Raw genomic sequence first — 121,896 nt, forward strand, 5'->3', positions numbered from 1 at the left:
CATCCACACCAGTTTATAAAACAATTTAAATTAATTTGTCTGCCCTTGTCTGTGTGGCTCGTACAGCACTCGCGTCAGCCCTGTTTCTTATTCACAGGATGGAGGCTCTCTGCCTCTAATAATAATGGATAAACAAACAAGCGTGACGAGCCCGATGTGTATCAGTTCATAATTTAATTACGTTTTGATGGCGAGCACTGCGGGCGTAAGAATAACCGAGAGGGTACGTTGCTGTCAATGTCATGCACTGTTTGGCATATTAGGAGAGTGCAGATATTGAACTGGATTCAATTTCATAAATAATCTAGTGTTGATTTGTTTTTCCAAATCTATTTGGTTTCCTATCTAATATGAACTGTATGATCTTCCAACACCAGTGGTGTTTTTTAGTGGTTGAGAAATGTCAAATGTGAACACAAGGACATGAGAAGGGCGTTCCTAAATTGTTCTTTAAAACACAACAAACATATGCAGAATTTGATATGCAAATGATGTCCTCTTGTCGTTGTCAATAATTAAAAAATAGACCTTTTAAGCATGACAACAACAATAGGTAGCGACAGCCTGAAATGCTTTATATGTATGAAGCTCTGCTTGCATCAGTATTGATGTTGACCTTTGGGCTGTGACTATGACACCAACACGCTCTCTGTGCACTGGCGTGAATGGACAACGCTGCTCTGGCAGGCATGTTTCTGATAAACCGCTGATCTCCCAAAGGCACTTAAAAATGAGCCCGACTTCATTTACATGATAGTGTTGCCACGGTGTCTCTGTGAGCGTACCGGGGTCAGACTGGTGCACTGTGGCATTAGATAGAAGCACGTTGGTGTTTGGGAGAGTAGGGGTGAGGGGAAGGTGCACACCCTGCATGATGAATACAAATAGCACATAACATTCCTTATCTGAGAAGAGAACACACGATGCACAGTGCTGTACAGAGACAGGGCTCTAGTCTCGGATAACGGTATATCACATTGACACACAGGGGGCAGGAAAATGTCCTGACATCTTTCTGTGGATGTAACTGCACATTATGCTATTTCACATCATGCATTATACAAAATATTCATAGAATGTTCACATAGATTATGTTGATATTGTACACACCTGTCATTTACCTGAGAGTATGACCAACTAGAGACCATCTTGTGATGGGATCGCACCAGCCGCGACACCAAATCGGGCCAGGAGCGTAAAAGGAGGTGGGGGGCAAAACAGTCGTGGAGTTATTTACCAGCTACACGCTGCTGTGGTTGGTAAATATCGGCCAATGGAATTACCCATTCAGTAATGAGACAGTAAAGGTTTCAGAACCATGGACAGAGGCCCGTAAATAGAGTCCTTCTTTTCAGCACCTGGAGAGTTGAGTCTGGTTAATTGCTGGAAATTGATCCTAGAAAATTTCTTTCTGCTCATTTTACAGAAAATATTTTCTCAATCAGCTTCTTGCTATGAGCGGAGGATCCTACATAAACACAAAATGTTCTTCCAAAGTTTGAACAGTTATAGCTTTCTTTTCATTGATTTTGCATTGAAGTGGGTGTAACTCAGTTGGAAAATTGATGTCACGTACTTGTATGCGCAATTAGGATTTAGCAATATTTGAATACAATTTTTTGACAGTTGTCTGCTTATGTTTGCAGGCAACTGTCAATCAAATCTTTCAAACCGCATTCACATAGTCCTGATGACTCTTAATAGAATGCTTAATAAAAAAAAAACACTTCCCAAACTTTAACTTTGATTGTTACTTATTTAGTCGTGAATGTTTAATGTTAGAGAAAATACTTAAGATTTGAAAACCAGTTCATAAGGAGGATTTTTTTATAGGCCTATAGCTAATGATAAGACACATAAAAGTCAACTTGCAGGTGAGTAATGAATATATCTATAAGTTACTGAAGTGTCTGTGGAAAGTTATTGAAACCAATTAAATAAACATTTCCCCAGTAACTCAAAATATTAAAATATTAAGGCAATTTTTTTAAGTCAATGTCTGATTTGCAGGGTAAATAGTTCCCTGAAAGATTTTAAAAAATCTTTGGGCTCCCAGGGTAAATCTTAATGCAAACCTGCTACTTTTTGCTAACACTATTTTCGGAATGCATTGCACAAATGAGAATTGCAAGTGGATCAGTGTCACTGGATCTTGGGAAGGTAATCAATGCATTATTTCCAGCCTTGTGTTGAATCAATTCAAATTGCAGACACAGTCACAGATGAGGTAGCAGAATCTCCCATTGGCTCCAACACTATGAATTTACAAAAGGGACATTGTAGTACCCCACTAACACACATGCAAAAACTTACCTTCTGAAGCTCAATCTATTCCCTTCTTTAAAACGCATGCATTGGGTCATTCTTGGTGAAACATGTATTCCCTCTTTCACCTACTAATCTAAATTATTACAAAAGCCAACACAGTGTCATCAAGCTGTGAGTCTTTCCCACTTCCCACTCAGGGTTAATTGACTGGAGCAGGAAAATCTGAAAAGAGTCGTCTCTCTCATCTATGTTTTGCTCCAAGATTAATGGTGTGTGTAAGTGAAATAAAGCTCACTTTCATCAGAGATGCTGATGGACCGACGGAGGCCCCCGGGGCTGGGCAGAGGGCACAGCAGCGTTCAGTAATTCGGTCAAAACACTCCACGACACACTGATTCATACCATATGAGCTGTGCTGGTGGTTTGGCACGGAGTTATTCTTCTGTGAACAGCAAAGAAACAATACCAACAATGTCATACAACTAGGGCTGTCAAAGATAACATGATAATAACTCATTAACACAAATTAATTTTATCGCCACTAATTTCTGCAACTTCTAGGTTGTAGCGGGTTCAGTTTTAAGGCTAGGGTGAAGATACTGTCATCAAATGAAACTGGAAAACCTAAGGAATCCATTGGTACCAACCATGCCATACTAGCTTGTTGGGAATAATGCTCCAAACTAACGCTAAATTTTGGTGAGGAAAAACTGGCATGTCCATTTTCAAAGGTGTCCTTTGACCTCTGACCTCCACATATGTGAATGAAAATGGGTTCTATGGGTACTCACGAGTCTCCCCTTTACACACATGCCCACTTTGTGATAATCACATGCAGTTTGGGGCAAGTCAAGTCAAGTCAGCACACTGACAGCTGTTGTTGCCTGTTGTGCTTGAGTTTGCCTTGTTATGATTTGAGCATATATTTTATAGTAAATGCAGTACCTGTGAGGGTTTCTGGACAATATTTTTTTTTTTTTTTTTGTTGTTAATTGATTTCCAGTATAAACATATACATACATTTGCATAAAGCAAGCATATTTGCCCACTCCCATGTTGATTAGTGTATTGGGAACAGGGACGCAGGGTCTAAATTAAGTTCCTGGGCTTTTTACCGCTACATTTTGGTAAATTTTTAACAGATAAAAGATGTGCGATTAATTTGAGATTAATCGCGATTCAATATTTCAATCGAGTGACAGAGTTACATAAAACATATGATACGATATAAGTCACTTGTAGTCTGGACATTTAAATGAAGTGGACCGCCACACTGGGTTTCCATGGTGTTGATCCCTGCTGAGAGGCCAAAGAAACAGGTCAGAGGAATCAGCGGTGGAGCGGGAGGCTTTTCTTGACACACACACACAAATACAATTGTTAAAAAACTTGATCCTGATCTGTTGAGACAAGGCCTGAAATCAAAGGGTTGAAATGTTTTTTTGATGAGTGAAATCAGTGTTTTATGATGCCACTTTTGCTAAAGATCCAATAACACTTTTTCCTCAATAGACCTGCATGTAATTTGCAGGTTTGCGTGTGTGAACGCAAGTGTGATATACCTCATGTGCACATGCTGGGAGCCTGCGCTCTGCACTTCACACTTAACGCCATAGAGTAGGATCAGAGCTGCAGCCAGAATGGGTAACACCCATAAAAAGCAGGGGGCCTTTATGCACTTTCTTGATCCCTCATTCTCTTCCCATTTGCTTTCCCCCTCCCCCTGCCATGACAGCATGATTAACCATCAGACGCACAATGGGGGCACATGTCCCCGTAGCCACGACCGGCTCCCTCGGACCTGTACATCCTAATAAGGATTAGGCGAGAAGTTAACAATGAATGAAGAAGTCCTCCAGGAGCCGTTAATTCTATTCTGCTCCGTGTCACTTTTCATCCGGGGCTATTCACAACCCTGTGTTTGAACATAAGGTATAATCCTCTTAAATATCAAAGGTGGACAAATCATATTAATTTAGACATTGCTTCCCCCGGCCCAAGGGCACATTATGCACTCGACACAGAGCCCCAACCTCGCCATCTGCTCTGCTCTCTCACCTGCCTCTGACTGACACCCCAATGCACTCAACTCTTTATTCTCACTGTGTGTTTCTCCCTCTATATTTGATGTTTTTAGTATTTCTCATAGAAAATGGGAAGTTGATACATTTCAAAGGATATGGTTTCTGATATGGTATTGATCACTGACACTTGACATGAGTATATCTCCATCATACAATCAATTAATATGGCAAGTTAATGAATTGTTTGTCTTTTTTCGGTCTTATTATCTGTAAAATGAGGTTTGGACGACTTTGTCAGAGGTGAATCTTATATTCTCAGGAATTTCTGTTTGCTTCTGAACTTGTTTATTATTCTTTTTCTGAATAGACCTGAATGGTTTACTTGGAGTAAAGGTTAGACACAAACTTAAATGTATAAGAGGTCTTTTCCAAACAGATATAGGAAGTTATAGAGGTGGCAATATAAATTTGGTCCAAGAGCAGCGGAATATCACTGAAAGAGAACTCGTCAGCATCATTGTCCTGATCTCATCACCGGTGTTATATCTGTCCACTTGTGTGGCCAACTTCATTTCCACTTGAATCCTATCAACCTTCTGCTGGCCTCTCAAGGAGCTGTAGCATACACACTCTGACATGAATTAGCCCCCAGATTGACTGATACTGCTTCACCCCTGGGAATTCACCAGTCCCTGGCTTTTCTCATCCTTCACTCTTTTCTTCTCTTCCTCTTTCCTTTCACACCACTTCGTCTGGTTGGGTTTCTCCCTCATGCCCGTCCTTGTCACTCACCTGTCTGTCAGATATCAGGCTTTCCCCTTTTGTGTGACAGACAGGTGCTAGCAGCGTCTGATGGAGCAATTTGCCACGAATGTGCAAAACATGACTGATCAGAGAAATGTCATCCAAGGTGGTGGAGAATGCTGGAGTGCCGACGATGGAGAGGAGAGGTCCGTTTCCATTCATCACAAGTACTGACAGATGGTCCCAGTTCTCATTTTCCATCTTTCTATACTGCGTCCCTCAGCTCATTAATGCTCTACATCCTTTACAGGTTGATTTATTCTCCACTCGAAGTCGGTGCTTGCCACCACTTGAGAAAACAACCTGAAAGTGTTGGACAACTCAGAAAATGAGCAATTAGAGAAGCAGCACTATATCTTGTAAACAATAAATGTGTGTAAAAAGCCCTTTTTCACTGCACATGTGCTGAGTTTCATTATGACAGAGTGGGTATTCTGTATGTCATTTCTATAGCTGGTTTAACACTAAAGCTGGATTTCCACCAAAAGTCCCCGGGACTTTAAGTACCAGGAACTACTTTTTTACCATTGTTGTCTGGGTCTCCAACGCGGCCTAAAGACCTGCACATAGGCAAATTACAGTTGTTTTACACGTCGTTTTTGCTCCCTACTAACAACGATGACGCAATAAAAAGAGATGACCAGGCACTGTTTCCTGTTTCCATCAAAAGCGCGCGGGACTTTTAGTACCAGGAACTACTTTTCAAGGAAATAAAAGGTTCCTCCAGCCCACTGTTGCCTGCGTCTCAACCGCAGCCTAAAAACCCGCGAATATTAGGCAAATTAGTCGGCTGACATAATAAAAGCGACAACTGTTTAACACGTGCCCGACTAACAACGATGATGCCATAAAAAGTGATGAACAGGCACCGTTTCCCGCTGTGAATAATGTTAAGCTCTTGCGTACACTTTATCATTGCGGGTCGCACTCTGGATTTCGTCTTCAGCATAAATGCTCAATAAGGCCTGTACTTCGTCGTTGGTTCATCTATCCTAGGATTTCTTCTGTAACTCCACGTTGATATGTCGAAGCAGTGCACAATGAACAAACTAAAAACAAACTGCACATTTTTTAAAATGGCAGTAATGACGTCCTGTAAATTGTGAGTAGCCATAAAGTACTACCCCACGACCAGGGCCTTTTGGGGGGTAAAAAAGCCCTGGAAAATGTCCCTGGAACTTAATTTAGACCCTGGTTCCAGTGGTCGGAAAGCAATGAGTTCCTCAAAAGGTTCCTAGTTCCAGGGTAAAGTTCCTGCAGTCGAAACGGGGCTCATGATACTGACCAAATAAAATGCACAGTAATGGATGATGTTGAAAAGTGTGCTGCAATGTCCTCCTCATAAAAAGAATGTTTTTAATTTAGAGTACATGTAAGATCTACTTGCCTTGACCACTATTGAAGAGGTAATGTGTCAGCCACAGGTAAAAAATAGATTTTCCCTTCAAATGACTTTTCAACTGTGGTGCACACATGTAGTCGTATCTGATTCTGAATCAGTAGTAGTCCCGTGTCTATGAGTGGCCGACGGTGGTCTCTGATGTGGAGGCAGAGGTCACGAGACAGCAACCCGTCTGATGCAAAGCCCCGTGTGATACGATACATCGCCTGCCAATGTATTTGCATCACCCAGGGAAATGTGACCAACATCAAAAGGAATAAACCAATTGTATTAGTGAATGCACCGCAACAAAGATGCGATTTACATGAAGAATACGACTAATCTATACAAAGACAATCATTTTGAAGCTGTGTTCACATGATGTAACACTTCGGAGGATCGTACCGTGCCAATCACGGATTATCTGGGCTTCAAAAAGAAAAGGAATTGAATGATGGGTAAGAGTTTTTGGTTGCAGGCTGGCAGAGGTGTATCAAATCACAGGAGGTACACAACAGATGTGCAGCGGAATAAAGCAGCCTAATCCCCCGGGTGGGAATAGATTTAAAAATTATTTTAGGGGATTAATAGAAATCAAAATGATAATCTTATATCATACAAACTCTACTCAGGTGAAAGTTTTTTTCCCCCACTCTCTCTCCCCCATTTCTCTGTCTCTATAGTGTCAAATAAAGACAACAATGCACATAAATAATAATCTTAAAAAATATGTAACATCAAACTGTCTGTGGACTGATCCTGTCCTGATGTTGTGTATATTATTATTACTTTTTTCTGGAACTTTAACATGCTTTTTCATATTGCACACTCTTGATATCCTCTTAAAGGTACTCTGGTCTAGTCTTAAAGGAATAGGAGAATACTATAAGATACAATTAATTATTATAAAATACCCATTAATGTACCACACCACTATTATAAGCATAAACATATTTATTTATACATTTATTATTATGTTTTGCATTATTTTAATGTCTTGAAAGAAGTTGAAGAAAATTGTAATATTTCTAAATTGTAATAACGATGTGAAATTAGTCAATTTAATCATTTATTTGTATTCATTTATTTGTTTATTTGATAGAGACAGAGCATGTTGAGGAACATCAGTATAAAAACGCAAGATGTAAACATGCCGGAGTTAGCAAGAATGCTAATTTACATATAGTCCCTATAGGCAAGTAACAAAAACAAATATTACAAGTGACAATATTCAGAAACAAATATACAATACACAAGTAGAAAAGACAAAATACATTACATGTCAAGTTAAAAGTGATCAAAGTCATGTGGTGAGCCATTGTTTCAGATGGGTCTTAAAAGTGGAATATGTAGGGCACTTCCTTATTGCACATGGTAAGCCATTTTGCTTCCCTTTATTGACAGCACAGTTTGTGGTGCCAAAGTTAGGTTCCTAAAATGATGAAGAGCACTGACCAGATTTATGAGCTCTTCAAAATGAGAAAGCCTCATAAAATGTGTTAAATATATACTTTTTAATGTGTTTTTTGGGACGTGATTAGGCACTGGTTAGGAAGAAAAGGGAGAATACAGCAGGCTGGGAGTCTCCTCACAGTGCCTCGAGACAGAAAACGGGTTGATTTGCCTCCTCCTCTGTGAGAGGGGGCCCAGGTTCTTGCAGACGCCGAAGGATGAAAGCAATCAATACACAACACAACGCTCAGGATCCAACACAAACACCTCAACAGAAGACCATCTCCCCAAGTCTGCTGTGACCCTGAAATGACCATATTCTGTTATTGTTCCCTCATCTCCATTGAGAGGATAAGACCCACACGGAATTGATTGTGTCTCCACAAAGTGGAGATGGAGCCATTGATTTTCCCTCTTCTTTTAAAAAAAAAAAAACAGAAATGCTTTGTTCAACTGACATATACGTCTTCTTTCTGGTGGGGATGCCCAAAAAACGTTCTGGGTAAGCAGGAATGCAATGATCGGCCTATTCCTCATGCTTGAGCAGGAACAGAAAAAGAATAGTCCCAAGTCCTACTGTGAATACCAAAGAGTGGATCAGCCCTGCAATATTCAGAGGCTGGTTTCTCTACAGAGGCCCTTCCTCCTTCCCCAGGGGTTTGATGCCGATCTCTGACAACTCCTGATGGGAGAGTACAGTGTCATGGCTTCTTTTATCTCTCGCTATCTCCAGAGAGAGGAGCCAATAGGTGTGCTGCTGCAGCAAGGCCACTGACGAGAGCTCACCGCAGGTCCTGCGATATTATCTGGGGTCAGATGTGACGAATCAGTCAATCACTCCTTCCACTGGGCTCTCCCTCTTTAATTCTCACTCGCCCCTCGTGGGAACCGCAACGTCGCAACTGATCAATTGCTCGCAAATAGCTTTATTGACATGACAAACGAAACATCTGCATTGATGAGGCTGTTTGGACAAATAGTTGGCATGGCAATGTAACAGTGGTGGTAGTGTGTAGTCGGATACAGCATATGATCGATAGGGATTGGAAATCAGTATGAGATCATGTATTTCTTCTATTGTTGCTGGACTAAGAAAACCAGGTATCTCTAAATTTGGAGATTTGGAATTTTTCAGATAAATTGAAGGATGAAATGTTCCTTTGTGGGCTTCTAAAGCTGTGTGAACAATCTAAAAACCAAACTCAAAAAAAGTCGATGCTTTAGAAATACATGATTTTCACAGGATAGCAATGCTATTAACTTTGTGTCAATTTACATGGTTGTCAGTCCTTTTTGCGATTAAGCAGACAAGTTCTGTCCTTATATTGTATATCTAATTGTCGAATTTCACTGGTTAAAATAACCCAAAGTTAGAGGAACAGTTTGACATTTTGAAAAATAGTCTTTCTTGCCAAGACTGAGATGAGAATATGAAAACCAGGAGGAACTACTCATCCCATAAACCATTGTGAATGGTGACTTGCCGCCTCTGGAAACTCACAAAAAATGTTAAAATTAACCTAAACTGAAGACAGATTCAGCAAATACATGCCTTATTTCTTGCTTCAAATGTTTTCAGAAACATATTTTATACTTCTAATATTTTGTATCGCCTTGCCTTCTGTCGCTGCCTGTTGGCCAGGTCATCATTGTAAATGAGAATTGGTTCTCAATTGACTTATCTGGTTAAATAAAGGTAAAATTAAATTAATACAAATTTCAGTGAACTATTTTCATAATATAAGAGTTCCCAAATGAGCCGCCATGTTGGCTTGGTTTGAAATCCAGGAGCAGACACCATGGAACAGTGCGTACGAGCCACCTCACTAGCCATTGCGGGTACGGTACATATTTCCATGGTAACAGTGCTCCACCAATCAGAGATGTCGCTGTTATACTTATGATTGTGGGTAGTGTGTAGTACTTCTCTGTGACATTGCGAATTAAACATGTTTTTCTTAAAATAAGGTTGATATCATACAGACTTGTGGCTTCTACGGGAGCACATGCCATCGTTTCACAATCTCGTAGCTCGTGGTTAGTCTACCTTGAATGGTTACGACATTATGGCTAATAATCAAATCTGCGATTCAGAACACGAATATGATTTTCACTTCCGGAACCTCAATATTGGGCTCTATATAAGCTTAGTCACTACAGCTCACCAACTAACCCGTTGTTTTGTTTGTTTAATCCACACAGAAACCTATGTGTAAAACCATAATTTTCCCTGTGGATTTAAAAAAAAATTAATGGAAATGAATAACGGTTATTTTTTATTTTTGTTATTTTTTTTCATTCTTGTAGGTCTACGGTGATTCCTACATTCTCCAATTGCAAAAATTTGTAGCCTATACATCGCATAATTTTAAAAAATTATTTCAATCAACCAAAATGTGCGTCACCTACAGCCTGGTGCCTTATCCTCTAGTTTTGCCCAACCTCAATAGCTCAATAGGCTAGCTATGGATTCTAAATCCCGAAAAAGAAAAGTCTCGGTGGAAAATAGAGAATTTAATAGTGCGTGGACAGATTCGACAACAAAAAAAGTAATTGAAAGACATTTCGAGAACAAGCACACTGGATTTGCTGAAAAGCCAGCAGCAGCTTCCAGCCAAATGTCCTGAGATGTTTCTTCAATGTCCTGCCACTCCCCACTGCATTACACTTAATAGGCTGTGTCACCTTCATGACAATGCTCAAATGTTTTGCAGCCTCAGACAGATTTTTTTTTATTTTATTTGGCCTAAAATTGCTTTTTGGATAGTAAAGGTTGCTGACCCCTGTCTTATAGGCAGGGCACGGTGTGTGGTGGCTGTGGGGCTGAGCCTGCCAGAAGACCATAGGAGGTTTGAATAAAGAGCAGTGAGGGTGCCACAGCTATGTTGGAGACGTGTTTTGTTACGAGCATATGTCTTAGTCAAGAGCCATTGGGCTTGGCAGACACTCTACTGTGTCAATCCATTAGCACTTTTCTCAGTGCACTTCCCCCTCCGACTCTCACCACCCACTGCCCCGCTGACTCTGGCACTCTGGCAGCTCAGAGGGTGACCAAATGTGGTATGAATAATATATTGTGATGCATATCAGTTCTGATTTACAAAATTTATCTGGTTGAAAAAAAAAACGCTACATGTTGCTCAATTGATTACTGGTTTTATGTTGGCTTGTAGCCCTCAAATAACAGCGGTTGACTTTGTCATACAAGATAATGTTTCACAGCAGATGGGCACAGTTACAAGGTAGTATAAAAGTACACTATGTCTTTAATATTTTAGTACGAAAAATTCTATTCTACCGTTCCTGCCCCTCCCTACTGTGAGACCAATTAACCAATTTGAGGAAATGACTATTTTGTGGCTGAATGAAGACTTCTGGCTCTGCCCTAGGCCCTGCTGGCTATTAAAGCCACCGCTGCTCACTGACATCAGCAGATCCAGCTCTTTTTTTGCCTGAAATACAAAGGTTTAAACATCAAACTCTCTCACTCTGGCATTTGTGCATGTTAATACGAAACTATACATTTAATGCACAAGATCTAAATACGTCATGGCTTTACTGTTTTTGCAAAAAGTGCTCAAAATGTAAGAGGTAACCATCCACCTTATACCGGACCAATTGTCTCATTCCAGGGTTGTAAGAATTAACAGAGAGCTCTATTCGTTGTCCTCCTCTCTGCCCTCTGGGCCTTTATATGCAGCCACAAATGAGAACCCACAAACACGCTATTTCTTCAAACTACCCCTCTCTCTCCGGGGATATTGACCCTGCCAGTTAAGTTCTGCTTGGCTGCGCTCCGCAGAGATGTTGGGACTGTCAGAGGAAATATACGGTCCTTGTCTGGAACCCAGGTGTGCTGAGGCAAAGTGTTAAATTTGGTCATTACTCTTGTAATAGTGCTTTTATGTTTCGTTCGCAAAGGGGGTCATGTGTGCAACCCGCCACAGAGGGTCTTTGCGGAAAGGTCTGCAGACAGAGACGTAGTCATCAGTTGTCAGGAGGATCATGTTAAAAACAAGCTTTCAATGTCCGTGACGAAGGCTAATGGTGAATGTCAGGCAGACGTCTGAAAGGACCCCGTTGTATAGAGCTGAAAGATTTGAAGGAACACTGATGAAAATAGAAATTAATCCTGGATGTGAAAATATGGAGATAAGATACGTCAAAGCTTTTTGAGGCATGTCAGACAAATCATTTGTATGTGTGTGTGTGCTCGCTTGCAGCAACATATGCATGCATGTGTTGATTTGTATGTGCCGACTGGGCTGGAGGCAGGGCCAGGGGGAGGAGACGGCCATTCTAACGGCTTTTTGATGTAGATAAATGGCTTACAGATGGCTCACTCAATATATTCAAATGAGGTATAAAAATAGGGGAGGGGCTATCAATAGAGGGACGGTCTGCAGGTGTAGCATCATGTGACGAGAATGCATTGATCAGTCTACCAACTAGACACATTTTGAGTGCCACATTTTCAAAATAATGTGTATAAGTGAGTTGGAAAACAGATTTCCCATTTGTGCCCAAAGACAATTTTTTATTATGATAATGAAAAATGCCACAACATTTGTTCTGGTACAGACATACTTTGGGCAAGTATCTTGAAATTTTGTACAAACATACTTTGGGCAAGTATCTTAAAGTACAAATCACACTTTTATTAATATTCAAAGTCAGGATTGAGTCAAGATGAGGAAAAATGCTAACATTGTGTTCATGTTTTCCATATAAAATATTTTTTTACATTACATATGACTGTATATATTTGATATTCAATTTGTTATGAGTTCATAGATACCAAATACATGATTATGCTCCTTGTAGTTTCTGAAATACAGCTATTTTCTTCTCATATCTAGTATTTGGGCGCATGGGAATACCGTTTTTTCCTAAAATACATTGCAAAAACAGTCGTTTTTCGTAGTTTATTTTGAAAATTTCTTCACATTGACAATGATCTGAACAAGTTTATTCTGAAACTGATTTCTGAATGGCTGTGATAACATGGAAAGTGGTATAATACTGAATTCTGGTCTTGTGATAGCTCATTCTGTACGTTGAATGAAATCTGTCATTTCATACAAATTGTAGCCTCTTGGAATGATATATTAACAAAGATTAAATGAACTGATTATTTATTATTAGGCTGCATGTTGTTGGTTGTGTGACACCTCTACCTTGTGAAGCTTTTGTGAAAATGAAAAAAAAAAAACAATCAGGACAATTCAAATACATCAGCTTGTAAATGTGTACTGCTTAATTAGTCCCATAAAAAAAAAAATTCATGCTGTAATTAGGTATTTTGGTGGTGACAGTTACACTGTAAGAGATCAATACAAAACATGAATATACAATGAATATAAAACCATCAAATAACAAAGGATAATGCCAGGATATCCACCACTGAAATCAGCCCCCGGCGGTGGTATTACAACTCTCTAAGATCCAGCAGTCTGGACAGTTTTATGTTTGAAGAGATAATCCTCTTCATTCAGCCATCTCAGTCTGCAGACAATATCCCGGAGGTAACACATTCCATACTATAATGTACCACCGGTAGAAATTGTATTTACCCACATTCCACCTTTAACACTGGGCTGGAAAAGAAGCCCAAAAATGCGATTACGCACATGAAGAATTAATCCGGAGATGAGCACAGGGTAATGTATGGTAATTATCCAACAGGATATTCTTACATAGCGATTAGCATATCTGGGAGGCCAGACAGGGATGGGAGGGCAGTCTGAGAGGAAGGAAAGGACACAGCTGCTGATAAGAAGCCCAGTTTGTTGGTTTGGTGTTTTTTATGTTGATTAGAAATGTGGATAGTCTGGCTACAGGCATGTACGCGCTCCCTTCTCTCTGTTCCTCTCTATCTCATGTGCACATACACAGATGAGAATGGACATGTGGAGGTACTTGCACACATGCACACACACTCACACACACACACACACACTCAATCACAACACTCTATTAGTGAGAAGAGGAGCTCAAATTGAGAAGGGAAACACTGGATTTGAGAAATGAACACTGCTCACTGCCAGCTAGGAAGAGGCACTTGTGTTGTATGTTTGTGTGCTATGTACGGAAGGTTTGTACATAATGCACTGCTTAATTATAGACCAACAGGTGCATTCAAAATAAACTGTTTAATAATTAGTAAGAAGTCAATTCACAATGTCTGGATTCTTCTACAATCCATGCAATAATGTGGCAGGTATAATAGTTAAAGGTGCTATTGATAACATTGATAACATTCAGCAAATAGATGTCACGTTCTCCCTCCACCGTTCCATTGCATTTACTTCACAACAAGTCGTTGCCAGACACTCAATCTCAGCCATGTATCCGTTTTTTTACACACTAACTGACGACCCAGAGATACCACGTGATACCAACGTCGTTTTACTGTTGACTCACAAGCCTTGTTAGAAGTGAGCACCAAACGTCATATATCTTCACATATATAAACAAAAAAATTATTTTGGACCTGTCAAAATGTTTAAAATGTTTAACTCACATTCATAATACATTTTTTTCAGGAAAAGCCATACTTTTATTCGGCACATTTCTAAAAGCTCTGTGGATGTATTCATATTTTTTTAAATATCTGTCTGTTATTAATAACAATGGAAATACTCAAGTACAATTTTGAGGTACTTGTACTTTACTTTAGTACAATACTTGAGTAAATGTACTTTGTTGTGATTTATGATTTCTGCTGTCTGAATTTAAAGACACAGCCCTGTCACTTACATTGTTATTGGATAGTTGGATTTATCATTGGTAAGAAATTGTTGCCTTTACATTTCCCCCCCTTTTTTGTCATTTGAAGAGCACCTAAAACATAATTTTACCTGTATTCAACCAATACATGCTCTGTTACCAGCACTGTGGTATAAAACATTTTTTTTAAGCAAATGAAATATCAATATTGCTGGTTTCTACTGTTGATTTCTATGCATACTGTGTTCTTCTTTGGAAATTATATGTGATATATTGTCAGTCTTCCAGCAGCTCCGAAATCCCTTATCTCTCTCTGGTAGCAGTAGCTGCAGTATTAATGAATATTTGCCAACAACACAGACAGGTTTCCACCTACATTACCTTTTGTTTTCGTTCTGTCTGCCCTGTAACCCCATTACACAACGTGACCACGAGCCACTGTATCAATCCTGGCTTTGGTATTTAGGTGTAATCAGCCATGTAGGACACCAGCTTGCCAAGAAGCGCGGCCCTTTGTGAGACGCCCATCTGTTTAGTGCATTGGGACGAGCCCGATCCCAAAGAGCTACTGGAATGAAAGGGTGAGCATGAGAAGGCCCAGCTGAAAAGACAAGGGTGGGCGGCAGCATCGGGACACAGTCTGTCTGCGGCACTTCTGCAGTCTTATTCTAATGCAGCGGCTATGACTCCCCTGCTTGCATACAACTCGGAGATCAGAGAATGACAGATGCACCAAGGGGAAGCAGACTGCGATGTCTGACACATCCATGCTTTCATGCATGCGATGTCTGTGTGTCCCCCCCCCCCCTCTCTCCCTCTCTGTTAAGCCGTTTGGCTAATATTTTCCTATTGACTCGGCAGTGTACATATTACCCAGCCTTGGTGACCTCTTAGCGGGACATATCTGTGTGAGCGCAGATCGATTCATACAGTGGGCTCCCCCCTCCTTGTTGTCAGTATTCAGTGGATGGGCTGGGCAGAGCAAAGGGATAAGCTGCTATAGGCCAGTCAAACCACTCCAGCAAGAGTCGTGACCCTACTGCAGTGGGGCTGATTACACCTCACCCGGGGGGTGCTGGGTCTGAGAATCAAGCCTCTACACTCCAGCCTGAAACACATCGCCCCTGACTGAGATCACAGTAGCAACATAGGAGATGATAATTACCAGATAGCAAACAGTGGGCAGGCCGTTGTCATACACCGTCCATAGCTATACCTACGAAAAGTAATGCAAAGTAATTTGTATATATCCCACAAAATCAATAATCTACGTAATCGTGAACCAGGAAGTATAAAGAGCGACAAACGGCATGTAAGGAGTAGGTCGGGTTGATAGGTGGGTCCAAAAACACCAGACTTTTGCCGGTGTTCGTACCCCGTGTGAAACCAGCAATAAATCAACATTGATTTATTGATGATGTAAGTTCTGTGCTTAAGTAACGCCATTTCCTGAGTTATTTTAACCCAAACCAGGATATTTTATTAAACATAACTCTTTTTTGTTGCCTAAACCTAACCAAGTTGTGAAAATTGAAGTTTATTTTGAAAAGACTGTATGCATGTAACAAGCGGAAATTGACAAGTGTTCTGGACATTCGTATAGGAAAACACACAAAAAATGAGAAATAACTTTTCGTAAGATATCATACGAACCGTTGTATGAGGATACGTTGCCGAAACCTAACCAAGTTGTTTCCTGTGAAGACAGAGGTTTATTTTTGAAAAGACTGCATGCATAGAAAGAGCGGAAATTGACGTTTTGTCGCTGGACATTCGTAGGAAAACCCACGATAAATGAGAAATAACTTTTCATAAGATATCATACATACCAATGTATAAGGAAACGTTGCAGATTAATGGTACTGTGTGTTGTTATTATTATTATTATTATTATTATTATTAGGCATTATTATTATAAACCAAATATTAAACTCATGCACAGTGGCTGTTGACTGTCATGTACATTGATGTGTACTTTCATTCTGAATTATAGAAAAAAGGGGATCAAAATATATGTCTGTTGTTTTGAGATTATTGAGTATTATTTCAATCAATTTTGTTTTCTTTTTGTCATTATTTTTTATTCTAAATTATTACTTTCACTGTCAGAAATGCACAGTAGTTGTTGACTATCATGTATAATTAGAACTTTTATTTTGAATTGATAAAAAAAATAAAAAAAATAAAACCATTTCAAATGTTTCCTCTGAGATGTGAGGCAGGTGACCTGCTTGTGAGAGATTTGGCATGTGTTGCGTGCAAAAGAGCTCTTTTCCTCGGGGTAGTATAGGACCATATGCCCCCAAAAGCTCCAACAATCCCCCCGTCCCCTAGCTGCCCCTCCACTCTCCCCCCCCCCGCCCCCAAACTTCCACACAAGCACGCTCCTTTCTATCAACGCAGCCTGCACGCTCCCCACCCCCGGCCCCACTGTGCCTCCTTCTTGCAAACACATCCTGATAACTGACAGCAGCTGCGGTGATGAGCACAATGCGTGGGCCAGGGCAGCTCAGCTGGCCTCACTCCCCACTTGACACCGGTTTGACCTCTGGCATGTGAGCCGTCCTCCCCGAAGGCTGCTCTCTCTGCCTCCAGCCTGACACGGCCTGTCTCTCTATCTCCTCTCCCCACACACACCCGGCGACGTACGGGTGCATCCTCAGGTCAGCTGGGTCAATTAAATTCAAATTGAGGATAAATGATTTGTAAATGATGTACAGATAAGGAGGAGGGAGGAAGCGCTGCTGCTGCTTTCACTCCTGGATGAGAAGTTTTAAAAAAAATATTCATACCAAGATCCCCATTGGATGCTTCATCAATATTTGCTTGTTGACTTTCATCTACAGTCTCTCTTGTGTATGGATCCATATTTACCCTCCCTCCAGCACACTCATACTCACTCCCATATGTGCACAAGCAGCATCAGCGGTGCGGTATGAGTGAGCGTGAAAGGCTTGTAATAGCTCTCCTCCCTAAGGGACTGATGACACCAAGGAAGCCAAACAGAAGCTGATGGTGTGACAGAGCAGAGGAGGTGAACGGGGTATAGGAGAGGGGGGCGGCTCATCGCTCCCCTTTGCCATTCTGCTCCTTTACAACTTTACAAAATAGCCTTTTAATTTGCTGCAGCGTCTGGGGTGTCTGAATTGTGCCTGCATCAATCACCATCATCGCCGCGGGGCCGTGGGCACTCGGGTCCCCAGGGCCCTCTCGCTGAACGGCCCCCTCAGGCAGATCACTCTCTGTCCCCTCATGTGGGGTAGGTTTCCCCCCCTATTTTTGCTCGCCTGTACTCTTCCTCACACCCACTCGTGCACACAACGTGATACTGCTTGAAACCCCACCGGTCGCTGCACTCGGCGCTGCTATCATTTTACTAGCTCCTCCTGTGCATGCAAGTCACAAACACAGCTTTGACCAATTGAGAATTATTTTTAATGGTGTATTCTAACAGAAAATAACTGTAATTGAGTTCCACAATAGCTGTTTGATTGGAGTGTTTTTTTTTACATTACCTCAGTATGGACTACTCTCTCTGGGAGGATATACAGGAATGAGTCCTAAAACACGGAAATGAGTTAGCATTTTAGCACTTCCGGTTCTCTCGTCTGGAAGTCAGTGGGTTTTTTGAATTGGTTTTCAGTTAGATGCCTGATATAAGGTCTGTAGTTGCTTGTGAGATTTTAACGCTTTGTTCTACAACATAAAATACATCAATAATGACTCCACTTGTGAATTTGGAAGCTTTTCTGTGCCTTAAAAAAGGCGGTTGCTCACAAGTGGCTAAATGATACTACTAAATGTCGTCACACTGATTCGTCCGCCTTACACCCTCGTTGTGTATTCTCGCACTCGTGTGACCGTGGTGTATAGCCTAACGTAAGAGCTTTTAACTTCTGGTGATTGCATTTACACTTCAAAAGTGGTGTTCATTTGTGAAGATTATCTTGCTGAACAAAACGTTTAAGGATCATAAACGTGTATTTGCCACAGAGCTTATTTTCTGCAATAATCCAAAACTAAATGGAAAAATCCCATTGGCTTTTTGTCGAGGGAACCCAGAGCGATGCTAACTTCCTGGTCGGACTACAAAAGTACGTCATCCCTGGAGCACTCTTTGTGAAAATGATCCCTCTGTGCCACTACTGCTTTAATGATGCCAGCGAAAACCATCAGTAATATCTATTTATAGGTGTTACACTGATGAGGATGTGTGTGTGTGTGTGTGTGTGTGTGTGTGTGTGTGTGTGTGTGTGTGTGTGTGTGTGTATGTGTGTGAATGAGACAAATCCCTGATATGATTTGGCAGGTCAGTGTAGAGGTGGTCAATATGGATTACCCTTCACTCTGTGTGGCTGTCAGCGCTGCATTGATGGGTTTTCCTGCTTTAGTAATGTGTGTTTTTGTGTGGAGGAGCTGCCTTTCTGGCAGAGTGCACATTTTGTTACCTCTATATATTGATATCTCTTCAACCCATACTGTATGGCAGTTGCATGTCTCTGTGCTACCTGTATTATGCTAATTCAGTCCAGCACAGTACCTCTGTGTTGTATGCTGAACGCTGCAAATGTCACGCCAAGCTGTTCCACTTCTCAGCCCTAAAAAACTCTGAAGGCAGGGGGTCAGTTGACTCAGAGCAGAAAGGGTGCAGATGGTATTTTCTTTAGCCAGAAATGGATATTAAACTGTGCTTAACGCCAGCTACAGACACCACCACACATACGCTGTCACCAGTTTGTTTAGCACACCTGGTTAAAAACTAATGTATGAGTGTTTTTAATATATCAATGAGAGTAAACGAATATTAGAAACAGTTCTCAGTATTACACAATATAGGTAGGTAAGTCATTATTGGATAAACACTTTAATAGTCCCACCCGGAAAGAAAATAACAATGGAAATGTAATTATTTTGCATTTCTCAGTTTCTTTGGATCTAACAACTTTTTTTATCATCTGACCACACATTCTTTAATTATGAGCCTCTATACCAAACGGCTGAGATGTCTGTTTACAGCAAAAATACACTTTCAAAAACGAGTTTTCTTCATTAAAGTGAAATAAAACACGTTTTTATTTCACAATACAAATATTTTACATATCACATAAACAAGAAACATTTATTAAGGAATAGTGTGGGAGATTTGGATGTTACAGTTGCTCCTGAATAAACATAAGGAAATGTAAGAAAATAGTAATAAAAAAGTATGTAACATGTAGATTATGTACATAATGCTACAATGTGTAAATAATGCTACGATATAAAAACAATATATGTAAAGAAATATAAGTTAGTAATAATAAGTGAGTAATTAATAGTAAAAGTTAAAAATAAAATGAGAATAGAAAAATTAAATATGTACAAATATTTGCACTAAGACGTGCAATAAATAGCATATAACCACAGTGTAAATAAGTAAATACAAAATGCTGAGAAGTGGATTTAGTGGGGATCTATTGGCAGAAATGGAATATCATATTAATATGTTTTCTTTAAATCAACTGCAAATAAGAATCATTGTGTTTTTGTTACCTTAGAATGAGCCATTTATATCTACATACAGAGCCTGTCCTCTCCCCGGAGTCCACCATGTTGCACCGCCATGTTTCTACAGTAGCCCAGAACGGACAAACCAAACACTGGCTCTAGATAGGGCCATTCGCGTTTTAACATTTTCATGTCGGCCACCGTAGTTCTACACGCTTGGCAGATGAGAGAAGTTTCAGTTGGTTGCAATCTGCAACCTCGCCGCTAGATGTCGCCAGATCTTACACACTGCACCTTTAAAGATGAATCTTAAAACTTACATAATATGCTGTGCAATCTTTGTAGAACTAGATCAGAATAACTTGCATAATTCTGTTCAGAGAACCAAACTAAAAATATAATTACCTATGAAAAGTCTAAACATGCCATATGCTGAGACCGATTTTTCTGCCAGTAACTTCCTGGGGAAAAAAGCCATTTGAGAACAAATTTGTAGTGCTCCCCTGATTTTTTATATTTTTTGTCATGGGGTTGTTTTTTTATCTATACCGAGCACTAGAGATGCTCAATCAAGCTGAGTTAAATACCACTTTTTTTCCAACCAAATATCACAACTCAAACTATGCTATACCAAACGGTACAGAAGACCATTAAAGGAGGTAAAACTCAATTGCACCTTTAATGTTAAACTGATAGAATAGAAGGAGCGAGTAAATGAGGCTGACAATGAGTCTGAGTCTTCTTGATTGAACTTTTGCCAAGTGCAATCCTCATCCTATTACCATGTTATCACTTTCCTTATAGGTGAGATTGTGATTGAACAAAGGAGGCGTTCAGCACATATAGGGACTGAATGGGTAAAGGCCATCCTGTTTCACAGTAGGGAGCTCCGTGCCAGATGGATTTGTCATGTCATAGTGTGTGTTGCCAGGTATTTTCCTCCCATCTCTAACTTTCCCATTCCACCACTACCTAATCAGCTTTAATTGACTTTAATTAGCATCTAGTAATTAATTTTGTTTTCTCCAAATTATTTGTATGAACGGTCCCAGCGGGTGGCCTGTTCATCTCGTTAGGGCCAATTAGCTGCAATTAACAAACACTAATGACATGCTCTTTTTTTCCATTCCAAAACAAACAGCGTGCACCCTGCCAGAATTCCAGTGCTGCACAGAGACCTCTTGTGTGTTGGAGTGATGCAGGGGGCCAGCTCACTGGGCTAGGCTTCTAATCAACACCTCTAATGGAGAAACACAAACCCAGAAGGAGACACTTATCCACACAACTCACACTTAGGATACAACAGAGATAATTACTTTCCCCTCTGGTCTTTCCCATGTCACCCCACTGTTACATTTAGGCAACTGAGATCAGGTTGGCGGAACAGAATAGATGTATAGTAGAAGTCTTCAGCATTTATTCTGATTAGTATTAGTAGTCTATAGGTCTATGCTCAGAGCATCATTTATCCATTTATTAGAAAGGGCACCAATTAGAGGCAAGTCAAGATTTCTTAAGATAACAGCCATTTAAAAAATATATATAATAATAATCAATCTGACTGTGAGCAAACTGTGAGGAAACAAGAGGATATTCCTGGGTCCCATTTTTCTTTTACTTGACAGAGCTGTTGATATTCTTGATTATTCTTTATCAAAGGATGTCTGAACTTTATACAAGTCTCAGCCACTAGATTACTACTCACATTGCAAACATCAGGGCAGAAATTGTGACATCATCCTGGCAGGGATTTGTGCACCACCATAGTTTATAGTTTTCATAAAGCAATGCATTCAACACAGTTGGGTTTGAATGAATAAAAGCATGTTTGACTGACATTAGAAAATGTTCATTTTAATTTTTAATAATTCACCAAAATAGGCAAGGTCACACAGATTTTATTTCACAGATTTTTCTCTTCATGCTATAGTAATTTCTGTAGCCTACTTTTAGCATCCAAGAGTGCATTGAGGTATTTCCCATGCTTTAAGGGCATGCTCAAATCACCCACTGTTGGCATAAACTGGTGCATTTTCAAAAAATATATTTTTATAATATTTGAGCCCATTTTTTTATTATGAGTTTACACAGAAATGTATATCTAATAAAAAGAAAAATCTGTATGAATTTAAGTCATCAAAAGGTCTTTTGCTGTATACAGTAGGCTCAGTTTGGCAACTTTCTCTAATTGACAAATACATTGCTGATGTGGAATAAAAACCTTGTAATGTCAAACAATTTTGGAAGATAAGAAAATTATTATTTTTCATGGTCACATTCAAAAGGAACATTTAAGCAAATGTTAAAATAGGACATAGGAGGTTCAATGAATAATAAAAAAAACTTCCATATATAGATTGATTGTTTCTAACTAAGTGCTGGAGCTAGATCTATTCAAAGCAAAATAATATAATAAAAAAAAAATAGACAGAAACTGGCAGAGGCATGGGCACACATGCAACCACCAACACTCTTTTTTATCTTAGCAATGAGCTGCCAAACAAAACAACTAATTACAGTGAGAGAGAAAGAAATTGCTGATGTAGGCCTATATATTTTTTTTTCATGTGTGAGCTGTTGATGTGGCCTGCCAAAAACAAAACAAAAAAATGGGAGGAAAAAAAATCTGACGCATTTTTTAGCTTCAAGAAAAATGTTGCAACTCTTTCTCTCACGTTTAATGTTTATAGTGTTGGGAGCTGAGATATCAGGCACTGGCAGAGCTGGGAGCCTGTATGGAGAAATGCGCTATCTCCTTCCACAGCGCACCAACACGGTGAGATAACATCTAGCAGAGACAGCCTATCGCCACAGATTAGAACCATTAGTGATCCGTGTCCTTTCAAACCAAATGAAGTATAATGCTGGGGCACAACATTAATCCATGTGAAAAGCTTGTGTTCATCTGTCCTCTCTCTCTCCCTATACTGCAGGGGTAGTAGGCCTATATACTGATAATATGTCATCTGCTGCTCCTGATGCAGTCTTATACTCCCACACAACCCGGGGAATAATTTATTCATATGATATCATCATTGACCCTCGGCAGGCTATCCTTGAGAGAGAAAATGTCTGAGAAAAAAATAAATAGAAAATGGTTATTATTATAATGAGAAACGATGTTGGAGGGTGGAGATATTTTTGCATTTCTTATTATTTCTTATTATTTATTTTTTTTACAGTTCAGCTCCTCGGGCTGCCAGTATTATCAGTCACACTCAAAAACAAATTGTTTTATTTTTTATTTATTTATTGTATTTAAAAGGTTTAAAACTACACTGAGTCCTATACTCAGTTTTGCATCTTGGCACTAATTTGACTTATTCAAATTAATTTTATTGTATTTATCTATTTATTTATTGTATTTATTTATTTATTTACTTATCTATTTATCTATTTATTTATTTATTTATTTATTTATCTATAAATATCTATAAGTACTTTCTTTACATAATAGTGAAGTACATGTGGTGGAGTGAAATAAAAAGGCAGGTTTTATTTTTTATTTATTTATTGTATTTAAAAGGTTTAAAACTACAGTGAGTCCTATACTCAGTTTTGCATATTGGCACTAATTTGACTTATTTAAATTAATTTTATTGTATTTATTTATTTATTTATTGTATTTATTTTTCGATTTACTTATCTATTTATCTATTTATTTATTTATTTATGTATTTATTTATATATTTATTTATTTATTTATTTATCTTTTTATTTATTTATTTATTTATCCATTTATCTATCCATTTATCCATTCATCCATTCATCCATTTCATTTTCTAACTTATTTTGTTTTATTTTATAACCGTATAGTATTGTACTTTCTTTACATAATAGTTAGGTACATGTGGTGGAGTGAAATGAAAAGGCTGCTGATTGGCTCCTCCTGGAGCTGACGTCACAGCTCCGTTAATAGGCAATAGGCTGCGCTTTAAGAGGTGCGCGCTCATTACGGCGTCTCTCTCTCACACCGAGACTTCATCAGAGGAAAAATGGGACACAATTGACCAGACTGAGACGCATCGACAGCATTTTAACATGATTTTTTAGACACCTCTCAGGATATACACCTACACAGTGGGCAGGCTATTGTTTTTCTGTGCTTACCCAAAAATCCTCCTCACACTCCGGATGATCTTTGACGGGCCCTGCGATGATCTCCAGTCTCTAATTCTGTTTCAGAAATGCTGTTTTTTCACCAGTTCACCTGTCGTTTGGAGCCGTCGGCCACATGTGGATTGTTGCCCTGTGGAACACAAGAAGAAGAGCTGCATTTAACCTCACGGATGGTGATGTAATTCTTCCCATTCATTTGGATACATTTGGATACATTGGATCTTACCCAAGCACGTTGGAGAAAGACAACAAGCAGAGTATATTTGTCCCACACACACAGTGGGCTGCTGGGAAGAAGAAGTCCAGACGATGCTTCAGTGTTCCAGCTGTGAGAAGCCTATCCTCGATAGGTTCCTGCTCAAAGTTTTGGACAGACCGTGGCACATCAAATGTGTCCAGTGCTGCGAATGCAAATGCACTTTGACCGAGAAGTGTTTCTCACGAGAAGGGAAACTGTATTGTAAGAACGACTTCTTTAGGTAAGCATCCAAAAAGTGGTTGTGGTTCAGAATTTATTTAGAAAAGAAAACTGTTGTCAAATGTAATCTTTTTGAGCCAATAAAAATAAATACATGTAATTTCATAGTCAAAGGTAAAAAAAAAAAAAAAAGAAATACTATATTAAATCTGATATTATTAAAACTACTGGACCATGTTGTGCCAGGGGTCTTTGTTTACACTGAGGGAGCTGCTACTTCCTACAGATGTTGCAATTGTCAGTTTTTTATTTATTTGATTTGTGTTTTGGTTGTGATTTTTTTTTCGAGAATCAAATATGAAACTGAAAATTGTGAAAAAATATATATTTTAGAAAAGAAACAGTATGATATAATTTTTTTCCCCCTCCACAGTAGGCATATTAGACTATAATATAGCAGCTAAACAGGGCTAACCCATTGTGTTTGCTATGATGGACTTGCACTCATAATGATATTATATTACAAATATAGGCCTACTTACTGTATATTAGGTATTATGATATTTTTTTCATATTTTACTTTATAAGCAATTAGACATTATTTCTGAATATTGAAATACATTACACAGCTTATTTCTTTGTGGACTATTATCCTGTTTTAAACCCATCATTCATTTACTTATCTAAACATAAGTCTAGACAGGCACTCATCTCAGACATTATTCTACTGAAACTTCCCCCTGTCTGTCTGACTGACTGACTGTTGCTGTCCCTCTTCAACAGGACATTTGGGACCAAGTGTGACGGTTGCGCCCAGGGGATTTTACCCAGTGATCTGGTCCGCAGGGCCAAGAGCAAAGTGTTTCACCTGAACTGTTTCACCTGTGTGATGTGTAACAAGCAGCTGTCCACCGGAGAGGAACTGTACATCCTGGACGAATTCAAGTTCGTCTGTAAGGAGGACTATCAAAACAACAATGGGAAAGACACCATCCTCCTTGCAGGTGATTACAGCCTGATAATCAAGCCAATCACACACTTATTATTGTTTATTGTTTTAAAACAATAATGCCATAAATCATAAATAATAATAATTATTGTTATTATTATTATTATTATTATTATTATTATTATTATTATCATTATCATTATCATTATCATTATTATTATTATTTTTATTATTATTATTATTATTATTATTATTATTATTATTATTATCATCATTATTATTATTAGTATTATTATCATTATTAGTATTATTAGTATTATTATTATTATGTTAGCAGCATATTTTAATTTATTATTTATTTTCTTTCAAAAATATATATTTTTCCATTCTAAATTGGCTGGTGTATTTGATTTATAGTGATACATAATAATAATATAATACCACATATATCTTATTCTCATGATGACAGTCACGACGTGCAGTGACCCGAGTCTGTCTCCAGACTCTCAGGACCCGCAGGACGACGGCAAGGACTCTGAAACAGGACATTTATCCGATAAAGACAACAACAACGAGAACGAGGAGACGACCGCCGTCGGGAAGCGACGCGGGCCTCGGACCACCATCAAAGCCAAACAGCTGGAGGTCCTGAAGGCGGCTTTCGCGGCCACGCCGAAACCCACCAGACACATCCGGGAGCAGCTGTCGAGGGAGACCGGCCTCACCATGAGAGTCATCCAGGTAAATGGAGGAGAAAGTAAAAAAAGAACCAAATATAAAAATCAAGTTAGTGTATCCATTATCGGACACCTGAGTGCCATCCACATCTGGACAGTCCTCGGTGTTCAACAGTGTAGATTAAGGGCTATATGCTATACCTAAAAAAAGCTTTTATGGACACAAAAATGCAATTGTGATTGGGGACTTTTTGGGCAGTTTTGGACACACACCCTTTGGGGAATTGTCCTTAATGCTCTCCTGATTTTTTTTTTTTTTTTTTCAGATAGGCTATAGGGTTTCCAAACCAATTTTGTCCATAATCTTTACTCCCAGTGCGCTCCTAAAACCCTTAAAAGCAGGATTCACTTAGCACTCATGGCCATGGACATATTTTAAAAAGCTCCCTTGATGAAATTTCCAGGTGGATTGACGAGTCGAAAATGCATTAATTGTGTGTTCAGTGGGCTGATTAGTCATGATTATGACATGCCCAACTTTTACGCATTTTACGCATTTAAAAAAAAAAATCCTTATTCCAACTTCCAAACAGCATATTCATATTTTTTTATCAGGACAGCATTTTCATTTTGGTGGCAAGAAGTGCAAGGTAATTTTAAATTAAATTTTAAGGAGTCGTTCTTATAATTTCGATCTTTAAGTTATCGAAATATTCAATTTCCACGGACCTGGCAACCCAGAAATGTTGCTACTTTAAGGCCCTGCTGCGTCATAAGCAGGTTTAGGATGACATATTTTTTCTTGTGGTATATGTCTGCTCTGCTGCTTTCCTGTTTGCGTCATTTTCACGCTGCTCATCTAATCAAATGTTTTGTCGTAAAAAAAAAAAAAAGGTTTGGTTCCAAAATCGGAGGTCCAAAGAGAGACGCATGAAGCAGCTGAGCTCTCTGGGCGGCCGGAGACACGTGTTCTTCCGCGGCCAGAGGAGGATGAGGGCGCTGGGAGAGAGGCTGGAAGCAGAGGAGCTGGGACACTTCTCTTATTATGGAGGTGAGCTGTGGATGTACACTGTTCAGAATATCCCAGTAAAATAACAGTAAAGAACTGGCAGCAGGGTTGCCTTTACGTTACTGTAAAATTAACATTATTATACTGTCGCTGAAATTTACAGCTTTGTACTGTGAATGAAAAATACAGTTTGAACTGTTTTTTTTTATTAATCTCACAGTATTTTACAGGTAATTTACTGTTTAAAGATACATTATATAGCTGTTTTTCCACCTTTCTTTTACATTATCTCACTGATTTGTTTTAATGCACTATTTAGGTTGTATTTTTTACATACATTTTAATAAACAGTATTTTTGCCTAGATGAATAGACTTAGCAGGTTACAGAGTAGTCACACTAAATACAATTAAAGGCACTTGTTAGGAAAAAGGCTATAATATATAAGACTTGTTGACACTTTTCCCAAAATGTATGTCTATAGCTGGCTACAAGCACAAAATGCAAACCATAACAAAATGTGAGTGAAGAACAATAAAGCTAATTCACTGTTTTTCCAATCATGTACAATGTACAAGCCTCACATGAGCAGATCAGGTCCCAGAATTAAAAAAAAGACTGCATGAAACTGTTACCTATGATACTTTAGACAGTTGATCAGCAGTAAAGTGCTGTTTTTTAAGAATGCATTATAGTTCAGTTAAAAAACGGCCTATGAGCGTAATTTAACAGGTTTTCTTTTGTATTAACAGTAAAGCACTGTTTTTTAGCAATAACAGGTTAATACTGTTGAAATCCTGCTGTAAATTAACAGCAATTGTTTACAGTGTAGGATTGATCTTTATCCTCTTTTGATGAACTGAAGGAGCTCCTCAAGTCATTATAATGTCTTCAGTCTATCTTGTATTGAGTTTTGGGTCTGGTTATTTGACTAAAAGCTCAAAAAGAAAAACATTTAAAAAAAAAAATCTAATATTTTTTCTTTAAATTCTGATATATTCTGTGCACTAATCCATCTATATTTCTTTGAACACAGATTATCCCAGTGAATACTATAGCTCAGGAGGGAACTATGAGTACTACCAAGGCCCACCCTCATCCCATGGCCAGACTCCAGCAGACCTGGGTTTCGTGCCCTCCTCCATCCCTGCTGGCACCCCATTGGGAGCACTAGACCACCACCATCCAGGGCATCACTGTCCAGGAGAGGTGCACTGTTTCTCTGACACAGTATCTCACCATCCCGCGGACTCACCCAGTCCGGAGCCCAACATGCCGGGCTCAATGCACAGCATCTCCAGTGAGATGTGTGGCCCCAGCACGCCCTACACGACTGTGTCCCTCAGTGACAACGGATACACCAACCAGCTGTCACAACCATCCTCAGAAATGAGTGAAGGCACTGTGTGGTAATCCAGCCCACACCCAACCACAAGGCACACTTTTTGATTTTGAAGGCAAAATCAATGCTTTTTTGTTTGTTTGTTTATTTAAATGTATATTTATTTATTTATTTATTTATCTATTTGTGTATGTATTTATTTATTTATTTGCTTGCATTTCTGTTAAGCTCTATTTATAAATCTCTATATTTGTATGTCAGTATAATTGTTTATTGACTAGTCAATCAATAGATTGTTTTGGACTCATTACTACATTCACAATGCTGGGCCTCATTGATCAAGCAATAAACCAACACATTTATATGCTGCAGAAAGTGTTTTTTTTAATGTTTACAAAACCATTTTCTGCCACATATTGTCCTTAAAATGGTAATGTGAAAGTGCATGACAGCATTTTCTTATCACCTTTCATCCATGGAGTTCACGTGTAATACAAGATTTTATCATTTAATAACAGAATATGATTGTGATGTTCAATACATTTGACCAAATACCTCTCTCAGGACCGTGGGAACATTGTTTTTGTTTGTCTTTATTTGTCAGGCATTTCCTTTTTTTAATTTATTTCATTGCCGACACATATTTGCCTTCAAAAGGATATCTTTATAAATTTTATATGTAACAAAAAATGATTTGACTTTAGTCCAATGTTATATATAGAAATGATGGACAACTGTACAGAGCAGTCAACTGTTTACCTAAAGCTCCAGTGTTCAGGGGTTTGAATATCAGCATTGTATAAAACCGATGGACGGACCGTTTATTGCAAACAAACCAAACTTTTGTAGCCCTTCTATTAATGTGGTCACTCACTGTGCTATAGTTTGTACTATGTCCTCATTTAAAAAAACAAAAAACAACAGAAAACACTAATAAACCGTTGCCAAATTGAATGCACAGCAAAATCCTGCAGCTTTTAGTTGTGAGACGTAGCGTTTCTTCACTTTCTCTTTTAATTATTTGAGTCATTTTGCAGCTCAGTTATAGCCGGACAGCCGAGACTCAGACTGGTTTTGTCTTAATGGATCAAAATGTCAAATTATTCCCATTAATGGTCTCATACACTGCCAGCAGCAGAAGCAATGTTGTTTTTATGAGACATACTTGATTGTTCCAATTAAGTTTATGAGGCCGATGTTTACGACCATTCACTGTATAATAAAACACAGATTGATCATTTTTTATTTGTTAATTATTTTTGGGGGAAAATATAGTACTTGTTCTTTCAAGTAGCCAAGGAGTGATTCTTTAATTTGTGATGAACAGGGATTTTAAGATAAGTTATCTTTTGACATGATATTTTAAACAGAGCAAAATGATTGTTAGGGGGTCCATTAAGGAAACAAACAGACAGTGTTGTAAATTTCATCTAGTACATACATTCTCTATACACAGCAACTTTGACAACATGCCCAGTATTTGTGGTTTTGAATGGGAAAGGCGCTGTCTGAGAGACACACTCTGCAACTGCATGGTGGAGCTTTGACTACAAATCATTATTCTGACAGCCTGATGTTGTTAGATACAGTTGACTGTGATTGTGACTGTCAAAGTTAACAGAATAATAACGCGTTAACGCAAATTTGTTTTAACGCCACTAATTTATTTAACGCATTAATGCAACTTGCGATTTTTAGATTGTTGCAGGCTCAGTTTTAAGGTACTGGCATCATATGAAACTAGAAAACCATGTCATACTTGCTAGTCATGAAGGAGGCTATAACGCTCCAAACTTAAGCTGAATTTTGTCGAGGAAAAAACTGACATGACCATTTTCAAAGGGGTCTCTTGACCTCTGACCTCAAGACATTTGAATGAAAATAGGTTCTATGGGTACCCACGAGTCTCCCCTTTCACAGACATGCCCACATTATGATAATCATATGCAGTTTGGGGCAAGTCATAGTCAAGTCAGCACACTGAAAGCTCAGTTTGCCATGTTATGATTTGAGCATATTTTTTTATGCTAAATGCAGTACCTGTGAGGGTTTCTGGACAATATTTGTCATTGTTTTGTGTTGTTAATTGATTTCCAATAATAAATATATACATACATTTACATAAAGCAAGCATATTTGCCCACTCCCATGTTGATAAGAGTATTAAATACTTGACAAATCTTCTTTAAGGTACATTTTGAACAGATACAAAAAAGTTAAATTTTGCAATTTGCGATTAACAATGGACAATCATGCGATTAATCACGATTAAATATTTTAATCGATTGACAGCCATAGTTTTCTCATAGAGAATTTCTCCATCATTTCAAAAACATTTTGTTGATGCAATTTCTGGGTTAAAATTAGGTCCTATGAGCTGACATACAAAATTACCATTTTTTTTTATCTATGTGTAATTGCTGTAACATTGAGTATTGCTAAATGATGGCTCTTTATCCAGAATTCTGATAGTGCAAAATCTTGAAAAGGAGATTTAGGACTTTTAAATGAAATTTCATGTAGAGTAGAGTTGCAGCACCGTCAACATAGCTGGAGTTGCTCATTGTGGTGTTACTGACAGTGTTGGCAAATCCAGACGAAACATCTAGCCAGCAATCAATAAACTTTCAAATCCAGGAGCAATCGGTCAGCGTTCTCTTTCAGATCACTTTACAAAGGTTAGTGAGCTGTCGAGTTTATAAAGTGGCTCATGTCTGCTGAGTATTGTGAGGGAAGAACACACAACACCACAGTGACGTTTAAATACTATTTGTACCTGGTTTATTTGCCTGTTTTCTTCTTGATTTATCCCAATATAGTTCACGATAATGTTCAAACACTAAGAGCAAACCAAAACAAAGTCATTCTAAGAGACATCTCAGAGACAAGTTGTTTCACTGAAAAGTTATCAATACATAAAATATACTACGTGGATGTGTGTGTCTGTGTGCATGTGTGTGTTTACGTTATGCAAAGAGGCTTCTTCATCTATTTGTGAATTGTACATAAGCTTGTCTGGACTGTTAAGTCATACTTTGAGGCATCCTTGTTGGTAGTGAAGAAGAGGCTGATGACAGAGTGAATATTTTAGAGTCAGGGAAAGGTGAGAGCAGCACAAAGGAGGACGGGACAAGCGCTGAATATCGAACTGCTGAGCAGTGAAGCAGGAGGCTGAAGGAGCAGATCAGTGGAGCTGTTTCGGGGGAGGGGCAGGAAAATCTGTTATTCCTCCCATAGGTTTTTATAGGGATGTTTTAAAGACTCACTTTGGGTTTGATATCAGCAGTTGGTCACAACATCTAAACTTGATCGAAGGAGGGCAAGTATGATGTTGGACGAGCAAGCTGATACCTATCATTGAAGCCAAAGCACTCTTCCCTGTAAGCCTTAACACACCCTTAATGAACACATACATAAGAGGTGAAATTAAAGGATAAAGCTGGTGATACTCTATATTTTTGTTATTATCATCAAATCACATGAAAAGACCAAAACCAATCTATCTCATACTTTCCATCTTCCTTAATTTGTCTGTGTCTCTCGGCCCCAAGCCCATTTGTCATATTGAAGACTTTAAAAAGCTCAAGTACACTTGGGTACTCTAGTTTTTAGTAAACATTACTCAAACTGGAGTAAATAATGCATTTGTTGGGGTCTATTTTCAGTCATGGATTAGGTGTGCTACTGAGTATGAGTACAAATAGATAGAGCCAGAGCAACACAACCTCCTCTCCACGCCAAATAGATAGAACCAGAGCAACACAACCTCCTCTCCATGCCAAATAGATACAGCCAGAGCAACACAACCTCCCCTCCATGCCAAATAGATAGAGCCAGAGCAACATGACCTCCTCTCCACACCAAATAAATAGAGCCAGAGCAACACAACCCCCCCTCCTCGCCAAATAGATAGAGCCAGAGCAACACGACCTTCTCTCCACGCCAAATAGATAGAGCCAGAGCAACACAACCTCCCCTCCATGCCAAATAGATAGAGCCAGAGCAACACGACCTCCCCTCCATGCCTAAAAGATAGAGGCAGAGCAACATGACCTCCTCTCCACACCAAATAGATAGAGCCAGAGCAACACGACCTCCTCTCCATCATGGAACCTAGAGAGAGTACCAGATTTTTTTTTTTTTTAATTCACAGTTGCTTGTTAATGTAAACGTATGTTTCCCATGCAAATAAGCCCCTTTGGACTGAATTAAATAATGATAGAGAGGTTAAATCTCCTAGAAGAGTGGTGGAGCGTGGCTCATTGATGGGTTTTAACAATGGAGCTCTATGGCACAGAGGAATAAAGATATCAGGCTTTGGATACACAGTCAATATTTGCTAGAAGAATTGATTCATTGTTTTTTTTCATGGGATTTGTTGACAACAAAAAAATATATAAATGTCATTAGACTCATCTAATTTCCTCTGGAAATAAGATCATTTTGTTGTTGAGAGATAAATTCTGAGCAGAGTCCAGTCTGGGGCCAGCTGCTAATGGGGGGGAAGCTTCAGGCACCATTTCCTTCATCAGCTGGTGGTTGTTACTCTAGACAGTCCCATCCCACTCCTGAATTAGTATCTGTTCCACATGGCTTCCTTTCACACTGCATTTCTGCGTTACATCGACGTTTCTCAAAAGTGGATTGTTTGTTCAACAATGGTTATTTGTATTCGGTTTACTTTCTAAGCTGTATCTACTACCTGCTCCTTGCTATTTTACTTTGAAATATAGAAGCAATTTGATTAAACAACTACAATTCCCATGGAGTTTTGAAAGCATGTCAAAGATCGAAGCTGTAGTAGGAACTTTGGGAATCAGTGGAAATTAGTTTTTTAGATAATATAGATAATACAGTAACAAGTGAAACTGACAAAAGAGGGTGTGAAAAGGTTGGCTTTCTCCCTTTTCACTGGGCCCTGTTCTCCAAAATTACTAATATTTTGTGTCTGCTTAATTGTTGATTTCGGTCCAGTGTTTCAGTTTATTTGCTACAGTGTCAAGTGTGTGTGGATCACACTGGCTTGTTTTGTTTGTTTTATTGCTTCATAGGATTTTGTTGTCCTGCATGGGATGGAGGGGTAGATTAGCTGTTTGCAGCAGCTCAATCAAGGAAAGTGCAAACAGGTTTGCCTCATTATGTCCTCTTAGAGGGGAGGGGCTGGGCTCTGCTAAAATGCAGGAGAATATAGATAAGATCGTTCTGCAGTAAATTACATTATATAATGGTTGGTGTGCTCATTGGTATGTGTGAGTGGCCCTAGATAGATTTAGATGTCAGCAGTAACTTAAAGATATTGTATTAATAGTCTGTTCATTATTCTGTGTGAATTTGGATGCTTGCTCGGTTTAGCTCCCCCTACACTTACCTGGTCAGGTGGTAGGTTCCAGTTAGGTGAGGCTGAGGAGATAAAAGCCCATCACTGGAGGTGGCAGCTTGCTGTGAGGCTGCAGCTTTCTTTTGTTTGGTGTTCTTTTGGTTCAATTTAAATGTAGTTTTGTTGAATTTCCTGGGTTTAATTTTTGCACTTTGTTTCAGTGAACTTTTTGTTAATAGATGCCATTTTTTTGGTACTACTCCTGCTTATCAACCTCGTTCTTCCACATCCCTTTTTTAAGTTTTCCAGTGCCAAACCACCTCATCTGCCGTTTATATGGGGTGGCGGCGCTATACAGAGGGACTTTTGGAGGCATTTCAAAGAAGAGTGCTTGGTCAGGACAGTAAAATGTGAATTTTAACATAAACTGGTCTGTTTAGCATTCTTCAGTTCTTAAAAATGAAATCAAACTTGAGATTTCTATTCCCCATATCTCAGAAGAAATATAGTCACCCTAAACTAACATAACATTCTTGGTTACTTGTCCACATCATTAACTTAAATGTCACAGGAAAATGACAGTGTGGTAGGATATGGTGATTAAATATATAACATGAAATGACATCAAATCTGTTATTTAAATAATGTTGATGGATACCAAAGATCACAAGTATAGCTGTACTATTTCGAATTCAATTTTAAAAAGAAGAATTTGAAATAAAATATTTGTAAAAATGCAAAAATATATCTAATATTTTAAATGGTGTCATATTATGTTAATTAAAGCCCACCATGTTTAAATGTTTGGCGGTAATGCTATGCTGTTAATCAAACTAATCCCTGTTTATCTGAGCAAAATGCCGCGATTAAGTGAGAGATTTGCATGTCAAACAGGAGGCCAGTGAATCAATTTAAATCTAGCTGACAGTGGTGACTGTTGGATAAACCATGCACAATAATCTGTCCTCTGAGGTGTGATGGCATTGTTTTACTGCAAAACTAATTTAACTGTGTCCAAATGTATGTACATATTTTGTACATATTATACACCCAAAGCCGAGAACAGTTGTCAAACAAATGACTGATCATTCAGAAGTGAAAAGACTAAATTCAGCCAGCTGAGTGCTAATCACTACCACGTTTGGCCAGATGGACACTTTGACTTGGCTGACAGCTACTTGGTTAGTTGCCTGCAGTTAGTTTCTTTATTGTTCTTCACAAAACATGACAGTAAGCTCAGTTTGTTGGATCATTTACCCCCCCAAAAAAGTCTGTTTACAGTCTGTTGTCGGGTTTTAAAGGGGACATATCATGTTCATTTCCAAGTTCATACTTGTATTTTGTGTTTCTACTAGAACATGTTTACATGCAAGAAAAATGTGGTGCACCTTTGCCAAGGTTGTTCTCAAGCTGTGGTCGATTATATTCTAATGAGCCTGCATGTGACATAGGAAGGGGAGCCAAATCTGAATGGCTTGTTGAATCACATGTTTTCTGATCTAGGCAGCCCACAACAACTGACAAGGTTGTCTTATTTTACTCAGTTTGTGGGTTGGTAGGCACTCCAGATACCCAAATGTATGTGCACAATCACTTAGAAAAAAAGTGAGTTTTTCATGATACGTCCCCTTTAAATGTCATTTTGTTCAATTGTTTTTTAGAAAAATGAGCGTATAATGCATAAAAGCTCTTTCTATGACGACTTGTCATAATCTTTTTGCCACTCTTCATCATGATGTAGAGTGGAAAAATGTCAACTATCTTACAGAGGAGAGTCCATTAGGGCGCCACTATAATGGACTTGACTTCGATGGAATTGAATAAAAAAATGACATCCTGTGCCCCATTCTCCTCTAGGTTGCCTTATGAGCTTAAACACCAGTGAGAAAGGGAAGATCTAAAACCTGAGAATAGTATAGCCTAAATCTTGAATGTAAGTTAAATGCAGTTAAACATTACAATTGGACAACTATTATGATTGGATAATACGTTATTGTGATTTGAGATAGAAATCCTTTTCATTTTCTAATCTAAATCTTATTTGAACTCAGATTTGCCCTTTTTGTTTCCTTTGAGTCACTTGCAAAATGTGGCCCCTATTCGCTAATTTGACTCTTTCTCCACTTTTTGCTCCAGGCTTGGCAGTCCACTTTCTGCATGAAAATCATTCACACATACAATTTTATAATCAATGCCCACAGTAATAGGATTCCTCTGGCCATGGGCAATTAATACAGTTTTTCCCTTTTTTTTTTTCTTCCTCCCCGCGCTGATCTCAAAGCTACGAGACATTGGCTTCTCCTCATTTACATATTTATTGCATTGGACTCAAATCTGGCGAGTGATTGATGTGGAGCCTGCCTCCTGAATTTTTAGCGGCCCATTATTATGAAAGAGAGGGAGGGGGCTGCAGCACGTCAGTGTACTTTTGATTAAAGTTGAAGAGGACAGAATCATGAGTGTTCCCCACCTACTTTCTTTTTTCCTGCAGTGCTTAATCTGCGAGGCCAAGTGCCGAGAAGATTTCAGCATGTTGGAGATATTGACAAGTCATTCACTCACAAAAGCCGAGGCAGATATGCCCGTTATGATTTGAATCAGTGTTTCACTTGCTGTCCATTTTTAGAGAGTATAATGACAATAAAATGCATTTAAATTCAACATCAGTTATTCTATGATCTACCCTGGCAAAGCTAGGTATTATTATTGTTTCCCATGCATAAAAAATGTTAATTTCAAATTGATGAGACACTAGAACTCCCCTACCAACTCATCATGATCTCGCTTTTGACAAAAGACGTCACAAAGTATTTTACATAGCAAACAAAAAGGATCCCAAAAAACCACATGCAAAATAATCATGTGAAATATCATGCCACATGGAGGCATGAAGAGGTATTTGGTCCCCAATTGATTTTACGCAATGCTATACATTCTCCCTGCTGAATTCCTCCACATCGCTGTGCTGTGTTGTAATTGTGGTTTATAAGGAACACTGAGACAAAGACATGACAAAGACACATAGAAGGTTGCTGCTGCTTCCCTCATTTGCAATCAAGCGCGTAATGTTCAAGAGTGAAAAGGCTCTGCGCTGCAAAATGTATGTGTGTGTGTGTAATGGGGTTGATGACCAGGGTGGAGGCGAGGAAGGGAGGAGGGAGGGAGGGTTCGTCAGTTATATAGCGTCTCTGCCTCTGCTTTGTACTCCTGTTTCTCTGAACCATCGGGATAAATACGCCGAGTTTTGAGTCAGTGTTTGATGAAGCGTTGCAGGTATCTTCTTCAGTGTTGTTTTTTTTAGCTTTTAAAGCACACAAGTGAAGGAAATGCATTGAATCTAAACACGTATAAGAGCACATTCTCCTCAGATGGAGGCTTTCTTGCAGCCAAAGCGTTCAAAGCCACACCATAGGTCAGATACATTACAGACAAGAAGCAGTTTTTGCAGCAGAGTATGACCATGCTCAGCAATACTGCCATCTCCCTTCCCAGCAGTCTTCACCACCCTTCAGGAGGTGGGACAGCTTCTCGAGTTCTTACAAACATCTTCATCAGTCTGATTTAAATGTTTCAAACCAACGCTGTCAGATGACACTACTGTACGCGACGTTGTCAAGCGCGATGATTTCCCTGGTTGGCTGCCTTTGTCCTTCAGAGCCAGAGGACACTGGTCACGAATAAACCCTTCCACATCAGGCCCTAGGAGAAGCAGTAAACCAACATTTCCATAGGGACTTGGCTTTCCACGCTCCGCTGATATGCCTGTAATGCATGCATTTTAATGTGGCGCCCCTCTCAAACAGTATACCACCGCTGCTTCACTTGGTGTTTGCATTCAGCTAAACTATTTTAGTCAGCACCTCTGTGCGTACCGTATAACTTCTAATGAGCATGCCGTGCATGTGTGTAGCAGACTGCGTGTTCTTCAGTGTAGCCATCAGTCAATAAATATTTTCATCCTGACATAAAACTTTGCATTATAATAGCACGCTGTTAAAGTGCATGTACTGTTTGTATTTTGAAGTCGACGACACAGATTTATTTGCTTTTTAAAATTCAAACTAGCATCAGTAAACTGCAGATCCTTGCATTCATAAGAGGAGGTGATGCTGAAGTCTTGGGAACATGAATATGATCCATAGAAGTACCACTATACATGCATGCTGAGTAAACTACAAGTAGAAATGTCTGCTAGCCTTCATATACCAGGAAATGATTATTGTGATCGTGAAAGTTAGGGAGCAAAAATAGCCTACATCTATATATATAGGCTAAGTGAAAATTTCTGTACTTCTATTTTTACAGATGAGTCAAATAGATGTCAAACAGAGAATATAAAATCAAAGAATGCTTACTTAAAGGAACAGTGTATAACATTTCTGGGGATCTATTACCAGAAATGGAATATAATATAAAAAGTTTTCATGACTGTATAATCAACTGAAACTAAGAATCGTTGTGTTTTCGTTAGCTTAGAATGAACCCTTCATATCTACATAGGGAGCGGCTCCTCTTCACAGAGTCCGCCATGTTTCTACAGTAGCACACAACAGACAAACCAAACACTGGTTACCTGAAGGCCACCATAGTTCTCCAACATGCTTGTGAAACTGCGAAAACTTGATCCACACAGAGGGCAAAACCATGGTACCGTAGTCGCCGTCTGACTTCCGTTGCTCCTTAAGTAGTGTTATTATGGTAAGGATGGCATCTGAGCGAGGTGAACGGCGTTACACGGTTTTGCACTCGGTGGCTCACATTACTGCAGTCTTGGAAAAGGATGAGTAAATGGAGGGGTATTCAGTTGGTTGCAATCTGCAACCACACCACTAGATGCCGCCAAATCCTACACACTGTACTTGTAAACAAGAGTTTACCTGTTCTTAGGCACAGCAGTGCTTTGAGCTAACATGCTCACCATGACAATGGTGAGCATGTTGATGTTTAGACGCAGTGGAGGGTATATGCAGGTATACCCACCTCTTTTTCTGGCAGTTTACAGTATACCCACTTCCTCCTTCGTAACCTATACCCATCTACCTACATCCACCTCATCAATGACGGTGACTTCTTACTGTCCTGGCCTTGCCCACTCTTCCAGCATATGCCACGTGGACCTGTCATCGCTCCTCTAATTTCCATACCAGTCAATGACCCACAGTAATAATTGTGATATATGGCCAAAGACGCAGCACCTTGGTTGCTGACCTTTCCCACAATCCCATACTGGGCAACCTTCACTACTACACCCCCCTCCTCTTCTTCAAACAGCCCTATTCAGGGGGGCCCTCCATCCTCCATCCTCCCTTCTCCCCCTCTACCCCATCACCTCTGCATCTCGTCGCTGGCTCGATGTACGCGGCTCGCCACACTCCAGTGGCTCCATGAATGTTAATGTCGGGACTGGGGGGAGGGAAGGAGGGAGGTGTGGCTGCGTGGCACAGGGAGCCGCTTCACCTGGTCCACAATGCACAGCTACGTATAAGGAGCTTTTTGCATATTATTGTTCATATTAGTGGAGCTGTGTTTCTCCCATATTGTAAAAAGTGAGATTTCCATGTCTTTTATATTACAAAGCAGGTTTAAGTAATATATAAATACTGTGAAAGTATCAAAACACTCAATCCATGGAGAAATACACACAGCTGTCCATTTGTGATGTCACAAATCTACAATATTTAGACCATTTCGCAGTTTTAAATGTAAACATACTAAATGTGCCCCAATTTATTCCAGTTGCAGTATATGTGAATGACATCAGCTGACAGGATGTAAACATGGACCCAAGCTGTTTTCTAGCAACGCAATTCTGTTGCCATTCCGTTGAAATGCGCTAAAACGGAGTGTTTCAGACATAGTATGAATACAGGTATATTCAGACAGACAGTATGAGAAAAATAATGTGTTTTTTGAACATTAAAGCATGTAAACATGTTCTAGTAGAAACCCAAAATACAAACATGAACCTGAAAATGAGCATGATATGTCCCCTTTAAATTGCAGTAATATCAGTGACAGTCTGGTGCATGAGTATCAGTATTAGGAGAAATAGAAACCTAGTTATTATATACTCAACTACAGCATTATTGATTTCCTCCTGAAGATGAAAAACAGACATTTGATAAAATAGTTTTGTTAGTGGATCTGTTTATTGTTGTATTTTTCAGTGAAGTCAAGATTAAAACATTTAGTTGGAGCTTTTAACTTGAAGTCCTCTGTCTCGTTCTGATTCCTCTTCTGTCTGCAGCACTTTTGTCTGCTTGCGAATTAGCCCTCCTCTCCGTCGTCCCGGCGTTCGGCTAGTCACCGATGTTTACTAAGCTCTGACAGAATCAGAATGTATGCATTATGTGGTGATGATCACACAGTGTTGTAATCTTTGACCCCTGTGGCACGTTCCGAACGCAGATTGGAGATTAAGCCTCTCGTGCAGCTGGCTGACAGGCTGCCTCGCTGCCCCTGGAGAGATTCACTGCCTGGCTGTAACTCTGCAGACTGGCCTCTCTGCATTAAAGATACAATACGTCATTCATTTTAATTTTTTTGATCTACAGATGGAAATTGCATTTCATAAATTCCGTTCGCCCTTCATCATTTAAGTCTATCAAACATTATAAATCATGAAAGCCTTGAAATGCATACTGTAGGGAAATCTCACTCAGAAGCACTAGCATCATAAAACTATATGCAAACAAAGCCAGCAGTGTTTTACCTCCCATTAGAGATTCAGCTTAAACCCACCTAGACCGGGAGTCATGTACTGTTTGATCAAACTATATGGCAGCATGTTCTGGGTACTAAATTTAATGGAAATGGACTGCTTTTATGACTTATGCCCTTTTGCTTCACCATATGAATAAATTGCTATTAATGCATGTGAATTTATGTGTACATTTTAGTTGAAAATCAAGTATATATATTTACCAGTTCTAACCACTACTTCATAAGAACTTTTGTTTTATGGGCTTTCACTGAATTCTAATGAAGAATGTAGGCTACCTTTAATAAGTGGTACTTAAACTAACTTTACAGAAGTACAGGTATTATAAGACTTGTGGAAAATACACTTAAAGGAACAGTGTGTAGCATTAAAGGGGATCTATTGGTAGAAATGGAATATATTATTAATATGTTTTCTTTAGTGTATAATCACCTGAAAATAAGAATCGTGTTTTGGTTATCATAGAATGAGCCATTTATATCTACACACGAACCGGGTCCTCTTCATGGAGCCAGCCGCCATGTTTCTACAGTAGCCCACAACGGACAAACCAAACACTGGCTCTAGAGACGGCCAATCACGTTTGTGCGTCGGCCACCGTAGTTCTTCTAAACGCTTCGGACATGGGAGATGTTTCAGTTGGTTGCAACCTCACAGCTAGCTGCCGCCAAATCCTACACACTGCACCTTTAAGCAAAATAAAAAAATGTGTTTAAAATTAGCACACATTTAATAGGCACACTAACATGCAGCTTTAGTTAAATCCAAATTAAATTATACTTGCTGTTTATGTTGTAGAATGATTTCATTTTAGTTATTATTATTTATTAAGAATTCAATTTTAAAAAGGAGTGCTTAAAGTAAACTTTACCTAAACACAAGCTTTATCACACTTATGGAAAATGCACCTAGGCACACTTAGCAGTATATTTCAAAATACAACGTATACACATTTACAACTTGAAAAATATTGATATGTTAATATACTTAGTAGTAGTCCACTAAAATAGATTTAAACCATATTGAAAATATTGCTAAATAGAAAGGTAGGTTACTTCTAATATGGTACAAGAAATACACACGTTTACTCATACAGTATATTAGGAAAATATACTTGATCAAGCATTTAACATGCATCTTAGTATACGTATGGAAATATATACTTCTATTTTTATTTGAGACGGTAAATTGTATAATTCATCAGTTTTGCTTCATTTGGATATTAAAGAGGACCTATTATGCTTTTGTGCTTTTTCCCTTTCCTTTAGTGTGTTATATCGTTTTTTGTACATGCAAAATGTCTGCAAAGTTACAAATCCCAAAGTCCACTCCAAAGGGAGTTACTCTCCCCTACAGAAACACTGCTCCTGAACTGCCTGAAATGCCTTGCTTGAAGTCTTGCCTTTTCTTCCGTAACATGGTGATGTCACCAAGTAACACTTTTGCATAATACCTGACTAGCGGCTAGTTTGGTATGCCCTCAAACAAAGCTAGTTACAGCGGAGTCTGAAAAGTTTGGATCGGTTTATCAATCACAGCAGTGGGCCAGCTGACCAACTAGAGCAGACTGGGCTTTTCAGGAGGGCAGGGCAGGACCTCAAACGGAGCATTTCAGACAGAGGATGAAAAGAGGTGCGGCAGCACAGCCGGAATGAGAAAAGTAAAGCGTTTTTTGAACATTAAAGCATGTAAACATGTTCTAGTAGAAACCCAAAAAACAAGTATGCACCTGAAAGTAAGCATAATAGGTCCTCTTTAAACATATTTTGTAGACAGGCCACAACTATGCTCATGTAAAACAACAGGCATTCTACATATGAGGTTGCCTTGATGTGACAGATGCTGGCTTATCCAGAGGTCACCTATTTCTATTCAGGACGGGCAAGAAAAAAAAATCTACTGACAGTTACTCAACTCATAAGACACATATAAAAAGTGTCTTAGTGTGGCTTGCCTGCTATACACTCTCCAACATGGTTGAAATGTAAAAAGGCAGGCAGGCAAGCAGAGATGAGATGAGCTCTTCAGAATCCTCAGCCTGGAGAGAATGAGAACAGCTGGGGCCTGGCACTCCCTCTGTGCCGCTCTACTCTTTGTCACGGCCAAAAGACTCTTGTTTTCAGGCAGTAATCAGACAGCCCTGGGGCTCTGTAAAGACCCTGTTCTCTTTTCATCTCAACTGTTGCACACACCCTGCTAATTGGAATCCTGCAACTGGGTCACAGGCATTGTCTCTCAAGTGCCGTCAAGTCATTGAGACGCGTGAATGTGGAATTATGGTTGCCTCAGATGCATGATTGAGTCCCCCCCCCCCCTGCGCTATCTTAATGCCTCCATTTCAATCTCATCGCAGACACTGATTTTCTCCTTTTTTTTCCATTAATATTTCTTGCTGTTCCCTGTTCTGTTTTTGTCACAGTTCACCGTCACTGGGGCTTGGCAATTGGGAAGTAAAATAAATGAAATTCTGTAAATATCAGCTGAGTTCCTCTATTAAACGTAGGTATTTCTTTTGACTAACAAAAGGCAAACAAAGCCTTCAAGACTGTTGATGTAACTAAATGTATTTTATAGGAATGTCAAAGTTAACGCGTTAACGCAAAATTGTTATCACGCCATTCATTTCTTTAACACATTAACGCAATTGATCTTTCAGAGGTTGTAGCGGGCTCAGTTTTAAAGCTAGAGTGAAGATACTGGTATATGAAACTAGGGAAGGAATCCATTGGTACCAACCATGTATTGTATATGAAATGGAAGAAGGACTTAATGTACATGTTTAATGTTTTGGGTTTGGTTTTTGTTATCAATCTTTCATGAAATGGCTTAAAAACCACTGACATATTTTGTTCTACGGATGATAAAAGATGGGAATGGCTGTTTCATTTTGATATCTTCAACTAAGCTGACTTTATTTTAAAGCCATGGAAAAGAAGGCTAGATACTAGGGCTGTCAAAGTTAACGCAATAACGCAAATTAGTTTTACCGCCATGCATTAAGGCAAATTGCGATTTTTAGGTTGTAGCAGGCTCAGTTTTAAAGCTAGAGCGAAGGTACTGGCATCATAAGAAACTACAAAAAAACAAGGAATCCACTGGTACCAACCATGCATACTAGCATGTCGCAAAGAACGTAAAATATGGCTCCAAACGTATGCTAAATTTTGGTGAGGAAAAACTGGCACGGCCATTTTCAAAGGGGTCCTTTGACCTCTGACCTCAAGATATGTGAATTAAAATGGGTTCTATGGGTACCCACGAGTCTCCCCTTTACAGACATGCCCACTTTATGATAATCACATGCAGTTTGGGGCAAGCTATTGTTGCCTGTTGGGCTTGAGTTTGTCATGTTATGATTTGAGCATATTTTTTTATGCTAAAATGCAGTACCTTTGAGGGTTTCTGGACAATATTTGTTATTGTTTTGTGTTGTTAATTGATTTCCAATAATAAATATATACATACATTTACATAAAACAAGCATATTTGCCCACTCCCATGTTGATGAGAGTGTTAAATAATTGACAGATCTCCCTTTAAGGTGCATTTTGAACTGATAAAAGAAAAGTGTGATTAATCATGGACAATCATGCGATTAATCACGATTAAATATTTTAATCTATCGACAGCTCTAGTATTTTATTATAAATCAACACTTCTTATCCACATTGTAAATAGAAAAAAGGACAACATTAAGTCGCTTCCTGCAAGCTTCCCTCCATTCCAGTGGTTGAGGAGGAACCCGATTCCGCAGTTTGCCGGTGATTAAAAGAAGAATTAGCCGGCCTTCGCATGGCACCACAAATGAGCAAAACCCTCTGGGAGGCCAGAGAGACCAAGCAAGGCACATTTCCAATTATAGCACCAAATGACTCATTTTCTTATTGGGCCTCCTATAATTGTGGTGGGTATTGGGTGCATGCAACTCAATTTGTCTTACATATTTGTTGGTGGGATTGTAAAAGAGTTGACGGAGCCAAGGGGGATGATATGAAAGAATGAGACAAAATAAAATAAAAAAAAAGGATGAGACAGATCCCTCAATATTTGTTTGATCTGCTTCATCCTCCTTAATACTGTTGAAGTTTTAAAAGCCAGGGAGAAAATGCCACTTTAATCATCAGTGGATTGGGAAGACTATCATTTTCGAGTAATCAGAAAATGCCTCTCCAGAGTAATGGACTTTGTTCTGACTGCTGGAATTAATGAGGCTTCCAGTGATGCGATTATCTGTCCCGAGGATCATCAATATATAAAAATAATTGACAAATTAAATTACTGCAAATTCTTGGAAACTTGAGTTTTAAAACGGCCCTTTTTTATGTAACAAAAATAGAAAGTTTTTGCACACAAACTAAGTTGGGTAAGCTTTATTAAATTTGCAGACACATTAAATTCTTCTCCATCCTTGTATAGGAAACAACCAGTTACTTATAAAGCAACTGGACTACAGGTCAATACAGTCACATTAAAAAGGCACAGCAGCACTGACCACGATGCCGTTTCACATTGCTGACGTTGCATTTTTCTGCAGAGCATTATGACACGATGATCTATTAGGACTGAGTTCAACATTATGGTGCCGTTTTCCCCGACTATTATGCACTCTATTCTCACACAATTCGCCTGTCTATTGGTACCAAACTCAAGTAGAGGAGCAATATGCGATTCAAACACGTTTTTCACAAAAAATTAATATTAAAAAATAAGTAACATTACACACACATGAGGTACAAAGTTATGAAAAAACTTGAGATTAACTTTAAATAGAACAGTTGAGTGTGGATTACAGTGAAAATTAGACACCCTATTTGACATGTAACAGTGCACATTAGTCTTTGTTCTTTCACAGACATTTAATGATTTATACATCTGGTTAGAGCAAATTCAAAAATATTTTTTTAGTTAAAAAACAAACAAAAAAAAAAACTCAAAAAATTGTAATAATTGGTTTTAGGAGAAAACTAGTTGTCAAAAAAAAAAAAAAAAAAACCCAAGAGAGAACAGACTATTTTTCGAAAACAAGCACGCTATTATCCACTCTGCTCATTTAAACTATTATCACCTCTGTATTTCTTACTGTTTGTACCACTTTTGTGCGTGTATGTGTTTAATGCACCACTTTAAACTGCAGGTTTGACTCTGGGTGCGATGTGAGGGAACAGTAAGCAGTAAAGTGCATCTTAAAGCAGCATGTGTTGTACTGTGCGAGCGAGAACAGAAGGGACAGCTGTGGTTTTTGTTGCGAGGCGAGCTGCCCGTCGCTCGCTGCAGGGTAACTGTGAAACAGTCGGGGTCTAAAAGGGACCCCGTCCCCGCTCCCTGCTGGGCTCTCCTGTCCAGATCTGTTGTAGTGTTCCCCCTCTGTCTTTATTCAGTAACTAAGTGCTCCCTACTTAGGAGTGTAAAACCCCCTTTTTTCACGCTAATGCCCCCAGCAATGTGTTGTCATTGTCAAGTTGGTCATCAAAACACTTGCGTATCTTTAACAAGCATATGTCACAAACCACGGTGCGTTTTAATATGACAACATTTTTTCTAAATGTATTGTTGTTGTGTTTGATTATCATGGAATCATCAACATCAGCTTGGGCCGACTGTGTAAACTCCAATTACATATTAGATATTTCTTTAGTCAGTTTTTTCAATTGCACTTGAATACAAAACAACAGATTTATCTTAAACACAACACGCAAGACAATTTACAAAATGTCATAATTGATGTCAGTCAATCTGAAACTCCTGCTTAGTTGAGAATCATAGCCAACGATTCATCAGTAACCTCGGCAGCTGCCGAGGCCCATCACGTTGGCTCCTCCAGCCTCTCGGTTTCCAGCCCAGGTCTCAGCCGAGAGGAGGTCTGGCTGAGCCGGGGCTCCTTTTGGCGCTCGTTTGCGGGGCCTGAGCTGAGCGTCAGCCAGGCAGGGGGGGAGGGGAGGGGGCTAGGTGGAGGCCGACGTCTCCATTGTGGACAGGATGCGGACCACCTCGGCTCTCTGCGTGGGCGATATGTGCTGGGTCATGTGCACGATGGAATCCATGGCGACCTCTGGGTTGGCTTGAACGAGGCTGAAAAAATAAAAGGAAAACTGTCATAATCATGCAAGGAAAGCTGGATTTCACATGTGTTTACCAGGTGGGCGGATGGATGTGGGGGTGGGGGGTAATGACAGGTAATAATGAGTTGCACTGTATAACTCTTCACCGCTGAACCTGCATTGTTTACAATCATCACCTGCGTATCTGCTTGAGGATGTGATCTCGGCGGATGTACTTGATGTTCTCGTCGACGACGGACCTCGCGCCCTCTTCTTCAGCTAGTTGCCTCTCCAGCCATGCCACCACCTCCTCATTATTATCCCACAGATAGGCCTGTATGATGCAGGGGGGGGGGTGTTAAAGGAGTGGAGATGAATCATTGTGAGCAAGATTCAATGTATTTTTCGATGAATAAGGCCTAGAAATCACGTTTTTCTGATGGTTAGGGCTGTCAAGGGACATTTGTCAAGTATTTATTAACATGGGAGTGGGTAAATATGCTTGCTTTATGCAAATGTATGTATATATTTATTACTGGAAATCAATTAACAACACATAAAAATGACAAATATTGTCCAGAAACCCTCACAGGTACTGCATTTAGCATAAAAAAAATATGCTCAAATCATAACATGGCAAACTCAAGCCCAACAGGCAACGAGACTCGTGGGTACCCATAGAACCAGTATCTTCATTCTAGCATTAAAACTGAGCCCGCTACAACTTCAATAAAGATTGATTGCGTTAAAATTAGTGGTGTTAAAACAAATTTGCGCATTATTGTGGCGTTAACTTTGACAGCCCTAGCAGCAACATTCTCTTAAAATTGTTTTATATTTTCTCTTAATCTGAATTTTTTAAGAGAAAAAAATAAGAGAAGTCAACTCTAGATGCACCAAACGTTCCTTACCATCCAAATAGGCTCTTAACTAGGTGTTCTACGATGAATCCCACTTGATCGTAAATTGGAGGCGTGTGGCCGATTGTTTATTATTAGCATAGATAACGTGCCTTAAACACTATATAAGAGCAGGTGTTGTGCCGTGTGCGAATACCCTGACACATGCTTAAGACTTGAAGAGAAAAAAAATGCTGTAACAAGAGGAAGAACTTAGATAAGATAAGATAGATGAATAGATATGGATAATAGATATTGGTCCAATATCAATACAAATAGTATTTATTTAGTCCACAAATGTAATAATCCAATCATTACCAATCATCAAAATAAAAAAACCCATAATAATCTAAATTTGATTATATGATATTCATGCTTTTTTTGTTGTTGTTGTTCCTCAAATTTAAAACATATGTTTCCTTCAATTGATCAATTTGTGGACTGTGAAAACAAGATTTTTTTTTCTTGTCTTGGTCGGAGTGCTCTCGACCATTCGTAAAATTTGTAATCTTTCCTAAGAGAAGAGCAAAAGTAAGAAACTCCCAGAAATCAATGGGAACGAACAAAATAAATACAACTCGTGAATACAAACAAAACTAAGAGAAAATTTGTTTGTATATGGCTTCCTGCATGAGGCCCAATGTGTGCAAGATTCAAAGTATTTCTGGATAAATAAACCCTACTAATCACACCTTTTCTTATGGTTATTGGGAATTAAAGGAAACAGTTACATGACAACATGACATGAGAAACGTACATACTGTATGAACGGATTAAAATGTATAACATATCATGAATCAACAAATAATATCAACAACAAAAGAGATGGACAGGCACAAAGTGAGGGCCGGATGTCTTGTTGACTGGACCCCGATAGGAAAATTAGTATTCATGAGTGCTGGCATCTCTGATCCTAAACAAAGCCAGGCTGGAGGGCTTAGCAAAAAGATTTTGGGGGGCTGAAGGGGGTTTAATGGGCTCTTGCCTTTTTTTTTTTATGAACAGTCCTGCTTGAGGTCCACAAGAACATTTAATGCCCCTTATTAATCATTTTTAATCTGTTTGCTTTTAATTAAGAAACAGCGTGTTGCTCTCCTATCTGCACGTGCCAGGGCTGTGATTAATTGTGGCTTAAGACAGCCAGTCCTGATTGGGATAATATATTAGCTAACAAGAAGGCCACTTCTTAGGAGATCTCCAAACGCCGGGGCCGGCTCCTGTCGCCCCTACGGCTGGTCCGCCGAGCCTGAGACCGAGCCCGAGACCGGGCCCGGAAGGGATGGCATTTATGGATCACTGAAGGATGTTTATTTTCATTAACTACCAGTTATCAGACCATCTGTATTTCATCATGATGCTTTAATAGGAATGCTTACTACTTCTTTATCTGGTGCACTTTGAGGAGAAGGAATAGGAGCTTCAGGATAAAACCTCTAATAGTAATTATTCCTCGAGGCTAAGAGAGCGTTTACTTGAGCATATATACACTTCCCTGAAATGAAGTAAACCTCTGAGTTTAGTGGCGACAATCAGTCAAAGACTCTCTCCATAATTCATCACAGAACACTGGATATGATGACTTCGGTTATATGATAAACTATAGAATCTAAAAATAAAATTGTAAAAACTATAGGGCTGTCAAAGTTAATGCGATAATGTGTTAACGCAAATTTGTTTTAACGCCACTAAATGTCTTTAATGCATTTACGCAACTTACGATTTTTAGGTTTAGGTGGCGGGCTCAGTTTTAAAGCTAGATACTGGCGTCATATGAAACTAGAAAAACCTAAGGAATCCATTGGTACAAACCATGTCATACTAGCTCGTCGCAAAGGAGCGGAAATAATGCTCAAAATTTACGCAAAATTTTGGCGAGGAAAAACTGGCATGGCCATTTTCAAAGGCGTCCCTTGACCTCTGACCTCAAGATATGTGACTAAAATGGGTACCCACGAGTCTCCCCTTTACAGACATGCTCACTTTATGATAATCAAATGTAGTTTAAGGCAAGTCATAGTCAAGTCAGCACACTGACAGCTGTTGTTGTGTGTTGGGCTTCAGTTTGCCTTGTTATGATTTGAGCATATTTTTTTACGCTATATGCAGTACCTGTGAGGGTTTCTAGACAATATTTGTCATTGTTTTGTGTTGTTAATTGATTTCCAATAATAAATATATACATAGATTTGCATGAAGCAGCATATTTGCCCACTTCCATGTTGATAAGAGTATTAAATTCTTGACAAATCTGACTTTAGGGTGCATTTTGAACAGATAAAAAATGTGTGAGTATTCTATACTGTTTTGCCCTCATTTTAATCTCTTGGGTTTTATATTGCAAGATGTTTGGAGTAAATATATGGTAATTTTTGCACTTTTTAAAGCTCTAAAGAACTACAAACTGACCACTCAAATGAAGCTGTACTGGCTAACCGACATAATTTTCATTTATAAATATGTATTTAAAATTAAAAAAGTAAAAACTCAATTAAAAGTCCTTTAAGTCCTTAAAATTAACCTCCAGTTTACAAACTATGTAGGTCTATGAGATATTAATTATCTAGTTTTCTACATTTTCCACTCCGTGACTATAGAACAAATCCTGTAAGTCTGTGGTGGGGTTTTACCTTGACGGCCCCCTCGGCCTCCACAAACCAGCGGCGCAGCATGGCCTGGATCTGGCCGTCTGTCAGCTCGCTGTTGGCCTCTTGGATCTTCCTCTTCACCGTGTCCTCCAGCAGCAGACGCCGCAGGCGCCAGTAAAAGAACTGACGGGACGTGGGCCATTCGAGGATATCCTGAGATGAGCAAAAGACAAAAATAAATAATGTAAATGCAGCTACTGTTATTAGAAGCTACTATCGCCTACATTTTACAATTTACATACAAGTCGGTGTATTTCATTTAAAGGGGAATAAGAATCATTTTCTGCCTGTCTCACCCCATTCCTTGGATGTCACAATGACATAGAACTCATTAAGGAAATCGGAACACCTCCGAAGTCAACGCCAAATTGAGTCACTCTCCCCCACAGAAACACTGCTCCTAAACTGCCTGAAACGCCTTGTTTGAAGTCCCGCCTTTTCTTCCGTAACATGGTGATGTCACCAAGTAACACCTTTGCATAATACCTGACTAGCAGCTAGTTTGGTACACCCTCAAACAAAGCTAGTTAGAGCGGAGCTTGAGCGTAGTCTGAAGAGTTCGGTTCCAATCAGAAAATACAAGAATGCACCTGAAAATAAGCATAATAGGTCCTCTTTAAGTATTCATCGCAGTTAACTGAAGATCACTGATTTCTCTGCAGATGAACTTGAGTTGAACGTGCAGACCACTGCAGATGGTAAAGTCTTTACAGTGTGGACAAAATACACTGCTCACATGACCAGAGGGGTCTTTCACAGATGGATGGCAGTCAAAGTGAGTGTGTGTATGTTTGTATGTGAAATATGGGACTGCGAAGGCACAGGATGAGACGGGGCCTGCCTGAGGCTGCTCTGTGGTTTCTAAAGGTGATTGACCAGGGTCATCATGAGATAATTATGAGGACGAGTCTCGCAGCCTGGTGCGACCACACATTATTCACTAGGCAGGTGCAGCAGCAGCTAGACTGATTCACTCCCCTGTGGGCTTTTCAGGTTATTCACATACTGCACACACTCGCACTGTAGCAAATACACGCCCGCAAGAAGCGCTCACCGTTATTACGCCTTTCTCTTGCATGCGACCTGGGGTGTCGTGGAGGTCCGCAAACTGCACAGCCACCTGGTGGTAGATGGGCAGGAGGAACTCCTCGCGCTCCTTCAGCTTGGTCTCCAACTCTTTACGATCAGGGGGGCTCAGCTCTGGCGTTCCTGTTGGAAAACAATACCGTAAAAACACTGCAAAAAACATGATTTGCCAAAAACTGACTGCCGGCAGATTTTTATGGAGGACGGAACCTGCCAAAATCAAAAATAAATAAATAAATGACTCGATAAATAAATAAATATGCCATCAGATGTAGCAAAAATAATATTAAAAATAAATGTAGCCATTAATTAATTAATAAATAAAATGTGACATAAATTGATAATTCTGTTTTAATCTCCTTCTTTATTTATTTATCTTTGTATTTTATATATATTTTTTTATTATTTTATATCAATCAATCAATTAATGGCTACACTTATCTTTAATATTATTTTGCTGCATTTAATGACATATTTATTTATCTTTGTATTAATTCCCTTATTTATTTACTCTTCTGTTTAACTTTCCCTTTTATTTATTCATGTATTTATTAGGGCAAGAATCTGGCGATACGATACGCATCATGACACAGGGGTTGCGATTCAATATATTAGGATACTGTAAGCAAGGCCATGTATTGCAATTCTTTTTTTAAATCTAAATATAGGAAAACTGTCATAGTATAAAGAACACAGGTAAAATAGTATTGAGCTAATCTTTGCATGTAAACTACTAAAATCAATATAGAGTTTACAGTAACACTAAAAAAAATATCGCGATACTCAATATTTTTGATATTTTCTTACACCCCTAGTATTTATGGCTACATTTATTTTTAATATTATTTTTGCTGCATTTAATGACATATTTATTTATCGAGTCGCTTATTTATTTATTTATATATTATTTTATTTATATATTCATTTATTTTTGTTTTTTGCAAGTTCCCTCCTCCATAGGTTTTGGTTACAAGCCGTGTATATAGACAAGGAATCACAGTTAATGCTAATGGGCACAAGAAATACAATGTACAAGGTACTGAGCCAAGAATCCTGTCCTCACATAGTAGCATTATAGTTGGCTTTCCCTTATAGTCCCGTTACCATCAAATCAGCTTCTACATGAGCATGCAGCGGGGAATTAACTCCTGCTAACAGCGTTTTGTTTTAGAGCTCCCCCAAACCCCTGGCTGCTGTCACCAAAGACTGATTTCTGTCAATTCCAATCTGTAAGCCTCCCCAACAAACCCCTCCATTCCACCAGTTTCGCCCACAGCGCCCCACACAGCAACATTGGACCACAGTTGCTCTCTGAGCCTGGAGGAAAATCAATAGGCTGTGCAGGAGAGACAGGAGAGCTGGTGATTGATCTGAGCAGGCTGTGATTGACACGTCTCCCCTGGGGGAGTGCGGTGAAGATGATACAATCAACCCCAGATAAAGAACGACTGAAAGCGCACATGCTCCCACCTGATATATTGCTCCTTACTAAAACGAGGGCGAGGCCGTGGGGCGACAAAGATGCCAGTTAAGAGCTATAATTAGAATCGAAGTGGAGGACTCACCCAGTCTTTCAGACAAGCCCGTGTAGATCGGATCCACTCTTCTCATGGTCTTCACCAAATCCTTCCTCCTGAATTTGATCTCCACCGTTCCTTCGGGCTCCAAAACTCCACCTCTGGAGACGAGAACGATTTAAGTGAACAAAAGGTGGTTTGATAATGATGATGCTCCCTTTTTATCAGTCCAACTCACCGGCTGTCCTTGTCGGCGTACATCTCCATGTGACGTGGGTTGATGGTGGGATCTATGACCACCCAGGATCCTCCCCTCAGCTCGGCCTGGGGGGGGATATAAACCAGCACCGGCTGCTTGTACTCCCTCAGCCCGTCCACGATGTAGGCCCCGAACTTCAGCACCTGGTCGTACATGTCTAAGAAGGAGAGTTTCATGTGAGACGCTGAATGGTTTTAAATCCCAGATTGGCTGATTACCGGTTGAGACGGACGTACCTTTCATTCCTCCAGAAAAGCCCCTCCAGTTGGAAAACACCATAAGAGGTAGGCCCTCTCTGTTCAGGTCCTTGATGGCCTGGGCTGTTTTGAAAGCAGAGTCTGGGAACCACACCTGCCCTGCCTGCTGGATGATCTAAATATACAAATCAGAGAAATCAGCATCAGCACCTGGGGGTAACCATTCAATATATTGCGATATATTACGATACTGTAAGCAAAGCGATATATTGCGATTTTTTAAAATCTAATTACACTCAATCGTCAATTTGGTTTACCTTTCATATTATTATATATTTATAATATATTATTATATATTATATATTTTCTTACACCCCTACTGTAAATGGTTGCCAGTTCACGCTTTAGTATATGCGCTTGAGCGACCCCTTACCTTCGCCTCTGAGTCCAGATTGGCTGGATCGGCTGGGATCGACAGCTCCACTGACCTGGTTTCCACGGCGACCACCCCGGTAGGTATCCCGCCCAGTCTGTGGAAGAGAGGCTATTCAGCGCTTGACATCTACAAAATACCTTGACTGCATTTATAGTGCGAACAAATTCATTATTGGCGGTGTGTCATCATGTTTTAGTGCTCTGTTGGGGAGTCTTACCTGGCTCTGCCTACCACCACGCTCTGAGCCCACGGCTGCATGATCTCCATGAAGGAGCCCTGGTCAAAAAAGCCACTCTGCCAGGAACCCTTTGGAGCTGTATACACAGAGAGGGGTGAAGGAGAGTAGTGTGATGATAGTGAGTGCAGAATGGTTAAAAAAAAAAAAAAAGAGTGAAAGAGGAAAGAAAGTGGAGTTGATAATTGCAAATTGGAAACTGAATCTCTTTCCATAGCGTTTTCAAGAACTCTGGCTTCATTCCTCCCGCAGTCCGAGGTTGCGTGTTTCTTTCCCTCCGAATCTGTAATCTTGGCAGCAAACCATGATGGATGACTGCAGGAGGAGGCTTATTCAGCTCTTTTTCTGCCTGCACACCCAGAGAAACATGCCCGGCCTGCGAGGTTACCATTCAATTAAGCCTCGCTGCTCGTCACTACCAGAGACGTTGACTGGCTTCCCACACAGTCCCCCAATCTCTTTGGCTGTCCCGAGCTGTAATTACACTGATGTGGAACCTGCTCAGTCCTGACCTGCAGTGTAAAACACGCTGGATCCATTTCGCTGCTATCTTGATGTTGTTGCCTTTAGCAACATGACGCTAGGCTTCACTGTTTCTCTATTAGTTTCTTAATAGTCTCTCCAGTAATGAATTTTTCCAACCTTTAACCAAGGGGATATTAGGATTAAATGATGAATATTATTTATTTTATAAATAACACACACAAAAAATGGGGAGTGTGACTCTTTACAACTGCTGATAAAGCATTTTGAATAAAAATGATTAGTAGAGGAAATGAGCAAAAGTGAAAGTGTATAAATCATCATCATCGTAGTTAACAACCAGGATTCTATAAGAGGCAATACAACTTTCAGTGCAACTCAGTATTGGATGCAGCCCATTATCCCATTTCTGGAGTAGAGAATGGCTGTAAGGCTGAATGTACAGTATGAATTGTGGGCTGCAACTAGCAATTGTTTTCATTATGGATTAAATCAGATGATTATTTAGTTATTAATATTGAACATTTTGGTGTCAAAACTGGTGAAAAATGGCAGCCAGTTTCCCATAGCCATATTTGATGTCACAGAATTGCCTGTTTTTCCAAATCAACAATCACAAATGTATAAGATAAGATATTTAATTTACAGTCATATAAAAATGAAAAGAAAAGCAGGAAAGCCGAACAATGGAGAAGCTTAACAGGCAAATATTTGGCATTTTTGCTTAATAATTGATAAATTCCTTAAATTCATATGCAGAATTTGTAGGCAACGGGACAAGATTTTAGCATTGGAAGCGTTCTGGTTCCCATTTTTAGTCCGAGTAGTAGTGACCGATTCATGTTCGAGCAGGCTTTGGTTGAATGCAGGCAAACAGTCCATGTGGACAGCAAAAGAGGTAGAACGTATTGGCCGAAATGCAATCTGGGAACCCATCAGCTATCGTCTGACGATGATTACGCTTTTTATTGGTTTAAAATTAGTTTGTAAATTTGTGAAACAATCCGGTCGCGCACGTCGTCTCTCAAGCTCCAGTCTTGCATCTCAAGTTGCTAATTTGACTGTAAACAACGAGCAGCGCACAGAAAAGGAAGTCTTGGCCCGGATATTAGCTGGCTACACCGGAAACGCCAAAAATATAGAGGCTTATCCGTCGTCAGAGAGATAACTGATGGGTTCTGAGATTGAATAGTAGTTGAATGTGAGGAATAAGGACGACACCGGGGTTAATCAAAATGTTTTTTTTTGTTTGTTTTTTTAAAATCCTGCTCACTTAATATTTACTTATTTATTAAATATCTGGCATCACAGAACCACCACCTGAACAGTATCTATTGGAACTACAGTCGCCTACACTATTCTGTATCAACCTACCTGGCAACAAAAATGAGCAATTAAAAGATCTCACTGGACACCCAGTCTTGGACACTCACTCTGGCTGGGACGTCCTGCTAGCATCCAGCGAGGGTCATAGGGAGTCTTTGTAGGTATAAAATCCACTAGCCGATCTATGGGATCCTTGGCATTGAGGATGGGCACTGGACTGGATTTACACTGAAGAAAAAAAGGAAATGTCTTTAGTTTTACGATGACAAAAAAAACACACAGCTCTTAACATTTGGATGAGTTCATTTATCACACGGATATATATAGGATGCAGCATCCTATTCAAAACGATAGCTAAACATTTACCATGGGCATGTAGGACAGCCACTGCAGGAGCGCGAAGACTCCCTCAAAGTCATCGCAAACAGTAGTATGGGTCACGCCATTGTTGTGCATGATTTGAATGCCGCCGAGTTGGTTGTTGGACGTGTACACTTCTCTGCCCAGCACCTGTAGTGGGAAAAAGATGACAGGTATGGATTTTATTAGGGCTGCAACTAACGATTATTTTCATTGTTGATTATTTTCTCGATTAATCGATTGGTTGTTCAGTCTATAAAATGTCAGAAAATGGTTAGAAATATCCATCAGTGTTTCCCAAAACCCAAGACGGCATCTTCATATGTCTTGTTTTCAGTTGAATCCCAGATTGTGTGACATTTAATTTTGGCTTTTAAAAAGGTATGTACTGTGGAAGCACTGCTCTTGAGACCTGCTTGAAAACTGGAGCAGCGATTTTCTGCCCAATTTAATTTAGTGTGGATTCCCCCTTTAAAAAAGCCTCCTCTCTCTGGTCTCCAATGGAGGCAACAGGGCTAATCCGCTGCTCATGTTGCGCAACCATGGCTGACAACAGGAGGTGTTGTCACCGGGCTTCTGGTGGTGTGGGGGTGGGCTGTGGATCATTGAGATCGCACACAGACATGCCGGGTAACTAAAGCCCCGTTTCCACCAAGAAGTTCCCGGTAATTTTAGTCCCTGGAACTACTTTTCAAGGAAGTAAAAGGTTCTTTCAGCCCACTGTTGTCTGTGTTTCCACCGCGGTCTAAAGACCTGCAAAGATTAGGCAAATTAGACTCCCGTTTCATCTAAAATACATGTTAAAAAAAAATAAACGTTTGGTTTTGTCTCACTGCGACGACATTTACCGCTGCATATATTTACCGATGCAATGAATGAAATACAGAAGAGGAAAATGAAACTAAGAGCGTTTGTATCCACAGTACATCCGTTGAGTGTTTGATGGTTATTTATTTGTGCTTTAGAACGTAACCGATATGAAACAATCAGAAAATAACTTTGGCACCACCACACTGTCTACCTCCTCTAACGTTACTGCTGGCCCTCGCGATCTCGCTCTTTTTTTTTAATGAGTCAGGAGGCTGACATCAGAGCCTAACTTTACTTTAATGTTATCAGAAAAAAAGGGAAATGTTCTCCCCTCGTCCTAAATCGATACTAGAGTACTTCCTTGTTTATGAATGAAGCAGTACAGGAGTTGAAGCCATTGAAGCAGTGTGTGTGTTATAACAATCAGCGAAGGTCATCCCTGCAAACTCCACCCGGAAAGTCAGATAAAATGAGATAATCCTTTATTAGTACCACAGCGGGGAAATTACAGTAGCAAGGGGGGACAGTGCAAACAACTAGTTTCATACTTTAAGAAAGTACTACCTCCTTAACAGGGCCTTTTTTCGGGGTAACAAGGCCCCGTAAAATGTCCCCGAAATTTAATTTAGAACCTGGTCCCTGCGGTCGAAACGCAATGGGCTCCTCAAAAGGTTCTGGGGCAAAGTTCCTGCGGTGAAAACGGGGCTTAACAGCATGGGGCCTTGCATTACATGCCCCACTGCCTCGTCAATACAGGTGATCAGCAGCCAGAAATCCCTCTACCACGGCGGTCACAGGTGGGTGGCAGCACGTGTCCAATTTTCTAACATCCAGAGTGAATTACCACATGCCCTTTCTCATCCAAGAAACACTCAATTAATTCAAAAGGCTTACATCCCTTTTTGTTGTCATGTGTATTCTGAATCTATATCCCTCATCTTCCAGTTGTGATAGATGTTTCTCTTGTATAAGGGTGATATGGAAGCCACCAAACGACTTTTTACCTGCCAAACTGCCCCCTATGCCAACCGGAAGCCATAAAATCTCACTCCCCCAGCCCACCCTATTTTCATAAGCAGCCTAGAACAGGTGGCAGGGCCCTGACATGGTTCCATAAAAATCAGAGAGGAGCTCAATCCCTACCCTCGGCTCTCACCTTTTCAGCCATCATTTACTTTCTTTATTACCATTAATGGTTATGTATCTGGCTACAAATCTAGGGCGCTCTCCTAAAGCTGTCAGGAAAGCCAGCGGCCCCGAGAAACATTGCAGTCACCTTGACATACACAAAACCCCCGGTGCCTCCGGCCATCGCCGGCTTCATTAAGATTCCACAGCAGAGAGGAGGGGATGGAGGAGGAGGAGGAGGAGGAGGAGGAACAGAGGGAGATGACTGGGAGGAAGAAAATGAGGGGCCAACTGGATGTAACAGCTCACTGGGGTATTTACGCTCGTAGTTACTATCCACTCCCCATGAAAATATGAGAGCTTTCCAGCAGCTAATGGAATGATGATCTCTGGGTGGCAGCCTCCTGCTCTCCATTAAGTCTCAGTTAATAACCAGGAAACCACATGATAAACAGGCAGACAAAACTATCCTATTTCTAGCACGTGTTTCTAGTAAAATCAGTGCTATTTTAAAACGCAATCAATTGTAGACAAATGATATACTGCAATACATCACCTGCGCATTGTTGACACTTGTCAGAAAACATTACCACTCCCAAATAGAGCTAAACAGCGGGGCCATCTAAAAAACAATTGGAGCTCCCAGCAAATAGGTGTGCCATCATGGGGCCATTTGCATGATCTGTCATGTTCGCGATCTGTCATCAAATTTGAAATGGAGTCATCTTAATTCACTGACAAGGACGGAGAATGGAAAGCCAAGACAAGAGGAGGGTGGTGAAGCGTGACACACACACGTGCATCCACACACACACACACCAATCAACTGCGCGCAGAAAACAATCTGCCTCAGCAAAAACTTTTCGTTTTTGATTAAAAACAAATGATATGGGTGTCCTGCGCCGCAGCCTCCGGCATGTCGCTCTATTTCTATGCAAATACAACTTCATGGTTCGCTTTCAATTATTCCGCTCATGAGTGGCAGGCGGGCCTGTGGCTGGGATCGGAGGGGGGAATCCTAGTAGAACAGGAGGAGTCGGAAAGGAGGCTTGATCGCCGAGTTGAAACTGCACCAAAGTACATTTTTCTAATTTCTTTTCTTTGATATATATAAACACTAGGGTTGTCAATCGATTCAAATATTTAATCGCATGATTGTCCATAGTTAAGCACGATTAATCACTAATTTTTTATCTGTTCAAAATGTACCTTAAAGGGGGATTTGTCAAGTATTTAATACCCTTATCAACATGGGAGTGGGTAAATATGCTTGTTTTATGCAAATGTATGTATATATTTATTATTGGAAATCAATTAGCAACACAAAACAATGACAAATATTGTCCAGAAACCCTCACAGGTACTACATTTAGCATAAAAATATGTTCAAATCATAACAAACTCAAGCCCAACAGGCAACAACAACTGTCAGTGTGCTGACTTAACTATGACTTGCCTAAAACTGCATGTGATTATCATAAAGTGGGCATGTCTGTAAAGGGGAGACTCGTGGGTACCTATAGAACCCATTTTCATTCACATATCTTGAGGTCAGAGGTCAAGGGACCCCTTTGAAAAAGGCCATGCCAGTTTTTCCTCACTAAAATTTAGCGCAAGTTTGGAGCGTTATTTAGCCTCCTTTGCGACATGCAAGTATGACATGGTTGGTACCAATGGATTCCTTAGGTTTTTTAATTTCATATGATGCCAGTGCATTCACTATAGCTTGAAAACTGAGTCCGCTACAACCTCCGAAAGGTCGGCGGGCCCTTGGATTTTTAAGAGCTTTATTTAATATCGCAAGTTGTGTTAATGCGTTAAAGAAATTAGTGGCAAATTTTGCGTTATTATCGCGTTAATTTTGACAGTCCTAAAAAAACACACACAGCTCCCTTCCGGATCTGTTTGCTCTTACTCCCATATTAGCTGAAAAACTTAATAGAGAGCTAATGAGTATTTATAGTGAATTCCTCATTAAAATGCAAATTGTGTGAATTTAGAGAGAGAACACATTTGGTGCTTATTCAGTGTTTCAGTGCACACAATCACACAATGGCATCATTGTTTTCAATTAAAAAAAAACAGTTTTTGTGTTGTACTGAAATTACGCATTTACATAGTAGATCATTTATTTTACCTTGTTGAGTGCTCCAGCTCCAGTGAGGATAATGTGAGAGTTGTCCACTTGAATGGTTCTCTGTCCGAGCCTCACCAGATAGGCCCCGATCCCTATGGCTCTGCATGTGACCTGTAGGTCAAGACAATCACGTCAAGGCTTGCAAGCCAATCACGACTCTTTGTGTCGAGCGAGTCTTTGTTCTCGCGCAGCTCCAGGCTAAGGAGGAGGAGGAGGCTACACATGTATGCGTGGTGCTTGTTGTGCACAAGTGCGGCCACTTCAGTCTTACCAGGTTCATGGTGATGATCTCATCGTAAGCCAGAGAGGATTCTCCAGCAATCATCCCAGACCCTTTCAGGTTCTCCACGCCCAGCCCTTCATCTTTTCCAATGATGTCAGTGATCTTGTACCTGCATGGCAACACACGTATTAACTCAAAAGCCAGACGTGACGCTCCAATAGCTTTCCCCTTCCATCGTCACCTCTCTGTTGTAGTCTCATGAGCTTTAAACCGTGAAGACGTGCATACTTGACTGATACTACAGCATCTTGTAGATTAATTTCCTCACATACAAAGTTAGACACTAAGGTGTGATAAAAAAAAAGATGTACCTGGATTCTCCCTCATCCTCCACGTGTTCGCAATGCACAGAGTTCAGGGCTGAAACTTTCTTGTAATCCTGAGGTGTGAGGTAGAGATACTTGAAACCCTGTAGGGAGATATAGCAACGACTGCTTAGTTATGAAAGACAACGGTACAGATGCAAACCACAAAAACAGGGATAAGATAATCAAATACCATGATAAAGAAATACACTAATATATGCGGTATATACAAATAAATAAACACCCACAAATAAAATACTGTGTGACTGACCTTATACGGATCAGCTGGATCTTGCCAGGCCACGTGGAACATGTGCCTGATTTCCTCCGCCAGCCCGATGCGGGCGCCGCTGTTTGCTGCAATGTAGATCCGGGGGATGCGGCTCTCTCGGGCCATCTCGGAGGCCCGCAGGAACAAGACGTCCTCCTGCGGCCCAAACGAGCCGATCTTGTGCGTGATGTCGTTGCTTATGACGATGATCTCGCGTCCCGCTGGGTATTCTGGCGTGCGCAGAGTCATCCGCCATGCCACCATGCCAATCTGTATAGACAGAACAGAGGCACTTCAACACACTAAATACTTCATAAATATAATGTCCCATAAATATACTGTGAATACTCTATATTTATTTAATTGTAGCATTTTATCCTTGGCATAAATAGAATTACTAGACATAGCTATTTTGTCTTAATGCACTTTCAATGATGCATTAATCATTGCCATAAAACAATAAAGTATTTAAAAAGCACTCGAGAACACAGCCAAAGAAACACAGAGACACCTACAGAGTGAAAGGGAAATTGCACATCTAAAAAGAGGAGGTAGAGAGACAAAGAAAAAGGTCATGTAAAAGCATGACTGTATTCATGTAAAGAGAAATCTATTTTAGTATGGGCCTTGGTCCTGGAATGATCTTCAGGCTAGGCTCAACCTGGAGTCCCTCATCTCGCTAGCCAGTTGAAAACAAAAGTTATCAGAAGTTTTAAATCACAAACTGTTCTTGCAAAAACGCATCAAAATTGTTGTTGCCTTATTGTCTATATATATATATATATATATATATATATATATATATATATATCATACAGTTTCTGTGACTATCTAACCTCTTCTGTTGATGAGTGGACAGTTTTTACTCGGTAATGTATTGTTTGGTTTTTGTTTTTGTTTTATTGTATGTATGAAATCGACATGCATTCGACTTTTAACTTCACTGCCTTCTTGGCCAGATCGCCGTCGTGAAATAATTTTTTTCTCAGTGGATTTTATCTGGTAAAATAAAGGTCAAAGGTTATATTGATAACATTTTTATGTAGACAAATAATACAAAAAAATAATAATAATGGCTTTTCCAAAAAAGAATATAATTGTATTATGAATGTGAATTAAACATTTAAAAAATGTTGGTGGGTCCAAAATGAATGTTTTGGTTATCTCTGTGGAAGATATCTGACGTTTGGTTCCCACTTCTAGTACAGCTTGTGAGCCAATAGTATTAGTATGTAGTAATAGTTTACCGAACTCGCAACCACTTGTTGTGAAGGGAACGCAATGGAACGGGTGGAGGAAAAATGTGACATCTAGTGGCTAAATGTTATCAGTTGCAACTTTAAATAAAATAAAGAAATCAAAGTAAAAAGACTGACCTCGTTGCCCCCTGGCAGCCTGTTCATCTGCACCAGCTGACCTTGGGCGTCAAGAACCAGCTCTGTGAAGGTGAGCAGCTCATTAGGAAGAGGGCACTTGGGTAAGTGGGCGAAGGTCTGGTAAGAGTGCCACAGCTTTTTCAGAGCCTGCATAGAAAAAAAATCAGAATAAAGTTATTCCATCAACATTATTTGGCCAATCTAAGCCCAATGGCCAAGATGTGAGATATTAGTTTCTGTATTGTACCTGTCTGAACATCTCTGGAAAGTCATAGACATAGGTGGTGCCCAGAGACTGCGCCTGGAAGCGCTTTGACTGCAGCAGGTCCTTGGTCACGTAGGGGGTGTTGATGAGCATGCCGTGCAGCGGACCCTGCTTGTCTCCGTAAGCTTGGAACATGATCTGAGCCAAGAGGGACAAAGACAGAGTCACTTTATAGATATACTGACATCTTCTGCAACCTTGCCAAAACATCATGGATTTGAGAATGATGATGATAATGAGCGTAGGTCATACCCACTGCTACAGCATTAACCAATACAAAGTATATGATGCAACAAAAAAAAAACTAATTCTATACACTATGAACACATTCACACAGAAGCACAACTCAGATGTTAAAGAGCAATGTACACACAGGAAGTGGTAACCGCCTAGAGAGGACATCAGGCTTTGTCATCATACGTTATCAGGGCCATCAGACAGACAGAAACATTCACTTGTGCTACAATGTTGTTAAGTGCAGGTATGTTTGATGCAGGCCCGTCCAATCAGATGTTTTGCTGAATTAGGCCCACAACCCCATAAAAAAGGATCAGCAGCATGTCTTTGTATGCCAAAAGCATCCAACTCCAAACTAAAGCCCTGTTTCCACCCAGAACTTCCTGGTAATTTTTGTCCCGGGACTACTTTTCAAGAAACTAAAAGGTTTTTTTGGGGGGGTAAAAAGTCTCCGGAAAATGTCCCTGGAAATTAATTTAGACCCTGGTTTCTGCGGTTAAAACGCAATGAGTTCCTCAAAAGGTTACTAGTTCCGGGGTAAAGTTCCTGAAGTCGAAACGGGGCTTAACACCCACATTATCTTGCAACTAGATTATAAAGTGAAGTTCAATCATTTTTATAAATGATGCAAGAAATGCAGCAGGTTTTGTTCCTCAACCGTGTTTAGACTCAATGACTCTCCCATTCACTATTATGGATGGTTGATGAATGGCTGGATGAAGGGTAACTTACCTGATCAGCTGCGAGGTAAAAGGATACTGCTGAAAGAATTGTCCACCTGGCTAAGGGCACGACACCATACTGGATCTTTATTTCAACTCAATAAAGCCAGAATGTTTATATTCTACTGTATAAAAAAAAAAGACCAACCCCATCTTTAACTTTACAAGAGAGGTTGTCAAATTGCATTCTGGGAGCTGAAGCCCTTTTGCCAGCGACCGGACAATAAAGCAGGTGAGATGGAAAATGTGTGAGTGCCCCACCTGTCGGTCTTTGGGCCCCACCTGTCCCGTTCGGGAGTCAGTGACCTCCTTGTACAGGCTGATGTCCAGGTAGTAGCCCGATTCATTGGTGAGGAAGAGGCGGATGGGGATTTGCTTTCCCGTCGGGGTGAGGCGGATGTTGATTTTCAGCTCGGCCTGAAGGACGCGCAGCTTCCACAGACGGCTGCCGTAGCGCATCACCATGGAGCGCACGGACTCCTCGATCTGGAGTTGGTAGAGGAGGCAAACTCATTAATAACACTGTGAGCTGTATCAGAGATATGTGTGTGTGTGTGTGTGAGAGTGTGTGATAGTTTCACAAACCTTTGATGGGTCCATGATGACTGTGGGGACAAAATTGAGGAAGATGTGGTTGCAGTCGGTTCGTACGGTCGTGTTGTTGAAAGCCACCTCCAGCTCATCCATGGCTTCCAGCAGTAGACGCTCTGCCTCATTGTGAAGGTATTCAAAAGAGGCCTCCTAGTGAAGGAACAGATAAAAAAAAACAGACGTTTAATATGTAAAATCCAACAAAAGGACTTAAAGAATTGTGTTTGAGAATCCAAAACCTCGGAAAAGTGCAAAGGTTGTGCCTCCCTTGTCTCACCTTTGTGACCAGATCGGAGTGGCGGATAATGGCTCGCACAAAGAAGCGGTAGTCCGTCACCTCTATGCCCACCTCCACACGGGCCGCACCCAGGTACAAGTGCATCTTGTGGTTGGCACATGGGATGGCGGAGAGGGCAAAATTGCGCATGCGGTTGAGCTCCAACTGGAAAGCTAGTGCCGGCTCCAAATGACGGTAGATCCTGTCCTCCTCAAACTATTGAGAAACCGGCACAATCACAAACATTTTAAATACTCAAAGACTTTCCTGAACTTTTTTTTCCCTTTAAAAGTTTTAGGCGTCCCTGCCATCATCTCCTCCATTAACAGAAGTAGTTCAAATTGGCAATTTCAGGAGTTGATGTAAGAGTAAAAAAAAAAAAGATGCCTGTGAGCCGCACGCTGTATTAAGTAAATGAAATTATGGGCAATCTCCATCTCAGAAAGCTTGCTAATGGGTGTCATTTCTCTTAAATGGGAGACATAATTAAAGAGTTCATTACTTTAATGAGTTTTGGTGGTGTCATTGTGGTGAAACTATCAGGGGTAACGGAGAGGAAGAGCCATCGCTGATTGTGATAGAGTGAAATTCAGGGCTGCCAGGGGGGTGGAAAGTTGTTTCCTATAACCACAACACAGTTTTGAACCGGTCTCCCAGACAAAGGAAAGTCAAACTGTTTTATTTTGAAATTTGTAGGTTAATTTGCAATGTCACAATAATCTGATGCATACATATATCCCTTCATCTTTTCAAGATGCGGTCATTTCTACATGAGCAAACACCAATTTGGCCATTAAAAGGTACAGTGTGCGGGATTTGGCGGCATCTAGTGATGTGGTTGCAGATTGCATCCAACTGAGTACCCCTCCGCTCACTCCTACCTTTCCAAGACTGCGATAATGTGAGCCGCAGAGTGCAAAACCGTGGTAACGTCGTTCCCCTCGCTCAGAGGCCATCGTTACCATAATAAGACTACTTTTGGAGTAGTCAGACGGTGGCTGGCGGTACCACAGTTTGGCACTCTGTGGCTCACGTTACTGCAGTTTCACGAGCGTTTCCGAGAACTACGGTTGCCTTCAGGTAACGTAAAAATACGAAAAGGCTCTCTCTAGAGCCAGTGTTTGCTTTGTCCATTCTGGGCTAGTGTAGAAACATGGCGGAGCAACATTGCGGGCTCCATGAAGAGGACACGCTCCCTATGTAGATATGAAAGGCTCATTCTAAGCTAACGAAAACACAACGATTCTCAATTTCAGGTGTTTATACACTCATGAAGACATAGTTATGAATATTATATTCCATTTTTGCTAATAGATCCCCTTGAAATGTTACAAACTGTTACTTTAAGAAAACATTTAAAAGTTAAAAGTGATGATTTGACACATGGTTTGTAATATGTAGACACCCACCTTGTCTCTCGCACGGAATGTGAAAAATTTGGGGAATTCCCTCTGTGTGGAAGATAATGAGACACAAATAGAAAGAACAAAATAAATCAATAATGTCTGTATAACAGAAAAAAACATGCTTGTAAGCACAGAAATGTTAAGAATACAAAATCAGTTAGACATGTACTAACTAGAAACCTACAGTAATCACAGCAGGCGACAATAAGCTAAGCTGGGCTTTGCTACGACGGTAAGTATGGAGTATTATGCAGTGATGATCAGGACCTTGTTCTACATGTCATTTATCTATCAGGGAATCACTGTGTATTCACTCAGACAGCGAGCTCACATAATAATGGTAATAGGGCTGTGTGTATATATATAGCACCACTCACTACGCTAATGAATAAAACATTTCCTTTTTTCAGAGACATTTGATCCTCTGAATAATGCGCGGCGGTAGCCCTGTTTGACGCTATCAGATGAAGTGTCCCACTTGCCAAAACAATGCCAGACCGATTGGGGATGCTCTCATCGGCTCGCAGCCTACACAATAACAAGGGGACTGGAATAGTACACACATACACACTGGCCATGATTTGACACTGTGATTACACAACATATTTTACAATATAGTTACGATGAGCGTGCAGAATAGTGCAGGGTACTGAAAAACCCCTCCGTGTATCAAGGGCTGCATAATGACGGTGACGCGAGTCGTCGTGATTAGCTCTCATCAGAGACTGTGGTGCCATCAAAAGAAAAATCAAAGCCCATTGTAAAAGAAAATGACAGCGGAAAGCGAAAAGAACGGGGCATTTTCTCAAAAGCTAATCCTGTTCTAAATCCCTGTCATTATCATCCATATGCTAAGTGGGTGATCTGTTGATAATGGGTCAAACCCTGGGAACACAAACTGTGTACTGCAGCACAATCGACGGAGCGTATCGCAAAACTGCCGTGATTGAGGGGTTTCAATTCATACTTTGCTATACATGCTGAAAAATGTGTGCTCACATTACAGCAAGGCACAAACAACTGATATTTCATGGTGACAAAATCTGGTCAGTGAGTTCATGTCTTTAAGCTCTAAAAACTAACCCAAACATATATTGAGTCAGTACAATGTTGTGATAGGTTTCTTTTATTTATGCTGGTGTAACAGAGATGAACAACCTTCCTCTTGAGATCAGGGAGTTGCAGAATCCCATGGCTTGTAATGGATCAAGCAGTCACTGCTGGATAAAATCCATGTAGGAATATTTGTACCCTCTGTGGATCATCTACAGCAGTTTTTCCCCAAAGACTGCGTCGGGACCCAAAGGTGGGTCGCGGGAGATTTTTTAGTCTTTTAAGATATATATCTGCAGTATACCTTTGAGCCTATTATTAATAATTATTAAATCTAATATGAAAGGCTAGCGTACATTCTGTTTGTTTTACTGATGTGAGGAAATGAAAAGAATGAGATAGCCCCTTAACTCTGCATAAATGCATTTATTTGGTCTCATTTATAAAGTATTTATGTATATGTTTTCAATAACACGTGCATAAAATGAAGTTGTGGTTTATCAAACGTATATATCTCTTCGAAATGGCCTGTTTATCTATTCAAGATAGTCTAAGGTGATGTGGAAATGGCAGTAAAAATGGTCAGGAACGTTCATTTACGCACAAAACTCTTCTCACGATTTATAAATAAGGCCTATTGTTAATTGGGTTGCGATGGTTTGTCATTTTTAAAACGTGGGTCCAGAGTATTTTATAACCGTTATACTGCAACTAGCTGTCTGGATTTAATGTGTAAGGCATGTTTGAACCAAATGTATTAATACTTTGTCCCATAAATCAAATCAAAGAGCCACCCATCCTCATTTCCTTCGTCTCCCTCTACTCACATGAAACCTTTGGTCCACCTCACAGTTGACTTGCTTCCTGAAATCCTGTCATCATAAATGCAGCAAAAAGCAAAGGCATGCAAGAAAGAGAGATACAGAGACAAACAGGAAAAATAAGCTAGATTTCAAATTATTACCACATCATGTCATTCCATATATAAACAAAGTATTAGTAATTACAAAAAGAGAGATGCGGAACAATTCGTTTAAAAAAAAAAAATTTGAGACATGCTATTCAGAACTGCTGAATTGGTGGCATGCACGGCAGCTGATTGTGGAGACAGGTAGTTGTAAAAAAAAGTAGGATGGGCTCTCACCTTCTGGGCCACAAGGAAAGTCAGCCTACGGATGCCATGTTCAAACAGCAGAGATTTCTGGAATGGGAAAAATATCAGGATGAGATCTTTCTGAGGCTTCTAAAAGATAGAATTACCGCCTCACTGCTGTACCAGTGAAGTTGCAGTTTACATCAATGTCCGTCCAAAATGCCATCACTTCATCATTGTATCCTGTTAAACATTTGTATGAAATTGTCATAATTAGAGTATGAATTCTTGAGGTATGGCCAAAAATGTGTTTTGTGAGGTCATGACCTTGACCATTGACCTTTGGTCACCAAATTCTAATCAGTTCATCCTTGATTCCACTGAATCAAGGACATTTGTGCCAGATTTAAAGAAATTCCCTCCAGGCGTTCCTGAAATATCACGAGAATGGGACAGACGTGAGGTCACATTGACCTTGACGGTCTAGAACGGAGTCCACAAATAGCGAAATCTGATCTTCAATCGGCAAAAACACGCAAAAACTCTCGCGAGACTCGCTGACCCGACGACCTATCCTAACCTTAACCATTCAAGATCAATGCCTAACCTTTAACAATCTTGCAAGAGTTTCCCCCGTTTATCTCCCATCTAGCCACTACCAACCTTGATCTTTGACCACCAAATTCTAATCAGTTCATCCTAAATCCAAGTGGACGTTTTTTCCCAAATTTGAAGAATGTCCCTCCATGTGTTCCTGAGATATCGCGTTCACAAGAATGGGTCGTACTGACGGACAACCCGAAAACATCGGCGGTGCGGAGGCATAAAAATAACTCTCACTGCTGAAATCAAGAGAAACAAAGGCCTTGTTGTCGACCGCTCCCACCTTCGACTGAGTAAACTCTCGGAACACGGCTGCCAGGCCGTCGTCATCAATGTCGCTGTCTGTCTTAATGGCCACATTCAGGATATGGATAGGCTCGTCGAGGATGATCTGGAGGACAAAGCAATTGCACATTTCATTCTAAGGTACACAGACAGTCACACAGGTCAATGAGCAGCAATCAGTTTCCCCTCACCTTGTTGTCCTCTTCGCCGTACAGGACGGGATTACCTCCCTCCGGGAAGGTCGGACTTGACGGAGGAGAGTCAGAGAAGCAGCTCAACACGTCGTTTATGTTCCTGCAGCGGAGGAAAAAAATCATACGTGCAATTAATCACACTTGAAAATATCATCTTCACCTATCAATCAAAAACATCAAAGTTATTTTATACAAAAAAGGGACTGACCTGGTGAACTCCTGGAAGGAGCGGAAAGCGACCATGGCTCCCATGCGCTGACAAGGCGGCGTAAAGGACGTGTCGAGCAGAACGTCGTTGACGCTGTTCATGTGCAGCATGCCGTAGTGGTTTAGGTTGGATGAGAATGACATCCTAGAGTGTCGACACAGAGCGATTAACAATGGTAATCTGACCCACCACTAGAAATGACTGAAGATTTTCCCCATCCACCTTTAAGAACCTCACGACAGTTTTGATCCCTCAGTTTTTCGGCAGTTTGAGATGGAACACAATTATGTGTTCATTGTAGGAGACTCTTTATTTTAAAAACTGAATGAGGTTCAAATTTTTGAAAAAAAAGCAAGTAGGAACACCATTGCTTGTGAACACAGACCACATGTTAGTCAAATTAAACCAAAAAATATTCCTTGCACAGGAACAAGGAAACACCAGAAAGACCCTTTAAATATTCACTTTGTTGGGTGTTAGTCCTTTCGGTTGCAAGAAGCCGTCCCAGAAGTTACCACCCGCTGAAAGCACTCAAGATGTTTTTTGTGTGTCAAACCTGTCGTCAGACTCTGAATCGGAGGCATTTTTCTTTTCAGGGTTATCATCCTTAGATTTACTATCTTGTGCTTTAAGGTCCCGGGGTTTCTTTTCCTGTAATCTAGTGTCGGCAGCTTTTATAAAGTCCAGGATGGGAGCAGACATTCTCCTGGCAGGACAGTCACAGTCACAAGTTTCAGTTCGGGAGATTTTTTTGCACTGGTGTACATCATGTCATTTGAATTATCTTACACCACTTTATATCCCAAGATATTCCAAATCTCAACTATATTGAAGTACACACACAATAGTTTGGAATATAACACTCTTTCACAAAGACACAAACACACAGACTCAACAAAATGCTTGACACAGAGGCTGAATGCCAAGGGCCATGCTGTTGTCAGCAAGATTAAGAATCATTGTGTTTCTCAATCAGACGAAATTCCAGTTGCTAAATCTGTTTCATTTGGAGATTTTTTAAAAAGTTGCACAACTTAACAATTTGTTGACTTTATCACCAGATGAATTAATTGTATCATGAATTACTGCTTTGACCATGCAGCTAGCTAGTCACTATTAGTCTATGCAATGAAAGGAATGTTTACAATACCTGTTTAGAGTGGGGATGTTCCCTCTGCAATCAAACAACATTGATTACAACGTGGTTAGTTGCAGGCATCAGGAGAGGGAGACAGTCAAAGGTGTAGCAATGTGTGTGTGTGTGCCCCTTTAACATCATGAATTTGCACTGATCAATATTATGGCTGACCCGAATGCTTCGAAGCTTTGACTGTTGCCATGGTAATCAACCTCCAAATCATTATTCAAATGCTTTTTTTTTTATGTAATAATGTATAAATCCTCAAATAGCCCATGAAATAAGGAATAATCCCACAACATTATTCATTATTCATATTAAACATGAATAATTATTTTAGACAGATATCACTATTTGTTGTGTGTAGAGGTGCGTACAGTAGTGCGGCTGCGGCACTGTCATTGAAATGGGGGCGATGGAGACAGACAGATAAACATGTCAGCCTGCTGCGTTTGAATATTTCTCATCGAAGCCCCAAAAATGGTGTCCGGGACAGCCCTAATCAATATCTAAATGAATCCAATGAATGTAAAAATGGAGGATAAAGTGAATATACACACATAAACACACATTTCACTTCCTGACTGCTCCCTTTACAACATGCATTATGAGATCCTAAAGGCACTCCTTGTCCTGAGGTATACCCCCTGAACAAAGACGGTGATTCATTTCACACACACTCATGCTGTCTTTAGTTCACAGTGATGAGATAAACATCAAGGTTAATTCAGACACAAGGGTGACCAGACGTCCTGAAAAATTCGGGACAGTCCACGAACTTGTACAGTAGTGCCACGAGTTGATAAACAAATACGCATAGGAGGAGTCGGGAGGGAAATACCCATGGATCATTGCTGCCTTACGAGATCCAAACAAAGCGTTTTGCAAAGTCTGCAAGTAAGAATACTGCCATTCATATTACTACTGTTCATTGACACTGAGTTTAATGTACTGGAGGCCACGCCCATCCCCAACTGTCCCGAATTTCACCCATTCTCATCTGGTCACCCTATCACACACATACAATTACAAGCATGCAATCAAATGTGCGTATGAAAAACGATTGGACTGCGAAGCGATAACAAGCAAAATACACCGGAACACACTCACAGGCAGACAACCCGGACACGATCACACACGTGGGATGCAACAGAAAAAATGCCACAGTACTACTTAGAGTTTGTCTATTCGGATTCTTAAGTTTAAGCACCCTGGTGTTTTGCCAGGACTTAACAAAGAAGAGGGACTGACATGAGACTCTTGGAAGTTGGAAGCCTTTTTTGCTCACACATTTGTTGACAAACCAAGAAAAGTATTTTTTCAAAATACCTTCTTTTGCACATGAGGAGCATTATTTACATGGAGAACAACGATGAACAATGAACATGTAGCTGGGAAGGTGGGAGGGGAACCGTGGCACCATGGATGACATCAGATTGTGAAGTAAACTGATTTTAAAAGTAACTTATTTATCATCAGCACCTTCGATATTTACCTTATAGTAATAGGCATTGGAGTGTTATGTTTTGTGTAACCACAGCACACCTCCACCTATGCTACAAACACGTAGACAATTGAATAACACAGTGGTCTGTGAGGCAGGAGATACAAATATAGAAGGAGCCACCGAATGATGCTGATAATTCTGAGGAAGAAGGCAGTGCGATGACCAAATAAATGCTCTTTCCACTGATGTAAAATTCAATATCCATCCCTTTCCATAGTGCCGTTTAAGGGGGGGGGAGCAATGGGAAAGGTGATGCACAGCATGTGAGCATTGCGGGAATTTTGTGTGCGTGATACCTGTTGGGGTGCGAGGTGGGAAGCATGAACTGGAACTCCACTATACACGTGTTGTCCCTCAGCTGCCGATGCTGAACGCTGTTGAGCTCATAGGCGATGTAGGCTCTGCGGACATACACCTGCGGTTGTTAGAGATAAGAAAATATTAGTTTGATAATGATGTGAATCGCCTGCATTTTAACATTCGATCAAATGAAGTAAAAGGTTAAAATAGAGATTATTCCTCTCACCTCAAGGGCAGCCATCCTGACTACCTGATTACTGTGGTAGAAGAAGTTGGGCAGAACGTCAAAGATGGACGTTTCTGACAGGATCAGTTTCTAGAAACAAAAACAAAAAAAGGAAAATAAGTCATCTTTAACACTTTCTCACATTTTAAGAGCATTAGATAAATCCAGTGGGTGACATCGTCCACGTCTTATATACAGTCTATGGATAAACCCAACTCCTTTATTGCTTACCTGCAGGTTCTCGATGCAGAATTGGTGTCCGTACATATCAATGGCAGAGAGGAAGATGGACTCCACCTGGTTGTGTCGGAGCTCGTAAGAGGGGAGGTGGGAGGCTATCAACACCTGGGTAGAAAGGATGAATGGAATACTGTCAACTCATTTATTTATTATTAAACGATTAGTTATTATAGCACACTTTTCCCTTCGTAGTTTGTAAAAGTGTCCGTCTCTTTACAGTTCTCTTTGCTATTTATTCTAATTTTTCACCCATAAAAATGAAAAAGAGTAGATAGCGAAACTCTCACCGGAGATCATGGATAAAAACTTTGGTCTAATGTTGAAAAGTAGATGTTCAATAACACAGGTTTCCTACGTATTTTCCATTTCAAAATTCCATACTTTTCCAGACTCAAATTTCTAGTCTTCTTGATAGATTTTTAAAACCATATTTGACTTTGTGACTTTGTGACTCGGGGAGGATACTGTGACAAGATTTTACACAAAGTTTGCATCCAGCTCTCTTTTTCCCCATCTGGAATTGTTAACCAACCAGGCTTTATATTTGGGATTGTCAAGCCAGCCTTCAGAAAACTTGCCTTTACCCATTGTGGCTGTTCATTCCCTACACAGAAAGATGGTTGATGTTCCACTGTCAAACATCTTGCACCTTGCAGGAAATGATCAGGCCTGGCACATGCAATTCTGCTGATCTAGGTGAAAAACAATTATGCCACCTCTCCATTAGCAACAAGGACAGAAATCCATCCTGGGCCTTTGAGATGGCGTTTTATGTGAGCGCGAGCTGAAGAATTTGGGGCAGTAATTTTAACACTAATATAGTTGTTGTGGTATAAAGAGAATCTGATGATGCTGAAGACCTTCAAGACTCTTCGTAGTGGATGACACCTCCTCAGATTGTATAAGCACGTCTTAAAGTAGCAGTAGGCACTATATTTTTGGCATCATTGGGCAAAAATGCCGTTATAACCTTTCAGCATATTGTAATTCAAGTGCTCTGAGAGATAACTAGACTTCTGCACCTCCTCATGGCTCTGTTTTCAGGCTTTAATAAATCTAGCCGGTGACGGGAGACTTTGGCCAATCACAGGGCATTTCAGAGTTCCTACTGAGCGTTCCTATTGGCTGTGTTCCGGCTGGTGGGGGTGCTTGGTATTTCCTCAACTGATCTCAACATGGCTGCCGGGTCACATACTTTCTCATTTTACAGCTAAACAGTACACTACAATGTTCCTGAAAACATTTGAGGAGAGAAATATTTTGCTATTTTGCTCATGATGAATAGTTGGCCCACATTTCACCTCCCTTGCCATAGTGCAGTTGCCTAGTTCGCCTATATGCCGGCCCTGGCTGCTTGTATGATCAATTTATTTTTTAGAAATTCTGAATATTATATTTTAGAAAACAGAATAGGTGCAACAGTCTGGAAACATAAGTTTTTTTCCATACTCTCTTTTCTTCCATACTTATCCAGGCCTGGAAATGACTAAAATCTAATTATTTTCCATACTGCGTAGGAACCCTGACAACATCCCTACCTAATGCATCTCTGCAAACACGGGTAACCCTTCAGATGGGTTTAGTTTGAGCCTATCCATATTTATAATACATTTGACCTTACCTAATAATATTCATAACTTTAACCAAATAGTCAATCCCTACATTTGATGTTAGTAAAAAGGGCAAATATGAATGTGAACTGGTGGGGATGCGACGCTGTAATCTTATGTAGCTCCACTTTGTTATGGGAGCTCATGACAGTATTTTTCATGAAAATCCCACATAAAGCAGCTTTAACCGCTTCAAAAGGATGTACAGACCGTTTCAATGGAATTGCATTGCTAGGCAACAGCTTGGGGCCATGTTTACTTCCTGTTAGCTTCTGTCATTCACAAACGCTGCGTACGAAATCGCATACTATGCACTACATACCCAATAGGTGTCATTCAAAATACTTTTGTGTGAATAAACAATAGTATGTATCTTTTCGGACGCGCTGAGCTGCAATTTATGTCGTCACTTTCTGAGAGCCTCCTTGCCGGTTGGAGACATGTAACCATGGTAACCGGTGCCAACCTCATGTGACCACAACGACATCTGTGAGAATCAAAGTCTGAACTAATTTAAAAACTATATTACCCCTAGCAAAGTGAAATCTTATACTTACACTTAAATTGCTTTAATAGCTTTAATGGTGTTACAGAGCTGTCCGTCAATGTCTGTCATCACTACCGCATTGCATCGTGGGATATTTGTGTGGCCGTAGTGTCTAGCGTTGCAAATTGTAATATTTCACCAGAAATAGTATGTAATCTGCGTACTATTGGTTTCATCCTAAGGTTTCGGACATACTAAACAATCTCACATACTGTTTTAGCGTACTAATTTAGCATGTTAGTATGGAATTGCAAGGAGAAATAAACTGGGACACATTTTTTAAATAAATTTGTTAACAAAAATTCAAAATCCCCATCTGACCTGCCGGGCACGCAGCGCCACCTTGGCGTTGGTCGTCTTGCTGAGCTGGGTGAGTTCAGTCAAGATAGCCATCAGTTCGTCCGTCAGCGTGGGATCACGGCCACACAGCTGATCCTAGACACAGGAGGTGATAACGTTACATAACATCACCGACTGGATGTCTTACAACTCTTTAGTTCCTACTCAAGCAAGGACGGACACTTACAATGAGCATAGTAACCAGCAGGTTCTTCTTGGTGACTTGAGCGTGGGAGAAGATGTAGTTGAGCACGTTGGCCATGTCGCCTTTGTTTTCCTCACGCAGTGCGAACACACATTTGTCATAGTGTCCTGTCAAGAGGTGTAAGAGCTTTGATAAATACAGCACGAGGGAATCAAAGTAAAACAAATGGTGAGGTGTTTATTGTGAAAGAGCTCCACCAAGTGGACAGAATGATCTCTCGCATGTGGCAACATGTCACCACAATGAACCCTTGAAACCAATTATTAAGTGTGTTGATGGTGCTGTCCCTCACCATTCTGAAACTGGATCTCTACTTTCAGGTACTGTCTGAGCAAGTCCATCACCACCGCCTTCATGTGACCTCTGATGCCACTGCGATACCTGTTGGAGACAAACACAGTCTGGTCAGACACAAAGAAAAACGCAGCATTACAAATAAGATCATGTCATGCAGCAAATTATGGTATGAGCCTTCTGAAGTTTACCAGGGAGGTTGTTCCAGACCAATTATGTTCAACAAGCTGGTCTGTGCAATCTGCCACTTTGGGTCATAGGCTGTACTGTAAATCCAAGTGATCAATGTGTTATATAGAGATAGATAGATAGAAAGTATCATACTCACTTCTGCACAAGCTGAACGATGCTTTGTGTGTTCATAAAGAAGACCTCTCTCTCGGATTTCTTGTTAAGAGTAGCAGCATGACTGTCCAGGATGTTTGCAATCTGGAAAGATCAACAATATAAGAAGTTAATCCGGCAGTGCAAGGCTATAATAGTTTTGAATTTTTATTTTATTTTAGTTTTGACTTTTCAATTTCATTTTGTTAGGGCCAGGCATAATGTCTCTGAAGCATGTAGCTACATATACATATAAAATACATGGTTGGAGAACTGTTTAGGAATGGTCATAATGTTTCATGTTTGATCTTCACACTATATTTGTGAAGCAATTGCGGTGTAGCGCCATCTCCTGGAATGTCAAGTCCGTTCAATATCTGTGGTTCAATGTCACGAGAGTTGAAGGAAATTCATGCCGTCTCCTTTTATTGGTTGTGATATACAGTATTATAACTGGAAAAACTAGAACTGAAACTACTATTACTATAATAACTTTGCAGCAGTGGAGACTTAACTGATGACCCCCCTCAGTTAGCTTTCTCCCGTTATATCAAGAGGTCCTAACTGGGTGTGAAATGTGTGAATAAACTAGAGATGAGTATCATTAGAGTTGTGTGATAACACCCTTTCACTACAGCTCACATCAGTGTACTAGCCTTTCTTTGCTCTTCATAAATTCTGCATGTTTTAACAGTAATAAAATAAATAAATAAATAATAATAAAAAGTGTTTAAATAATCCAGCAACTTGTTGTAAGACAAAATTATTTTCTCATTACATTTCACATCGAGAAACTCTGAGTGAATCCAATTATATGTGTAAACACGATTCCTTATGCACACACAGACAGAGACAGTACTTGCATTCTGCTTACCCTTTTGCAGATATGCAAATATATTTTGAAATGATTCGTTTGCACAAGAAACTGTACAAAAAGTCATGAGGAGGAGTGTTTTTCTGGCTGACTGGAAAATTACTGTGCACTATGGTTGAGAAATCCCACTGCCAAACTAACACAACTTTTAGAAGAAAATCAATCACTGTGGAAACCAATACAACCCAATTATTATAACGGGCTTTTACTGCTGTTTTGTAGATGATCTAATGTGGCAGCATTAGAAATGTGATATTTATCTATACATAACTAATTACTCTGTTCTCTGGGGGGTTACCGTGGAAACCAAACATTATTATTTAGTGCTCAACAGGAGTTTTACTGTTATCGGCGAGGTACGTTTAAGAAGAATTCTGTGGGCGTAGTAAGCGTGGTGTGTTGGGGCACCTGCTGGCTGGGAAACTGGCAGAGCACGGAGGTGATGTTGCTGGCATACTGAGCCATCTCCTTCTTGATGCACTTCTCCACAGCGGGGGGGATGCGGCCCGACACGCTGGTCATGATGTCCTGAAGCTCCAGCAGCGGCAAAGAGGGATCGCGCATTGTTTTCATCAACCTCTCCACGCACTCTTTCAACTAGGACAGACACAAGGGGCAGATATTTAAAAGGAACTGCTTATAGTTGATGTTGCCGTGTACCCGGGTGTGTATGAATTCTTACTTTAGTGCTGAAGAAAGGCTCGGGAAGACAGTAGCCGTTCATTATGTGAACAAGGTGATCCAGTGTGTTGTGGAAGACTCTGTGTAGCTTCTCCCCTCTCAGAGCTACTGCTTGGATAATAGGCAGGGGCCCGGTGTGCAGCTCTGCCTGTAAGACAAATACTTAGAATTATGCACATTTTACAACATTGTTGTGCATATGCTGGTGCTCATGGTGTAGTCTAGAAGGAAGTAGTGTGCATACTTTGAAATAAACAAGGTATTCTGTCTAAATGCAAGTTGAAGAAAACAATATCCTGAATAATGTTTGTACAAAAAAGTAGTCCAACATGTGTAGTTCACACTTTGTTCTTCTGTGGGCATTACTTTCTAACCAGTAGTGACATTTACCAGAACTGGGCTCCTTCTCTACCGCTAAGTCTGCCTCACTGTTTATGCAGACACCCGTTTCCTTGAGGTAATTGAGCCTTCATCTTCGTTGGCAGCCTCAATTTCCTGCCTCATTGATGTTTGGACTTCATAACATACACAAAAATGCACACACCCAAACAACTGATATATAGGCTAAGAGTAAGTAGAGTGCATCTTGTGTGTATGAAGATGTAGACCCCTGCCATTATGACAGCCTGTTACTTTTCATAATAGAAAGAGCTGAAAGCTAAACTGTATGGCCTAACTTGAAATGCAAACTTGAACTAAACAAAGAAATATTAGTAATGTTATAGTCCATTTAGCTGGTCCCACTCAGAGTGAAATTGATACTTTTGGTTCGTTTTCTATTTAGTCTGGTACGGTTTCAGAGTGCACAAATTAAAGCAGACGAAGTTAAAAATTAATTAGCTGAGAGGTGTGTACAAAGTAGTGAAGGTATCTTTTAGGTATAAGGTAGAGCTGCCACTTCTATGCAGGGAATCGCGGACTTTGACATATTGCTGTCAACGTTTTTCGGCACTGCTCTACTGTGCGTTCGAATCCCTTCTCCTCCAGTTTATCCCCAATGACTTGATAGACGTCACTATTTTTGTGGACTTTATTTAACATATTCCGTGTGTTGCCTTTGGCCCGGATGTCGAGCAAACATCAGACTTCTGCGGAAGTACAGGTCCATCCTCTCTCACTCATGTTAACCTGTCATTTACTTATGGTCATCTCAACAAATGCCGGCACAGGCAGCCTTCATTTTGGTTCTCTTGGACCACTTTTCGCAAGCGGTCTCGAACCAGTTGTTTTGGTCCGAACCAAAGTACGATTACTGTGTTCGCAACTGCCCAAATGAACCGTACCAGAGTTTGATTAAAACGGAATAACGTTGGCTTGTGAAAGCGCCCTTACATAGTATTTTGTAGCAGGCATATGAGAATTCCTACCTAGCATACAGTACACCTGCGTAGATTACATTAGTCAGACACACGGTACCTGTTGCACTCTGCTTGGGTCGTCCAGTTGCAGCTTGGCTATGACACAGCCAGGCTCCAGTGCTGCTCCAGCCCTCTTCACATAGTGAATGCAACCAGACTCTGCAGCTGTCAATGTCATTACCATCTTCATCACCTGGAATTTACAAGTACAAAGATTATATCTGTACAACTCAAACAAAACTAAAGTGAAAATTTTTAACTGATTCCATCTTTCTTGTGGACAACATACAAACATACTGTACCTCTATTTCAGCGTAGCACTGGCCAGAAAACACATGTCCGCCATCCTCGACTGTGTACTGGATCAGTTTTCCTGCTGAAGGAGATCGCAGCAGCGAAGGGTCGTTCTCCCTTTCAAAAACGCAGGTCTTGTTCCCAATTGTGATGCGATACCTGCAGGGGGAAAAAAAAAGATACTTTGTCTCAACAGAAATCAGAAGTCTTAAGTGCATCAAGTAGTTTCTGTAAAGTTGTTAACGGAGTCAAGATATTTCCATGCAACTATTTAGCAAATTAAAACATGTGTTTCATTTCATTATCTTTTCATTCAATGTCATTCTAAAGCTTCGTCGCCTCTTACCTGTCCACCTCTTCTTTCATGTACGTAGTGTAGCTGCTTCCATCATAAGACATCAAAAGACCTCCATCGCTGAGCCGATGGACGTCCACTTCAGCGGAGGAGTGGTTCATGATGACCACGTAGGAGTTGGGACACTGGCGCGTCACTGTCAGGACGTACTTAGTGCCTTCGTAGATCAGTTCCACATCCACAGTGTTGAGTAGTGTGTGTGCTGGCAGCACCTGGCCCCTGGTCGGAGAGTAAAGAGCGTCTCATATTTTCTATTCTATTTTCTTTTTCCGGTAGTATCTACTGCTTGGAATGGATTAATATGACATGCCATATGTTTTTTACCTTTCCAGAGAATGCAGAAAGTTGGACACACTGTTCCTTAGATTGACATCTGCCACATGAAGAGCCCCACTCACAATTCCCAGCATGGTATCTGGACGCTCCGCCTGCACACAACATACACTCATTACTTCTTAGCCAGGGAAAAAGCTTCAAGTCAAAAGCTTTGACGTTTTAGTTTGGCTCACGTCCAGTGGCGGCTGGTGGAATTGTTTCTAGGTAGGGCTGTGCCACATCCAATCAATTTCAGCAAACATCCCGGTATGATTTAATGCAAAAAAAGTGAGGGTATCAAATACACATTACTACTTTTCAGTTAAATAACCAACAATTATTTTATTCCAACAGGAGCAGTAAAGAATGCTTAGAAAAACATAACAGTACAATATGTACTCAGTGGTGGAAAGTAACTAAGTACATTTACTCAAGTACAATTTTGAGGTACTTGTACTTTACTTGAATATTTCCATGTTGTGATACTTTCTACTTCTACTCCACTATATTGTACTTTTTACTACACTACATTGATTTAATAACTTCACTTACTTTACAGATTCAGATTATTAATACAAAATAAAATCAACGAATACATGATGTATTATTATAGATTAACAGTAGAACATGAAACAGGTAACGTGAAAGAAATCATGTTTCTCTGTGTCCTCCGGTTTCCTCCGGTGCTCCTAACGGCATCTGCTGCCTAGCAACCGTCTATGAGAGCCGGCTGTCAATCACTCCGAACTACGACCAAACGGTCAAACTAGACAGCGCTGATCAAATATGAATACATTTTCTGTTACGTTAATGACTATTTCTCGCCTCAGATGTCTTCAGAATCATCTTGTAGTTCACGGTTTAGCTGTAAAATGAGAAAGTTTGTGACGCCGCCGCTTTTGTGAAATCTGGTGAAGGAACGCCGAGTTCTGGTCACATGACCGGAGCACAGCCAATAGGAATGCTCTCTCTCAATGTACTGACCTGTGATTGGTCAAAGTCTCCCGTCACAGGCTAGACGTTCTAAAGCTTGACGTCATCAGTAGCTGCTTCGGGCGATAAAATAATCGCCCATCTCGTATCAGATTTGAGGACGCTGATTGGCTAAATTTAATGTCAATCGTTCAGAGCTTGAATCAGCTATTGGCTAAGCTGCTGCGTAGACCCGCCTGCCCGGGGCAATTTTTTCAGTCGCCCCAGAGCTGAACTTCAGAAATACAGAGAGGAGGAGGAGAGACAGGGGACGTGCAGGAAAACCATATATTTTGCACAGATGATTTTCTATCATATTTTACACATATTACTGGGTGCATTCCATATTTTAAACACAAATATCGACAATTTGTATAATTTATTATTATTAGTAGTAGTGGTAATGGTTTTTTTTGTGTGTGGCTGTCTGGCTCAGGGGGGTTGGCGCCCTAGCGCCCTATATTGACCAGCCGCCACTGCCCACGTCCCATTCGCTAACATGGAGGGGGCGGGATTAATGACCTATACTGCAGCCAGCCACCAGGAGGCGATCGAGATGTTTCGGCTTCATTTTTGGGGAGCCGTCATGTCAGCAATCTTTATATACAGTCTATGGTCTCAACACTTAGACGTAGTGTGGTTTCAGCACGGACATTATAACATGGGTCAGTATATCAAACACATCTTTTCTCATTATAGTTTTCCATAATATCTCTACATACCTGCATCTTCTCTGAGATGAGCCTGTCCAGCCAGCCTGTGTCGATGGTGTTGTGCTGAAAGCTTTCAGTCTCCAGCAGCTTAATGAGGTATTCCACTGTGGTCCTGAAGTCTCCTCTGATAGACAGCTCCTTCAGAGCCACCACCATGTTGCTAGAAAGAGATTAAAACGTAACCAAATATGTCAACGATAAAAACCTCTGATTGGACAAATGTTTTTTTTTTATTTTCTGTGTACTCACGAGATGGCTTCTTCCCGATTCTCTCCCCAAGAGAAACAGTGTCCAAACTGTGAGTCGGCGAACTCGTGCAGCCCTCCAGCCGCTGCGACGCTGAAGTAGCCCCACACGTTCTTATTGCTGCGGAAATTCAGCTCTTGCACTGTTCCCGAGCTCGGCTTGAAACCCTGCAATCGCACCACATTTCACCTTCTCATGAACTGAACCAGCTTATTTGACATTAAGAGAATGGTAACATCCAGACGTAACAACAATAGCCTTTATTTATGGTACAACAGCATTACAATTATTTTGTGTACCGAGACGCAGTGAGGCTTACCTCATCGGGGTTTTCACTGGTGATACGTGCTGCAATGACGTGACCCCGTGGGGAGGGGGCTGTCGACAGACCCTCAAAGTCAATGGGAGAGTCTCCCCAGGGCTGGACCCCGTAAAGCATCCTGATGTCTTTGATCCTTTGAAGAGGAATACCCATAGCAATCTGACAGAAGATAGATGTATTAGTAGGGGGATGAGAAAATATCGAGTATCACAATATTCTGTTTTATGATACTGTATTGATTCACCAAAACACTATTGATTTTTAATTAATAGTTTACAAGCAAAGATTAATTAGTCAATACTTTATTTTATTTCCAAAGAAATGTTCCCTCTCAGTGTATGTGCCCTCTCAAAGTAGTGCTATGATGTTGGATGTTACAGGGACTGTGATAAATGCAAATACAGATCCTACTGTTCGGATTGCATAAGAAAGTCAACTTTTTTTTCTCTGATTTTATGCATATGGTGGGGTTGTTCTTTATACTATGACAGTTTCCCTAAAATTAGATTAAAAAAACCCCCGCAATATATCACCTTTACAGACATGCCCACGTTATGATACTTGCATGCAGTTTGGGGCAAAAACCATGCAGTTTTTTTGAGTGCAGTTCAAATGTGTTATTTTAACCTATTCTAAAATGGTGTATTTTAATATTTCTGCATACTGGAGTCCCTAAACAGTCTTGGAATTACATAAATTGGGTATCACTGTAAAGCTGAGACTCTTGTGGATCCAATGAGTCCCATTGTATTCATGTATAATGATGTTGGTCCTCACAGTAGCTAATTCACATAGTGTTAGTTCTGTTTTTACTCAGATGTTATACATATGGCGGTGTGTTCTTTATACTATGACAGTTTTCCTAAAATTATATTTGAAAAAATTGCAATATATCACCTTGCTTAGAGTCTTTCAATATATTGCAATATATTGAATCGTTACCCCTGTATCGTGATACGTATTGTTTTGCCAGATTCTTGCCAATGCACAGCTAGGTATCAGTACAAAATATGTTTATGCATACGTACATAGATATATAGAACTGGCTCACAGGCCCTGAACCAAAAATGTAAACAACACATTATAGCACATAATATAGACTTTGATTGTATTATCTTTGAATGAACCACATAAGTTGTCCCCTGCGTGCTTTCTGACAGTTGTCAACATCATGTTCTCTAGACAACCGATAAGCACCATCTTTCTTACAAATAGTGAGTCCTGTTGCCTGGAAAAAAAAAAGATCCTCATCCTTTGTGCCAGAGTCAGTGTGTCACTCCCTCAGTAACATCCAATCAGCTTGGCTACAAAGCTTTCCCAGCAACACTGCCCTTCAGCTTGACTGCCGCTGACCTATTTACACACGATCCTAAACACTGCTGAACACATCACGTGATGAGTGCTGCTACAACCACTAGATCTACCACACGGGTTCCTGCCTCCTTCTTTTGCAGTCCGTTGTCATGGAGACAGGGGGCCCCGTCTAGTGCAAAGCGTTGAAGCGTGCTAACTTTGTCTGCTGCAGGACGGTCCCAGACTCAAACTGTACAGTATGTGATGTAAAGTGTGCTCTTTGTAACACTGAAGGGTGGGGTGTCTGGGTGGGACTGACCTGCAGTTGGGCAGCAGGCAAGTTGACGTCAGCCACCATCTCAGTACAGGGGTGCTCCACCTGTAGACGAGGGTTGAGCTCCAGGAAGTAGAAGCTGCCGTCCTGGCTGTACAGGTACTCCACTGTACCTGCACTGACGTAGCCCACCATCTTAGCCAGCTTCACCGCACACTGAGGAGGGAAAACAACTCAGGTTCAAATGTGTTAAATAAATCTGAATTTACTTAGTTGGTGTGAGATCTCCATTTATCATCTATATACTAGTACAAACAATGCTAGATGGGTTGTACCCTTTCCATATCCTCAAACACATCAGAAGTGGCGATGGTAGCGGGAGCCTCCTCTATAATTTTCTGGTGCCGTCGCTGCACAGAACAGTCTCTACCAAACAGGGATATGGCATTGCCATATTGATCGGCCAAGATCTGGACCTCCAGGTGGCGGGCGTGCTTGGCGAGCTGCATGACGAAAATAGGCGATCCTGGAACTTCTGCCTGGACCTGGAGAACCAAAGAGAAAGTAAATCCCCTGCAGCCAAAAAATGCCCAAACATCCTGTTCTAAATGTCCGTACTTTTTCCCGCACTTTGGTGCAGCCACATTTTCCCATTTGGATCTCTAAAGTGGCTTCAGACCTTATTCTATAATGTGTTACGTCCTGCATGGTGTTTCAAATTGAAAGCTGGATTTTTAGCCTGAGTTTCCACGTACCTGTCTGAAGAGATTGGGGAAATCATCAGCAGAGTTGACTTTACGGATGCCTTTTCCTCCGCCTCCCTCCGAGGCCTTCACCATGACGGGGTAGCCGACCTTCTCTGAAGCCTGGAAAGCGACGGAAATATACAGCTTTCAAGCACGCATGCACAGTATACTGCAGCACACATGCAACATTCATTTGGCATTATGAACCTTCAGTTAAAATTAAATGATTACCTTCATGCCATCCTCCACATCCTGGATGCAGCCAAGCTCGTACACGTCAGTCGGAACATTGACGATTTTCTTCTTTTGGTGGTTTTCCGACCATTCTACTGTCAGGCCTGAGAAAACAAACGAATTGATAACATATTCAGCATACAAGCAAACACCCACTACACAGAGATGGGACCAAGTCATTGTTTTCATTTGTTTTTCACAAGTAAGTCTCAAGTCTTTGTACTCATTCCCAAGTCCTAACCTTTGAGTTTCGAGTCCTAAACAAGTCATAATGCGCTCTTGAGCCAATGTAACAACAGAGTAACTGGCGCCAACTGGCGCTCAATAACGTAACATTAGTTCTTCTCCTGCAAATTGATTGGATGCTGTCGGATTGGTACAAACATAGTGGATCTGGGGAATTAAGTGTAATATAATCAAATGTAAATCCCGAGATTATTCACAAAAATAAAGAGTCCAGAGTTCAACCAAAAAAAAAAAGAAGCTTTTCAAGGATTCAGCAATAAACAACAAAAGATAGTTTGTTCAGTTCACTTTTTACCCCCAAGAATAAATCATCCTCCTAAAACATTCCATAAAGGATCTCTCGAAAAGTAAATAAAGCCAACATCTCCGACGCTTGAGTTACCTCCAGTACCGGGCAGTTGATCGTCTTCATGCACACACTTTTTAAATAACATACTTTTTTAATCTTTGGGCTTTGAGGAAGATATCACGTATTTTCAAGTCAAAAGACTCAAGTCCAAGTGAAGTCACGAGTCACTGGTGTTAAAGTCCAAGTCAAGATGCAAGTCTTTTTTATTTTTTTCAAGTCGAGTCTAAAGCCATCAAATTTGTGACTCAAGTCCACACCCCTGTTACTACATGAAGTTTAAATCTGATCCTAAACAGCCTTAACAAAAGACTATGTTTGGACCCGACACAAACTGCACCCTACCTTCGCCGCTCCAGGGAAGGGTTGGAATGCCAGCTGTCTGAGCCACGATAGACGAGGCGATCTTGTCTCCCAGAGCCCACATAGCTTGACTTGGGGGACCTGAAAAAAAAAGCATTTTAATTGAGTGGACTGATAATGTGAAGGGTCAAAGGGATGGACAACGTAAGAAGCTTCTCTTACCCATGAAAGCAATGCCATTCTTGTGAAGCAGCTCTGGTAGTTTGGGGTTCTCGGAGGCATGACCCCATCCAGCCCACACTGCCTGTAAGAACCGAGAGAATGACAACGAGTATTCAATCAATGATACAAGTGTTAATTGCTGTGGGAAAACTATAGATATATTAAGTGTGAGGTCGTACCTGAACAGGTATGCGTTTAGCAATGTCCAGAATGAGCTCGACATTGGCGTAGTTGTTGTTATTAGTTCCTCCTGGCACCGGCACGTAATGATCTGCCATTTTGATGTACTCTGAGAAAGACAGAATCACATAAAAACCTCTTTGTTTTCCCCATCTTGCTGCAGTCACATCTACAAAATCCCTCTCACTGGGTGCCAGTGCACTGTCTTCTGAATTAGCTAAGGTGTTTGGATGCACTGCAAAAGAGCTGAGGGTGGTGTTTTGCCATGATATATCAAACTAAAGCTCACCTGCGTTGGCCTTCAGGTCCTCCGGGGTCACCATCACAACAAAGCGGATTGCCCTTTCATTGCGAAACATCTCGTAGGCCCAGCGGCGGATAGAGCGCATGCATTTGACCGCTGCAATGCCATTGTTGGCGATGAGCACCTGGAGAAGCAAAAATAGTTTAGTTATCAATGTTGATTTGCACACATAAGTTAAAATACTTCACTAGTAATGGCTGATCTAATCTTGTCACAGATAGTAAATTACATTTCGTGGGGCTGTGTGATGCAGAAACACACAATTTGTTCTGTTTTAGAGTTCTTCACTGGTTTGTTTTTCATCATTAAAGAAGTCGTGCTAAATAAAAAAATCATCACCTTCTCGATGACCTTGTTGCCGCCGAAGCGGGTGACGAACTCAGCAGGAGAAGCCACGGTGAAGTCCCTCTGGAGATCAATACGCCGCCGGTCTCTGCCCTGCTTCACCAGGTGCAGCCCTGACATGCTCGGCCTGTTTTAAGAAATACAAGGAATGCATGAGACAGCCATTCATATGACACCTCCAGTTTCGGAAAGAACAGTGTGTTATGTAGCTATAATAACAAGCAGATAACTCATTTTTTTCCAGTGTGCAAAACACAAGACAAGAATTTCGATATTAAACTTCCAGGGGGAAACTGTTGTGCGAGTGTTTCGCACAACAGTTTATGTGTTTTTAAAGCAGCTGTGCTTTAAAAACAGTTTATGTTTATAGCCCAGAAGATAAAAAAGTCACTGATATCACCTCATATTGATAAGAAGCTGACTGGTCTAAGGAGCAGAGGATGTGACTACTGTCTCTTATCTTAAATTGTATAGCTTGTGGGTGAGTTACAGCTTAATCAATCAGAACATGTACTTATGATGAATGATAGGAATGATTTGGGAAAGTGTTAGAAAAGCAAAAATAAAGGGTCAAACAATATCTTTACGAAGCTTACAGTATAACCACAGAGAGAGCAGAACATATTCTGCATAGCAGGACACTTTACAGTCCTCAAATATGTTTACATTGTGCTTTGGCAGAGCTCTTTAAATCAAGCTCCACCCCAAGGGGAACCATAGGGGGAGTGGGTAGTACAGGGGGAGGGACATATATGACAATCAGCTGGAGGGTGTGGCTGCACTATGTGGCCTGATACTGCATTATTATTGCATAACTGTAGGGGTTACTGACAAGAGGCAAATGAGCCCCTTCTCTACTGAATGGAGGCCCTGATTTCAATCCAGCTGTGGAGCTGCTAGAGTTCGCTCTGTCCTATGAGAGAGACAATTATAGGGGGGGTGTAGGAGGCGGACACCCCCATCCAGTATTTCCAGTTCTAAAATAGCTGTTCCAAGTTCTTTCAGCTAAAGCCCCACTTCTCTCGTCCCTGTTTGTCCCCGTGAAACTGATCAGACAAAACCAGACTGGGCAAAGCAATGACCTCCATGTCTTGTGTACAGCAGATAATGTGATTCTAAAATGTGCAAGCTGCAAGCAAAATCAAACTTTCCTGACAATATTTACAAACCAAATTTACAGATAAACATGTATAAAATCAGTTTTTAACCCATTGGAAAAGGACAAAAGCATGTCTATGAGAGAAGATATTGTGTACATCAGCACGTGTATCTCATTTGAATCTCAAATCTTCTGTGAGGCTTTAGAGGAAAATGTGATTTACAAGCCGTCGTCTGTGAAAGCGACAGTGAAATGCAAGGTCTAGGCAGCCCCAGTAAAAGAAAACTGGGGCCGGCAGACGGACTAAAGACTGCTGCAAGCTTTTAAATGAAGTTCTGTCAGTGCTGAAAAGCTCCTTTTCGGCCGTCGGATTGGAAATTTCTGTGTGTAAACATTTTTTCAACTTTCCCAAACCAACATTTCTGAAGTCTATGCGTACTTTCCAGGCCTACCACCCAGACTCACGACACAAAGAAAGCCTTTACAAGTGTACAGCTAGTGAAACCACATTTTTTTCACATGTGCTGTAGAAGGATCTACACAGGAGTACATAGTTTGAACAGAGTGTCATTTGGACTACAGGGGTAGTCTCATAGAGAGAGCATTTGAAGATGCAAATTCCCTGTGTTGTATTTGCAAGCCACTCAGAAATAATGGGATTCAAGGCTGCTAGATTAATGTCTTCCGTAATATGTAAATTTATGCACCACTATGGGTACAATTTACAAACGACGGAACAAAAGTAAATCATCCAAAAAAATCTTCAATTGAAACAGTGATTTTCTTAAACCCTAAAGAACCAGTAATATTTTCCAAGTAAACATGATACAATATTGATAAAAATTGGTCTGCATGCCTGAGAAAAAGACACACTTTAGAATACCTGAATTAATCATAACAGTAAAAACCAGACCAGGTTTGCATTCTGACCTCAGATTTTGTATGGGCCCATCAATGTGGTCGAATCCCATTTCAAACGTGCTGCTCGAGCTATCAGAGGACGGCGACGAGGAGCGAGTCTCCTTCTCCTCCAGCTGCAAGTCAGGCTTCCCGGGGATCTCATCCTCCGAGTTCTCCTCCGACACCGATCCCACGATGAAGTGAGAGTTCAACACCGCGATGGCTGGGTTCTTCTTGGCAGCACCGTCCTGCTGTGCCATGGCTGGACGACACGAACAGGCTGCAAATACTGCAGGAAAGAGACAAAACAGTGGCAGCAAACAGTTATAAAGGAGATATGGAGTCCAAATATCACGGTACAGTGTGTTTCACAAGATCGTCGTGATTCTGTTTGTCATATTGCAAAAGTGGGTTACATAATCTGAAGTATCTTGAACTGATATTGCAAAACTTGGACTCACTCCGGGAGCATCAGTACATTTTGTGCAGGCTCTGCAAAAACGTGCCTTTATTGAACATGCCCAAACAGTTGTAGGTCAGAATACAAGAAGGGATTAAATAATGACACGTGCATGCAACGCTGTTCACACTGTCATCAGTTAACCACACAGCCAGAAGCATATGAAGCATTGTTTCAGCCCCAAATAACTGCAACCCCCATATAAAAACACTGATTACCATGTGAAAAGCATATATTAAACAGTCTATAAAACATGTAGAAATCCTGCCTGCATGTGAGATAAAGTGTGCCTGCTACTTAGGACTGGGCAATATATTGATATTATATTGATATTGTGATATGAGAATAGATATTGTCTTTTTTTGTTTATCATAATATGCCATAAGTGTTCCTGGTTTTAAATAGATAATTCATACGACACCTTCTCACACAAAAATATATCTTATACTGTATATACTGTATATGTTCTTAATGTATATGTTCTTAATATGCCCTTGTACAAAGTATTTCCTTTTATAATTGTAATATAACTTATTATTTTAATGGAGCTTCCCAGCAAAAAGCATTTCACAAGATTGTACCTGTATAACCGGCGTGACAATAAACATCTTGAATCTTGAATCTTGGTTTTAAAGGCTACATTACAGTAAAATTATGTCATTTTCTGAACTTACTAGACTGTTCTAACTGCTCTGTTATTTGCCTTTACCCACTTAGTGATTATATCCACATTACTGATGGTTATTTATCAAAAATAACGTTGTCTAAATAGTTTGTGAAATATCGTCGCAATACTGATATATCGAGGTAATTGGTAAAGAAAAATATTGTGATATTTTATTTTTTCTCCATATCACCCTACTGCCAATAGAAAGAAACAAAAGAACACTTGTAGCCAATGTAATACAACGAGACAGTTGTATGACTACAACTGGATGTTGCATACATTGATTTCAGGGCCCATTTAACTGAAAAGACTAACAGTAACTCCTCTAGTATTCAAGCAGTCTTCTCCTTCCCTTCCTCGTTTAATAAGTTACTAAGGACGTGCTATATACAATGTTAATTAACACCACTATGGAAACAACGAGATGTGGTGCTGTCAAACCTAACACTTTCTGTGGCTCAGAGGGTAGAGCAGGTTGCCCACCAAATCGGAAGGCCGCGGGTTCGATCCCCGCCTTGAGCAAGACACTTAACCCCAAATTGCTCCCGAAGGCATAGCCATCGGTGGGTGAATCAGTATTTAGATTAGAACCTGATGGGCAAATTGGCACCTTAGCAGCCTCTGACATCTGTGTGTGAATGTTGACATGTAGTGTAAAGAGCTTTGAGTGGTCGGAAGACTAGAAAAGCGCTATATAAATACAAGTCCATCTGTTCCTTTACGTTGCTACAATAAAGTTGTCTCCAACTGCTGCTGCTCGGGCAGGTGGCCGACTCCCAGGTATGGCACACCTTACCTACCTAGCGTTAGCTGCTTGCAGGACCAGAAAAACAAGCCGAGCACTGCAGCCAGACCCGCTGCAACCGTGAGCCAGGAGAACATCACACAATGATACAGAGAGCTGCATTAAACGGAGCGAAACTTCAGGCTAAAACCATATTATTTAATGTCGTAGCTGATCAAGTGCTTCCTAGCTAGCTCCTGTCAGCGTTAACTCAACTAATAAGGTAGTTGTCAAGTGAAAGCTAGCTTCATATAAACTCACCAGCAGCCACAGATAAGCTGCTAATAGCTTACCGGCAGCAGCTAATACAGTTATAATGCCACAGTTAGTGGCTCTAATACAGTGACTGTCTGTCTGCAGGTGCGCTGTACTGCAGAGTGAGCGGAACTAAACCACAGACAGACAGGACTAATGTGAGATAAACATGTCGACTCACCGTGGGAGATGCACCGAAACGTAATCCTGAAAAAAAGTTGAGTCCAAAAGATCAATGAATTAGTTGTGTCTGTCGGTCAGACATCTCTGTGTTCCAGTGATGATGAAAGAAACAAATCACATCATGATGCGGTAGCAGACGGTTTAACAGCAGAGAGTGGGGTGATGTGATGATGTGATGATGCGCAGTAGGCAGGTTACTATTGGACGTTGACCTCTGACCGCAACTTCCGCTATAGAAATAGAGTAAAGTAGAAAAGACGCCACACTATGGATGGATTCTGCTTTACACCCCAAGATGGCTGCAGCAAAAGGTATGTGGGAAGTACAATAAAAATAGTATTCATATTATGTATTGTGTATATAAATATATATATATATATATATATATATACATATATTATGTATTATATATTTTATGTTATGTATGATACATAGTGTTAAATGGTATGTGGAAAGTAAAATAAAAATAGTATTAATATTATACATTGTGTGTGTATATATATATATATATATATATATATATATATATATATATATATATATATATATTATGTATTATATATGTTATATTATGTATGATACATAGTGTTAAATGGTATGTGGGAAAAAGGTTTGTGGGAAGTTAAATAAAAATAGTATTAATATTATATATTGTGTATATATATATATATACATATATATTATGTTTTATATATGTCATATTATGTATGATACATAGTGTTAAATGGTATGTGGGAAGTAAAATAAAAATAGTATTAATATTATACATTGTGTGTGTATATATATATATATATATATATATATATATATATATATTATGTATTATATATGTTATATTATGTATGATACATAGTGTTAAATGGTATGTGGGAAAAAGGTTTGTGGGAAGTTAAATAAAAATAGTATTAATATTATATATTGTGTATATATATGTATTATATATGTTATATTATGTATAATACATAGTGTTAAATAAAGAGAAATAGTGGAGTTAAAAGAAATACACCTTCTTCAGCTGAAACAAAATGACCAGACTCATTTACTATTATTATTTTTTTTCCTTACACATTATTTAACCATTCGACAAGTGTTGTAGAAATAGCAACGTTCCCAACTATGCATATAAAGTCCCTCTTTTGTGTTGTGTTAAATGAAATTATTAAAACAATATCAAATGTGTGAACAGCTAACCCTAACACTAAAACAATTCACAAAGTGAAGCTGAAGGGAAAAAAGAAGTTAGCTGTGATTTGATGAGCACAATGCACTAACAATTTCAAAACGCACTAGACTTCCACTGCGTGTACTGCAAAAAAAGATTAATTCAAGATTCAAGATTCTTTTCTATCTATTTCGCCTAGATCTAGGAAGGTGTCGTTCGCACAGAACCAATCAGATTCAAGAGCGGCTTTATGGGCGGGTCTAAGAGGGTGATGGGAGGGGCGGGTGCCGGAAGAGGTTGTCTCTCTGTGCATGTGCTGTCTGTGTGCCGCACAACACTGCTGATGTCTGACACTTCACGTGTGTTTTGTTCTCAGAAAACGTTTCACAGTTTCAGGTCTTTGTTATCGCATGTGCTTGAAACCACACTTATCTGACAGACCGCTGTTAGAATTGCAGGACCATTTCTAATCAGGCATTTATGACAACAATAAAGCAGTAGGACAACGCCTCGAGTCTATACCTTGTAGGCAGATGCCATTTCGTGTCCAGGAAGCAATGTGGGATGAACCTTGATGAACCTATTTGATACAGTGTAGTGTATGGGATGAACCCAGAACACTGATCCTGGCTGCTAATGACATAAGGGTGTCAGTCTCTTGGTATTTGAATACAACAACCATATCATGACTCTGCAACATTATATTTAAAAGTATTCAATTATTATTTGCATAATAACAGTGCGATGTAAACACTAGCTGAAATCACTAAAATGCACACCCAGCTAAGTTATCGATTAAAGTCATAAAATGATCCCTAGGCCACGCAGACCAAGAATTGAATGGCCATCTATTTAATTTCAATAAACCCAACTCTCTATTTAAATCAAAATTTTGCGATCACCGACTTGCTGCATCATTTTGCCTGTACCTTGAGCTTGTTTAAAGTACAATTATGTACCGTTGGTGTGATTTTGTACCTTTTTAAAGCTGCAGTAGGCAGAATATTTTTGGCATCATTGGGCAAAAATTCCATAATAACCTTTCAGCATATTGTAACTCAAGTGCTCTGAGATATAACTAGACTTTGCACCTCCTAATGGCTCTGTTTTCATGCTTTAGAAAATCTAGCCATGTGACAGAAAACTTTGGCCAATCACAGGTCATTTCAGAGAGAGCGTTTCCTATTGGCTGTGCTCTGGCTAGTGGGCGGTGCTTGGTATTTCCTCAACAGATCTCAACATGGATGCCGGGTCACAAACTTTCTCATTTTACAGCTAAATAGTACACTACAAGATGTTTCTGAAAAAAATTGAGACGAGAAATATTATATTACAGTAACAGAATATTGATTCATATTTGATCAACGCTGCCTAGTTTGATCGGAGTTCCCAAGTGATTGACAGCAGCTCAGAGACGACAGCTGGGCGGCAGGCTCCAGCTCGTCTCTGATTGGTTGTTTTCCTCCGGTCTGTGAAATCTTGTAGATGCCGTTAGGAGCACTGGAGGAAACCGGAGGACACAGAGAGGCACACGATTTTTTTCAGATTACCCGTCTCATGCACTAATGTCAGGATATAGCAACCGTTTTATAAATTTGTTTTTAATCATATTTGCTCCAATTCTACGCACTGCAGCTTATAAAATAAGATCAAATTGATTCCTGGAGGGAATTCACAATAAGCTACCCAGCAGTAGCCTATAAAGAAGATCTTGAAATGAGGTCTACCAGTTGCAACATTTATGTGACGTATACACGTTAATGCATCACTAATTTTAATCCAATAATATTATCTTGAAATGGGCCATTCTGCATAATGAGTAGGCTAATTTTACTTTTGGTACTTTGAGTATATTTTAATGCTTCTACTTTTGTACTTTTACTGAAGCAAAATTTTGAATGCAGCACTTTTTACTTGTAACAGAGTATTTCTACATTGTGGTATTTCTACTTTCAAAGTGTCAAAAATAGTAAATGTGAAAGGATCTGTATCTGCACCAGCTCAGCTTCCAAAAATCAGCCCCTGTGCTGCAAAGGATCAGATTAGTACGGTGTGAAAAGTCACCCAATTGATTTTTATACTTATGGAACGAAATGAAGACTTCTCATTCTTTTATTTCCTGACTGTTTTGTTGTTGCATGGTAGCCTATATTTTCAGCTGCAGGGGTTTTAAGACACAAAATAAGAACAGAACAGTCGATTAGAAGGCCTAAATAAAATGGGAACTATAAAGATGTGAGCTCAGTGCTGTAATGAAACCAATGTCATAAACTGTGATTTAAATTGCGTGAAATAACCTCTCGGTGCCAGTTTTTCCCAATCATATCTTTATAGATTAATTCCACTATCTAAGCTGTCTTTGAATAGTGATATAAAAAAAAATGTGGTGTTAATGCAATTGTGATCCACTAGATGGCCTCAGAGGCCATTAGTTTGCCATCTCTAAGTACAGTAAATTAAAGAACAAACCGTCTCGACAAGCAGGTGTTTTTTTTAAGTTAAAATTGTAGCCTTATGTATCATATAGTTCAACATTGCATTAATATCATTAAACAAATTAAAGATCTATATATTTTTACTCTTATCTTTTTTCTATATTTGGCCCTCAAAGCTAACAACAAGAAAACTGAGATATACTGTATAAGACATTCCTCCATATATAGGTTAAAGGGAGGGATGAAATCTGTTGTATTTATTATCTGTTATATTTATTTATTCCATACAAAGAACAGCACATGTAAACAAACTTGACATAAGAATATTTGCTATTCATCTATCTAACATTCTATCTTATTTGTAATTTGTTTTTGGGTGTACAGAGACTTTATCTATTTGAATTAGGGCTGTCAATCAATTCAAATATTTAATCGCTATAAATAGCATGATTGTCCATGATTAATCACAAATTAATCACAAATTTTTCTCTGTTTAAAATGTCCATTAAAGGCAAATTTGTCAAGTATTTAATAATCTTATCAACGTGAGTAGGTAAATATGCTTGCATTATGCAAATGTATCTATATATTTATGATTGGAAGTCAATTAACAACACAAAACAATGACAAATATTGTCCAGAAACCCTCACAGGTACTGCATTTAGCATAAAAAATATGCTCAAATCATAACATCGCAAACTCAAGCCCAACGGGCAACAACAGCTGTCAGTGTGTCAGTGTGCTGACTTGACTATGACTTGCCCCACACTGCATGTGATTATCATAAAGTGGGCATGTCTGTAAAGGGCAGACTCGTGGGTACCCATAGAACCCATTTTCATTCACACATCTTGAGGTCCGAGGTCAAGGGACCCCTTTGAAAATGACCATGCCAGTTTTTCCTTGCCAAAATTTAGCGCAAGTTTGGCGCGTTATTTAGCCTCTTTCAGGACAAGTATGACATGTTGGTACCAACCAAAAATTAGTGCCGTTAAAACAAATTTGCGTTAACTTTGACAGCCCTAATTTGAATGCATTTGCTGAGAAAATCCACAATACAACTGCAAACAGTCAGAGGAAGTTATCTCACTGATCACCGTTGACCTTCCCTTTCCAAACCTATGTATAGTTAGTGTTTATGGCATATTTTTACACAACTGTCCATCTGCTCCCCTTTTTTAATGGTTTAGCTATTTGATTCATACTTCAAGCATCACCTTTCTGTATCCGCACTCTAACCGAGTCCCCGCAAGACCCACTCTAGTGCTTTATTCATGATAACACAGGCTTTTGGATGATATCCCTGTTAAGAGCATTATTCATATTGTATGCTACAGACGACTATCTAGTCCCTTTAAGCCATCTGTGTTGACATTTTTTATCACGGCACTTACTTTCAGAGGAGATTTAGAGCACCAATATGCTGAATATTCTTCCAGGAATATGTGATGCAACCGTGTCATGCGGAGGATAATAATTAATTTATAAATCCCATCTGAGCTTTACAGACCTGAGAACGTGTATCGCTTCTCTTGACACATTCCAGATCACTTATAGATGGGCAGCACCTTGTGGTTGAAATATTAACTTATCTGTGAGTTAATAGTTTTCAAGTTTTCTATTCAATGTGAGATAACTACCCCACACCTATGCTATTGCTTGCCCTTCAACTAGACCTAAAAAAGAGGAATATGGGTGCAGGGTGAGGCAGGATGTTGTTGACCTTTCCTTTTGGTGCATCTCTCCCAACAACCGCCCAAAACTATCCAGCACTGCAGGGAGTACTTTTCTGCTGTCTGCAAAACTTTGCCGTTGACCTCCTCGCCACGTTGTTGAGCCAGGGGAGATGTTCTTTCGGTATAACGCCATACGCTCAGCCAAGGAGAAAATGCACACAATAGAGGTTTTGACGGGAGCCCAGCACAGCGGGAAATCTTTCAGATCAATTTTCCTCCTGGGAGACCACCTGAATTTTTCACACCAGCAGCTACCGTACAGTGAAAAAGTTTTGTTATGGAGTGCCATGCCACGTTTATTTTGTCATGGTTGAGAAACTAGTACAAAGACATTTTAGATGATAGCTGTCTTCATCATACTGACGTTTGAAATACGACTTACAGAATTAACTTTTAAGAGGTATATCTGTGAATTGATTCCATTGGATAACTATAGCTAAGCGATGCAATATTTGTCTCCACAATGAACAGAATGTGAAGTGAAACACATTTTTTTTTCTTTTATTTACTTATAAGTGAAAATATTAGTAGTGCTAATAGTCTTATATTTGGGGTTTATTAGGGCATTTGACTGGTTTGCATTGATAATTCAAGCATTGCAGTTTGTGGTTTATGTTTCCTGTGGCTTTTCCCTTTGAAAGTTCTCCCTCCACACTGGGCTATGTCAGGCAGATAGATGACATCATCATCAGCAAAACTAGCGGCCTTTTAACACCCGCTGTGTGTGACGGCCTTAATGATGACCATGGTGGATTTACCCTGCTGTATCCATTGTGATAATGTACCATGGTGAACTCACACTCCTTTTCTCCAAGTGTAAATATAGCCTGAACCATCTCTGTTGCATACATATGCAGCTATACAGTTTACATGAATGGACTATAGCTTATACTGTATATCCAGAAGTGACATGACCCTTTGTCACAATGTACCACTACTCTCTAATGCCTTCAGCAGGGTTACATTGCTCTCTCTGTGAAGCTTTCCAGGGGGTCATTTTTCTCCCTGTCCTTAATCAACAATGTTATCCTGCCAGCTCTTATATGTGTGAACCACTGTTAGTTTACTTATAGTAAAGATTTCATAACGTGAGGCTGAAATATAAGCAGTATTTCCTTCCAGAGGCCTATTGTAGCCATTCCTTATCTCCTCTTAAAGGTCCAATGTGTAGTATCTCGTGGTGAGGTGAGGAGATTGCAACCAACCAAGCCTCTCCCAAGCATGTCGGAGAGCTACGGTGGCCGACGCAAACATGCAAATGTCCCTCTCTAGAGTCATTTAGAGCACAGCCAGTGCGTAGAGTGTGTGTGTACGTGGGAAGTGAGTGATGAAGAGAGAGAGGGAGAGAGCGGCGGCGACAGGAGCAAATAACGTTATCGACTCCGGGCCTAACAGGAAAAGTTAACGAAGTTTAGTTTGTCCATTCTGGGTTACTGTTGAAACATGGCGGTGCAACATGGCAGACTCCATTGAGAGGTTCTTATTATCAGGTGATTATACGCTAAAGAAAACATACTTATTAATATCATATTCCATTTCTGCCAGTAGATCTCCCTAATTGTTACACACTGGTCATTTAAAGGGGAATTCAGAGCATTGCTATTGCCTCCGCACGGCTCTCAACAAGCCGACGGCTGAGCCAATGGTTCACAGCTAACAGTGCCCCCCATGTTTGAAAGAAACGAAGCAAAAGTGCCCTCTTGGATACCCTTATGTAGATAAAACATGATGAAGTGCCCTCTATGGGGCCATTCCAGTAGAGAAAACAAGATGCAGTTCATTAATAGGTGCCCTTAAATGGAGAAAATTTGATGCAGTGCCATATAGGCTGCCCACATGCTAGAAAACGTTCTGTGCTGGTGCCTCAAAGCATGCAGCTGGTGACCTCTTTATTTATTCATTTTCGCCCCTGCTCCTAAAACAGCCTAAGTCCGCCACTATATCTTTACATAGCAAATAGTTGTTTGCTGCTATATTAATGCTCTGAATCCCATCATATAGAGAACCTTTAATGTTCAGATAAAATGTGTTCATCTTTGTGAGCCCTATATACATGAACATATCATAAAATATGCACTTACACTGTTTGCGTGTTAGCAAACTTGTGTGAAAGCTCAGGTGTGTGGAAAGGTCATATACTTCTAAATACCCAAGAAATATTTCAACAAAACATCCTACATCGACCACATGAATCAATATTTAATTTCTGTATTCAGAAAAAAAAAGTATTTTTCTGTGCAGCTTGAGCAGATGTACGAGCAGAGCGGATTAACAACTCAAGTGTAGCTTTGCTGTCACAAGCAGAGATGTTTTGGGAATTGCCCCGGCAAGCAGTGAGCTGCACTCATGCATATGGAATGAAGTGCACAGGACCGCTCATTCACCTTTATTGCTCAGCCACCATTACTATGGCCAAGGGCATGGCAGCAGCAGCAGCAGCTGTTGCACAGAGCCACTTTTAGCTTGCTGCGAAGCTTCAACAAGCGATAATATGAAGTTGCAATTCCCCCCCAAAAATTAAATACTTAAGTGACACATTTTTAATTCACTTGCTATTATTGATTCTTGGAGAGTGGGAGCAGCAGTACCAAGATGTACTATCCTAAGATTGCTTTCCAAAACCATTACTGCAGACTTAAGATCATTAGGTTCCCATCAATCTTTGCCTTACAATGCATTTAACTGTCAGATGATGAGAGTGAGTAATTTGGTTAGAAGGTCAGCCAGGGCCACGGTGCCATACTCCTAACAAACATGGAAAATTGAGGACAGGCCAGAAAAGAAAAGCACGAGGGCTGATCTTGCCAAAACAGTATTCGGAAGTACAATCGAAATTTAGTTTAGTCAAATTAACTTAAAGGATTATAGGCCTAACATCCAGACAGATCCTGATCCACGCCGGATGAGCTGGTTTCATTGAATCCAGCTCTTGAATCCAGTCCAACTCTTGACACGTCTGTGTAGCTTTGTAGACATTGATCTTTGATGGTCTAGTGGCCAACAACCTTTTATATATAATTTGTTTTTGTTAATCAGTGTGCCACGTCAACATTAAAGTTAACATTACATTTAATTATGACACCTCATCAAAATTTTAATCTCCAACGGATCTGTAATTTTATTCCATCCATATAGGCAACATGCATAGCATTAATCCAACCAAACTTAGAGGCAGTGTAGGGTGGGTCTTTGTGGAATGCGGGTTGTAAAAAAAATCAATCAAACTACCGTAAATAACAGGCTGCACAACTGCCAATGGCTGTGCTAATCTGGCATGCATATGAGAGCACTTCAACATTTACAAAAACTCCCTTGCACACTTATTGCTAGTGTGCCATTGGTTAAGCTACCGCGTGCCAATGGTGGCACCCAAGGTCGCCTGGTCTATAACATAAAATAATGACAAATGATTACTGATCTATGCTTCAGTATTTTTCAGCTTCATATAGTATTTATTAACACAAAAGAAAGACAAATGCTTAGCTGTTAGAGTCTAGACCTTTAATTACCTCTGTTTTAAGCACCATCCATGACAATGTGCTATACTTGGTTGGGTTAGCTTGTGTGGAGAAATCAATCACAAATTATGGTGAGTTATCTTATTTAAGATGTACATAGTGATGCGACAGCAGAGGTAATGTGATATCTGACCTGTTTCTCATACTAGACATCTGGATATTTAATGTGCAATGTAACATCAACGATACTATATAAACATATCAAGACAACTGCATGAAATGTGAACATCTTTATTTAAATTGTGGAAAAACAATTCACCTGAATAATTTGGCAGACAACCTGCCAGATTACTGAAGACATTTTTCTTAAGTGCTGGTTTAAAAAAAAAAAAAAAAATCCTGAGTTTTTCCCTCCAAGTTCATGGTGCGGCTTTGATACATGTGAAACTGTGAACAGGTGGTTTCCTCATATCTCAATGGCAGGTTTAACAGTGATCAGTTACAGTATTCAGTCTCAGAAGGCTTTGATTTGTCATGTTTTATATAGTATGTGAAAACTAGAACAAAATATTTACACCATCATACAGAATAAAGGAGTGTTTTATTCATATTTAAAGCACATTATTGTCCTACTGTAAAGCATTCCACTTTGGGCATTGAGTTTTGCTTAGCTCGTTTCCCCCCAAAGGAATTCCAATGAACATATTTTTAATAGTGTTTCTATTACTATAGAACCTCCAGTAAGCATTGATTTGGTGTTTTTGCAAATCAAAAAGACACCCAGATGTCTAGGTTAAAACTGGGCAAAATTTGGTTGAAGCAGTCAAAGACTTTTTTAGACATCTAGGTTGCATTTAAAGGAACATAAAATACTTAAAACTTTTAAGTTTAATATTGAAGAAGTTTCAGATAGGGCCATTATCTTTCAGTCGGTTGCAATCTGCAACCTCACCGTTAGATGTCACCAGATCCTACACACTGCACCTTTTAATGGTTGTTACAAATGACTATATATCAACATGTCGTGAGAACCTCCTTCACACTGATAAATATAATTAAGCCTAGTGTTAACATAAATGTCTGGGTGTCTTTTGACCTGTAAATCACCAAATCAGTGTTTATTAGGCAGGTTTATTGATGATATAATGACAAGTTGAATAGCAGCAACACATGCAGTTTCTGACAAAATATGTATTTAAGGTGATTATTATGTGCAACTTCATAAACATGTTTGTGTCACTCCGTATCCACCACGTGTAGGATGAAAAACAACATACAGGAGAGTCTATTGTGGAGGAAGTGGCTTATCAAGTCCTCTAACCGGATTATGCGTGTTTGGTAGTTCATTAATGTTTTTCGGTGAAGCAGTTTTCTGCTTGGCCTTGGTTTTGTGACTGTGATTGTCAGACACTGGGCTCGACTCTCTGCTGCCCCCAGATTTGGACACCTCAGACTGTGAGTTTGTACTGCCGGGTGATCTGGTTGTCAGCAGGTTTTGGCCTGAGGTGACCGAGGTGGTGGGGATCTGATAAGGGCTGAATCGCAACCAGGGCCGAGAGCTGCGGAAACAGTGGTTTCTGGCCAGCGTGGAGGTCGCAGAACAGGTGGGGAGTGCTGGCGCTGCCATGTAGCCGTATGGATAGGAGAACAGTCCTCCGAAGGGTGACAGCGAGATTCCCTGTGCGAAAGAATAAGATTGTTAATTGTTAAACACCATAGATTTTCTGATGTTCAAACTTTTTGTGAAACAAGCACAGTTGCTCAAACTGATTGTCCCTTGTCACAGGTTGCATGTCTGAGTTTTTAACTCAGCTTAGGAGTGGTATAGAGAAAATTCTGAAAAATTAGCAGAATTTTGTAAAGCATTTTTTTTTTTTCTTCTATTATTTCCTACCCTGGTAATCATCTTGCACCCCTTAAGATTCTTCTCTTGACCCCTTGTAGGTTGGTAACCACTGGCCCTGATTAGCATAGGCCTAATGGTGTGGAAAATGTATAGACTTTATATAAGAAGTGGACGTAGTCGCCGTGACGTCACCCATTGGTTTATGGATGGCCTTTTTGAAGCCTTGAGTTTAGCATTTTGGCTGTCGCCATCTTGGTTTTTGGCCGTCGCCATTCTTGTTTTTTTGCAACCAGAAGTGACATTAGAGGGTGGAGCTAAGTACAACCTGTACAAATGCTGAATAAGACATTTTTAGGCAACCAAAGTGTTACAATTAACTTTCATGAATTGAAAACACCCAGATCGGACAACGCCGTGGTAGTGACCTGTCAATCACAAGGTAGACACGCCCTAAAGCATACCCTGCTTTATTGTCTATTTGACTATAAATGGGACCATAATTTATGGTCCCAATTATGCTGTATTGAAGAAGACTTGAAACTAGCAATTGAGACCATAAACTCATGTTTACAATGTTTACTGAGGTAATAAATCAAGTGAGAAATAGGGTCATTTTCTCATAGACTTCTATACAATCTGACTTCTTCTTGTAACCAGAGGAATTGCCCCCTGCTGGATATTAAAAAGAATGCACGTTTAAGGCACTTCCGCATTGGCTTCACTTTTCAGAACTGGAGGTTGCTTACTGGGAAAATGCCATATCATTTGAGGCTTGCACTGCAGCAACAAATTCACCTTGCAGATTTGCACAGTGTAACATTTGTCAATTCAGATTTCTTTCACCAAACGAGCACCTCATCTTAGTTTTGCTGGCCGAACTTCAAATCAGCCTCCCATTACACACCCTCTCACCACCCCTACCTTACTGCCCAATTGGCTCTCCTTTTCTTAAACCAAGGAAAGGAGAGTTACAGTATAGGATACTGTATGCATTTTCTCCACTTGCCATCCAGTCCAGCAAAGAGAGTTTTGCATTGTTGTGCCATAAAGAAGTTTATTAACAATTTTCGGATCAGTCTTTCCACTCAATGATATCATATGATTTTTCTTCTTTACCTATTTTGCAAGCACTTTTTTTTATAAAGAAAACTGTTCTTTCATTAGAGGAATATTGGAAGGAAGGTCGCTAAGATCCCCCAACTGCTTGGGGCGCCTGTCCATGGACAGCTCCCTCGCTCTGACATCACTCCAGTAATGCACGTGCGTAAGTCCTGTTTGTGCAAGTGTGTTTATTTCGGGCTAATGTGTAAAAATAACAAAGGACTTGAAAAAATTGAATTTCCCCTCGGGGATAAATAAAGTATGTCTTCTTCTTCTTTTAAGACCCGACTGCACTTCCTGTTTAATGGTTGCTTGGTCAATTTGGCGATCAAGGACTGTATTAACCTAAATATAATTCCCGAAAGTATAATTATCTCAGTTGTATAGTCTCAGACATACAGAAATTGCATTTCATAATTTTTTAAACATTGAATTTGAAGTATTTAGAGCTCATAACGAGCATGATCTTATTGGCTGGAGGTTGATAACATTACTTCATCCAGGACTAGAAACATATACAGTTCCATTTAAAGGGTCAGTTCACCTGAATTACAAAAATATTTTTTTTTACTTTTTCCTAGAGGGACTATAGAGATATCATCACTATATGCATGTTTTTGGAATGACACCTTCAATGGGATCTTTAAGTGCTTTGATGGAGTAGTGGCAGATGTTTCTGTGAGGAAATACATGTGAATGGACCCTTTAAGGAGCCAACATCCTGAGCCTCCGATATCTGGTCATTATAAGAATATGTGTGATATAAGGAATAGCGTGCTTCTGCTGAACCCTACCTGAGATGCCAGCATGTGCTGCGACAGGTGAAACATGAAGGGAGATGGACAGGTGATGCTCTGAGAAGATAGGCCTCCGTTTTCTACTCCAGGCAAAGAAGACAACAGATGTCCCACACCATCTGGCTTCACCGATAACTGTCCCGGATGAAACAACAAAGGTGCTCCGAGCTTGAGAAACTGTTGATTGTGCGCACTTGAGAAATCCAAAGTCTGAAGGTGTCCAGAGCCGAGGGACAACGAGCTCTGCGTTTGAGACGTCATAGGCAGGGCACCGTCTTTGATTTCGCTCATGTGCTTTTTTGAAGAATCAATCTCTGTAGAGTACAAATCATCTAATGTCCTAAACACTGTCCTCTCTTTTGTAGTGTCCTGATTGTCGTCGCTCCTGCTGAGAGCAGGCTGGTTCCACGGTATCCCCTCGCTCTTCTGACTCAAAGTAGACACATGTTCAGTCCTGGAACAGCTGGCTTCAGCAATGTCCTCATCTTGTAGATCGATATCTGAATCACTTCCAATATTGTTGTCATCTGTGGGGAAAAAAACATTATATTCAATAACTGTATGTGCAGCTAAAAGTAAAACAAGCATAGTTCTGCCTTGTGCCCTTATTAGAACCGTAGACCGTATATATAGATGGAAGACGCGTCTCTACTTCCTCCCACTGCACAAAAGTGAAGCCAAAATATCCCAGATACGGGAGCTGCAATCTTGAGATTTTGACGTCATTTGGAGCCAGAATCTGCACAGTAGTGATCGGGACACAACATCGGGAACATGGAGGGGGTGGGATTTATGACCTATACTGCAGCCAGCCACCAGGGGGGCGATCAAGATATTTTGGCTTCACTTTTGGAGAGCTGTCATGTCGTCCATCTCTATATACAGTCTATGATTAGAACACAGTGGGGACAGAGATGACTTAGGGCAAACATTTTGAGCCATGAGCGAGACCGTGTTCATGTGTGACTAACCTCAAAAGGTTAAAGCAAAGCTATTTTTTGTTTTGCCAGATTGAGTCATACAGTACTTTGAGGTTGAGATCTACAGATCACAATTTCCACCCTATTGTGTTTTCTGGCCACCTCATTAGTGAAAGTGTATTGTTGACCTTGAAAATAGGACAAAACTAAAATCCTAATTCAAGGTTCACTTACTACTAGCTGATGAAGACCATGATATGTGGTTGAAAGCTAATGAAAAGAGCTAGTATGTAGACCCCGAGTGTTAAGATTTGTTTTGTTACTGTAGTACATATAAAGACAAAATATTTGAAACGCCCATCTTATCCTCTCGGAAGGCATCATCTCCAGTGAGCTTAGTTAACACGTCACAAAGCCAACAATAGGGTATTTTTCATTTTTCATTTTTTAACACATTTTGATGTGTCACAGTAAGAAAAGCACAGGTGTAAATAATAAAATGAATGAAGGCTGGATTTCATTTTAGCTGCTTCAGTGTCAGGGTCCTGCTATTATGCATGCTGGCACACTGTCATGGATTACTCATGGATTACAAATCACCTATACTCAGATCTCTTCATTGGCTCCCTGTAGCGTATAGGATCCACTTTAAAATTCTCACTCTCACTTACAGAGCATTACAGGGTGAGACTCCTGCATATGTGGCTGAACTACTTCACCCTTACTCATCAGCTCATCTCTTATGTCTGACAATGCATTTCTCTATGTCTTGTGTTTTATTTGTTAATTTCTTAACCACGTTGCTTGTGTGGTCACCTCATTTTATATGAGCTCTTGGTGACACTTCATTTTACAGGTCCGCAAATTTCATGATAATTAGGTCATTTTTGATAAATTTTGAGGTAAATATTGGGGTAATTTTGCAGTAATTCCAAAGAAATTTCAAATAGGTTACTTGCTAATTATCACCTAATTACTATGAAATTTGCAGACCTGTAAAATGAAGAGTTACCGAGCTCTTTCTTGTATGTTTGCATATTGATCTTGTCAATCACTTTGTGATGTATGTCTGTGACAAGCACTTTATAAATACTTTTTACTTACTAATTCATTTTCACATACATTGTTTATCTCATACTGTCTGTCTGAATATACCTGTATTCACGCTCTGTCTGAAGCCGTTTTAGCGTCTGTCTCTTTAAGCCCCCCTCCTGAAAAAGCCCAGTCTGCTCTGATTGGCTTGTGAGAAAAATATGGTGCACCTTTGCAAAGGTAGTTCTCAAGCCGTGGGTGGAGATACTCAGAAGGGTATTATTTCACATTTTGTGGGTTGATATGCACTCCAGATACCCAGATGTATGTGCACAAGCACTTAAAAAGTGAGTTTTTCATGGTATGTCCCCTTTAAGATCCACATTTGAATTCTGATTTAATATGTGCATATGTAAAGAAAAGTTTCATAAAAAAATCTTTGTGGCTCCAGAGGGAGCTGCTTGAAATCTGATTAATTGCCTAAAGGATGTTGCATGAGTCAGCTTCGATTGGGACACACCCAAATCTCCACCAAACCATTGGTGGTCGAGTTGCATTGTGGGCAATGTAGGCGCCAGATTTTGATAAGGAAGAATGATGTTTAGTGACTGCACGTTTAACACTTAGTCCTATTAAAAAAACTATGTGGGTTCATTGAAACATTGTCATAAAGTCAGTTTAATGACATAATAGACTGCTAGTTAACCCACCTTGACAGGTTGGTGTGGACATCAGAGGGCTGCTCACCAGCTCCCGAGGAGAATAAAACGGATCACTGGTACTGGGCTGTTCACACGAGTCATCAGAATCAGCACAGTCCGCTTTGCTTTGGTTCTCGTGCATTGAAGAAACAGTTAACTGCTTACTCCTGCAGGATCACAAATTCAGATTAGGTCAACATATATACCCATATGGGTATATGCCCTTTAATATTATGATGAATCATGATGGCAAAACAAATACCTCTTTTCTCGCCTCCCATTTCCAGTGTCTCTGAATCCTTTGGCGAAGGGATTGTTGTCGATTTTTAGCTGTGTAATCTTATAAAGAAAAGGAAAAAATCAGCAAGGGGCAAAAATAGAGATCCTTGCACAGCATCCACAAAGCTCATATGTGGCACTAATGATGGAGCCTCTTTTTTAGGCCCTATATGACCTTAAAATTGACCTTTCCAAACCATCCCCATAGGCACCATGTTTCTCTTTTAATTTGACATACAAATAAAATCCACATCACTGCAAAATCATTGCCAGGGGCATCTGGTGTATAATGCATGCATATGACTAGATTAGGAGTGGGTGTGGAGGGAGGGAGGATGGAGGTTACCTTTTCATTCTGATAAGCAGTGACAGCAATGAACTCTGTCTCCGGGAAAACATAAGTCCGGAAGGTGCTGTAGGGAAGCTTCATTATGTCGTTGGCTCTCACAATATGAAATCTGGGTTGGTATTTATGCATCGAATTCAAAATTGTCTGGGAAAAAATGAATACAAAGAAAGAATATGAATGGTGTGGAGAGTAAATTACATAATTGACTAGAATGACTCATAGAAGTTCAATTTAAAAATAAATTAATACTGCAATAATTAAAGATAGAATAATTGCTATAGGATACTTACAAATCCATGCTTATCCGAAATATTATTGGTGAGTTTGAGTTTATGGAAAGCGACTGGCTTGCTCATCCACTGCTCTCCTTTGGACGGGCTGTCCGGGTGGATGTACATGCGCTTTGGCATCTCCGGGTCAGCTTTTCCCGCCACCACCCAGCGGGAGTTGTGAAACTTGTAGCGGCAGTCATCAACAGCGACAATGTCCATCAGCAGGATGTACTTTGCTGTTTCAACCAGCCCGTCTACACGCACTTTGAAAGCCGGGAACATCCTCCTGTGGCAGAGAGAGAATTAATTCGAATCTTTAATTTGGACTTTTTTGCATGCATTAGAGAATTTTTTCGTTAATATATAAAAAAAAATGAGTTTGGATGATGGAAAAATGTAATAATCTAATTTTTTTTTTTTTTATTATAGTTGGCTAATTGAGCATTGATTGAACTGGATCCCTGGAACTATAAGTGATCAAAGGGCCCTGATCAGAAGGACTGATGTATTGGCTTCTTAAAAAATTACAAACAGCAGCTAAATCCCTAAAAATCAATCCCATAATAATAAAAACAAGTTATAACTTAGAATAAAATGATGGCATTTAAACACCCATGACTTTACGTCCCATAATGGCACTTTCAATATTCACATTCACCTATTTTTTCTTTTTTCTTTATTTATTTGCACATATATAAAACTTCACAAAATCCAGTCAATGAAAAAAACAAAACAAGAAATGTGTCAGGAGGAGTCAAGAAGCCAAATGCTTATTTATACAAAGAACCCCCCCACCACCACCACCACCAACCCCAGGAGAAAAAAAAAAACAATAACAAAAAATGAAGATCTAAGCTAACATAATTTTAAAAATACAACAAAAGTTAAACAACAACAAGAAGTACACAAAATGTGCAGGAAAAACCTAACCAAAAACACATCCAAACAATCCAATAAAAACAATGAAATACATACAAAAAAAACAGTACAGAAGAAAAGAAAATATATCTAAACATATCAAAAGATAATTAGACATCATGAATTAAATGTGATGATAATTTCATTTTTTTTTTAAATGTTCTAAGGATAACCTACCTTCCTGATTTTGTAATAACCATCTCAGTTCCCATTTTGTGAAATTCATTCCATAAAGTCTTTGACTCCAGCGTGACTTTGGGGTCGTCTTCCAGCCCTTCTTCGTCCGCCTGCAGGCTCTTAAAGGACCGCGGCGGATGAACCGGCTGCTGCTGCCGCTGTTGACCCAGAGCCGTGCGTAAAAGCCCCGCGTCAGAGGCGGCGCGCTCCGGCAGAGGCTCGACCAGGGAGGCGGCGACGTCTGGGAAAGAGAGCGCGGCGGGGAAAAACGATGGCTGAGCGGCGGTAAAGAAGGCTGACAAGGGCAAGGCACCTGGTCGATGAGCTTGGAAAGGGTGGTAAGCCATGGCAGCCGCTGCTGTGTCGACTGGATCTCTCATCTGGGCATCCGATCTGACAGGTCGATACTACATAAAGTCTCACTTGCTGCTGCTGCTGCTGCTGCAGGCGCGCAAATTGCAACAACCTTTTTGGAGAGTTTGTGAGTTTTGTAGCATGACCAAGAGATCAAATGTCCAGAAGTCTCCAGTCAAGATATTGAGATGCAATGATGGTCCTTTTTTTGCAGTCTAGATCCACTTTGGCACCATGCATGCGCAAAGCTGGTTAAAAACTGCAGTGGCACCGAGGAATGTGGACCAAGAGGGTGATAAAAAAAGATGGTGTTTTTACTCTGTCACACGTCTGTCCTCTCCTCTCCGGCACGCCACACTAATGAGCCAAATATCTTCACTGTCCCTACCAATTACACACAGGCTGGGCGTGGTTTCTACCGCTCACACTACAGGGACATAGTGGGATTTTAGTGGGTTAGACAGCAGCATGCATAACAACATTAATAAGTAGTAGCACAGCATGAATGAATGATTATTAAAGTACTTTATCAACTTTGTTTTTTATATATATATCTTAATATATTATAATACCTATTAATAAGAATGAGAATAAAATGTATCATTATTATTATTACTATTACTGTATTTTTGATTTATATATTTTGTTTGTTTATTTTGTGTGAAATCTCCATATATGAAATGCAAATTAGTATTATTATTATTATTATTATTATTATTATTATTAATAATAATAATAATAATAATAATAATAATAATTAGAAATTAATTATGTATATAGAATGCAGTCAATTGAAAATACATTGACGCAAGGGTGTAATAAATTGTGATTATGACAGCATTCATTAGAGATGTTTTAATTTGGAGGATGCCATCATCTGGAAAAAGTTTAACAGTTTGAATCCCAAATACAAAAGGTTTTTTTGTGACAATAACACGATTTTTTTTTTCGAAATACTATACTATGACATACTATACTATGGCATTTTTATGTATTTTTTTTTTTTTTTTACATATTATACTACGATATTGGAGAAAGAAATAAAAGAAGAAGAATATACAGGTGATGATCGTCATGCCATATAGGCCTATTCCCACAAGTGACATTCAAAACATTCTCTAAATGTGTCTGAACTTCTGGATGGCTGGCTGACTCATTCGCTCCTCTATTATCCATCTTTTGAATACAGCCCAGGTTTTTGATGAAGTGCATGGATCTGTTAATTAAGGCGGACTTGGGCGCCAGTTTGCTGGCGTCCCGCAAAGAGCCGAGGGCTCTCTCCTGTCACTTCACATTTAGGCAACTCTCCAAATCCTCAAGTTGCCTGCTCCAGTTTTTCCTTCCAGTGCAGCCTGCAGGGCTACTTTGGCTTTTTGTGAACAGGAGAGAACCTGAGTTAAGGAATGAACATGACTGCAAGGATCTGAATGAAAGCAGCACTTGTCTAATGAAAGACGAGATAAAAACGTGGGACAATTTGGCTCTTCAGTGATGGCAAGGCATAAGAGCTTTTTTTTTTTTCTTTTTACTCATTTTCTTTTTTGTAATCTCCCTTGTAGACCAATCTAAGACTATAGGCATTGAACAAACTAGGAGTGAAAGGTTTTCAATAATTCATCCATTAATTATAACTGTAGAGGAGGCTAGAGTCTAGACTTTTCAGAAAAAAAACATAATTTAAATGAAGTTCAGGTTTTCTTCCTAAGTTACAAAGTGTTGTGAAGTGTTACTTTTCACTGATAGGCTATCCTTTGTTATATTAGGCTTATACAAAAGATGAATCTGATGTAGATTCAACAGGTTCCCTGGTAACATTAAAGGCTGTATTAATATTAAAGGCAATATTAATATTGCAAGGCTCTAGTGAAACATCAAAACAGCAGTGAAAACAATGTTTCCCTTTCAGCAATGTGATCTAGTAGTGTGTTTGCACATTTAAAAAAAACAAACATATATCTAATTTATTTATCAATTTATTCATTTATTGTCTTCCTCATATTACATATCAATATCAGCACAATGTCTACAGAAAACACAACTTACACCAAGTCCCATAAAAAGATGAGGAGGAAAGTTGAACTCAATCGGCCACTGAATTTAAAGCTTTTATTTATACATTTAGAATTTTCTTATCCTGATCAAGATGGGTTGTGTTTTATATTCATATTTCTCTGGTTGACAGAATTGAAGCAGAGACATTTCCTTAAACGAAAATACAAGGTTGACCACTGATGTGGTCTCTCTCTCTCTCTCTCTCTCTCTCTCTCTCTCTCTCTCTCTCTCTCTCTCTCTCTCTCTCTTTCATTTCTTTTCTTTTCTAGGTGGAATTTGTAATCATATTACAATTTCTTCAATGATACCTCTGTTTCCTTGCATTAATTTAAAAAAAAAAATGTTGCATTTTTCTTTATTGAAGTCTTCAAAATGTATTTGTGCAATATTGCACACAAATTAGAATATCACAAGCCACTTATTAAGAATGCAGTCATACAGAGAAAGGGACATGAAAACAAAAATGTTACATTACTTTGTAAGAATTACTGATAATATAAGGACGATAGTTTGTTAATTTACAGGATCTTGGAGGAAAGGTTCCATATACCATCACTTAAAACAGAATATATAACTCTCACAATAATGATTGTTTACTTTTAATCAGTCCTTTTCTCCTGAAAGAATAAAAAAAAGTGCTGTTTTTTCTCTTTGCTGCACCGAGGGCTGGACCACAATGAGTGCAAGGTGAAGTGGAGTGCTGCTTGACAGTTACAAGGCAGGAAAGGCTCGGGATAGGAAGTGATCTCACAGGTCCCACAAATGATCAATGGCTCCCGAGATAGAGAAGGGTAATAACTTGTAATCAAAGCCATGAGAGGAGTTCAGAGAAGCACGATCGAGAGTAGACGGGTGGGAAGACATCACTCACCACTCCTTTCTGTAGACTTTCACAGAAATGGCGTGCATGCCATGAGGTTGCCTCTCTAACACAGCCAATGACAACACTAGAAAAAAAGTTTGCGGTTGAAGAAGGGAGCTGGCTGTGGTTGGGTCTGCTTTTCCTCACTCAGCGCTACTGAGAGGGATGGTCTGATATGCCACCATTTTTCCTCTGGTGCAGCTCCAAGCCGACGACGGCTTGAGAGAAGCGCCAGAACAGGAAGGAGGCAATCAATCTGAGTGATGGTGCATGAATTTCACCTCAGAGGTCACAGTCCACACCTGGGACAAATTCAGAAGAATGTTAGGCCACTGAGGGTTCCTGGCAAAGTCATCCAAAGGGCAAGCCAGTAAAGAACGTATCACATCTGAGGGTTGGGAGAGCACTCTTAAATGACAAACGGGAGGAAGAGGACAGGAAGATAAACTTAAGCGTGGACTTAAGGCCAAGCAGAGAGGTCAAAGGAAGCGGTCACCTCAAGTGTTGTCTGGGCTCTGTAGGGCCTTGTTTTAATCATGACATCATATTGGTAACATAATAGACACAACACATGGATCTGTTTATCCTGATTGTAAGCTCTAGACGCTGGGATTAGTGTTGCTCCGCAAGCAGGGAGCTGCATTACCACAAAAATGGCGCATTTATGGATTCAATTAAGAGTATCTTTCCTGTAATGCGCAAGGAAGATATTTGTATCCTCTGCCTCCATTTATTTTTCATTACACATGAATCACATGTTTATTTGTTGTTGCATTAAAAATGTCTGTCCATGCTTATCTGAGGGTGATTCACGATGATATCACTTTCCAAAGCTCAGACTTCGGTGTACTTTCCGAGCTCCAGCAGAGTGGAATGTGGCACATTAAAGAGGTTGAGATGATGAACTCCATTAGAGAGCTGAACACTTTGTGCTGCATCTTAAAGGTCCCACATGTGTTTTGTTTTACTTTTTGTTTCCAGACCATTTCACTTTTGTGCCAGATTTTGCATGTTTTGACAGCATACTGTGTACACTGCTTAATTCTCCATACACTCTAAAAGGAAAGGAGAAACAGTCTTACTAAATATTTATGCCCGAATGACACCATATTGTAGATAAATGCTGAGTTTGCGCTTTACTTACACTTTCTTAAAGGTGCCGTGTGTAGGATCTGGCAGCATCTAGTGGTGAGGTTGCAGATTGCAACTAACTAAAACTTCTACCATGTGCCAAGCATGTAGGAGAACTACCGTGGCCGACGCGAAAATGTGAAAATGCGAATGGCCCTATCTAGAGCCAGTGTGTGGTTTGTCCGTTCTGGGCTGCTGTAGAAACATGGCTGCCACCTCCATGAAAAGGATCTTTGCCGTATGAAGATATAAACGGCTCATTCTAAAGTAACAAAAACACAACGATTCATATTTTCAGATGATTATACCACTAAAGAAAACATAATATTATATTCCATTTCCGCTAATAGATCCACCTAAATGTTACACACCGTTCCTTTAATTTACTGGGTCATCACAGAACTTGCACAAGACAATGGACTGTAACGCTTTAAAGGATTAATGGTATAGCTAATGAATGTACTTGTACTATTGGACATTTGTATTCCATGCCAGTATGGGGTGGTGGCCTTTACTGTTAGGGCACTATGATGCAGCTGTAGTTGCTGTGTTTTGATGGAACTGCAAGACTGTGCTACAAGCACTGGGCAACTTGGTCGTAAAAGTGAAGCCAATGTGGAAGTGCTTTAAACTTGCATTTTTTCTAATAGCCAGCAGGGGGCGACTTCTCTGGTTGCAAAAAGAAGTCTGATTGTATAGAAGTCTATGAGAAAATGACCCTACTTCTCACTTGATTTATTACCTCAGAAAACATTGTAAATATGAGTTTATGGTCTCAATCTCTAGTTTCAAGTCTTCTTCAATATACAGCATGATATTCATTTTGTAAATTATGGTCCCATTTGGAGTAAAATAGACGATAAACAGGATATGCTTTAGGGTGTGGCTAACTTGTGATTGACAAGTTGCTACCACGGTGTTGTCTGGTCTGAGTGTTGTCTGTGTTTTTGTCTTACAACTTTAACCTTTTCACAGTGTGTTACCAGTTCATGAAAGTTAATTATAACCTTTTTGGTTGCCTAAAAATGCCTTAATCAGTGTTCGGTTGTACTTAGCTCCACCCTCTTGTGTCGCTTCTGGTTGCAAAAAAAAATATGGCGACGGCCAAAAACCAAGATGACAACAGCCAAAATGCCGAACTCAAGGCTTCGAGTCCACAAACCAATGGGTGACGTCACAGTGACTACGTCCACTTCTTATATAGCATACAGTCTATGGTTTGGATGGAACCACATGTCAAACTTCAAGTCCATGGCAAGTCCTCTGCAACTCAGCACGAGAAATCGTCTACCTCAGGTTAATGTTTGTCAGGAAAAGAATTTACTCAAACCATCCATTTTCCATTGTTCAGTTGCCTAGCTTAGCGCTAAACTTGTTTGTTGCCAATTAGGCACCACCATTAGGTTGCAAATCAATTGCAGTTGATGCCCGAACGAAGGCACTGACGTTGTCATTGACCCACAGACATCAGGAGACACTTGGTATCTTCCCTGGCCTGTACTGCAATCTACTTTAATCATCTCTGACAGACCTTATTGATAAAGTAGATGGATTTCATGCCTCGGGGTACTGTGAACTTGGATAGCTTAGCTTCATACGCAACTGACCCATTAGTTTTCACATGCACACTGTATAGCCATGCGCACACACTTACCCTTTGTACAGGACTGAAAGCCACCAGTCTGCTTGAAGCACAGTATTATCAGCCCTGTCTAAAAGGTCATTAACACAGATGCAGACTGGTTGATATTACTCTCGCTCGACCTCCCCCCTTACAAGCATCACTTGAGCTATACCTATTTGGCTCAATGGCAGAGTGAAAGAGGACATGAACGCTAACAATAAAAGCAGAATGGATGTATAGAAATGGGCAGGCGATGTGTCACTCTGTTACAGAGATGTGTTCTTTCTTTTCTTACTATATTGTAGGGTTTCTAGCCAGGCAGTGTGCCTTTATGGATGGTAATGTTGGTCAGTATGCCTCAACAAATGCTGTATGGATTGCCATCCATGCCAATCTTTTTATAGACATTCATGTTCCTCAGAGGATGAATTGTGACTTTGGTGAACCCATGTCTTACCCTCTAGAGCCACAATGAGTTTAACATTTGTAGAAATGTCTCACCAATTATTGGATGGATTGTCAAGAAAAGTATGCATTGTCATAACTTTGAAGATCACTTAACTTTTTATCCAGCACCCACATCAAGTCTTAGTTTTATTTTGTCCAACAGTGTCCAATACTCATTTGTCAAATACCAAATAGGCTATCCGCAAAACTAATGACATTACCATCTTCCTCAGCTTGTGTTTTGTGCTAATTAACAAGTGTTAGAAGATAGTAGGCTAGATGTTGAAGCCAATGAGGAAGTGCCTTAAACTTGCATTCTTTGTATAGAAGTCTGAGAAAATGACCCTACTTCTCACTTGATTTATTACAAATGTTATTATTATTAGTAAACATTGTAAACATGAGTTTATGGTCTCAATCGCTAGTTTCAAGTCTTCTTCAATTCAGCATGATGTTCATTTAGTAAATTATGGTCCCATTTAGAGTCAAATAGACAATAAAGAAAAAGCAGGGGATGCTTTAGGGCGTGGCTACCTTGTGATTGACAGGTCGCTACCACAGCGTTGTCCGGTCTGGGTGTTGTCCGCGTCTTCGTCGTAGAACTTTAACCCTTTCACTATGTGTTTTCAGTTCATGGAAGTTAATTGTAACCTTTTCGATCGCCTACAATTCTTATTCAGCGTTCAGTTGCACTTAGCTCCACCCTCTCGTGTCACTTCTGGTTGCAAAAAAACAAGATGGTGGCGGCCAAATTGTCAAACTCAAGGCTGCAAAAGGGCAGTCCACTAATGGGTGACGTCACGGTAACTATGTCCACTTCTTACAGTATATACAGTCTATGGTTAACACACTGAACTCATGATCGTGAATATGATAAATATCATACCTGCTAAACATCATAACATTAGCGTTGTCATTGTGAGCATGTTAGCATTTGTCTACAGCCTCAAGAGCCGCTAGCGTGGCTGTAGACTCTTTCGTCTTGTTCTAACATTGTTGCTTCTGCATATATGTAAATAAGGTAGACAAAGCATTGATTCAGTCCAGTACATTATTACAATACAGTCTCAAGAAACACAGAACTGATTCAACACACAAAAAACTGAAGTAGTCTCAACAAATAAGTAACATTTAAATTAAGTTTGTATTTATTGCAGAGCTATTGTATTGCATTGCATCCCACCGTACAGGTAGGCCTATTTTTCCGGTTACTCAAGCAAATATGTGTAGTGATCCAAGATGGATTGAATTTGAGGAAATTCATCCAAGCATTAGCTTTGCTAAACACCACAGCAGACTAAGTGAGTTGGTTCATGTGAGTTCAGTGAATGATATGAATAGAATGGTTTGATAGCTTTGAACTTAAAGGTTGCGATAAAGACAGAGAGAGACGGCTCTTACAGCATTTGTATGCAATTTAGTGTGAATGGCTCGCATGTGGATCAACTGACCTCTTAGAAAGAGAGACGGGTTGTCTATGAGATAAACTTAATGTTGTAGTAATGAATTTTGGGTTGCATTAACCCATTTGTGGTGGTGTTTCAAGCGCAGACTCTGAGCGTCTGGGATTCCAACTTAATCTAATGACAGAGAGGCAGAGACACAGCTAATTATAAAGAGAGGGCCATGTCATTGTTCTTGCTGCGGGGACTATAAATATATAGCCCCAAATTGAATCAGGGCATAATAGACACGCTGTAAGAGACGCCATGTCAATTCTAACCATCTTAAAGCCTTGTGAACTCCCAGTGCAAAGTGGCACTGCTCACAAAACGTCCAATGGGCTTTGGAAAAAAGCATCTTTTGTTCACTTAATGGAATTAGGAAATATTTTTGCTTCCTAAACAAGGTAAACATACGACTCAATGGCATGGCAGACAGACTTCTTATTTTGGAAATAGGCCTAATGCTTAATAGAGTTGACTCCCTGTTGAGGCACCGTTGCACCAGTATAACTTTGTTTTTTTAGATTAATTGGATTTACAGGAAGACGTGTTTACTTCAAATTCATTTAGCAGGCTTTCAGAGGGACTGACTGATGGTGGCTCAACTTTGAAAGCTTCTTGCATACATGTTCTTGATATAGTAGTATTCAAGATGACAGGGCTTTCTCACTTCTTGTGTTAAATCAAATACATCGACATTAAATTGCAAGTGTAATACAGTAAATGCCAATTTAGTTTTGATCTTAGATCAAAACATAATAAAGAAAGCCTTGTCAGGACCACATAGATGTGATTCGCTTGCTTCTGTCATATAGAGCAGTAGTTCCTAACCTTTTTCCTTAGGGACACCTTTTCTATCATTGAGTAAACTGATGACTCCCATCTAAGTGACATATTTTATGGATATTTCATATTATATTCAATGCATAACAATAACGGTACAGAACAACTGATGAACTGTACAATTAACCCAATGCAATAACTGCAGGAAGTTTGTCTGTAGGTCCTCACCGTGCACTTATCCTGTTTCCTCATTGGCCGTTGAGTGTTGGAGTTTTCTCATTGGCCATTGAGTGTGGAGTTTTCTCATTGGCCATTGAGTGTTGGGAGTTTCCTCACTGGCTGTTGAGTGTTGGAGTTTCCTCATTGGCTGTTGAGTGTTGGAGTTTTCTCATTGGCCATTGAGTGTTGGGAGTTTCCTGATTGACCGTTGAGTGTTTGAGTTTCCTCATTGGCCGTTGAGTGTTGGAGTTTCCTCATTGCCCGTTAAGTGTTAGAGGTTCCTCATTGGCCATTGCTCTTTCAAAATGAAAAGGCGGTAACAGTCCTTTGTTTACATCTTCACAGGGGTGCAGTGGTTCCACTCACCTTCGCAAGTGATTGCCTCGCTTCCCAGCATGGCTGCCACTAGACACAAGGCGCTAGGCATCTAATTGGATGAACGCTTTCCCTCATGGCAAAGAGTATCAATATATGTTCATTGCTCGTGGGCTGCTGCTCCCAGATTTCAAACCAAAACCATCATGGCGACTCGTTTGGAAACTTTCTTCTCTTATATCACAGAAATAGTTCATCGAAATGTGTTTCTGAAAACATTTTATGCGAGAAATAAGCCATGCATTTGTCTTTATTTTCAGTCGACAACGGTTAGTTTAAAAGTTTCTAGGGAGTTTCTGGAGGCGGCAAGTCGCGCCGGTTGCCTAGACCTCAACTTTATGCAAATGAGGAGTGGCCAACGGCTGCTTACATAGACAATGGGAAGCGTGGAAAGAGGCTGTGAACATGTACCATTACTGGATTTAACATTATAGACATGACCACTGACTATTTGTGTGACAATTTAGCCCCAAAATCACAGACTGACCTTACACGGTCCAGACATATACTCGGTTTTGACCGAGTCTTTTTTTAAAAGTTAAAAAAGTTGTCTTACACCCCTTAAAATCAAGAAGGTCTTGCGACCCTCCGTTAAAGCTTTGGTGACCCCTAGTGGGGGTCGTGACCCTTAGGTTTGGAACCAGTCTTATAAAGTAACTATCATAGAATGTCTAACCTTCTCACGATAAAACCTGTTTAGAGTATTTATGCATGCAATATACAGACAGTTGGACATATTAAATATTGAAATATTGGCTTGTACTTTGGATGAACTGTTTTAAGGCCATGATACTCATTGGGACAAAAACATGTTAAAAAGAAGAAGAGAATAAAACAGGTCATGTCTGACTGAGGATATTATTCATTACAAAGGTTTAGACCTTTATCCTGTGGGATGCCGCATCTCTCCGGTTGCTTTGCTGCATCAGATTTGCTATTAAATCATTTACAACATCATGTCTCTCTAAGCCTGCAACTCCTGTGCATTTCCTGGTATCCGAAACGTCAGAAATACCATCAGAGAGACAGAGACAGCCAGCAGAAGGCTTTTGTACAGCTGCCTTTTTAACGCATCTCTACTCTGCCTCACCTGAAAGTCTTTTTGGAGCGTCGTCTTTCAGTTCTTTTGGAACCCCTGGTAGCAGTACGAGGGCCCAAAGTGTCTACTAAGGGACCTTTCATAGCCAAATAAGGCTGCCTCCATGCCTGAGGGCATGTGACAGTGGTGGATGGGACCTGAGAGGACAAGAGGGCTCCACAGTACTCAATATTACATGACAGTCTGTGTAGCTGCGTGGCACTGCAGCTCACTTTAAAGAGAAAAGCTACAATGTAACAGTGTCTGATTATGCTGTACAGGTTTTGCAACACATAACTGCTGTGTATTCTTTTGAACCTTCCTGGTGTCTCACATTATTTTTTTGTGAAAATACAAAGAGTTACAACTGGGTTATCATTGAGAGACCTGGCCAGCTGACATATAGAAATAGCAATGTATAAGCTGCTACTGCATGGACAACGAAGTTTCCAACCCTCAGTGAGAATAATGATTTGTTAGGGGTGTGTTTCATTTCAAGTGATTGTGGAACATTACTTGTTGCAGTAATGTTTTGCATCAATAGCTAAAATCTTAATGATGATTGCCTGGAACAGCACCACATTGTTCGCTGTGCACGCCATTTTCACTCCTCATCTATCTATCTATCTATCTATCTATCTAACCTTTCTATCATGTTGTGTTGCCAAACCTAAGGAAGGGTTTTGTTTAATTCATAACGTTAAGCATGTGTTTACTACGACTGAAAAGAGATGCCAAGGGATCCGACAAAGCGTGAGTATGTGACGAGTAGAGCCATGTCGCGGGCATGGTCAGAATAATGAAATCAAGGAAGGAAATGAAATCAAAGGCGGAAAAAAAATCTATATTAGACTTTATAAATAATATCACATGGTACAAAAAGTGCTCCTTTGTTGTGTTGCGAGTTGCAGCGTGCAGCAGAATCTCTGCCGGCAAATTAGAGAATCGAATAGCACGTTTTACTCCTTTATGGGTGAAGTGACTTTGGAATGTAATTGGTTGCTGTGCCGTTTTTGACAGTTTTGACCTGGATCCAGGTCTGTATGAATCTCCCCTCCAGTCTTTCTTATCTTACCAAAGCTGAACAACTGTGAGCCCATGACCACACAAATAAACTATATAGGTAAGGCGTAACTAAGGTTACTCCCCAGTGAGTTTGTGTCCAATGAATTGGTCAGTTGCGCTAAAGAATTCTGGGATAACACATGGGGTGACCCGCACCACCCCGGGCCACCCACCGAGCTCTGCTCTTGGAAAAATCTAGTCTTTCCTTGAATTTCAATTTAACAGAACAGTTAATTAGCTAATCCCCCTTGCTGGCATACCCATTGTAATGTCTATTAAGCTTGACATCGTTGCTTGCATGGCTGTATGCGTGTGTTAGTGCATGTGTGTTTGCTTTTCACCTGTTGGCTGGGTAATGGTGTTAGCAGTGCAGATGTTACTGAGAGATTGGGGAAGTGCCAACATAATGACAGGCTGAAGGACTGCAGCAATATAGGCTATATGGGTTTGGATGAAAAAAGTCACAACCAACTCCCCACAAAATAATCCAATATGCATTTTACCACGCAAAGGAACAAATTCTTAAGATATAATTTATTAAGTGTTCTTAAAGGTACAGTGTGTAGGATTTCGCGACATCTAGTGGTGTGGTTGCAGATTGCAACCAACTGAGTACCCCTTCGCTCACTCCTCCCTCTCACGGAAATGTGAGCCGCCGAGTGCAAAACCATGGTAAAGCTCACTCAGAGTCCATCCTTACCATAATAACACTATACTTTAGGAGTAACGGAAGTCAGACGGTGGCTAGCAGTACGACAGTTTTGCACTCTGCAGCTCACATTACCACAGTTTCACAAGCGTATCGGAGAACTACGGTGGCCTTCAGGTAACGTAAAAACGTGGAAGGCTCTCTCTAGAGCCAGTGTTTGGTTTGTCCATTCTGGGCTACTGTAGAAACATGGCGGAGCAACATGGCAGACTCAGGACCCACTCCCTATGTAGATATGAAGGGCTCATTCTAAGCTAACAAAAACACGATTCTTATTTTCGTTAACACATAGTTATGAATATTTTATTACATTTCTGCTAATAGATCCCCCGAAATGTTACACTGTGTTCCTTTAAGGTGTCACCTCATTCTATTGTGTAAAAGTGGTCTTGTAATAATGAATAAATGATTCATGCATTATTGCTAATGACTTCATCTAAGTGTTTCCCACAGCTTTGCCAAGTCCTATCAGAGGCTAATCGAAGCTAATTACAATGGGTCCCGAGATTAGTGCTGGTGGGATAGAAAAAGCTGAGCCAAGCATTCGGACTTGGATGCAATGAGATCGCAAACACAGGCGGCTAAATTGATGTGCTCCTGGTCTATTACAGGATGAAGAGCTCAGTGACCTGAAAGGACTTCAGAGTTGAGTTGTTGTCCTCAAGTTTGAGATTGTGAATAGCCTATTTGTTCGTGTTTGATTGTGAATTGGGCTGATACACTTTTCAGTTATGAGTTGTAAGTGTTGCGTCAGATGATTTGTGTCTTGTCAGACCGAATATCTGTCATGTGATGACCCTTCTTAACTTTGTTCCGTGATTCAGTCTGCATTTGCGCTCCGGGGATTGACCATTGGCGACCTTGCATTCTCCCGACAAGATTATCTTGAGATTCACGAGAAAAACTATTTCTACTCGGTCATCCTTTGAGGATGTAATGTACAGCCAAAGCACACTGGCGAAAACAACATTTTATTTTTGTTTGACTTTATCACAAAGCACTCAAGGGTGTACTTTAAAATGCAGTAGATTTAATATGTAGTTTGGTGAAAGTTCAAAGAAGAACATTACTTTTCAGCATCTTGCTCTCCGCAATTCAATCTGATTTTGTCACGTCTGTCCAACTCCTGTTAAATGATCTTGTTGCTGCTCAGACCTAGTCCAATTAGCTTCTCAGGAATCCACACTGTGAAAGGGTTAAAGTTCTAAGAAGAAAACACAGACAACATCCAGACCGGACAACGCTGTGGTAGCGACCTGTCAATCACAAGGTATCCACACCCTTAAGCAAACCCTGCTTTATGGTCTATTTGACTCTAAATGGGACCATAATTTACTAAATGAACATCATGCTGTATTGAAGAAGACTTGAAACTAGTCATTGAGACCATAAACTCATTTTTACAATGTTTACTGAGGTAATAAATCAAGTGAGAAGTAGGCTCAT

At 40.1% G+C, this 121,896-nt stretch overlaps 3 protein-coding genes and 1 long non-coding RNA gene across 18 annotated transcripts; 2 read left to right on the forward strand and 2 right to left on the reverse strand.

The window, feature by feature from the left end:
- Positions 1–24,107: 24,107 nt before the first annotated feature.
- LOC119475231 (LIM/homeobox protein Lhx1-like) lies at positions 24,108–29,914 on the forward strand. 2 transcript variants are annotated; one of them, XM_037747721.1, is made up of 5 exons: positions 24,108–24,743; positions 25,466–25,686; positions 26,101–26,372; positions 27,203–27,359; positions 28,353–29,914. In XM_037747721.1, the coding sequence occupies exons 1-5, from the start codon at positions 24,574–24,576 to the stop codon at positions 28,727–28,729; spliced, it is 1,197 nt and encodes a 398-aa protein (XP_037603649.1). In that variant the 5' UTR covers positions 24,108–24,573; the 3' UTR covers positions 28,730–29,914. The 2 variants fall into 2 exon arrangements, with proteins under 2 accessions (XP_037603649.1, XP_037603650.1); XM_037747722.1 differs by having other exon boundaries at positions 26,134–26,372.
- Positions 29,915–45,051: 15,137 nt separating this feature from the next.
- On the reverse strand, positions 45,052–90,975 carry acaca (acetyl-CoA carboxylase alpha). Of its 14 annotated transcripts, none has more exons than XM_037748043.1 (55): positions 90,701–90,974; positions 88,804–89,062; positions 86,769–86,901; positions 86,415–86,553; positions 86,125–86,234; positions 85,946–86,027; positions 85,766–85,864; positions 84,826–84,932; positions 84,604–84,714; positions 84,184–84,393; positions 83,894–84,064; positions 82,279–82,440; positions 81,963–82,126; positions 81,723–81,873; positions 80,038–80,141; positions 79,705–79,932; positions 79,367–79,517; positions 79,123–79,257; positions 77,708–77,854; positions 77,434–77,622; positions 76,156–76,256; positions 75,826–75,914; positions 75,516–75,640; positions 75,311–75,424; positions 72,824–72,937; positions 72,593–72,682; positions 72,363–72,481; positions 70,572–70,595; positions 69,978–70,127; positions 69,422–69,565; positions 69,211–69,313; positions 69,018–69,125; positions 68,183–68,239; positions 67,866–67,910; positions 65,989–66,030; positions 64,580–64,795; positions 64,297–64,452; positions 63,994–64,197; positions 62,735–62,890; positions 62,488–62,634; positions 61,112–61,381; positions 60,847–60,944; positions 60,524–60,644; positions 60,253–60,363; positions 56,184–56,327; positions 55,925–56,045; positions 53,991–54,087; positions 53,771–53,867; positions 53,377–53,512; positions 53,120–53,297; positions 52,930–53,042; positions 51,333–51,487; positions 50,261–50,431; positions 46,932–47,068; positions 45,052–46,765 (listed from the first exon to the last, which is right to left on the reverse strand). In XM_037748043.1, exons 1-55 carry the CDS (start codon positions 90,780–90,782, stop codon positions 46,639–46,641), a joined length of 7,314 nt encoding a protein of 2,437 aa, XP_037603971.1. In that variant the 5' UTR covers positions 90,783–90,974; the 3' UTR covers positions 45,052–46,638. The 14 variants fall into 14 exon arrangements, with proteins under 14 accessions (XP_037603971.1, XP_037603969.1, XP_037603970.1 ...); XM_037748041.1 differs by having other exon boundaries at positions 62,735–62,896; positions 63,973–64,197; XM_037748042.1 differs by having other exon boundaries at positions 63,973–64,197; positions 90,701–90,972.
- LOC119475402 lies at positions 87,205–120,715 on the forward strand. The gene is made up of 3 exons (XR_005203788.1): positions 87,205–87,216; positions 97,746–97,932; positions 120,666–120,715. It is a non-coding gene; the product is annotated as an uncharacterized LOC119475402 (long non-coding RNA).
- LOC119475401 (T-box transcription factor TBX2b-like) lies at positions 100,844–109,173 on the reverse strand. The gene is made up of 7 exons (XM_037748056.1): positions 108,307–109,173; positions 107,230–107,497; positions 106,937–107,083; positions 106,574–106,650; positions 106,321–106,478; positions 103,656–104,185; positions 100,844–101,592 (listed from the first exon to the last, which is right to left on the reverse strand). Exons 1-7 carry the CDS (start codon positions 108,684–108,686, stop codon positions 101,200–101,202), a joined length of 1,953 nt encoding a protein of 650 aa, XP_037603984.1. The 5' UTR covers positions 108,687–109,173; the 3' UTR covers positions 100,844–101,199.
- Positions 120,716–121,896: the final 1,181 nt, after the last annotated feature.

This window comes from Sebastes umbrosus, chromosome 17 (assembly GCF_015220745.1).
Source record: "Sebastes umbrosus isolate fSebUmb1 chromosome 17, fSebUmb1.pri, whole genome shotgun sequence".
Taxonomy (NCBI): domain Eukaryota; kingdom Metazoa; phylum Chordata; class Actinopteri; order Perciformes; family Sebastidae; genus Sebastes; species Sebastes umbrosus.

What these genes read in the sequence shown, in the direction of transcription:
- LOC119475231 (XM_037747721.1), top strand. Translation starts at nt 24,574, where the DNA reads ATGCTTCAGTGTTCCAGCTGTGAGAAGCCTATCCTCGATAGGTTCCTG. An exon ending in AGACACCATCCTCCTTGCAG is followed by an intron (nt 25,687 to 26,100) that starts GTGATTACAGCC and finishes TCATGATGACAG; the next exon opens with TCACGACGTGCAGTGACCCG. An exon ending in ACACTTCTCTTATTATGGAG is followed by an intron (nt 27,360 to 28,352) that starts GTGAGCTGTGGA and finishes CTTTGAACACAG; the next exon opens with ATTATCCCAGTGAATACTAT.
- acaca (XM_037748041.1), bottom strand. Translation starts at nt 90,782, where the DNA reads ATGTTCTCCTGGCTCACGGTTGCAGCGGGTCTGGCTGCAGTGCTCGGC. An exon ending in ACGGCGAAGAGGACAACAAG is followed by an intron (nt 69,126 to 69,210) that starts GTGAGGGGAAAC and finishes TTTGTCCTCCAG; the next exon opens with ATCATCCTCGACGAGCCTAT. An exon ending in ATCTGGACTCAGAGGCGAAG is followed by an intron (nt 53,513 to 53,770) that starts GTAAGGGGTCGC and finishes TTGTATATTTAG; the next exon opens with ATCATCCAGCAGGCAGGGCA.
- LOC119475401 (XM_037748056.1), bottom strand. Translation starts at nt 108,686, where the DNA reads ATGAGAGATCCAGTCGACACAGCAGCGGCTGCCATGGCTTACCACCCT. An exon ending in TTTCGGATAAGCATGGATTT is followed by an intron (nt 107,084 to 107,229) that starts GTAAGTATCCTA and finishes ATTTTTTCCCAG; the next exon opens with ACAATTTTGAATTCGATGCA. An exon ending in AATGGGAGGCGAGAAAAGAG is followed by an intron (nt 106,479 to 106,573) that starts GTATTTGTTTTG and finishes GTGATCCTGCAG; the next exon opens with GAGTAAGCAGTTAACTGTTT.